The 144,179-nt window shown below is 42.9% G+C and overlaps 6 protein-coding genes and 1 long non-coding RNA gene across 12 annotated transcripts; 3 read left to right on the top strand and 4 right to left on the bottom strand.

The window, feature by feature from the left end:
* Window positions 1-32,840: 32,840 nt before the first annotated feature.
* On the top strand, window positions 32,841-34,089 carry sft2d3 (SFT2 domain containing 3). The gene is made up of 2 exons (XM_014139156.2): window positions 32,841-32,923; window positions 33,096-34,089. Exon 2 carries the CDS (start codon window positions 33,154-33,156, stop codon window positions 33,826-33,828), a length of 675 nt encoding a protein of 224 aa, XP_013994631.1. The 5' UTR covers window positions 32,841-32,923; window positions 33,096-33,153; the 3' UTR covers window positions 33,829-34,089.
* A 561-nt stretch (window positions 34,090-34,650) lies between these two features.
* On the bottom strand, window positions 34,651-75,529 carry wdr33 (WD repeat domain 33). Its single transcript, XM_014139149.2, is given in 24 exon segments — window positions 34,651-36,156; window positions 37,945-38,145; window positions 38,535-38,642; window positions 38,796-38,956; window positions 39,642-39,734; window positions 40,059-40,380; window positions 44,460-44,520; window positions 44,816-45,168; window positions 45,171-45,564; window positions 46,433-46,543; window positions 46,690-46,829; window positions 47,037-47,123; window positions 49,077-49,171; window positions 52,682-52,792; window positions 53,111-53,189; window positions 53,513-53,667; window positions 54,097-54,223; window positions 61,241-61,338; window positions 65,286-65,437; window positions 65,680-65,775; window positions 69,220-69,324; window positions 69,554-69,622; window positions 72,128-72,355; window positions 75,279-75,529. Coding segments are annotated over 23 exon segments (3,435 nt in total). The 5' UTR covers window positions 72,332-72,355; window positions 75,279-75,529; the 3' UTR covers window positions 34,651-36,043.
* Window positions 75,530-79,986: 4,457 nt separating this feature from the next.
* On the top strand, window positions 79,987-91,725 carry dusp28 (dual specificity phosphatase 28). Its single transcript, XM_014139148.2, has 2 exons — window positions 79,987-80,815; window positions 90,199-91,725. The coding sequence occupies exons 1-2, from the start codon at window positions 80,456-80,458 to the stop codon at window positions 90,313-90,315; spliced, it is 477 nt and encodes a 158-aa protein (XP_013994623.2). The 5' UTR covers window positions 79,987-80,455; the 3' UTR covers window positions 90,316-91,725.
* Window positions 91,726-95,611: 3,886 nt separating this feature from the next.
* Window positions 95,612-102,575, bottom strand: proca (protein C (inactivator of coagulation factors Va and VIIIa), a). 2 transcript variants are annotated; one of them, XM_014139147.2, is made up of 10 exons: window positions 102,416-102,575; window positions 102,071-102,120; window positions 101,801-101,900; window positions 100,565-100,722; window positions 100,433-100,457; window positions 99,988-100,098; window positions 99,569-99,709; window positions 97,060-97,178; window positions 96,589-96,706; window positions 95,612-96,295 (listed from the first exon to the last, which is right to left on the bottom strand). In XM_014139147.2, the coding sequence occupies exons 3-10, from the start codon at window positions 101,868-101,870 to the stop codon at window positions 95,748-95,750; spliced, it is 1,290 nt and encodes a 429-aa protein (XP_013994622.1). In that variant the 5' UTR covers window positions 101,871-101,900; window positions 102,071-102,120; window positions 102,416-102,575; the 3' UTR covers window positions 95,612-95,747. The 2 variants fall into 2 exon arrangements, with proteins under 2 accessions (XP_013994622.1, XP_045549761.1); XM_045693805.1 differs by lacking the exon at window positions 102,071-102,120 and having other exon boundaries at window positions 102,416-102,538.
* Window positions 102,576-106,851: 4,276 nt separating this feature from the next.
* Window positions 106,852-112,220, top strand: LOC106568794 (inner ear-specific collagen). 2 transcript variants are annotated; one of them, XM_014139457.2, is made up of 5 exons: window positions 106,852-107,078; window positions 109,826-110,291; window positions 110,648-110,728; window positions 110,881-110,961; window positions 111,083-112,220. In XM_014139457.2, exons 1-5 carry the CDS (start codon window positions 107,052-107,054, stop codon window positions 111,976-111,978), a joined length of 1,551 nt encoding a protein of 516 aa, XP_013994932.1. In that variant the 5' UTR covers window positions 106,852-107,051; the 3' UTR covers window positions 111,979-112,220. The 2 variants fall into 2 exon arrangements, with proteins under 2 accessions (XP_013994932.1, XP_013994933.1); XM_014139458.2 differs by having other exon boundaries at window positions 106,981-107,078; window positions 109,829-110,291.
* Window positions 112,221-115,290: 3,070 nt separating this feature from the next.
* Window positions 115,291-120,094, bottom strand: LOC106568793 (uncharacterized). 3 transcript variants are annotated; one of them, XR_006758709.1, is made up of 6 exons: window positions 120,034-120,094; window positions 119,798-119,930; window positions 119,383-119,538; window positions 117,224-117,566; window positions 117,026-117,112; window positions 115,291-116,926 (listed from the first exon to the last, which is right to left on the bottom strand). It is a non-coding gene; the product is annotated as an uncharacterized lncRNA (long non-coding RNA). The 3 variants fall into 3 exon arrangements; XR_006758710.1 differs by lacking the exon at window positions 117,026-117,112 and having other exon boundaries at window positions 120,034-120,076; XR_006758708.1 differs by lacking the exon at window positions 120,034-120,094 and having other exon boundaries at window positions 119,409-119,538; window positions 119,798-120,024.
* A 5,848-nt stretch (window positions 120,095-125,942) lies between these two features.
* Window positions 125,943-139,193, bottom strand: saga (S-antigen; retina and pineal gland (arrestin) a). 2 transcript variants are annotated; one of them, XM_014139146.2, is made up of 16 exons: window positions 139,069-139,193; window positions 138,496-138,576; window positions 137,831-137,891; window positions 137,218-137,262; window positions 136,771-136,970; window positions 136,484-136,543; window positions 136,208-136,275; window positions 135,207-135,342; window positions 133,355-133,439; window positions 132,837-132,909; window positions 132,540-132,677; window positions 127,606-127,683; window positions 127,477-127,491; window positions 127,288-127,340; window positions 127,132-127,141; window positions 125,943-126,596 (listed from the first exon to the last, which is right to left on the bottom strand). In XM_014139146.2, the coding sequence occupies exons 2-16, from the start codon at window positions 138,541-138,543 to the stop codon at window positions 126,488-126,490; spliced, it is 1,179 nt and encodes a 392-aa protein (XP_013994621.1). In that variant the 5' UTR covers window positions 138,544-138,576; window positions 139,069-139,193; the 3' UTR covers window positions 125,943-126,487. The 2 variants fall into 2 exon arrangements, with proteins under 2 accessions (XP_013994621.1, XP_045549760.1); XM_045693804.1 differs by lacking the exon at window positions 127,132-127,141.
* Between the last annotated feature and the right edge of the window lie 4,986 nt (window positions 139,194-144,179).

Below are 144,179 nucleotides of genomic sequence, written 5' to 3'. Positions count from 1 at the left end.
CTAATGCCCAAGGTTTGTAAGACAATGGGTTAAATAATTAGGCAAGGACTCAGCTTTCTGCAAAAGGTTTCTGTAGCTTTATTCAGAGGTCAGGATAACAAAACAGTCATTATATAGTTCTTGCTTACTTGCGCACATGCATTTACACACAAACTGTTGGTGAACTGCCTCTCCACTTTGACTCCCCTCACTGTTTATCACTATCCAGCTCAGCCTGTTCCTTTCCCTCAAGGTTAGAAACCCCTTGAAGTTTTTACTCCTTTTACCATCTGTCCTCTGTTCCCATGGGCACACTAAATACTCACACACATTTCTTTCCCTCTACAGCCTCTACTAGATTTTCTGGGACTAATCGGACTAATCGATCACTACATTGATCATTACATTGATTATTCATTAACCATGCTGTATGACTAATAATTCATCATGGTTTATTGATTAATTTACCTTTATTAGATAATTCTCTTATCATAACCCCCTTCAAGGTTATCAATACTGAGACGGAGAATTGCTTCTGGGAGATATTTAGAAATAAGGACACACCTACCTTTATGGCAGCGGGGGGGCCCTTCTCATCTCTCCGTGGGGACGAACAGGGCAATGGCTGAGTAGATGATCTTTCCCTCCACAGTATAGGCAGAGCACTTCTTGGATCCGCTTTTGACGTTTGATACACGGGAGAGGAGTATGGCCCAACTGCATGGGCTCTGGAAGACTCGGATGGATGACGTACTTTTGAAAAGAGGAAGGTTTCGGGTTCCTGAATGGCAGAGGTCTTCGGCGGTCGGCGATAAGGTGGTCGATGGAGATGGGACGTACGAATGAATTGATTTAAATCCTAATGGTCACCTCTACAGGCCAGTTCTGCCTGAAGTTCCCTGTTGAGCCCTCTTCGGTAGACGGTAAGTAGAGCAGCCTCATTCCCTTCATTCCCTGCAGCCATTGTGCGGAACTCGAGGGCATACTCGGCAGCTGAATTGCGTCCTTGTTGAAGTTCTATGAGGAGGTCTCCTATAGGACGAAAGGAGTGAGAGTGATCGAATACCTCTTTGAAGAGGGTGTGGAAATGGGTCTCGGATCCGAGTTCTGTGCTGTTGGCAGTCCATATGGTGGTGGCCCAATCCAGGGCTTTGCCTGTGAGTAGAGACACAACAAAATCCACCCTGCTCCTGTCAGTGGCGAAGTTAATCGGGTTGTGCTCAATGTATTTGCTGCATTGCATCAGAAATCCCTGACATTTCCCTGCAGTGTACCCATGAAACATGTGTAGATCATTCATATCTTATATTCTGAGAACATGGCAACCATGTTCTGTGTTATTTTTCTTTGTGTTCTTGAACATAGCCCTGTTTCTTTCATTCTTCCACGCGCTTGGAAACACTACAGCCAAAATGGGAGCCACCTAGAAAAACTACAATTTCTGACTCATTTTTCCAAAAACCAGCATGAAACTCTTTCTAAAGACTGTTGACATCTAGTGGAAGCCCTAGGAACTGCAATCTGGGAGGATTTCGCCTTATAATAAAAGTGGCAGCCATTGAAAACAGTGGTAGGCTGAATTTATTTTTGGGGGGGATGGTTTGTCCTCGGGGTTTCTTCGCCTGCCATATCAGTTCTGTTATACTCACAGACATAATTTTAACAGTTTCGGAAACGTTCGAGTGTTTTCTATCAAAAGCTACCAATTATATGCATATCCTAGCTTCTGGGCTTGAGTAACAGGCAGTTTACTTTGGGCATGCTTTTCATCCGAACGTGAAAATACTGCCCCCTACCCAAGAGAGGTTAAGCCTTCACAGAAGGCAGGAATCGTGGTCGCAGGCAATGGTCAAACACAGGTAGGCAGTCAAAAACAAGCAATACCTCACAACCATACAAACAGAAAGAACTGAATTAAATAGGGAGCTGATAAGAACAGGTGAGAAACGAACACAGGTGAAATCAATGAACAAAAATGAAAGACAAAGCTACGTTCCAGAACACAAAGAAACAGGGCTATGTTCAAGAACACAAAGAAAAATAACACAGAACATGGTTGCCATGTTCTCAGAATATAAGATATGAATGATCTACACATGTTTCATGGGTACACTGCAGAAACATTTATTTGTATCATTTGTCAGAATGCCGCCTGATGGTCCCAAAGAAACGTTCCCCCCCTCCAAAAATGTTTTCATTACACATCACGCCTTGTTACTGTTGCCAAGCCAATCAAGGCCCTTTGTCTGTTGGCAAGGTTAGGGATTCTCTCACACAGTACTTATAACATAGCTTTTTTAAATGTACATATTTGATACACATTATTATATTGTGCATATTTATTTATACAGTAATTATTATGTCCTTTATTATGTCCTTTGAAATCACAACTTCTTGATTCACGGTACTCCGATCTTCCCACTACACCACCATGTCCATGTCAGGTATCAGTTAATCTGACTATTCTCATAATGCATTTGATTTACATATTTCAGCAATTTAAGGGCTTTCTGAATTGTTGTCTAATGTTGGTAGGGCATGTTAACCTGTTTTAATGATACTCCTGAATCACATGATCAATAAAATTGTTTTTCATGAGTGTACTTTTAATAGAGCTGAGATTTACTTCAAAGTGCATTCACCCAATTGCTTACATCTATCAAGTTGTTTCATCTACATAAGTGCCTAGGGAGGAGGGGTTAGGGTTTCTTCTGGACAAGGCCTAACTATATTAGCACAATAAGCTAATGCCCTAGAGATATCCCTTATTGGGACAGTGGTTAGGGTGTTCGATGTTGGTGGCCTGTGTTCGAGAATCGCTAAGGGAATCAACCTATTCTCACATTCTTTGCATTATATGTTAATGCAATTATTTGGCAACAGTTACAACACACCTATCTGATCTAATCAAAATGTGTTTGTCAATGACACATTTGTTCTACATTGTATACGTGCTGTAGAATTAAAGAAATACGATAGAGAAACTCATTTTAATTACATCAGATAGGTTTGTTGTAACTTTTGCCTAATGTAATGAACATATTTTGCTAAGAATGTCAGAGTAAGGTTATCACACAGCGATTTAGAAGGTACAATGATTCCCTACACTAGTCAGTGCTTCCCATTTTGACAACAAAAGCTGTCCCAGCAAGAGAAATCAATAGGGGAATATCACAGGCAATCACAACACTGGCAAGTAAGTAATACTGTGAAAGACTATCATTCCAAAATTATTGCAGACATATTATGTACATTTTCTCAAATTACAATTCAATTTTTTTTACAAATCCCTTCTATTAGTACACTATAATCACGCTTTCAGAACAGCAATGGAGCCAACTATTGTCGTGGAAATATTTAGTCAATAATATTTCTCAAATACCAGAGCCTGTGAGTTCAAATAGACTTTATTACAAAGTAATATAAGCCAAGCTGGTTCATGAAGTAACTCCCGTTCCAGCCTTGGCACACATTTTTATACAGGTTTCATCCTTATGTCACACACATAGTAACTCCTCTTTATGTTAATGATTCATCCCCTCTGGCATTTAGCCACCGTTATCTTATTGCCTTGCACTAATTTTTGTTTGGTTTCACATTAGGGCATAGAAACATTAGGCCATAGCAATGGTACAAAAATAAACAGACTTGCCCACTCTCAAGACAGGTGCATGTCTAATGGTGCCTAATGACCTAGACACACATAAAGAGTGCACTTATCCTGCTGACTACTACAAAATGTATAATGGGCACACATGTACTAGAAAATTCCCAATAGGCGTAACCATAGCAACAGGAAATATTAGGCCATAGCAATGGTACAAAAATAAGCAGACATGCCGATCAGAATCACCGTTATAATCATTGGGCAGTATGGAAAATTAAGTCCAAATCCCTATCCATGGCTAATTTAGGAAAGGGACACTTTTAGCTAGCTAGCCAGCCAGCGGAGAACAACGATGCAACGAGATGCAACAATTTTTGCTGTCAAGTTTTTTTCTGTCAATTACGATTTGCTTTGATGTGATTGGTGTGAAGCCAAATCCTAACTGGCTTCCAGTGACACTTTTTTTGGTTACACCAGGGCCATTCACAGTTGAGCTCACTCAGTTTAGCTCAACGCTGATTGGCTATTATTTTATACTTTTTTATCAAGGGAGGCCAAATGCTCGCTCGCTTCCCTTGCGTTCAAAGATATGGGCGGCAACAATGTCATACTCTTTTTGACCAGACAGCATCAGACAGATGGGATACACAAACATACAGAGGGGTGCAGTTTCACTCGCTCGGATGCTTTCGAAGGTAAGATATTCAGCCTCTTGCAAATTGAAGGAAAATTATGAAACAAAGAGAGACGAAAGATACATTATTTTATATAATAGAGAGAAATAGTAATGGCATTTTTTTGAATGCACTAACGCAGCATGCACACAGCTTGCATCAAACTGTATGAGTCCCAGCGGAAGTCCATTAAAACCTCTTTGGGCTAGGCGTGCCGCTAGCACCCGGTGAAATTGCAGAGCACCAAATTCAAAATACAAAATTTGTAATATTAAACATTAATGAAAATACAAGTGTCTTACATCGTTTAAAAGCTTAACTTCTTGTTAATCCAGCCATTTTGTCAGATTTCAAAAAGCGAAAGCATACAATGCAATTATGTGAGGACAGCGCCCTGCGTACAAAAGCATTACAATCTTTTTTCCAAACAAGCAGAGGCATCACGAAAGTCAGAAATAGCGATAAAATAAATCACTTACCTTTGAAGATCTTCCTCTGTTTGCAATCCCAAGGGTCCCAGCTACATAACAAATGGTCCTTTTGTTCGATAAAGTCCTTCTTTATATCCCAAAAAAGTCTGTTTAGTTGGCGCGCTTGATTCAGTAATCCACCGGTTTCCCCCGTTCAAAATGCATACAAATGAATCCCAAAAGTTACCAATAAACTTTGTCCAAACAAGTCAAACAACGTTTCTAATCAATCCTCAGGTACCCTAATATGTAAATAAACGATCAAATTTAAGACAGAGAATAGTATGTTCATTACCGGAGATAAATAACGAAGTGCGCGCCCTCATCCACGCGCCACAATACTACAGCCAAAATGGAAGCCACCTAGAAAAACTACAAATTCTAGCTAATTTTTCAAAAAACAAGCCTGAAACTCTTTCTAAAGACTGTTGACATCTACTGGAAGCCCTAGGAACTGCAACCTGGGAGGTATTCCATTGATTCTCCCATAGACAGCCATTACAATGAGTGGTGAGCTCAACAACAAAAAATATTCCAGATGGATTCGCCTCAGGTTTTCGCCAGCCATATCAGTTCTGTTATACTCACAGACATTATTTTAACAGTTTTAGAAACTTTAGAGTGTTTTCTATCCAATACTACCAATTATATGCATATAATTAGCATCCCACGTAGCCCATAGAAGTTAGGGGGTCTGAATACTTTCCGAAGGCACTGTAGGTTGCTTTGCCATGTGGTCACAGAAACTGAAGTAGATAAACCACTGAAGAAGGTCTTTATGTGTAGTTTTCAGCTTTGTGTTTATGAGATGGCTACAATATTTTTTTTAAAGGTAAATATTGAATTTTTTTGCGGTATTTAGGGTATATTTGAGAAGGACATTTTCACAGAAAATGTATATATAGGCTATTTCGCTGAAAAGTTTTCATTCATCTACCACAGTAGCTAGGTTTCCATCCAATTGGTGACAGGTTTTCATGCTAATAATCTAATACTGCATAAAAATAATATACACATTTTCCACCAGAGATGTTTCCACTGACTTGCGTGATGATGTAGTGCACATAAAAATACATTCAGAACTTATTTCATCTGTAGCCTAATAAACTGCATGCTTTAGTGGGAGGACCACACAACATGTCATCGTGTCATCGCGTGTCTCCAAGTTTACTTCGCTTGGCTATCAGTAGATGGACATAAAAGCATTTCCAGTGACATTTATTTAATTTTACCTACCAAAAAAATCCCACCTTTTCTAGCGTATTTTGTTTTGTCAACATCTGGAAAGAAAATGTTTCCATCAGTCCTGTCATGACATTTTTTATCCGACATGTAGGCCTACTTTACTCGTATAAAAAAGGTTGGACGGAAACTTGGTTTGTTGAGACCGACCGAAGTTTAGGAAGCTCCTGCTGTTTGAGGACAATAACGCCCGTCGGCGCCCTAGGTCTTTCTGGGTCCAGCTGCTGCTGCAGACCAGAAAGCAGCATGGGGAGTAAAATCGGCTGGTCATGGAACTACGCCTTTTTGGAGAGGAATTACAAAGGTACTTTTGACTTGACCAGTTTGTCTGTTGCCAGTTTGACCTACTCACCAAGATAGGAGCAAGTATTGGGTAAATTGTGTACAGTCATTATGTATTTACTTAATTAATAGTTGGCTGCTGATTACAAAATTGTCAATTGTAAATGAAACTATTGACATTGGAAGCTGAAATCTACTAGCCTATAAAGAGTTTGGTATAGCCTACAAAAATACAGCAAGAAACAATATTTTGCCCATGGTACATGAAACTATCAATGTTGGAAGCTGAAATTGAATAGCCTATGAGTTTGGTATAGCCTACAATACAACATGGATTAAACAATTATTACATCAATAATCCAGTGTCAGAAAGGTACCGAACGGCAGGCAGGCTCAGGGTCAGGGCAGACAGAATGGTCAAAACCGGAAGAACTAGAAAACAGAGACTAGAGCGAACAGGAGTACGGGAAAAAACATGCTGGTAGGCTTGACAAGACGAACTGGCAACAGACATACAGAAAACACAGGTATAAATGCACAGGGGATAATTGGGGAAATGGGCAACACCTGGCACAAGACAGGTGAAACAGATCAGTGTGGGAAACACTTGGCCAATAAACCTTTTTTCCATAACGTTATAGAGCGAATTAAGAAGGAATTTTGATTTAACTTCTAACGACCTAAGAATCAAAATTCGGTTTCCATTTAAATAATAACTATTGCAGGCTAATGTGACTAATAAAGGAATTTGAATAAGTCGTAAGAGAAAATATAATTTGCCCTTATTAAACTGGCTTCCGGTTTGGAGCGAGCAGTCGCACCACACTTCGCTCCACAGGTAATATTACACTTCACTACATTACAATGGCTTGATTTGTTTGATCTGAGCAATTCTTCTTAGCTAGCTACATAGCCGTCTTTGTATCAAAGATAATTGTGTAGTTTAGAGTAACTGAGTAATTATCGAGGCTAGCTATCTTCGTCCTCCTAACGTAGTCAACACTGCTAGCTAGCTAGTCATCACTGCTAGCTAGCCAACTTCTACCGACTAGCAGCACTGCAGAAACTATTACATCGTAACGACTTGATTAGTGTGGTGTTAGTGTTAGTTAGCCAGCTACATAGTTGTCTTTGCTGTCTCTGTATCTAAGGTAATTGTGTAGTTTGAGTTTGAGTATTATCGAGGTGAGCTAGCCAGCCGCGACGCGGCGCCAGACTTACTCAACACACCTAGTCATCATTAACCCACTGCCAGCTAGCCAACCGTTACCGACTAGCAGCGCTGTAGATACTAATACTTTACAACGGAACGATTTGACTAGTGCAGTGTTACCTAGCTAGCTACCTAGTTGTCTTTGTCATAGCTTGATAATTGTTAATTGATAATTGTTAGCTAGCCAGCCATCGAGGTTAGCTAGCCAGCTATTTCCGTCCCCCGCGACGCCATTTTTCCTAACCCAGCCAACTATTACCGACGAGCAGCATTGTTGAAACTAAATACACTACAAGGAACGTCTTGATTAGTGTTATGTTAGCTAGCTAGCTACAAAGTTGCTTTGTATCATGACAAGGTGTAGTACTGAAACTACCGAGGTTACCTAGCCAGCTACACGTTCAAAGTCAACAACGCAGCCACTGCTAGCTAGCCTACTCCACCAGCCAGCAGTACTGTATCATTTTAGTCAATAAGATTTTTGCAACGTAAGCTTAACTTCCTGAACATTCGAGACGTGTAGTCCACTTGTCATTCCAATCTCCTTTGCATTAGCGTAGCCTCTTCTGTAGCTTGTCTACTATGTGTCTGTCTATCCCTGTTCTCTCTCCTCTGCACAGGCCATACAAACGCTCCACACCGCGTGGCCGCTGCCACTCTAACCTGGTGGTCCCAGCGCGCACGACCCACGTGGAGTTCCAGGTCTCCGGCAGCCTCTGGAACTGCCGGTCTGCGGCCAACAAGGCTGAGTTCATCTCAGCCTATGCTACCCTCCAGTCCCTAGACTTCCTGGCGCTGACGGAAACATGGATTACCACAGATAACACTGCTACTCCTACTGCTCGTCTCTCCTCGTCTGACTACGTGTTCTCGCATACCCCTAGAGCATCGAGCCAGCGGGGTGGTGGCACTGGAATCCTCATCTCTCCCAAGTGGACATTCTCTCTTTCTCCCCTGACCCATCTGTCTATCTCCTCATTTGAATTCCATGCTGTCACAGTTACCAGCCCTTTCAAGCTTAACATCCTTATCATTTATCGCCCTCCAGGTTCCCTTGGAGAGTTCATCAATGAGCTTGACGCCTTGATAAGTTCCTTTCCTGAGGATGGCTCACCTCTCACAGTTCTGGGTGACTTTAACCTCCCCACGTCTACCTTCGACTCATTCCTCTCTGCCTCCTTCTTTCCACTCCTCTCCTCTTTCGACCTCACCCTCTCACCTTCCCCCCCTACTCACAAGGCAGGCAATACGCTTGACCTCATCTTTACTAGATGCTGTTCTTCCACTAATCTCATTGCAACTCCCCTCCAAGTCTCCGACCACTACCTTGTATCCTTTTCCCTCTCGCTCTCATCCAACACTTCTCACTCTGCCCCTACTCGGATGGTATTGCGCCGTCCCAACCTTCGCTCTCTCTCTCCCGCTACTCTCTCCTCTTCCATTCTATCATCTCTTCCCTCTGCTCAAACCTTCTCCAACCTATCTCCTGATTCTGCCTCCTCAACCCTCCTCTCCTCCCCTCTCTGCATCCTTTGATTTCCTCTGTCCCCTATCCTCCAGGCCGGCTCGGTCCTCCCCTCCTGCTCCGTGGCTCGACGACTCACTGCGAGCTCACAGAACAGGGCTCCGGGCAGCCGAGCGGAAATGGAGGAAAACTCGCCTCGCTGCGGACCTGGCATCCTTTCACTCCCTCCTCTCTACATTTTCCTCTTCTGTCTCTGCTGCTAAAGCCACTTTCTACCACTCTAAACTCCAAGCATCTGCCTCTAACCCTAGGAAGCTCTTTGCTACCTTCTCCTCCCTCCTGAATTCTCCTCCCCCTCCCCCCCTCCTCCCTCTCTGTGGATGACTTCGTCAACCATTTTTAAAAGAAGGTTGACGACATCCGATCCTCGTTTGCTAAGTCAAACGACACTGCTGGTCCTGCTCACACTGCCCTACCCTGTGCTTTGACCTCTTTCTCCCCTCTCTCTCCAGATGAAATCTCGCGTCTTGTGACGGCCGGCCGCCCAACAACCTGCCCACTTGACCCTATCCCCTCCTCTCTTCTCCAGACCATTTCCGGAGACCTTCTCCCCTACCTCACCTCGCTCATCAACTCATCCTTGACCGCTGGCTACGTCCCTTCCGTCTTCAAGAGAGCGAGAGTTGCACCCCATCTGAAAAAACCTACACTCGATCCCTCCGATGTCAACAACTACAGACCAGTATCCCTTCTTTCCTTTCTCTCCAAAACTCTTGAACGCGCCGTCCTTGGCCAGCTCTCTTGCTATCTCTCTCAGAATGACCTTCTTGATCCTAATCAGTCAGGTTTCAAGACTGGGCATTCAACTGAGACTGCTCTTCTCTGTGTCACGGAGGCTCTCCGCACTGCTAAAGCTAACTCTCTCTCCTCTGCTCTCATCCTTCTAGACCTATCTGCTGCCTTTGATACCGTGAACCATCAGATCCTCCTCTCCACCCTCTCCGATCTGGGCATCTCCGGCGCCGCCCACGCTTGGATTGCGTCCTACCTGACAGGTCGCTCCTACCAGGTGGCGTGGCGAGAATCTGTCTCCGCACCACGTGCTCTCACCACTGGTGTCCCCCAGGGCTCTGTTCTTGGCCCACTCCTATTCTCGCTATACACCAAGTCACTTGGCTCTGTCATATCCTCACATGGTCTCTCATATCATTGCTATGCAGACGACACACAATTAATCTTCTCCTTTCCCCCCTTCTGACAACCAGGTGGCGAATCGCATCTCTGCATGTCTGGCAGACATATCAGTGTGGATGACGGATCACCACCTCAAGCTGAACCTCGGCAAGACGGAGCTGCTCTTCCTCCCGGGGAAGGACTGCCCGTTCCATGATCTCGCCATCACGGTTGACAACTCCCTTGTGTCCTCCTCCCAGAGTGCTAAGAGCCTTGGCGTGACCCTGGACACCACCCTGTCGTTCTCCACCAACATCAAGGCGGTGACCCGATCCTGTAGGTTCATGCTCTACAACATTCGCAGAGTACGACCCTGCCTCACACAGGAAGCGGCGCAGGTCCTAATCCAGGCACTTGTCATCTCCCGTCTGGATTATTGCAACTCGCTGTTGGCTGGGCTCCCTGCCTGTGCCATTAAACCCCTACAACTCATCCAGAACGCCGCAGCCCGTCTGGTGTTCAACCTTCCCAAGTTCTCTCACGTCACCCCGCTCCTCCGCTCTCTCCACTGGCTTCCAGTCGAAGCTCGCATCCGCTACAAGACCATGGTGCTTGCCTACGGAGCTGTGAGGGGAACGGCACCTCCGTACTTCAGGCTCGATCAGCCCTACACCCAAACAAGGGCACTCCGTTCATCCACCTCTGGCCTGCTCGCCTCCCTACCTCTGAGGAAGCACAGTTCCCGCTCAGCCCAGTCAAAACTGTTCGCTGCTCTGGCACCCCAATGGTGGAACAAGCTCCCTCACGACGCCAGGACAGCGGAGTCAATCACCACCTTCCGGAGACACCTGAAACCCCACCTCTTCAAGGAATACCTGGGATAGGATAAAGTAATCCTTCTAACCCCCCCTTAAAAGATTTAGATGCACTATTGTAAAGTGGTTGTTCCACTGGATATTATAAGGTGAATGCACCAATTTGTAAGTCGCTCTGGATAAGAGCGTCTGCTAAATGACTTAAATGTAAAATGTAAATGTAAGTAATGTTAGGCTATTTTCTGGCAATTGTGCCATTATTATGTGTCAGACAAACCGTTATGAAAGGCCTATTTGCGAGATTGAATTGTCATTTCAATAAGCATAGGCTAGGCCAACAGCCTAAAATGTGATTGTAATTAAACTTTGCCATGGTTTGGTTAACTAGATGCAGGTAGCCTTCGGAAAGTATTCAGACCCCTTGACTTTTTACACATTTTGTTAGGTTACAGCCATATGATAAAATTGATTTAAAACAATGGTTTTTCTCATCAATCTACACACACTTGAGTCTTCTTGGGTTTGACGCCACAAGCTTGGCACACCTGTATTTGGGGAGTTTCTCCCATTCTTCTCTGCAGATCCTCTCAAACTCTGTCAGGTTGGATGGGGAGTGTTGCTGCACAGAAAATTGTAGGTCCCTCCACAGATGTTTGATTGGTTTCAAGTCTGGGCCCTGGCTGGGCCACTCAAGGACATTCAGAGACTTGACCCGAAGCCACTCCTGCATTGTCTTGGCTGTGTGTTTATGGTCGTTGTCCTGTTGGAAGGTGAACCTTCGCACCAGTCTGAGGTCCTGAGTGCTCTGGAGCAGGTTTTCATCAAGGATCTCTCTGTACTTTGCTCCGTTCATTGTTCCCTCGATCCTGACTAGTCTCCCAGTCCCTGCCGCTGAAAAACATCCCCAAAGCATCATGCTGCCACCCCCATGCTTCACCGTAGGGATGGTACCAGGTTTCTTCCAGATGTGATGCTTGGCATTCAGGCCAAAGAGTTAAATCTTGGTTTCATCAGACCAGAGAATGCTGTTTCTCATGGTCTGAGAGTCTTTAGGTGCCTTTTATCAAACTCCAAGTGGGCTGTCATGTGCCTTTTACTGAGGAGTGGCTTCCGTCTGGCCACTCTACCATAAATGCCTGATTGGTGGAGTACTGCAGAGATGGTTGTCCTTATGGAAGGTTCTCCCATCTCCACAGAGGAACTCTAGAGCTCTGTCAGAGAGACCATCAGGTTCTTGGTCACCTCCCTGACCAAGGCCCTTCTCCCCCGATTGCTCAGTTTGGCCGGGGGGCCAGCTCTAGGAAGAGTCTTGGTGGTTCCAAACTTCTTCCATTTAAGAATTATGGAGGCCACTGTGTTCTTGGGGACATTCAATGCTGCAGAAATGTTTTGGTACCCTTCCCCAGATCTGTGCCTCGACACAATCCTGTCTCGGAGCTCTAAATCAAATCAAATTGTATTTGTCACATACACATGGTTAGCAGATGTTAATGCGAGTGTAGCGAAATGCTTGTGCTTCTAATTCCGACCATGCAGAAATATCTAACAAGTAATCTAACAATTTCACAACAACTACCTTATACACACAAGTGTAAAGGAATGAATCAGAACATGTACATAAAAATATATATGGATGAGCGATGGCCGAACAGCATAGGCAAGATGCAATAGATGGTATAGAGTACAGTATATACATATGAGATGAGTAGTGTAGGGTATGTAAGCATTATATAAAGTGGCATAGTTTAAAGTGACTAGTGATACATTTATTACATCCAATTTTTTATTATTATTATTATTATTATTATTATTATTATTATTATTAAAGTGGCTAAAGATTGAGTCAGTATGTTGGCAGCAGCCACTCAATGTTAGTGATGGCTGTTTAACAGTCTGATGGCCTTGAGATAGAAGCTGTTTTTCAGTTTCTCGGTCCCAGCTTTGATGCACCTGTACTGACCTCACCTTCTGGATGATAGCGGGGTGAACAGGCAGTGGCTCGGGTGGTTGTTGTCCTTGATGATCTTTTTGGCCTCCCTGTGACATCGGGTGGTGTAGGTGTCCTGGAGAGCAGGTAGTTTGCCCCCGGTGATGCGTTGTGCAGACCTCACTACCCTCTGGAGAGCCTTATGGTTGTGGGCGGAGCAGTTGCCGTATCAGACAGGATGCTCTCGATTGTGAATCTGTAAAAGTTTGTGAGTGATTTTGGTGACAAGCCAAATTTCTTCAGCCTCCTGATGTTGAAGAGGCACTGCTGCGCCTTCTTCACCACGCTGTCTGTGTGGGTGGACCATTTCAGTTTGTCCGTGATGTGTACGCCGAACTTTCCACCTTCTCCACTACTGTCCCTCTGCTGTTTCCTGAAGTCCACGATCATCTCCTTTGTTTTGTTGACGTTGAGTGTGAGGTCATTTTCCTGACACCACACTCCGAGGGCCCTCACCTCCTCCCTGTAGGCTGTCTCGTCGTTGTTGGTAATCAAGCCTACCGCTGTAGTGTCGTCTGCAAACTTGATGATTGAGTTGGAGGCGTGCATGGCCACGCAGTCATGGGTGAACAGGGAATACAGGAATACGGACAATTCCTTCGACCTCACGGCTTGGTTTTTGCGCTGACATGCACTGTCAACTGTGGGACGTTATATAGACAGGTGTTTGCCTTTCCAAATCATGTCCAATCAATTTAATTTACCATAGGTGGACTCCATTCAAGTTGTAGAAACATTTCAAGGATGATCAATGAAAACAGGATGCACCTGAGCTCAATTTACAGTCTCATAGCAAAGGGTCTGAATACTTATGTAAATAAGGTAAATACCATCATTTATTCTGTTTATTTTTTGGCAAAAAATTCTAAATATCTGTTTTCACTTTGTCATTATGGGGTATTGTGTGTAAATTGCTAAGAATCTTTTTTTTAATCCATTTTAGAATAAGGCTGTAACGTAACAAAATGTGGAAAAAGTCAATTGGTCTGAATACTTTCCGAAGGCACTGTAATTTCAGATAGCCTACAGTAGCCTTGGTAAAATGACCAATTTTGCAGCTTGCTTAGTTCAAATTGACTGACTAATTTATTCAACATGAACAGCGAGGTGATTTCAAGGTAAGAAATGCTTCCGTTGCCCAATAGCCTGCTGGAATAGGCTAATAAGGATGGGGTTGTAATTTCAATCACTGGATCAAATATTAAAATGTGGATATGAACTGAATAGGCCTATGCTTGTCAACAACAACCATTTTTTTAAATTTTATTTTACCTGTAGCCTAATCGGATTGACTGTTACCTTCAATCTAATGCATTCGAACAACAGCTGATCGGCAATTGCAATAGAACTGTGACCATGATCACAATTGATAACTTCCCATTTCATTAACTAAACATGGCCAGTTACAATTGCATAATAACACAAGGCTAAAACAACAATACACTGAAGTTATAGGCTAATTGATGGCCAGCAGATGCAAATGTATCATTCTCCACATTTAAAATCAGTTTCATTGAGGACTTTTCCCCATAACAGAAGCACTTGAGGGAGTTCCATATCTTCCATTTCAAATGTCCATTTCATGCGTAAAGCCCTTTGCTTGATATGGTTTTCCATAAGCAAAGTCGACATTAGAATGTAAATTAAACCACCTCCAAGCGAATTTAGCCTAAATTCGTTTTCCTGTGCATTGTCACCATTATTTCTTGAGTTCTAGAGCGTTAATATGTTTTATGGAAAAAGGGTTGGAAATAGGTGTCTCCATAATGACAATCTTAATAACCTACCCACAACTGGTAAAAAGTTGTTACTACATGCTTGTGTGCTGCTCTATCTCTTCTCACTCACGTGTACATTAGTACATACGGGGTGATAGAGGCCTAAATTCAGCCTAGGCAACAGTACCACCGTGTGGCTGTCGCCTACCATTGAACATCTGACTGACATAACATGATACCAACGCCTTCCTAACATCTGAGTGACGCCTGCGTGTTAATAAAATTATGCTGTCACCTACCATTAAACATGTAACTAACATGTCGTCATACCAACGCCTTACTAACGTCTGCGTGACGCCTGCATGTTAATTAAAGTCATAAGGTGCATAGTTTATATTTATATTAATTAAATCTAAACCATAAATGTTAGAAACTTACCGTTTTCCCCATGCAAGCCAACATTCCCATGTGACCACCTTGAGCTATAGTGTAGCCTACAGCTTGTGTATTTCCTGTTATCACTCATGGCCTAGAAAAGATGATGTCCAATTTATAGATAGTCTGTCTTTCCTGCAACAGCTCATGGGATGGTATGTTATCTTGTCTCGCTGTATACAGATCTAAACATTGTTAGCCAATCACAGACTGTGTTGTTACCAGTTCCCAGTAGCCTACATCAGACAACCAATAAGAGTTGTGTCCATTTCTTTCAGTTGAATACACAAGTTCATAGGCTTTCCCAGAGGCTCCATGCTATTCAGAATCCTTGGGATGTCCCTATCTCAATTAAGTAGAAACGTAACATGGTTAAGATGAGGGTTAAGCTTAGTGTTAGGTAAGGGTTATGGTTTAGGGTTCAGGGTAGGGATGTCCCAAGGAATCCGGTTAGCAGTGGCCGTTCATAAGGTGAGAGACGGGCACAATATTTGAGAGCTTGGCAGCGACATAGACATTCATTTGTTTTCTTACAAGCGGCAGACGTGATTTTCGAGTGTCTGTCCCAGATAGTTTTCTTAGAGACTATGAAAATAATTACCAAGATTTCCTTGATCCGATTGAGGAGTAAGTAGAATATATTTAAGTTGTGATATCGTTAGGAAATATTTAGTCCTACTGTAACGTGGTGCGTACTGGCGGCAGAGAAGTCAGGCGCAGGAGAGCGAAAACTGATTTACAACGGTGTCGTTTAATAAACATCAAAACCACCGTAAACAGAACAATCAATGAATGGTTCAAACAAAACCCGGTATCCACCAGCATAACGTGCACAAGCACTACAAGAAACAATTCTGGACAAGGACATGGGGGGTGTGGTGGCTAATTTCTACATTACCAAATGAAGAGTTACAAACACACCAGTCCGAGTTAAACTACATCTTTAATACTTAAGATACTTTTGCAAAAGTTCTTGACCTTCAATAATGCACTCTCTCGAATGAACCAGGAAGGTGATTACAGAATGGCTACAGGGATCTTTTATAGCAACGATACAGCCCCTTCAACGTACATTGACAAACCACAGATACTTAGTAACAGTTCACAAAGGTTAAGTTTTGTATGACAGATATCAATAAAACACATCAGACAGTAACTGCTATGTCAACAGGGTTCATTATATAGACCAGTATCTGGTCCCCCTAGAACTGTCCCTCCCTGGTACGGTATTGAACAGAACTATTTCATCCAATGGCATATATCAATTGTCAACTCTAGATACTCCCATCTCAAGCAAACCCCCTCTTGACCCTACTCCTGGACAGGCTCACTGGGGGGAGTGAGCCTCTAGGCCATATAATATCCCAGGATAAGTGCGAGATCTAACAGAGGACATACAAGGGTCCAGACACTGCCATAATCCTCCCCACAATAAAGAAAAGGAGGGAGTGACTTGCTCACAGACATTGTGGAGACAAGTCATTGGTTCCCCATTAATCACGCCATCCCTTCACATGGTTTAAGAAATAGGTAAAGACACATTCCCATGACGACAAGTCTGACCTCTCCCCTCTCTGGGCCCCAAGTGTCTGAGCCCCAGCTAAGGGAGACGTGCAACTGAAAAGACACCAGAGTCCAATGGACACTTTCTAATGACAAGTACCTCAAATAAGCATATTATACTAATAAAACATCTTAATTATCTATGTTACCCAACTAATTCTGATTCGTCCACGACAGGGGACAGAGGGTTAAATACACAACATGTAATTGATGGAATTGAAACCAGGTGTGAGGGAAGACAAGACAAAACCAATGGAAAATTAAAGGTGGATCGGCGATGGCTAGAAGGCCGGTGACGTCGACCGCCGAACGCCGCCCGAACTAGGAGAGGGACCGACTTCGGCGGAAGTCGTGACACCTACTGTGTTAATAAGGCAAATTTGGTTTATTTGAAAATAATGACTTTTTGCTGAGTTGATAACGTATTGTCGAAGGCACGTAGGCAATATTATTTACTGTGTTGATAGGGGAGTAGGCTAGTGTACAATAATAACGTAATTTGATGCGCTAGAATGATTTATTTCATGGATAAATTAAATTATAAATGAAAATATACACATGTGGTGTTATAGGACATATATCAATTTTACATTGTAATACATTACCCCTACATGCCATTGTGTGCTGGAGCTATTGGTTCATTTTTCCACTGTCACTAGTCCTACACATTCACACTCGAACTGAATTGAATAGGGGATGCATAACTACTTTTCACTGAAGAAGAGAAACGAGGTACAACATACAACTTTGACTGAAGACCTAAAATCATGCCTGACAAGACCAATGACATCATAATGGTATCCTAATATAGTGTGGATACAGGAGTAGCCTATTCTACAATAATGTAACTAACTGTATGTGCTAGTGTTATTTATCTAATTGATAAATGAAATTGTAAATGTGGATGGGTAAGCTACTTAATTCAATGATTATGGCATTGTACAAGGTAGAAACAGGAGTAGCCTATAGTCTACAATAATAACATCATTGAATGGGCTATAGTATAATTTATTTCATTGAATGTCTTGCTATCTCTGGGAGTATGTTAATGAAGGCTTTTCAGCTGTTGAACTATGGCAATGTCAAACTCATTTCTAAATCTATCTTTCTTTTAGTCAAGAAAATGTGACGAGCCAGAGCAACCAATCAGCATCACTGCAGCTGTTTAACCCACCACCCCCACTGCTCTCCCTCCACAAGCAACCACATCCTCTACTCCTGTTCAATTCATTTGCCGCCACACTGAAAAGGACTGTACATACATACCCCTGTGCCCATCTCAATGCAACATGATTCATCCAACGCGTCGGCTGGATGCCTGCGTGTTAACTTGAATACCAGGCAGATGTTTGAGTACAGAATGAAATGGTGTACACTGAACAGGTTGAACTTGTTGAGTATACTCTTCGAAAAAGGGGAACCTTTTTGGGTTCCATGTAGAACCCTCTGTGGAATGGAACTTAAAATGGTTCTACCTAGGCACAGAAGCGGTTTTACCTGAAACCAAAAAGGCTTCTCCTATGGGGACAGCGGAAGAATCCTTTTAGGTTATAGATAGCTCCTTCTTTTCTGAGTGTAGGCCTATATTGCAGTGGTGGTTCTGTGGTTTTCTGTAAATAAAAATTGGTTCACTGGTGGTAGGGAGTTAAGATAATCAGAAATACTATGAAACATTCCCACTTTTAACACAAATTTGCAAGCAGGCAAAGTAACCTTCTATCCATGCGAGTCATGTGTGATCACTTAACATTGACAGGACCGACAAAAAAAGGCATGCTCACATGCAAACAAAAGATAATAAAGAAATTGACAAAAGTCGTAAATGTTATGAAACATAACAAAACTTGATCAAGTTTAGCAGTTTGAATCGCATTAACAGAAGTTAGAGTAAATCGACATTGTAGATTATAAAAAATGGAATTAATGGTTAACATTTGCTAGTGGTGATATAATGAGTAATTGATTAACATTAGCAAAGGGTATTCTAAACAATTCACACAATGACACAATAAATGGGCACGATTTGTCGGAAGACAGAAACATGCCTTTCGTGCATCTTCACCACACAACCATTCCTCCTTGTCTAGACATGTTCTTAATTATACTCAATACACATAGCCTAATCTTTACACGGAATAGGCCTAACCTTAAAAATGTGGTTAGGTATAAAACATTAGTGTACATTAAATCCCCAGCGACTGAGGATGAGGGGTCACTATTATGTAGTTTGATTGAAATGCTCAATCAAAATGGTTCAATATAATCAGAAATTACATTTGTCAATCTGAGTCTATTATTAGGTGAATAAATTTAACAGGCATCAAATAATTACTTTGTAAAACGAGGAATGCCGTTACTCTATTCAACTAATAGGATGAATTAGTCATGAACGAATTGACACAAACAATTACAGTGTACATAAACAACATGATACATTACAGAATTACACAGAGTATATGACTATCACCAATAGGCTAAAACAACATGGTAACACGTGTTTTCAGTTCAGAATAATGGTTGCAAGTTCTCAAAGTATGAACAAATTCACTGTCCTTTTAACCAAATTCAAGCAAAAACTCACTCCCAACCTGAATGAACTTTTCTTTGCACTTTGCTAGTTAAAACAAAAGACAGGGAAACAGACAGATTCAGAAAGGTTTTGGGTTTCCAGGACTTCACTGCTGAAACATTGTGAAGAATACTGTCCGAAGATGCTTTTCCTTCTCAGGAAGAAGAAGAACTTCATCATTTAAGCTACCGTAACGTTACTTATTTACTTACATCAGCCTGTCTAGTCAGCTAGCTAGCCAGACAGTTTTATTCAACTAACCTTAGCTAGCTAGCTAACTGTTATGGTAGCTTTCTGTTTGAATGTAGCTCGCACTTCAATGGCATCCCTCGATGAGATTTTATCTTTCCAACCAGGCGAAGTACTATGAAGGCACCACTGATCTCAACAAGAAGATATACATTTAGTTATATGTCTGTCATATTGAGGTATCTAGCTATAATTTAACCCTGATCAATCAAATGGATAGGTGTAAGCAATCATGGTTGTAAAAAAGGCTGTGCTGCTCCTCTCCTCTCTATCTAACTTCCCCTCACAGTCCCTTCAGTTTCCCTTAAATCCCATTAGTCTTAGTTATCCCTCACACATCATAGTACTGCCATTCCCGATCAATCAGAGCGCTTGGATACGCACACCTGGACACTGCACCCACCCACTCAGGTGTTATCATCGTCCAAAGGGAGAAGGCTTATGTGTGAGGACTTTTAATTGTCGACATTAACACCTTTGACTGAATGTTGTGCTTGTATCAAAATGTAAGTTTCAGGGGGGTTTATTGGGATTTTACATGCTGTTTAATAAATGGTATTATATACATTATATAGACAGGTGTGTGCCTTTCCAAATCATGTCCAATCAGTTGAATTTGTAGCGGGCATTGATGCAGTAACGGCCCCTCTATAGACTTTTGTTAACTTTTTTATTAGACCACTCGCAGAACAGCTCCCCTCCTTTGTAAAGGACACCAGCAGTAGGATCTCAGAACAGCTCCCCTCCTTTGTAAAGGACACCAGCAGTATGATCTCAGAACAGCTCCCCTCCTTTGTAAAGGACACTAGCAGTATGATCTCAGAACAGCTCCCCTCCTTTGTAAAGGACACCAGCAGTATGATCTCAGAACAGCTCCCCTCCTTTGTAAAGAACACCAGCAGTATGATCTCAGAACAGCTCCCCTCCTTTGTAAAGGACACCAGCAGTATGATCGCAGAACAGCTCCCCTCCTTTGTAAAGGACACCAGCAGTAGGATCTCAGAACAGCTCCCCTCCTTTGTAAAGGACACCAGCAGTATGATCTCAGAACAGCTCCCCTCCTTTGTAAAGGACACCAGCAGTATGATCTCAGAACAGCTCCCCTCCTTTGTAAAGGACACCAGCAGTATGATCTCTATCATTGAATCTCTTGATCCTCTTCCTGAGAATACCTTGTTAGTTACTTTTGATGTTGAATCGTTATACACAAATATTCCACACGAGGGCTGTATTGAAGCTATGGAACATTTTCTTCTGCAACGTGACCCTAATGAACTACCTTCCAGTGCATGCATTTTAACATTGGCTGAAATAGTACTCACACACAACTACTTCATGTTTCTAAATTATTTCTTTATTTAGACGAAGTGTACTGCTATGGGATCCCTCATGGCTCCTAACTATGCTAATTTGTATGAGGGTTACTTGGAGAAACAGTCTATTTTCAATCCTCTGAAAAATGTTCTCTTGCCTATCATTATTTGGAAATGGTATATTGATGATATTTTTGTTCTATGGAGGGGTGTTCCATGCTTTTCTTAACTCCTGTTCTGAACATTTGAGATTTACTATGCAATCTGATACACGTCAAATCAGTTTTCTTGATCTTCTGATCTTGTGTGAAGATAATGTTCTATACACTGATCTTTACAGGAAACCTACTGATCGTAACAGTTTGTTGAGGGCTGACAGTTGTCACCCACTTCCCTTGAAAAACAGTTTGCCCTACAGCCAATTCTGTCAAATCAAAAGAATTTGTAAAAAAACAATCAGATTTCGACAGAAATATGGCTGAGACCCAAAGAAAATTCAAGGAGAGGGGGGTATAAAAGTGGTCAGATTAATATTGCCATTGAGAAAATTGAAAACAAAACGAGACATGACCTTTTTCAAGGTTAGTCTCGCAAAAATAAGCATTCTCGCATTCTAACTACCTGCTATTCAAAGTGCTCTGAACAAATTAAGGGAATTGTTTGCAAACATTGGCACATTCTAAGATCCGATGATAGTATCGGTAATGTGTTTTCGGACCGTCCCTTGGTCATATTCTCGCGGGGCAGAAACCTCAGAGATCAATTGGTAAACTCTGATTTACCACCCCAAGATATCCCTGCACAATGTGTATTTGCGCCCCTACTGGATGGAAACTACAAATGTAATGGCTGTGCTCAATGCAACGGCACTTATAAATGTAGATCCTTCAAGCACCCCCAAACAGGGACACAGATCCCAATCAAAGGCGTTATCACGTGCTCCACTAAGGCAGTTATCTTATAACTTATGTGGGTAAAACAAAGTGCAAATTAAAAGTACATATCTCGGAGCATCGTAGCACCATTAGGTGCAAAAACTCGACTTACCCAGTTGCGGCCCACTTTTTGGAAGCAAACCACTCGATTTCGTCTCTGCGTTATATTGGCATCGAACATGTCACCCTCCCTAGGAGAGGCGGTGACCTCGACAATTTATTGTTAAAACGAGAGGTTGTCTGGATCTTTAATTTAAAGACCCTTTAAAGACCCAACGTAGACTTTGATTTGAAGCCATTCTTGTGATTATTGTGATTTTGCTATTTTAAATTTGTTTGTAGGCTTATGTAGCCAAATTGTATCTATGATCGTACGCTATCCATTTATGTTTTTTGTATGCTATTTTAATATATGAGACTTAACCAATAATATCAGGCCACACCCGGCCATGATTACAGACACCTGTGTGTGTCTTTTGACACTATATAAATGAGTCATCCCGCAGTGTTTGTCATTATACCCTGATGAAGACAGCTTGTCTATCGAAACATTGGACATAAATATTTTTGCATCTGAGCTCCTAGAGTGTGCAGCGCTTCTTTCTTTCTTTTTTTAAGTGTTCCACTCTGCTAGTAAGCACCTCACCTAAATAGGTGTGCGTTTCTTTCGCCTCTAGATCAATCAGTTGAATTTACCACAGGTGGACTCCAATCAAGTTGTAGAAACATCTCAACGATGTTCAATGGAAACAGGATGCACCTGAGCTCGATTTCAAGTCTCATAGCAAAGGGTCTGAATACTTATGTAAATAAGGTATTAGTATAATTTTTTTGCTAACATTTCTAACCGGTTTTCACTTTGTCATTATACGGGTATTGTGTGTAGATTGAATGAGATTTTTTTTTGTTAATCAATTTTAGAATAAGGCTGTAATGTAACAAAATGTGGAAAAAGTCCAGGTGTCTGAATACTTTCCCAATGCACTGTACACAGATTAACTAAAAACACTAGCACTGCAAACAATCAGAACAAAGTGAGCAGCAGTGCCTGGACTTCGCAGTCTCCCTCTTCGAGTCCCCCTTCCGAGACTGACTGCCTGTTGAGAACAAGTGACAGGCAGATCCTCCCACCAACACAGCACCCACCTCCTCTCGAAACACATTTGTTTTTGTTTTACCCCAATGCCTGTTTATTCATAAAAAGCAGAAAAACATTCAAAGCTTATTAACAGGACTACATTTATCCAAATTGGGAACACATACAGTACCAGTCAAAAGTTAGGACACACCTACTCATGTCAGGGTTTTTCTTTATTTTTACTATTTTCTTCACTGTAGAATAATAGTGAAGACATCAAATCTATGAAATAACACATATGAAACCATGTATTAAACGAAGTGTTAAACAAATCAAAATATATTTTACGTTTGAGATTCTTCAATGTAGCCACCCTTTGCCTTGATGACAGCTTTGCATAATTGGCATTCTCTCAAACAGCTTCACCTGGCATGCTTTTCCAACAGTCTTGAAAGAGTTCCCACATATGCTGGGCACTTTTTTGGCTGCTTTTCCTTCACTCTGCGGTCCAACTCATCCCAAACCATCTCAATTGGGTTGAGGTCGGGTGATTGTGAAGGCCAGCACTCCATCACTCTCCTTCTTGGTCAAATAGCCCTTACACAGCCTGGAGGTGTGTCCTGTTAAAAAATAAATTATAGTCCCACTAAGCCCAAACCAGACAGGATGGTGTATCGCTGCACAATACTGTGCTAGCCATGCTGGTTAAGTGTGCCTTGAATTATAAATAAATCACAAACAGTGTCACCAGCAAAGCACCATCACACCTCCTCCTCCATGCTTCACGGTGGGAACCGCACCATTCACCTACTCTGCATCTTACAAAGACACGGCAGTTGGAACCAAAAGACCAAAGGACAGATTTCCACCGGTCTAATGTCCATTGCTCGTGTTTCTTGGCTCAAGCAAGTCTCTTCATCTTATTGGTGTCCTTTAGTAGTGGTTTCTTTGCAGCAATTCGACCATGAAGATCTGATTCACGCAGTCTCCTCTGAACAGCTGATGTTGTGAGGTGTCTGTTACTTGAACTCTGTGAAGCATTTATTTGGGCTGCAATCTGAGGTGTAGTTAACTCTAATGAACTTGTCCTCTGCAGCAGAGGTAACTCTGCATTATCCATTCCTGTGGAGGTCCTCATGAGAGCAAGTTTCACCATAGCGCTTGATGGTTTTTGCGACTGCACTTAAATAAACTTTCAAAGTTCTGCATTGACTGACCTTCGTGTCTTAAAGTAATGATGGACTGTCATTTCTCTTTGCTTATTTGAGCTGTTCTTGACATAATATGGACTTGGTCTTTTACCAAATAGGGATATCTTCTCTATACCACCCCTACCTTGTCACAACACAACTGATTGGCTCAAACGCATTAAGGAAAGAAATTCTACAAATTAACTTTTAAGAAGGCACACCTGTTAATTGAAAATCATTCCCATGAATCTGGTTGAGAGAATGTCCAGTGTGTGCAAAGCTGTCATCAAGGCAAAGGGTGGCTACTTTGAAGAATCTGAAATATAAAATATATTTTGATTTGTTTTAAAAAAATTGGTTACTACATGATTCCATGTGTGTTTTTTCATAGTTTTAATGTCTTCACTACTATTCTACAATGTAGAAAATAATAAAAATAAATAAACAAAATAGATGGCATAATGAGGGAGGAAAATAAAGTGTATATATTGAAATAACATTTGAAGATATCAGTCAGGAAGTTAAAGCTTGGTCGCAAATGGGTCTTCCAAATGGACAATGACCCCAAGCATACATACAAAGTTGTGGCAAAATGGCTTAAGGACAATGAAGTCAAGGTATTGGAGTGGCCATCACAAAGCCCTGACCTCAATCCTATAGAAGATATGTGGGCAGAACTGAAAAAGTGTGTGCAAGCAAGGAGGCCTACAACCCTGACTCAGTTACACCAGCTCTGTCAGGAGGAATGGGCCAAAATTCACCCAACTTATTGTGGGAAGCTTGTGGAAGGCCACCCGAAATGTTTGACCCAAGTTAAACAATTTAAAGGAATTGCTACCAAATACTAATTGAGTGTATGTAAACTTCTGACCCATTGGGAATGTGAAGAAATAAATTAAATATGAAATAAATCATTCTCTCTACTATTATTCTTACATTTCACATTCTTAAAATAAAGTGGTGATTAAATGTCAGGAATTGTGAAAAAATTAGTTTAAATGTATTTGGCTAAGGTGTATGTAAACTTCCGAATTCAACTGTATCAACTAATACACCCTGTACCATGGAATCAGTACATCAAAAATCTCTTCTCAACTATTTTGCAATCTTTATGGCACAGTTGTCAACATACTGGTCCTCAAATGAAACTGGTATACTTTCCTATTTATGCTATTTTTATTCCTCCACCAGTTTTTATCCTTTATATTGGGCAGACAGACCATTTCCCTTCCTCCTCCCGCTGCCACCTGCCTCCTCCATTTTTGGGGTAATGCTGTAATCAATTAGTTGTACTCTTGGATTGAGCAGACCTTCCCATACAATTCTGAAAGCTCCATGAAAGACATAACTCTACCATTCCAATTTACAATATCATTTAAGAACAAAATACCCTGTTCAAACATCTTTCCCATAAATACAGGTATTTTATCAACCAGCACATTTGAGTTCTGCCATAATATTTGTTGTAATATTCATTCTATCTTTTCAGGGGGATGACATTGAAATTGTAGCCAGCTCTGTAATGCTTGTATGAAAAAGAGAGATACTTTGAAAAAAGTATAATTTTCAATTAATCTGCACAAAGGGAAAAATGCCATTTTTAAACAATGGATGAGCTTTTCTTAGTAATCTACTTGAGAACCATTTAGGGTTCAAGTAAAACTTTTGAATAAGTGAAGATTTTAGAGAGAGGTTTAGTGCTTATATATTTAATAATCTCAACCCACCCAATTGATATTCATTATATAGATAGGCATGCTTTATTTTGTCTGGTTTAGCATCCCAGATGAAGGGAAATATTTTTTGCTCATATGATTTGAAAAATGAATCATCAGGAGCTGACAAGGTACAACTCTGTCATTCTGCCCCTGAACAAGGCAGTTAACCCACTGTTCCTAGGCCGTCATTGAAAATAAGAATTTGTTCTTAACTGACTTGCCTAGTTAAATAAAGGTTAAAAAAAGGAAAAAAAAGAAAAAAGTAAGTGAGTAAACTGAGATATGATTTAGGAGTTAATTAGGGCAATTTGTCCATAAATAGACAGGTATTTACCTCTCCATGGTTGCAGGATCTTGTCTATTTTTTTACAAGTTTTCTATTGAAATTCATTGTGGAGAGCTTATTTATATATTTTGTGATATGAATACCAAGTATGAGTACTTCACCATCAGCCCATTTTATAGGTAAACAGCAGGGTAATGTAAAAGTTTAATTTTTTTAAAGTTCCAATACGTAATGAGTCCAGAAAAGTTATCTAGATCTTCAATGAGACATTACAGGGATCTAGCTTGTGGACTTAATATAAACTTGAGTCATCGGCATACATGGACACCTTTGTTTTTAAGCCTTGGATTTCTAATCCTCTAATGTTGTTATTGGATCTGATTTTAATAGCTAGCATTTCAGTGGCCATAACGAATAGATATGGTGACAGCAGACACCCTTGTTTAACTCCTCTTGACAATTCAAAACTCTGAGAAGTAGCCGTTATTTACTATTTTACACCTGATATGCATTACTTTTACCCATTTTATAAGAGAATCACTGAAATTGAAAAAATCCAGGTATTTATAAATAAAATACAGTCTTACTTTATCGAATTCCTTTTCAAAATCCGCTATAAATACCAGGCCTGGCTTCTTAGATGTTTCGTGATGTTCGATTATTTCTAGTAGTTATAGTATATTATCTCCAATGTATCATCCATGTAAAAAAACAGTCTGATCAGGAAGAACAATACCTGGTAAAAACCCTTTTAATTCTGAGTGCAATGAACTTCACTAGTATTTTTGCATTGAAGTGTAAGGGGCCTCCAGTTTTTTAGATCGACTGGATCTTTATATTTGCCATCTGGGTCTTGTTTTAATAATAGTGAAATCAGTCCTTCCTGCTGATTACCTGACAGACTACCATTTCTATAGGAGTAGTTAAAACAATCTAATAATGGAGCTTTTAGTATATCAAAAAAGGCTTGATATAACTCTACCGGTATGCCATCAAGCCCTGACTGAAAATATTTAATAGCCTCAAAAAGTTATTCCTCTATAATTTAGCCTTCGCACTGATCTTTCTGTACATTTGTTAATTTTCCAATTGTTGTATTATTTGGAAAGAATTCCTTACCGTAATCTTCATTCAGTGGGAGAGGATGAGACGGAAAAGAGAACATCTGTTTAAAATATTTAGCTTCCTCTTTGAAAATATAATTTGGAGAATCATAGATGACCCCGTCTTCAGTAAAGAGTTTCTGCAATTTCTTTTTGTAAGCGTTCCTGTGTTGGAGATTCAGCAAGGATTTTGTGCATTTTTCTCCATATTCAATCCAGTTTACTTTATTTTTGTAATAGATTACATTAGATTGTTCTTGAATAAGTTCCTCAAGTTATTTTTGTTATTTTGTATCTCTGGAGTATTGTTTATTTGCTATGTACCTGTACTATTTGTTCATGTATTTCTCTTTAGCCAGAAACATTTTTTTGTTATTATTGATGAATATTGAATTGAATGACCTCTGAAGGTATATTTAAAGGTATCCCAAACAATAAGTGGATTTGCAGTTCCTATATTATACTGGGAAAAGGCAGTTATATATTATTTTGTCTTAGTTAAAAATAAGTTGTCCTCCAGTAAACTTTGATAAAATTTCCAATATCCCTGTCCACGAGGAAATTCTATAAGAGTTATGTGAAGGCCAATTAGATGATGATCCGATCGCATTCTGTCTCGTACTTAAACTTTTTAAACCTTTGATGCAAGAGAGAAAGAGACAAGAAAGTAGTCAAGACGACTAGCTTGATTAAGTCTCCATGTATATCTCACTAGGTCGGGATTTGTTAGTCTGCAAATATCCACTATTTCTAATGTGTCCATAATATTTGTGACTTCCCTAAGGGCACGGTGATGATAGTTTGTAGAGTGATTTCATTTACGGTCCACTGAAGTACTTAACACTGTGTTATAGTTGATCATTTGTTGCCTGTAGGTTCAATAAATTTGGTATAAATATTTGAAGAAGTATGGATCATCCTGATTTTGACCATATAGATTAATGAGCCAAATCTCTTTTTCATCCACTTTCATATTCAGAAATATCCACCTTCCTTGCGAATCATTCCTAGCTATTTGCACATTCAGATCAACATTTTTTCCATACAACTTCATCTAAGGATGTAGAGTGAGTTTCCTGTAAACAGTATATGTTATATTCCTTTTCTTTTAGCCATGTAAAGACTGATCTTTTTTTATAATTTGCTAAATCGTTACAAATATAACTGGCTATACTTATTTCACCCCTTACCATAACTAGATACTATTCTCAGTCTAAATTTTCCATAATTAGTGCTTGTAAAGTTACTGCCATCAGAGGTATTATGACGGTCAAAACTAGAGCTTTCAAAATGTCCGATATTTTGGATTCAAGAAATAGGTTCTAGCAATATATGTTTTATTCCCTTGCCTGTTTGCCGGTGAGCCAATGCCACAGATGTTAGAAAATTGAGACAAGATATTATGTGTGTAGTAAACCTGAGTAAGTTGATGTGTATGATATTGGATGTGATTTAGTGTGAGTGTGTACGATATCTGTATAAGAGTAAAACTATAATGTCTGATGTACAAATAAATAATAACTCTGCCAATTTGCATGGTTGAGTGTCTATGTGTGTAACATGTAGTGCGTATAGTCTTAATATTCATGATGATAATTGTAATCCATATCGTATCACCATCATAGTTGCATGATAATTACCTTTAACATAATTGAAAAACACATCCCAGCATTTCCACAGCAATTGACATTTCACATGATCATGAAAGAGACCTTTCATTACTATAGATACAGCTTCACTACAGTATAAATGTATCCCGTACAATATGTTATTATTTATTTTTTTCGTAACCTGATGTCCCTATAGAATTTAGTACAGCCATGGTGTTATGGAGCTGTCTCATTTTGCGATGATCGGTCTGGGACACTTGGTCTTGTCGCTCCGAGCTCCAAGTCTGTGTACATGGTGGAATGCAACCTTGTTTACAGTCCCTAGAGGAAGTTTCAAGGCGGATTGCATGAACTCTCTGATCGTGCCCTCTGGATTATTGGATGCGTCCTCAGGAATCCCAGAAAATATTACATTTTCACGCATGCTACGACTTTGTATGTCTATCAGCATCTCCTTCATCAACCTGTTTTCCCTGAGTAGACAATCCATTTTAGAATCGTGGATTTTTACCTTGGCTGCGAGTGCCTTGTTCTCTTCTTTGAGCATGAGAATTTCACTCTGGCTAAACTCCACACTCCCCCTCAGCCCTGCTACCTCCTCACAGAACTTTGTTGTATGGATTCCATGGATTAAACAGACACTTAAACTAACACATGACATGTAAGGGTCGGATTTACACAACATGAAAGCATGATGTAGATGTCATGTAGACGTTAAGGCGTTCATGGTGATATCTTTCATAATAAACTTACACAAACTGACGTGTCAGTGCCACGTTACACGACGTGAACACTATGTCAACATGACATGAACGTGGCGTGAACGCGGCGGCAGTTTGATGCCTTAGAACAAAACTTCTTCATTGACAGTCCATGTTAATTCATGATGGTACTTTACGTCGCTAGGAAGATGTTAGGTGACTTAGTGAGAGGTATCAGTAGCTTCACTAGGTTGAATTCTGGCATGAATCACTCCTCATAAGTACGTGGTAAATTGCAGCATGTCGCTCCTGCCGCCCATAGTGGCTCGCTTGTGGGTGTGTTGGCAGCTTATAGCAGTACGTTCGATTTTGCGTGAAGAATTTGGCACAGCAAGTTTGTATGAAGGTCTGGTTAAATGGGTAAATAGTTGAATCCATTCTCTATTTCAAAGAAATTATCAGTCTATAATTTTAATGGTAGGTTTATTTGAACAGTGAGAGACAAAATAACAAGAAAAAAATCCTGAAAAACACATGTCAAAAATGTTATAAATTGATTTGCATTTTAATGAGGGAAATAAGTATTTGACCCCTCTGCAAAACATAACTTAGTACTTGGTGGCAAAACCCTTGTTGGCAATCAGAGGTCAGACGTTTCTTGTAGTTGGCCACCAGGTTTGCACACATCTCAGGAGGCTAACTCAAATGAGTGGCTAACGTAGCTTGCTAGCTATCTAGCCAACTTTACATAATGTATAGCTAGCTAGCTAAGTGAATTAAATATCACCAGCTACCTAACTTCATATTAGCTAACTATCTTGATGTATTTATCATTGTAAAAAACAAACTCCAAATGCATTTGTAGGTAGCTATCTAACAGCCATGGAGGAGGGTGAAAGGATAGGAGCCCCAACTGTCAAAGGGACAGAGTAGCCTATTCTGGATAGGGCAGGTACTTTTGTGTAATATCAGTCCCTAGAAGTGAGGCCAGAGATAATAGTAACATCATATCATCATCATATCATATCCAATCCATATCCAATGCTGTCTAATTTAAGTATAATGTTTTCTGTCCTCAGATACAGAGAGCTGTGAAAGCCTGTCTGCACATGAAGAGGTCCCAATGAAGAGTGATGGTTCTCAGTCCTGGTCCTGGGGACTCAAAGGGGTGCACATTTTTGTTTTTGCCTTAGCACTACAAATCAAATCAAATCAAATTGTATGTCACAAGCGCCGAATCTGACCTTACAGTGAAATGCTTACTTACAAGCCCTTAACCAACAATGCTTTAAGAAGTTTTAAGAAAGAAAATTTAAATAAGTGTTAAAACTTCTTCAGGATCGGTGGGTCCCCCAAGGGACGGTTGAGCTAACGTAGGCTAATGCGATTAGCATGAACAAGAACATTTCCCAGGACATAGACATATCTGTAATGGGCAGTAAGCTTAAATTCTTGTTAATCTAACTGCACTGTCCAATTTACAGTAGTTATTACAGTGAAATAATACCATGCTATTGTTTGAGGAGAGTGCACAGTTATGAACTTGAAAAGTTATTAGTATTAGGCACATTTGGGCAGTCTTGAAACAATTTCTAACAGAAATGCAATGGTTCCTTGCACATACACTGCTGCCATCTAGTGGCCAAAATCTAAATTGCAACTGTGCTGGAATAATACATTATTGCCTTTCGCTTGCATTTCAAAGATGATGGAACAATTTTTTAATTTTTAAACGGTTGTTTTTTCTTTGTATTTTATTAAAAACCCAGATCTAAGGTGTTATATTCTCCTACATTCATTTCACATTTCCACAAACTTCAAAGTGTTTCCTTTCAAATGTTATCAAGAATATGCATATCCTTGCTTCAATGCCTGAGCTACTGGCAGTTAGATTTGGGTATTTCATTTTAGGCGAAAATTGAAAAAAAAGGGTGGATCCTTTTAAGTAAAAAATAGGAAATAGAAAATAAAAGTAACAAATAATTAAACAGTAGCAGTAAAATAACAAGTGAGGCTATATTCAGGGGGTACCAGTACAGAGTCAATATGTGGGGGTACCGGTTAGTCGAGGTAATTAAGGTAATATGTACATGTAGGTAGAGTTAAAGTGACTATGCATAGATTATAAACAGCGAGTAGCAGCAGCGTAAAAGAGGGGTCTGAGTAGCCATTTGATTAGCTGTTCAGGAGTCTTATGGCTTGGGGGTAGAACCTGTTAAGAAGCCTTTTGGACCTAGTCTATGACTAGGGTGGCTGGGTCTTTGACAATTTTTAGGGCCTTCCTCTGACACCGCCTGCTGCTACTCTCTGCGTATGGCCCAGTACGTCCTACCATCCAGGACCTCTATACCAGGCGGTGTCAGAGGAAGGCCCTAAAAATTGTCAAAGACCCCCCCCCATCTATGCATAGTCACTTTATTAACTCTACCTACATATTACCTCAACTAACCGGTGCCCCACCGCACATTGATCCTGTACCGGTACCCCCCTATATATAGTCTCGCTATTGTTATTTTACTGCTGCTCTTCAATTAGTTGTCACTATTATTTCTTATTCTTATCCATATTTTTTTTTAACTGCATTGTTGGTTAGGGGCTCGTAAGTAAGCATTTCACTATAAGGTCTAGACCTGTTGTATTCGGTGCATGTGACTAATACAATTTGATTTAAATGTGACCGATAAAATTTGATTTGATTTGAGAGAATGCCAAGAGTTTCAAAGCGGTCATCAAGGCAAAGGGTGGCTACTTTCAAGAATCTCAAATACAAAAATATATTTTGATTTGTTTAACACTATATTGGTTACTGCATGATTCCATATGTGTTATTTCATAGTTTTGATGTCTTCACTATTATTCAACAATGGATAAAATTGTGAAAATAAAGAAAAACCCTGGAATGAGAATGTGTGTCTAAACGTTTGACTGGTACTGTTTATGTTTAAGATATTGCCATGGCGGTGCAATTTAGAAGTAGCACAAAAACCCGCAACGAATACATTTTCACCACCGACATCGTTTTCAAAGTTGCCCAATTTCAGGAAAACTGCAGAAATGACAACCCTGAGTGTGGAATGAATTGCGACAATTGCGTCAAATGCTTAATATGTACCATTCGGCAACGTGAAAACGCAAAATGTGTGCACACGGCTTAACTCTATGAGGGAAATGAATGGCGTTTTTGTATGCGTTTTGGATAAACACCGAAAATAAGTTCTGTGGTAATAACAGGCTTAGGATATCTTAGACGTTTTGTTCTAAGACATCATATTCATCAGCTAACGTCACTTATTGTGAATTTTGACGATTGTATGTAATAATAAAATAAAACGAATCACAAAGGCTTCATAATTCATTAAGGTCATGTTAACTGACTTTTATGTCAGAAAAAACGCATAGGATATCCTAAGCCTGTGTTAACCTCAAAACTTATTTTCAGTGTGTATTGCAAAACCCCTATTCTTTCTTAATAGGGATGGCTGAACGAACCAGAGCTAACTCATTTCCGGGATTTAGGACTACAACTATAGTGAAAAGAATATATAGTGGTGAGTGGTTTCTGAAGCATAATTCTAATTGTTTTCGTAAATTCCTTCTTGTATTTGAATATGAGCACAATATAAATTGACATTGATTAAAATGTTATATTTTGAATGGGTTATCCACAATGTAAACGTAAGGTCTCATCATACTAACGTGACGTCATCATTTGTGCTGCAGGCAGAATACTCAGTCGCACATAAAGGGAATTTGTCAACATACATGTCGACGAGAAGTTATGGCGGAATTAAATCGAAGTCTTCAAGAATATCTGGCCCAGTCTAAAGGTGGTGCCAAGACGATTTCTCAGTCCAGCTCAAGTACGACCATAGATATCGAATCCACTTCAGTAGCTGGGAGCTGGTTCGGTAGCTGGTCGAGCCCGTTCTCTGGTTCCAGCAGTCGCGGCGGAGGTTCGACAGGCCAAGGGTTGGGCAGCGGCTATTCCTGGCCGTGGTCTGCGGAGCCAGACCCATGTCTTCCGGGAATGAGTCGCTCGCAACGACTGGTCGCTTTTGGAGTGTGTATTGCGTTCTCAGCGTTGTGCTTTGGACTGTCCGCCCTGTACGCACCCTTGTTGCTGTTGTATGCGCGCAAATTTGCCCTTCTCTGGTCTCTCGGTTCTCTTTTCGCAATTCTGGGAGCAGCGATACTGCGGGGACCCAGCAAGCTCATAGCGAGGCCGACTCCCAGCGCGTTGGTGTATCTGTGCTCTATTGGAGGTACACTTTATGCAGCGCTCAGCCTTCACAGTACCATACTCACCGCCGTCGGAGCCATTGTCCAGGTTGCCGTAATCGTTGGGTACATCGTCTCTTTGCTGCCGGGCGGTAGCGCAGGAATTCGATTCATGGGAGGGATGGCAGTGTCTGCTATCAAAAGGACTGTCACGGGTAAAACGATGCCAATTTAACCACCACTTCAATTAATCCGAACGGACTTTTGCCCTCTGTTGTGAATAGGACTGAATGACTAGCTTAGAGTGCACTAACAAAACAAAGTCATAATGTGGCCCATGACAATGGTGTTAATTCCTTGTTTTCTTCTCTTGTAATTTACTTCTGATGGACCAAAATGCCCAGTAATATATCAGAATAAGACTCAAATGGAACATACCAGCAGAGAACTATGAAGCCTCATGTTTTTTTTTCAACTAATAAAATGTACAATCTTATCATGGAATGTCTTTTCTATCCTGAACCAAGGGATAGAATATTGGCCTAGAGTGGATGAAATACTTGGTGCAGGACCAAGGGAATAGCACCTAGAGTACCAATTCTGTATGCCAGGCAAGCTAAATCAAGCGTATTTCTAAAACCGTAGGCTATTTGAAAGTCTATTCAGGTCTGGCTAGTTTCAAATGCATGTTTCCTTGAGGTTTTACTTATCCAAACATGTCAGATAATGCATCCTAACTTCCTCCTTTAGGTAATCACTTATTGAGAGTATCCAAAAAGGCTATGTATGGTCTTAGGTTCTGATTTAATATAGCCTTTCCTTTAGATTGGCAATATGTTTACGAGTCATTGCGATGGTGTCTCAATTAACGGTTAATGTGATGACGTGGGCACTACGTGACCTGCTGAAGTCTATGTGTATACTACTAGCCTGGTCCCAGATGTGTTTAATGTCTTGACTTCTATGGTCATTGTCACTGCAAGACAGGTCTAGGACCAGGCTAACTCTTCTCTCCCCCACTGTCATTGCACAAAGAATGAAAGACCAGAAACAAGGGTGACATTTTGCACACATTTCTATTAGTCTCATACAAAAACAAATGGACAAAAGCAATATGACAATCTCATGACAAACTGTACATTTAGAAAGAGAGGAAGGCCGCCTCAATATTCAGGGGAGCCCGGCGATGAGACAGTGATTCTTCTTCTCTCCATTATTGGACATTTAAAAATGAACTTAAATAAATGGAGCCGAGGACTTGGGGGGAATAACACATTCAACGCCCTGTTCTGTTTGTTAACTACCAGTGACAAACAGGACTTCTGAGCATCCCAAATGGCACCCTATTCCCTATATAGTGCACTACTTTTGACCATACCCCTATGGGCCATGTTCAAAAGTAGTGTTCTATATAGGGATTAGGGTGCCATTTGGGATGCACCCTTATAGCCGAGGACCAAATCCTCTCCTGGAATAATGAATCTTGAAACGGTGGGCATTTTCAGTGTGGCGCCACAGCCTCTGAACATTTTCAGATATAAATGTAATGTACAGAGTGGACATGGTTCTCTATTCTTCCCAAAACAAACAAAAGTTGTCTGATCTGTACATTGTATTCCTATCTGCAAAGTTCAATGTGTCCAACTGCGTAAGATCCTGGACTCTTTCTATTATGTGTGATTGGTACAGTACATGTAGAAAAGAGAAACTATGGGCCGTTCACATTATCACATGAAGTGTGTCCAGGGGTTTATTCAGGAGGGTGCAGCATTACAAAACATTCAGACAGAAATATGTTGAGAACAGACAATTCTTTCTAATGCAGAATGAGGAATCCTACCAACGCCAGTCTACAATGTTCTAAACATTGCACCCTCCTGAATAAACCCCAGGTTTCTTGCCTGTTACAATGCTTTGTTCAAACCACACTGACAAAAAACATTCTGTTATGTGACCCATGTCTGAACTTGGAATAGAAACCTTGACCAATCAGTGATTGCTTCAGCTTGTCATGTCCAATCAGGCCACTAGACAATACCTGCAGCGACCAATCAGGATGAGTATGGCAAAGAGCCATAGGGCGGAATCTGTCGTCTAAAGGATCCAAATGTAAAGATAGCAACTCGTCCATCCCGTAGTGAAAGACCTGAGGCTTTCGACACATACAGCAATAAAGGCCCTTTCCCACTCCATGAGGCCCCTATACACACAGTAAACAATCCATCCTCTAGCCTTACAAGCAGGCCTGAAGAGGTGTAGTCTGAGCCCAGAGATGATCCACTGATCTGGGGGACAGGAGGTGGCGGTAGTGGTTGTGTATCTCTTTTTGGTCCCTGTCCTCTTTGCGGGGGGGGGGGGTGAATAGGAGGGAAAAGGGGATGGGGAGGTAAGAGAGTGGAGGTTTGGTGGGGAGCAGGTTGGTCGATTGGTAGTGAGTTGTTCCTTCAGTCCTACCGGCCACGCCCTCCTCCCCTGGGGGCCCCGCGGGGCGCCCCCCTCCAGCCCCCTCTGCCACCACGGGTCGAGGGGCCGTAGCCGCCTTCCTCTCTCTGGGGCGGTCGGCCTGGAGAGAGCAGAGGGAAAAAAGACTGGGGTTGGACTCCGTTCCATTTCAAATTAGGACATAAAACCACTTAACCCTAATACCAACAAAGAATGACATGCAAAGACAGATTATAGAAGTCTCAATACAGTGCATTTGGAAAGTATTCAGACCCCTTGACTTTTTCCACATTGTGTTACGTTAGTCGTATTCTAATTAAAAAAAAAATAATTGAATCCCCCTCAATCTACACACAATACACCATAATCGTAAAGCAAAAACAGGTTATACATTTTTGCAAAACTATATAAAAACAAAACTGAAATATACATTTACATAAGTATTCAGACCCTTTACTCAGTACTTTGTTGAAGCACCTTTGGCAGTGATTACAGCCTGGAGTATTCTTGGGTATGACGTTGCAAGCTTGGCACACCTGTATTTGGGGAGTTTCTCTTATTGTTTTCTGCAGATCCTCTCAAGCTCTGTCAGGTTGGATGGGGAGCGTCACTACAGAGCTATTTTCAGGTCTCTCCAAAGGTGTTAGATTGGGTTCAAGTCCTGGCTCTGGCTGGACCACTCAAGGACATTCAGAGACTTGTCCCGAAGCCACTCCTGCGTTGTCTTGGCTGTGTGCTTAGGGTCGTCCTGTTGGAAGGTGAACCTTCACCCTAGTCTGAGGTCCTGAGCGCTCTGGAGCAGTTTGTCATCAAAGAACTCTCTGTACTTTGCTCCGTTAATCTTTTCCTTGCTCCTGACTAGTCTCCCAGTCCCTGCCACTGAAAAACATGCTGCCACCACCATGCTTCACCGTAGGGATGGTGCCAGGTTTCGTCCAGACGTGACGCTTGGCATTCAGGCAAAAGAGTTCAATCTTGGTTTCATCAGACCAGAGAATGTTGTTTCTCATGGTCAGAGTCCTTTAGGTTACTTTTGGAGAACTCCAAGTGGGCTGTCATGTGCCTTTTACTGAGGAGTGGCTTCCGTCTGGCCACTACCATAAATGCCTGATTGGTGGAGTGCTGCAGAGATGGTTGTCCTTCTGGAAAGTTCTCCCATCTCCACAGAAGAAATCGAGCTCTCTCAGTTACCATCGGGTTCTTGGTCACCTCCTGTCCAATTGCTCAGTTTGGCCAGGTAGCCAACTCTAGGAAGAGTCTTGGTGTTCCCAGATTTCTTCCATTTAAGAATGATGGAGGCCACTGTTCTTGGGGACCTTCAATGCTGCAGACATTTGATGGTACCCTTCCCCAGACTTGTGACTCGACACAATCCTGTCTCGGAGCTCTACGGACAATTCCTTCAACCTCATGGCTTGGTTTTTGCTCTGACATGCACTCTCAATTGTGGGACATTATATAGACAGGTGTGTGCCTTAACAAATCATGTCCAATCAATTTAATTTACCACAGGTGGACTCCAATCCAGTTGTAGAAACATCCCAAGGATGATCAATGGAAACAGGATGCACCTGAGCTCAATTTCAAGTCTCATAGCAAAGGGTCTGAATACTTATGTAAATAAGATATTTATTTTTTATACATTTCTAAAAAGCTTTCATTATGGGGTATTGTGTGTAGATTTAATTTTTTTATTTAATCCATTTTAGAATAACATTTTAGTTTTTTTATTTCATCTTTATTTAACCAGGTAGGCCAGTTGAGAACAAGTTCTCATTTTCAACTATGACCTGGCCAAGATAAAGCAAAGCAGTCAAAGTCTCCATGACAAGTAATGGATACATGACTCACAGCCTTAGCATCAGTCATTGTCACGCAAATACCCCCCCAACCCCTCTCCCCTATATACCTGTTGTCCTGTCCTCTACCCCTGCTCCCGGGGAGTCTTGGTCTCCGGTGCCCGGGCCGTCGTGCCACGGGCGTTTGCGTGGGGGCAGCGAGGCCATGTCCATGCCCTGCAGGGAGGAGGAGCGCTCACGGCTGGCAGGGGACGGGCTGTCGTGCAGCGGGCCGTGCTCGGAGCGCTGGCCTTCTCTGTAAGCCTCGTGACCTGGGAGCACACAGGCACACGCACACACACACAATTACATGAACACAGTAATTTCCCAACAGGGTCAAAATGGGGAGTTGTGGATAAAACGGACACTATTACTCACACTACTTGTGGCACTATTTATTTCATAACCTGGCGCTGAGCTGTCAAAATGAACCCCCAAAAAATGAATTCCTTAGTAGTGTCGCACTAAAAATCCTCTGGGGCTGCCATATACATTGATTAGTCCTTTCACTACCTTGAACGTGTACATTACGTGGAATGAGACTGGCTGCTAGCCATGACTTCTGTAAGGGTTAGCCTACTATGCTATTATTTCCTTATGGCTAGCGTTGGGAGCTGTTGGCCTGCCACGCAACCCTGGTTCGATAAGACAGCCCCTTTACCTTGATCTTGCCCGCCCTCCCAGGCCTCCTGACTTCTGCCTCCCTCATAGTGTGGGGGGAACTCATCAGGGGTGGGGAGCAAGCCCTGGCGTCCACCTCCACCACCTCCTGAGGTAACAACCGAGGGATGAATGAAAGATAGGACCCATAGATTGATGGACAGATACAGACAGACGAGAAAGAGGTAAAGAGAGAACTAGATAAGGACAGAGGCAGATAGATCATAAGAGGGACAGACAACACAAACTCAGCTGGTCTCACCTCCTCCTCTGGGTGGGCCCCCTCCTCGGGGTGGTCTCCCCCTCCCTCCGTTGTCCCAACCTCCGGCCATCTCATTTGAGGTGTCAAAGTTCTCTTCCTGCCCACCAAACTCATCAGGGAACCCCCTCCCACCAGGGCGACCCTGTCCAACCCCTCTGTACCTGCACAGAAAAGAAACGCCGCTTGAGTGGATACAGAAGGCCCGTTGAAACATCCATGCCCCACTGTTCATGCTTTACCCTTTCTTTCGAAAAAGGAGAGGTTCACACTTCAGGACACTAAGTAAAGGCTATAAAACAAATCACATATGATTGTGCTTACTCTCAGCAGTGTGATATGTGATACTGCAACTGCTAGTCAAAATACATGATTCAAAACAGAACCTCAGCTGCTGTTTTTAGAGGAAACATCCACTAAGAAGATAACTTGGGCAATCCAATGTGCGTTAAAAACCAGTGCACTAGACAGCCGACAATGCGCCTTTTACATTCATTTTCCCAGACGTTTGCAGAGATTGCATTCAGGGTGAACTATGCACATGTCGGCTCAAGAGCAAATTACCTTTAAAAGTCTGTTTTAATGCGCTGCTCTATAATGTGACTTGGATTGAATCCTGGCCTTGGTATGCATAATGTCTGTGTTCTCGTTTTTACAGTGTATTTTGACAGTACGTAGTTAGTAGGCGAGTTTGTAGGAAGGCTAGGTTGCCAGTTAGGACAGTTTGTGAATTAGTAGAAAAGCTGGTATGTGAGTTAGTAGGAAAGCTAGGTGGCGAGTTGGTAGGTAAGTTAGTCAGTGAGTTAGTAAGTGAGTTAGTAGGCGAGTTAGTAGGAAAGTTAGACCCACGTGTCGTCTGAGTCCTGGCCATGCCTTGGTGGAGGCAGTCTGTCTCTCTGCCTCTGGTCAAACTCCTCTCCTGGACTCCCATAACCACCAAACCTGACATGCACACACGCACATAAGCCCATAGTTTGAGCAACCCGAGGCAGAAGCAACCCATAGATCCACTAATATAGTAAGTTAAGGGTCAGAGCAATGGTAGGTTTGAAAGACGAAGGTTGGGGTTAAGATGAGAATGATGAAAAAGTAGGTGAGAGGTGAGATTTAAGGTGTAGAGGTACAGGTAAACACTATGAGAGCTTAGGTGAGATTTCAAGTAAGTATAAAGATGTATGTTAGAAAGCCGGTAGAGGTGGCAGCACGGACGTAAGTAAAGACAGACGCGAGGTTAAAGGTCACAACCGAAAAGCAAGGTAAGCTCACCTGTCGTCCCTGCGGCCTCGGAACTCTCCCCCATCACGGGGGAATCTTTCCTCAGAAGAGCCCCAGTTTCCCCCATTCCCCCCTCCTCCCCCTTGCCCTCCTCTGTGGCCTCCCTGGTATTCCTGGCTGGACCCTCTCCTCCAGCTCTCTTCTCCCCGTCCGTGGAAGTCCTGGCCACCTTCATTGAAGTCGTTGGATCGGCGCCCCTGCTGAGAGTCTCCCCAGTAAGAACCAGAGCCCTGGTCAGGGCCCCCAGGGCCACCCTGCCCCTGGCCCCCAGGTGGAAGACCCATGTGGTGGTTGGGAGGCCCTCGGGTATCTCCTTGGGAGAATCGAAGACATCAAAACAGAGGGCACATACTGAAATATAAGTCAGACAAAACATAAAGCTCTTTCAATGGAGAAATGCCATTGAGAATGCTTTTTAGTCCAGGACTAGGCTTAATCTGTGTCTGGGAAACAAGTGTTTATGTCAGTAAGTATCAACTGTATTTTTTACTACAGTATGTGTTTGAAAAGTCATCTTCCTTGGTCACTTCAGTAATGTTTACATGCTGTTTTACCCACTTTACATGTATATACTGTATTCTAGTCATGCCTCATCCTCTATAACTACTGCTGTACACACCTTTACTATTCATATACTGTTTTTACGCACCATTATATGTAAACTCGGCAAAAAAAGAAACGCCCTCTCACTGAAACGTCCTCTCACTGTTATTTTCAAACTTAACATGTGTAAATATTTGTATGAACATAACAAGATTCAATTGAAATATACTGGTCAAAAAAATAAAGGGAACACTTAAACACAATGTAACTCCAAGTCAATCACACTTCTGTGAAATCAAACTGTCCACTTAGGAAGCAACACTGATTGACAATAAATTTCACATGCTGTTGGGCAAATGGAATAGACAACAGGTGGAAATTATAGGCAATTAGCAAGACACCCCCAATAAAGGAGTGGTTCTGCAGGTGGTGACCACAGACCACTTCTCAGTTCCTATGCTTCCTGGCTGATGTTTTGGTCACTTTTGAATGCTGGCGGTGCTTTCACTCTAGTGGTAGCATGAGACGGAGTCTACAACCCACACAAGTGGCTCAGGTAGTGCAGCTCATCCAGGATGGCACATCAATGCGAGCTGTGGCAAGAAGGTTTGCTGTGTCTGTCAGCGTAGTGTCCAGAGCATGGAGGCGCTACCAGGAGACAGGCCAGTACATCAGGAGACGTGGAGGAGGCCGTAGGAGGGCAACAACCCAGCAGCAGGACCGCTACCTCCGCCTTTGTGCAAGGAGGAGCACTGCCAGAGCCCTGCAAAATGACCTCCAGCAGGCCACAAATGTGCATGTGTCTGCTCAAACGGTCAGAAACAGACTCCATGAGGGTGGTATGAGGGCCTGACGTCCACAGGTGGGGGTTGTGCTTACAGCCCAACACCGTGCAGGACGTTTGGCATTTGCCAGAGAACACCAAGATTGGCAAATTCGCCACTGGCGCCCTGTGCTCTTCACAGATGAAAGCAGGTTCACACTGAGCACATGTGACAGACTGGAGATGCCGTGGAGAAAGTTCTGCTGCCTGCAACATCCTCCAGCATGACCGGTTTGGCGGTGGGTCAGTCATGGTGTGGGGTGGCATTTCTTTGGGGGGCCGCACAGCCCTCCATGTGCTCGCCAGAGGTAGCCTGACTGCCATTAGGTACCGAGATGAGATCCTCAGACCCCTTGTGAGACCATATGTTGGTGCGGTTGGCCCTGGGTTCCTCCTAATGCAAGACAATGCTAGACCTGATGTGGCTGGAGTGTGTCAGCAGTTCCTGCAAGAGGAAGGCATTGATGCTATGGACTGGCCCGCCCGTTCCCCAGACCTGAATCCAATTGAGCACATCTGGGACATCATGTTTCGCTCCATCCACCAACGCCACATTGCACCACAGACTGTCCAGGAGTTGGCGGATGCTTTAGTCCAGGTCTGGGAGGAGATCCCTCAGGAGACCATCCGCCACCTCATCAGGAGCATGCCCAGGCGTTGTAGGGAGGTCATACAGGCACATGGAGGCCACACACACTACTGAGCCTCATTTTGACTTGTTTTAAGGACATTACATCAAAGTTGGATCAGCCTGTAGTGTGGTTTTCAGACCTCCATGGGTTGATAAATTGGATTTCCATTGATTATTTTTGTGTGATTTTGTTGTCAGCACATTCAACTATGTAAAGAAAAAAGTATTTAATAAGATTATTTCATTCATTTAGATCTAGGATGTGTTATTTTAGTGTTCCCTTTATTTTTTTGAGCAGTGTAGTTCCAGACATGTGACTAACAGAAATTTAATAATGTGTCCCTGAACAAAGGGGGAGTCAAAATCAAAAGTAACAGTCAGTATCTGGTGTGGCCACCAGCTACATTAAGTACTGCAGTGCATCTCCTCCTCATGAACTACACCAGATTTGCCAGTTCTTGCTGTGAGATGTTACCCCACTCTTCCACCAAGGCACCTGCAAGGTCCCAGACATTTCTGGGGGAATGGCCCTAGCCCTCACCCTCTGATCCAACAGGTTCCAGACGTGCTCAATGGGATTGAGATCCGGGCTCTTCGCTGGCCATGGCAGAACACTGACATTCCCGTCTTGCAGGAAATCACGCACAGAACGAGCAGTATGGCTGGTGGCATTGTCATAATGGAGGGTCATGCCAGGATGAGCCTGCAGGAAGGGTACCACGTGAGGGAGGAGGATGTCTTCCCAGTAACGCACAGCGTTGAGATTGCCTACAATGACAACAAGCTCAGTCCGATGATGCTGTAACACGAGCTCCACCTCCAAATCGATCCCGCTCCAGAGTACAAGCCTTGGTGTAACGCTCATTCCTTTGACGATAAACGCAAATCTGACCATCACCCCTGGCTAGACAAAACCGCGACTCGTCAGTGAAGAGCACTTTGCAAGTCCTGTCTGGTCCAGCGATGGTGGGTTTGTGCCCGTAGGCGACGGTGGGTTTGTGCCCATAGGAGACAATGTTGCCTGTGATGTCTGGTGAGGACCTGCCTTACAACAGGCCTACAAGCCCTCAGTCCAGACTTTCTCAGCCTATTGCGGACAGTCTGAGCACTGACGGAGGGATTGTGCGTTCCTGGTGTAACTCGGGCAGTTGTTGTTGCCATCCTGTACCTGTTTGCTGCGGGGACGTGTTTCCATTCAGCCACAAGACCATTAGTGAGGTTGGGCACTGATGTTGGGCAATTAAGCCTGGCTCGCAGTCAGCATTCCAATTCATCCCAAAGGTGTTTGATGGAGATGAGGTCAGGGCTCTGTGAAGGCCATTCAAGTTCTTCCACACAGATCTCAACAAACCATTTCTGTATGGACCTCACTTTTTTCAAGGGGGCATTGTCATGCTGAAACAGGAAAGGGCCTTCCCCAAACTGTCATTGCATGCTAATTTCCCTTCACTGGAACTAAGGGGCCTAGCTGGAACCATGAAAAAACACCCCCAGACCATTATTCCTCCATCAACAAACTTTACAGTTGGCACTATGTATTGGGGCAGGTAGCTTTTTCCTGATATCTGCCAAACCCAGATCTGTCCGTGGGACTGCCAGATGGTGAAGCGTGATTCATCACTCCAGAAAACGCATTTCCACTGCTCCAGAGCCGACGCTTGGCATTATGCATCGTGATGTTAGGCTTGTGTGCAGCTGCTCGGCCATGGAAACCCATTTCATGAAGCTCACAAAGAACAGTTAATGTGCTGATGTTGCTTCCAGAGGCAATTTGGAACTTGGAAGTGAGTGTTGCAACTAAGGAGAGACAATTTTTACGTGCTACGCGCTTCAGCACGCGGTGTTCCCGTTCTGTCAGCTTGTGTGACTAGACAACTTCACGGCTGAACCGTTGTTGCTCCTAAACGTTTCCACTTCACAATAACAGCACTTACAGTTGACCCGGGCAGCTCAAGCAGGGCAGAAATTTTACAAACTGACTGGTGCCATCCTATGACGCTGCCACGTTGAATGTCACTGAGCTCTTCAGTACGGGCCATTCTACTGCCAATGTTTATCTATGGAGATTGCATGGCTGTGCACTCGATTTTATAAACCTGTCAGCAACGGGTGTGGCTGAAATAGCCGAATCCATTAATTTTAAGGGTTGTCCAAATACTTTTGGCCATGTAGTGTACTTATACTCTGACATTGCTCGTTCTGATATTTCTTCATTTCAGATTTTTTTTCTGGATTATGTGTATATAGTTTATTTTTTACTGCTAGGTATTACTGCACTGTTGGAGATACAAACACAAGCATTTCGCTGCAACTGCGATAACATCTGCAAATCTGTGTAAGTGACCAAAAAAACGTAGATTTTATCTTAGACTCATGAGAATTTGTGTTCACCTACCTTTGCCATTGGGTCCTTGCTGTCCCATCCCATGCATCATGGGGCCAGTGTTTTGTCCCACCTGTGTGAAATGTTGTTTTTAGGATTTGAGACTTTTTGTAAACAACACAAAGAATCATTTCATGTTGCACACAAACAGCCCTACTGCTTAAATATTGAATTTTAACTCAATGTAGCTAGCAAGTTGGCTAACCAACAAGACAATGTTTCTACAATTTCCACCACTGAACTACCCAGCCCAGATTAACATTTACCTCTTTAGATTCAACAAAAGCTCTTGCCACATTCTTATGAAATGAGCCTACCTCCATATTTCTGACATTTATTTTGTTTTACAGCTAGTTTGACAATCTCACCTGGTGCTGCATGTAGGATGGAGGCCCCTGCATATTGCCTGGGGGTCCTTGCATGTTTCCAGGGGGCCCCTGCATGTTCCCGGGGGGTCCTTGCATGTTACCCGGTGGGGGCCCGTGCATCCCACCTGGGGGTGGCCCCTGCATGTTGCCCATCCCATGCATGCCCCCCATGCCTGGCATGTTGCCGTGTGTCCTGGGAGGGTTCTGCATGGGAGGCCCCATCCCTACCCCACCCTGCATGGGTCCCTGTGGGCCCATCATATTCCCCTGAGGGGGCATCATGCCCCCCTGAGGTGGAGGCCCCTGGCCTCGAGGAGGGGGCCCCATCATTCCTCCCGGTGGGGGGCCCTGCATGTTTCCGGGGGCCCCTGCATCCCTCTGGGTCCGGGAGGCATGCCGTGAGGCCCCTGGGGGCCCATGTTTCTGTGGGGGCCGGGGTGCCTCTGCATGCCTTGGGGCCCATGGAGGTCAGGTGGACCCATCATGCCCTGAGGAGGCCCCTGGTGGTGCTGGGACCCTGGAGGGGGGCCCATCTGGCCCGGACGCATGAACGGAGTCTGCATGACGCCAGGGCCCATGGGGGGCCCCATGTTGTGGGGCATCTGCTGAGGGGGCATGGACTGGGGGAAGCCCTGAGGAGGTGGGGGCATGGTTCCACCCTGGCCAGGGAAAGGTGGCATGGGTCCTTGTGGGCCTCCTGGGGGAGGCATGTTCCCGTCCATCTGATTCATACGGTCCATCTTCATTTGCTGGGGAAAATGATTCAGCCTATCATACCTGATTCAGCATATAATTTAAAGGGATAGTTCACGTTAAATCTATATTTGAGTAAAATTACACTTCCCTTCAGTTGTGTCAATCAGAAGGCCCATGTTGAAATAATCCATAATAATCTATTCTATTATTTATTTCTAATATTCTATTATTTTCGTCAGATTTCATGAATGGAAACAGCCGAGCTGGAACGTCCTCAAAAACACTAGCAAGAACCTGTCCATGTTTTCTTTCCCACGAGAATGTTATTTTTGCAATAAAATTCAAATCTTTTAATGCTCTGATATTTCCTATGTTCACGGGTCAGTTTTGTTCACATCTGGAAAGCAATACAGGTCTAAGAGCCTGCCACAGGGGGATGACATCATCACTGGAAGATGCATACGGATGCTCTGTGCTGTGGCTACGTGAGGACATCGTTCCAGTTCTGAGTAACCAAATTCCAGCAATTATTTCAGCATTATGCACGTTTAAAAAAATCCCTTCTACCTCCAACTACCAAACTTAGTTTGAAGTGTTTTTTAGGGAGTTTCGGCTTGTAGTGTAGCTTTGCTAACATCGGTCCGGCCGTTTCCGTTCATGAAATCTGACAATGCTAGCCAGAAGTAAATAATGGATTATTGTGGATTTTGTCACCATGGGCCTTCAGACACAACTCAAGTTAAGGCCCAAATATAGATTTTGCATGAACTATCCTTTTAATCTGAAACAAATGCCTGTAGCTGCACTGCAGGGCTAGGTTTGTTGATCAATGACCTAAAATGAATCTCTCTTGCAATCGCTCTTTCATGTTACACATTTCTGTCACTGACACATTTTTTTGTTTCAAAGAGGACCTCTCACCTCTAGCATCATCGGGTTGGTGTTGGTCTTCCCATCCATTTTCTTCTCATCCATCCTTTCTTTCTTCTCTCCTCCCGGTGGCACGAGAGGCACCTTATTATCCGCCCAGGCCTGAAGGAAGGAAAGGGGGAGGAGACAAAGGAAGGGAGAAAGAGTGAGAAATGTCACAGAGCAAATACTAAATTTACTCACAACAGACACGTCTTGCTTTTTTTTTCTTGCTTCTTGTATACAAAACTGAATCAAGACTAAGTTACCTGCTGGAATTGGGCAGGGATGGGTTTGGCATAGGGGACCTTCTTCTGTGGCACTTTCTTCTGGTCTTTCTGTAAAATCTCCTCAATCCCCCAATCCAGACCTGGGATGCTCATCTCCTCCTCGGCTGCAGTCTCTTTATCTTGAGAAAATCAAACGTTACCCATAGTCCACCAATCTACCACTCCAACCTTGCTAGAACTGTATAGTCTGTGGAAGTCACAGCCCATTGCTGCAACTTTATTAGAGCTAACACAACTACAAAACTAAACCTGAACCCCCCCCAAACCATCTCTTAGACTTAGATGAGACAAAGATTTGTTTGAGAAGTGTGAATGTGTGTCCTCACCGCTTGCCTCTTGTTCCATGGCAGCTTTGAGCTGATCGGGGATCCCCATGCCAGGAATGGCAGCTAAGCTGTTTGGCTCCATGTCATCTGGAAAACAAAACAGACCCAGAACCACAAGTCAAATGGTGACACCATGTAACCTTGACCGGACACATGTGTCTGGCTGCAGTTAAACACCTTTTTTTCTACTTGACTTCAAACACCCACTATAGAAAACATTCTTTAAGGTGACCAACATGTTTTTTTTCCAAATTCTGCCAAATATTTCTGTTTTTAACTAGATAGTTCAGTTCTTCAGTTTGTTATTGAGGGTGAATACAATGCTTTCCAATTGATAGCTATACATTTCTTTGCAGCAATCAGACCTAGATTACAAAATTCTCTCGGATATTGTTCACCAATATTTACATTTCCCAACAGACAATCATGGAGATGGATGGATATCAATTCATTCCTAGACACAATGAAATGATATCACATACTATACATGATTCCAAAATGACCATTCAATAGAGTTCCTTTTTGCATCTCCAACAGAGATTTCTGGGTGCATTAATGCATTCTGGCAGGAGTGCATCAAATGTCCTATGAATGATCTTAAATTGCAGTAGTTTATGTCTTATGAGCAGGTATGAGCATTTTCACATATCTGTGACCAATGGTTCTCCTCAGTTTCCCATTTTTCCTTCTAGGTTCTGAACCATCAGGTTGAGTTTCAATCAACCCTTGATATAACTTGGCAATCAACTTCTTTGGCGTAGCAGCTTCTTTCAGGATTTTTTCTATGCTAGATGCCTTCGGTTCATCCAGATTCTGTTGAAGCGATTGTACTTAAAGATATTGGCCTTGGATAATCCAACACAGTAGAGATCCATCATAGTACATGTTCAAAAGTCACGATGCCACTTTGGTGCCAGGACTTAAAGGTGTTGTCATTAAACACTAGAGGTAAGGTGGGGTTATTCCAAATAGGGGTGCCTGGCGATATTGGTTCTTTTCACCTCATGAATTTATATGAATTCTCCCAAACACAAATTAATTGAGAATCGATGGATTGTCCGTTTCGTCCACGCCTTGGACCCGAAGTAGTGAATCTATTTTAGATCATAAAGGTATAACATTTATGGCTTAGATTTTAAAAAAATTATCCATGCACAAGGATAATCTGCTGTCCATTGCTTAGTAAAGACAGTTGTGCAGCCCAGTAATCGAGTATCACAGTATGAGTCATAATACCCATAAAACCTAGCGGTCAAACAAGGAAATTTGTTCCAATAATTTTTCCACCATACATTTTTCCCATAGGGGATTTTAGAAACACTTAAAATAAGGGCTGTGTTACGTGTAGGCTTAACCTTGGCGTGACGTTTTGATAACCGTGTAAATCTCTCTCGGACAAGGTGACTTATCAATATATTAGCCTGTATTTACCCCCCAAAAACAAACGCTAATTAGCTGCTAATGTGGCCATCAAAGAACTACAAATGCCATGATGATCTGGCATTTGACTGCCGAATCGAGGCAAAGGTAAAAATGTCTGGATTAACTATCTAATGTTAGCGAAATTGTAATAAATAAACTGGTGAAATTTTATTCAATTGACAATTCTGTGAACTGTCTTGTGCAAGTTTTAAATTGACACAATAACTGTTACCAAAGGTGTCTGCCAGAGATGACGTGCAGGAGCTTGCAGGGATTTGTAGTCTTGCTTGTTGTCTACTTTGATGCTAATTAGCATTTTGGAATCAGAGTAAATAGAGCCGAACATATTGATAAGTCACCTTTTCCTATAGAGATTTACATGGTTATCAAAACATTATGCCAGGGTAAGCCTACACTAAACATGTTCCTTATTTTAAGAGATTCTAAAATTCCCTACGGGAAAAATGAATTGTGGAAAAAAGATTGGAATCATTTCCCTGTTTGACCGCTAGGTTTTTGGGGTATTATGACACTTCCACTGTGGGGCTCTATACACAGACAAATTCAAACACAGCATACATACTTACACCTCACACAAAATATTCCTACACATCATACCGTATTCCACTCCATCCTCTGACATCCCAGGTAACAAATTCAGATTGTATCTGTCCCTCATCTTGTCCCCTGGCCGATTCCTCGTCCAGAATTTACTGAAAGGGATATAAATCACGCAGGAAACACGTCAAAGCACACCAGAACAGACATCCTAAATAACAATAATTTGTCCTATTTCACAGGTGTGTTATTATACTCATGTGTGAATTGGAAATGTGTTTTTTGCATATCCCAACTACCCTGAGACACCCTTGGAGAGTGGGGTCCAGCCAGGGTCTGCCATTATCAACGACAACCCTGGAGCAATTAGGATTAAGTGCCTTGCTCAAGGGCACAGACAATTTTTCACCTGGTCGGCTCGTGATTTCAAACTAGAGACCTTTAGGTTAATGGCCCCACGCTCTAACCCTAGGCTATCTGCCACCCTCGCGACACATTCAGTATGCGGCCAATATGGAAATCAAACCCAAAACCTACCAACAGAGCCATTAGCAAACCATGGGACAATAGAAATATGTGAGAAAGGTCTATCAATAGGGGTGTGCAAGACAAGACAATTCAAGAACCATGTCGGCTCCGATATGATACAGGAACGATACGTTTTAGTTCAAAATGATTCGTTGAGATTCGCTGCACTAACATTTGTTGCATTTAGACATGAGTTTCCCATTCTAAATTAAGGCCTAAGCTGTGCACCGTGCGTAGAAATGTTAAAGGATAATGACAGCTATTGGGGTGGCTCGACATGCATGATGACTTGTAGATCCATTACTGTCATACACAGTTACACATAGGAGAGGGCGCCCCAGTTCAGTCAGAAAAAACAAATCATTTTTGGAAGGGAAAAAGAAAGTCATGCGAGTAAAAAACATTAGTGAACCGGTGGCTCGTAAAGTTAATTGGTTTTCTGACCGATACATGCCACATTTGGATCAGTTAAGAGTCCCACGGACCAACGTGCTCGTATCTTAAACATCTGAACCAGATTCCGATCTATATCAGTGAATTGTTACACCCTCATCTTTCAACCTTATGAACAATTCCATTTAGTCTTGCTTCCCTGTCTACACTGAACAAAAATATAAACGCAACATAAGTGTTAGTCCCATGTTTCATGAGCTGAAATAAAAAAATCCAGGGAAATGTTCCATATTCACAAAAAGCTTATTTCTCTAAAATGTTGTGCACAAATGTTTACATCCCTGTTAGTGAGCATTTCTCCTTAACAAGGATAATCTATCCACCTGACAGGTGTGGCATATCAAGAAGCTGATTAAACAGCATGATCATTAGACAGGTGCACCTTGTGCTGGGGAAAATAAAAGGCCACTCTAAAATGTGCAGTTTTGTCACACAACACAATGCCACAGATGTCTGCAATTGGCCTGCTGACTGTCGGAATGTCCACCGGAGCTGTTGCCAGATAATTTAATGTTCATTTCTCGACTATAAGCCTCCTCCAACGTCGTTTTGAGAATTTCGCAGTATGTCCGACCAGCCTCACAACCACAGACCAAGTGTATGGCGTCATGTAGGCGAGCGGTTTTCTGATGTCAACGTTATGGTGGCGGTGGAGTTACGGTATGGGCAGACATAAGCTACAGACAACGAACACAATTGCATTTTATCAATGGCAATTTGAATGCACAAAAATAACGTGGCGAGATCCTGAGGCCCATTGTAATGCCATTCATTTGCCGGCATCACCTAATTTTTCAGCATGATAATGTACGGCCCCATGATGCAAAGATCTGTACACAATTCCTGGTTATTCCATGGCTTCCAGACTCAGACATGTCACCCATTGAGAATGTTTTGAATACTCTGGATCGACATGTACGACAGTGTGTTCCAGTTCTCGCCAACATCCAGCAACTTCGCACAGCCATTGAAAAGGAGTGGGACAACATTCCAAAGTCAACAGCCTGAACAACTGTATGCCAAGGCGATGTGTCGCACCTCCTTAGGCAAATGGTGGTCACACCATTTGTTGTGTTTATATTTTTGTTCAGTATACACTCTGGTATGGTGGAGAGTTAGTGTACGTCCATTGTTGTGATTCTCTATACAGTACATTCGGAAAGTATTCAGACGCCTTGAGTTTTCCATACTTTATTATGTTACAGCCTTATTCAAACATGTATTTCATTGGCTTTTTGCCCCACAATCTAAACACAATACTCCAAAATGACAAAGTCAAAATAGGTTTAGAAATGTTATCAAATGTATTAAAATAAAAAGCTGAAGTATCACTAACGTAAGTATTCAGAGCCTTACGCTGTAATTTGTTGAAGCACCTTTGGCAACGATTACATGCTTGAATCTTCTTGGGTATGACACTGCAAGCTTGGCACACCTGTATTTGGGGAGTTTCTCCCATTGTTCTCTGCAGATCCTCTCAAACTTTGTCAAGTTTGATGGGGAGCGTCGCTGCACAGATATTTTCAGGTCTCTCCAGAGATGTTCGATCGGGTTCAAGTCCGGGGTCTGGCTGGGCTTCTCAAGGACATTCAGAGACTTGTCCCTAAGCCACTCCTGCGTTGTCTTGGCTATGTGCTGAGGGTCGTTGTCCAGTTGGAAGGTGAACCTTCGCCCCAGTCTGAAGTCCTGAGCGCTCTTGAGCAGGTTTTCATCAAGGATCTCTCTGTACTTTGTTCGGTTCCTCATTCCCTCGATCCTGACTAGTCTCCCAGTCCCTGCCGCTGAAAAACATCCCCACAGCATGATGCTGCCACCACCATGATTCACGTAGGGATGGTGCCAGGTTTCCTCCAGACGTGACGCTTGGCATTCAGGCCCAAGAGTTCCATCTTGGTTTCATCTGAACAGAGAATCTTGTTTCTCATTGTCTGAGAGTCCTTTAGGTGCCTTTTGGCAAATGTTTACTGAGGAGTGGCTTCTGTCTGGCCACTCTACCATAAAGGCATGATTGTTGGAGTGCTGCAGATATGGTTGTCCTTCTGGAAGATTCTCCCATCTCCACTCTGGAGCTTTGTCACAGTAACCATCGGGTTCTTGGTTATCTCCCTGTCCAAGGCCCTTCTCCCCCAACTGCTCAGTTTGGCCTGGGCGGCCTGCTCTAGGTAGAGTCTTGGTGGTTCCAAACTTCTTCCATTGAAGAATGATGGAGGCCATTGTGTTCTTGGGGACCTTCAATGCTGCAGACATTTTTTTGTACCCTTCCCCAGATCTGTGCCGACACAATCCTGTCTCGGAGCTCTACAGACAATTCCTTCGACCACATGGCTTGGTTTTTGCCCTGACATACACTGTCAACTGTGGGACCTTATATAGACAGGTGTGTGCCTTTGCAAATCATGCCCAATCAAACATCTCAAGGATGATCAGTGGAAACAGGATGCACCTGAGCTCAAATTTCAAGTGTCATAGCAAAGGGTCTGAATACTTATGTAAATAAGGTATCCATTTACTATGTTTAATACATTTGCAGAAATGTATAAAAACCCGTTTTCGCTTTGTCATTATGGGCTATTGTGTGTAGATTGAGGAAAATGTTGTATTAAGGCTCTAATGTAACAAAACGTGGAAAACGTCAAGGGGACTGATTACTTTCCGAATGCACTGTATGCAACTTGTAAGCTTACCTGGTGTGGTCGTTGGATCCCGAGCAGAGGATGTGTCCGAGCGGGTGCCACGCCAGGCTCCAGATCATGCCCTCATGGGCCATCTCCATTCCACCCACCTCCTTCTCCACACTGACAGAAAGCACAGGAGGAATACATGATCAGAGCGGGATGTCACATGAAATGGTCATAATTGGTAATGAACCCAGTCCTTTGTAACAAGTCTAATGTCATGACTACAGGGTTTGTGTAGGAATTACTCACTTTCAGAGGCATCCAGACTACATTTATGAGCATTGCCTCTTACACACGATTAATGCTTGCAATCATACATTTTTTACTTTGTTCATTGAAATGACAGTCCGGCAAAGGAATCAAGCCTCTGGCAAGTGATTGGTAGAGGACATGAGAACCTGTGTGTTGATTTGAGGCTTGAGCTGTCACTCTTACCCTACGTTCCAGAAGAGGAGGGATCCGTCCGAGCCTCCGCTGGCGAACAGGCCCTCGTGGACAGGGTGCCACGCTACAGCTGGAGACAGGAGACAAAGGGTTAACACACATATTTCACTAACATAAGTTTAATATCTCAAAAATAAAGTGGTCTGTCAACTCAAGGAGTTTCTCCTGCACCAGTAAAAACGATAGAGGACGTATTCACATCCTTGACAGAGCACAGCAGAAATAATCCATAGAAACACATGATATTCAACCACATACACACACATGAATACACGGTAAATAAACTAAGCAACATTTGGCATCATAACATTCCTCTAACTAGAGCAGAGGCCACTTGCTGAACTAGGTGCTAAATGGAATAGGCCAAGTCAAGTTAGTCAAGCCAAAGCATACCTGTGGCCTCTTTCTTGTGGCCCCGGAACACTTGCAGCTCCTCCTTGAGGTTGCGGATGTCAAAGAGCTTACACAGGTGGTCGCGGGACGCTGTCAGCAGCCAGTTACCGTTCAGGTTCCACTTCACCTCCATCACCGTGTTCTTATGGGCGTGACTGACGGAGAGGTAGGGTGAAAGATGGGAAGAGAGTAAGGTACTGATACCTTCTACACACTACTAAGCAGAGCCGAGCTGTACTGTGCAGGCCTGGTTGTGCATCCGTTTGCTGCCTGAACCGTGTAGAAAGGACGAATATCAGAGCCAGCACAGTACGGATCAGCTTGGCACAGTAGTGTAAAAAGGGTATAAGTTTCTTTCTGTCCTCCAAGTTGCCTCAAGCATTTTAAAAAGGATTGAACTATTTTACAGCTCCCTTTAACATCAGTCATCTACTGAGAAACGACATAGTAACAACAATTTTAACAAGAAAGCACAAATTGTTACGGAGAAATACCACATTTTATTAGATAATTTCTCAGGCGGCTCTGGGTTTTGGGGATGAGGTGCTTTATGCCACTTTCCGCTGCCTTTGGGTAAAACTCACAGTGTGGCCAAACTCTGTCCTGTCTTTGGATCCCAGAATTTTATTGGCTGCTGGCTATCTTTGCTCCCAGAAACCACCAGGCCTTTAGTGGGATGCCAGTCCACGCACTTCACGTCAGCTCCGTGACCTGTGGAGGAAGAACAACTTTAGTATCTGTAGGTGTGGACAGGACAAATATACAAATCGTTCACTTGTATGTGAATGTAAGAGGTGGTGCGGTCTACGGGTGTGTGTGACAAAGACTGTGTGTGTGTGTGTGTGTGTTTAGGGGAGTCACTCAATTCCACCCTCACTCACTGTGGGGTGACTACACATAAAACTTGGGCAATATACTTGTACCAATGCACATACATTATTAAAATAGTAGATGTGGTAGCAGACCAAATCCAAAGTAATTACTCATACCGGAAGATTGCAAAGTGTGTGTGTATGCCAAGAGAGAGCAAAAGAGGTGAACAAACTTAATTGAGACACCAACAAGGTTTAACAATGTGTACATTTGTGTGATAGGAGATACATGAGTGTACAAACCATTGGTGATAACATGACTGGTAGACCTTGTAAAAATTTGGAACAAATTAACTAAGCCAATTCCTCTGGGTGTTAGGCACTCAACAATTTTACCTTTTGATTCTACAAGTAGTAAGTAAGTCCTTCTTCAGGTCTACATAAACACTACATGACACCAAATAAACGTTGCCTTTGTTTTACCTGATATTGCTATGTGCAGTTTAACATTCTACAAACAAATATGCTGGGATTTATGACAGTTTACATCAAGTGATTGTGAGCAGCGCATTCTTGCGTGTAACCCCTTCAGCCTAAATATTTACATGAAAGCACACACAGGGGTTCCATTTCAAGAATATGTGCACAGGTAGATATATGCTTGTGATAATGTACTTCCGTGTAAAAACAAAACATGGTGAAGGAGTGAGAAGACAATTCACTTTGTCTGGCTTTAAATGGGTGCAGATTGACTGTGTGTGTGTAAATCATCTGCACACTAGAGATTGGATACCCTGCGATTCAGCATCCTCACAGTCTAAGACACATCTTAGATAATCATGGCTTGGCACATTCCACATTCCAACTAGCTTAGTTTGATAGCTTTTAAAAACAACATGTTCAACTTAATTCAAAATGATACAAATACAGGTTACATTGAAAATAATGTCCTCAGTCTGCTGGGTCCTTCATACCTGTGTTAATGTTTGAAACAACTCCATCTCACATAACACAAATGCTTTGTGGTTCCCTTACTACACCAGACAAGATCAGGGGGAGGAGGGGGGGGGTACTTGCTACATTAACTTTAGTTAAAAGCTGCTAATTTTGCCTTTTGACTATATAGTAAAATAGTACTAAATCCATTTTTACCTAGAAGTGCAGCAAGGCATTTCTGCTGTAAAAGCACATTATTTGAATAAGAACATAAGACAAATGGGTAAATTGATAGCTACATCAAACAATTTATTAAAGTGGAAACAAAACGAAGGGAGTAGTGAAAAACTCAGCAAAAAAAGAAACGTCCCTTTTTCAGGACACTGTCTTTCAAAGATAATTCGTAAAAATCCAAATAACTTCACAGATCTTCATTGTAAAGGGTTTTAAACACTGTTTCCCATGCTTGTTCAATGAACCGTAAACAATTAATGAAAATGCACCTGTGGAACGGTCGTTAAGACACTAACAGCTTACAGACGGTAGGCAATTAAGGTCACAGTTATGAAAACTTAGGACACTAAAGAGGCCTTTCCACTGACTCTGAAAAACACCAAAAGAAAGATGCCCAGGGTCCCTGCTCATCTGCGTGAATGTGCCTTAGGCATGCTGCAAGGAGGCATGAGGACTGCAGATGTGGCCAGGGCAATAAATTGCAATGTCAGTACTGTGAGACGCCTAAGACAGCGCTACAGGGAGACAGGACGGACAGCTGATCATCTTCACAGTGGCAGACCACGTGTAACAACACCTGCACAGGATCGGTACATTCGAACATCACACCTGCAGAACAGGTACAGGATGGCAACAACAACTGCCCTAGTTACACCAGGAACGCACAATCCCTCCATCAGTGCTCAGACTGTCCAAAATAGGCTGAGAGAGACTGGATTGAGGGCTTGTAGGCCTGTTGTAAGGCAGGTCCTCACCAGACATCACCGGCAACAACGTCGCCTATGGACACAAACCCACCAGGGGTGGACCAGACAGGACCGGTAAAAAGTGCTCTTCACTGACGAGTTGTGGTTTTGTCTCACTAGGGGCGATGGTCGGATTCACGTTTATCGTCGAAGGAATGAGCGTTACACCGAGGCCTGTACTCTGGAGTTGGATCGATTTGGAGGTGGAGGGTCCGTCATGGTCTGGGGCGGTGTGTCACAGCATCATCGGACTGAGCTTGTTGTCATTGCAGGCAATCTCAATGCTGTGTGTTACAGGGAAGACATCCTCCTCCCTCATGTGGTACCCTTCCTGCAGGTTCATCCTGACATGACCCTCCAGCATGACAATGCCACCAGCCATACTGCTCGTTCTGTGCGTGATTTCCTGCAAGACAGGTATGTCAGTGTTCTGCCATGGCCAGCGAAGAGCCCGGATCTCAATCCCATTGAGCATGTCTGGGACCTGTTGGATTGGAGGGTGAGGGCTAAGGTCATTCCCCCCAGAAGTGTCCAGGAACTTGCAGGTACCTTGGTGGAAGACTGGGGTAACATCTCACAGCAAGAACAGGCAAATCTGCTGCTGTCCATGAGGAGGAGATGCACTGCAGTACTTAATGCAGCTGGTGGCCACACCAGATACTGACTGTTACTTTTGATTTTGACCACCCCTTTGTTCAGGGACACATTATTCAATTTCTGTTAGTCACATGTCTGTGGAACTTGTTCAGTTTATGTCTCAGTTGTTGAATCTTATGTTCATACAAATATTTACACGTTAAGTTTGCTGAAAATAAACGCAGTTGACAGTGAGAGGACGTTTCTTTTTTTGCTGAGTGTATATAAATTAAAAGTCAATTCACTCAAGATTTGCACAAATCTTTGAGTATATCTCTAGTTTTTGTACACAAGGCTTCTCAATACCCACAAATCAAAACAACCATTGTCAACCAATGGTAACGCATTAGGTTATTTTCAAAATATCAGGGTGTCTAGTAGAGGGAAAAGAAACGGCAAACTTGTTTCAAGTAAAAGTAAAATTCTGCATTTATTCTTCAATGAGCACAGAAAAGTTTAGTTTATTGAAAGGCTAAAAAAAAAAAAAAAAAGCAAGACAAACTGGTTTCAAGTAGGCTAAGTGATCATTTATGCATTATTCTTCAATGAGCACAGTAAAAATGATTTTGTTTCAAAATAAATAAAGCATGCAGAAGGGCCTTAACCGAAGTCGGACGACAAGTAAACTTGCACACATGGTACAGAATCTGTGAATAAGCCAATTGCAGATTAGACCTAAACTTTCTGCATGGCCTGTGAATAGTTAACGTACACAAATTGTCAAACTGCAACTGTGAACATATTAGCATAATACTAAAACAAGATGTTTGCTTTATTCATACTTGGCTGAAAGCATTTTATTCAATTCGCACAAGGATGCAAACATGCACTACAATGAATTACTCCCAATCCCTTCGCTAGTCTGAGTACCTGTCTAACAATCCACTCACTCCTTGTACTCTGTGTCATGTGCCAAAGACAAATTACACGGAGTACAAGGAGTGGAATGTAATAGCTGAGCAGAGACCGGCAACAAGGCTATCCCTTCCCAGCAATTATTAAGAGAAAGCAAAGCATGTTATCAAGGAGGAACGTTTTTTCCTGACTAGGGTGTTTATGCAACAAAGACTTGATGTGACTGTGAATCATGCTGAACCATCCTGATCCTGACATAGGACACACTACAGAAAACACACCAAACCGTGTAGTCTTATGATGTACTAATATACAAGGGGATGGGACACTGAAACCAGTTCCTGTGAATATAGTATATACCATCACTAATAAATCCTGCTCAGCCTACAGTGCATTCGGAAAGTATTTTCCACATTTTGTTACAATACAGCCTTGTTCTAAAATGCATTAAATGTTTTTTTTTCCCGCTCATCAATCTACACATAATAATGACAATGCAAACACAGGTGTTGAGAAATGTTTGCAAATTTATACAAAATAAAAAAACGGAAATATCACATTTACATAGTATTCAGACCTTTTACTCAAATCAAATCAAATTTATTTTTATATAGCCCTTCGTACATCAGCTGATATTCTCAAAGTGCTGTACAGAAACCCAGCCTAAAACCCCAAACAGCAAGCAAAGCATGTGAAAGAAGCACGGTGGCTAGGAAAAACTCCCTAGGAAAAACTCCCTAGAAAGGCCAAAAACCTAGGAAGAAACCTAGAGAGGAACCAGGCTATGAGGGGTGGCCAGTCCTCTTCTGGCTGTGCAGGGTGGATATTATAACAGAACATGGTCAAAATGTTAAAATGTTCATAAATGACCAGCATGGTCAAATAATAATAATCATAGTAGTTGTCGAGGGTGCAACAAGCACGTCCGGTGAACAGGTCAGACTCAGTACTTTGTTGAAGCACCTTTGGCAGCGATTACAGCCTTGAATCTTCTGGGGGATGACGCTACAAGCTTCTCCCATTCTTCTCTGCAGATCAGGTTGGATAGGGAGCGTCGCTGCACAGCTATATTTAGATCTCTCCAGAGAAGTTTGATTGGGTTCAAGTCCGGGCCACTCAAGGACATTAAGACTTGTCCCGGAAGCCACTTCTGCGTTGTCTTGGCTGTGTGCTTACGGTCATTGTATAGTTGGAAGGTGAACCTTTGCCCCAGTCTGAGGTCCTGAGTGCTCTGGAGCAGGTTTTCATCAAGGATCTCTGTACTTTGCTCCGTTCCTCTTTCCCTCGATCCTGACTAGTCTCCCAGTCCCTGCCGCTGAAAAACATCCCCACAACATGATACTGCCGCCACCATGCTTCACCGTAGGGATAATGCCAGGTTTCCTCCAGAAGTGACGATTGGCATTGAAGCCAAAGAGTTCCATCTTGGTTTCATCAAACCAGAGAATCTTGTTTAGCAAACTTCAAGCGGGCTGTCATGTGCCTTTTACTGAGTAGTGCCTTCTGTCTGGCCACTCTACCATAAAGGCTTGATTGTTGGAGTGCTGCAGAGATGGTTGTCCTTCTAGAAGGTTCTCCCAATCTCCACAGAGGAACTCTAGAGCTCAGTCAGCGTGACCATCGGGTTCTTGGTCACCTCCCTGACCAAGGGCACTCTCCCCCGATTGCTCAATTTGGCCGGGCAGCCAGCTCTTAGAAGAGTCTTGGTGGTTCCAAATTTCTTCCATTTAAGAATGATGAAGGCCACTGTGTTCTTGGGGACCTTCAATGCTGCAGACATTTTTTGGCATCCTTCCCCAGACCTATGCCTCGACACAATCCTGTCTCGGAGCTCTATGGACAATTCCTTTAACCTCATGGCTTGGTTTTTGATCTGACATGCACTGTCAACTGTGGGACCTTATATAGACAGGTGTGTGCCTTTCTAAATCATGTCCAATCAATTTAATTTACCACAGGTGGACTCCAATCAAGTTGTAGAAACATCCCAAGGATGATCAATGGAAACAAAATGCACCTGAGCTCAATTTCAAGTCTTAAAGCAAAGGGTCTGAATACTTATGTAAATGAGGTCTTTTTTTATTTTTATAAATTTGCAAACACTTCTAAAAACCTATTTTTCGCTTTGTCATTATGGGGTATTATGTGGGGATTGATGGAAAAAAATATTGAATACATTTTAGAATAAGGCTGCAGCATAACAAAATGTGGAAAAAGTCAAGGGGTCTGAATACTTTCTGTATGCACTGTATTAGTGCATGTAATGGTATTGAAAGATGAACAATAAAGGGGACGTTCAGTATTGTACAACTTAATGTAAGATAGTTGCTCATGAAAGTAGTTGATGGGCCAGTACAAAATGTAATCCACGGTTTCTTTAAACAGCAACTACAAACTTCAGCTAACTTTAGCCATCGTTATCTAAAAATTTAAATGGGAGTGGTTACATGCGGTTGCTGGAGGGGAAAAAAATTCTAATCACCTTTAAGTAACATCAAACCAAATTATTAAGCTATTCGGCCATTCCATTTTTAACGGGTGCGACTTGCCCCATTACTCCCATTGATTTTTAGCTGGCTGTGGCCATGGATTACAGTTTCTCCTGGCCCATAGACTACCTCAGGGGAAGAACCATTAAACATAAAGGAATATTAAGGAAAACATTAAGAAACCATCTAACATTAAGGTGCAAAATATTAACTTCCATTTTAAAACAGTGAATGATTTTGTAATTCTGATATTAAAAGGAGATGACCGCCCAACATAAGCAGTATTGAGACCAAAGATGATCAGTTATGCTTGTCCCTAGATGACCACTACTGTACAACAAAATAAAAAAAACTTTTTACGTAATATTAAGTCAGTAGTACGCTGCTTAAAACTGATTAATGGCAAACTCATAGGCATCCGTGTAACACTAAACAGTTCTAGCTAGCTAGATGAAAAGAAGCAGCTGTTCATTACTGCAGATAGTGGTGTGAACTGTAACTGCAGCTTCAAAAACCTAGCTACTATGGTTTATCTAACGCCATAAGTATGGTGTACCAAAAATAATAAACATGAAATAAATATGCTAATGATAGTATGCTAAACGTCAATGCTTCTGTACTGCAGAGCCCAAAGTCTTTCACCAACTCAAAAACGATTGGAATAACTGTTACTAACTAACTTCACCACGTAAAAATACATTATGTACGACATATATGTTTGGAAACTGAACTAGCTTTAGCCTTTATAGCTGTATTATATAAAATACAATTAACGCAATTAAAAGTCAATGCTCATGCAACGTGCCTAGTTGGTGTTGGGCTAGGCCTACCTATACAATCACCAAGGTTTGTGTTCATGGATGGTTCAGACTTATGGTTACAGTAAAGGTACATGTTGCAGCGCAGTCACCTAAAAGTGTCTGCAGGAGTGTCTTTTTCGGGGGGAGGGGGGGTGAGTCAGTGTTCAGTGATGTGTATCAATTAGGTACAGCTGTATGTGTATTCAAACAGAAAACATACCTCTGAGAATTCTCTCCTCGTGACAGCGTAGAAAGTCCCAGATGCGTACGGTTCCGTCATCAGAGCAAGTGGCAAATTTATTATCCGTAGGTGAGAAACTGAAGACAGAGTGAGGCAGGAAGAGAATCAACAATGCAGGAAGACACAGTTGGGCTCCCAGGGTTTACAACAGGGTCAAATCCAAGTACAACTTAGTACAGTACAACCACTTAAGGGGGCATCTCCTGGGCACAACAGCAACCTCTCCCATCAAGCTGTGTAGTGGCATTTAACAAAATTCACAAAACTTGACCGGACCAGTAATGGAAACTCAAGACAAATACTATTTCATTCAACAGTCTTTCCCCACAACACGTTGAGTCAATACACTAGAACGTATCTACCCAAAATGAAACACCTACACTATATATACAAAAGTATGTGGACACCCCTTCAAATTAGTGGATTCGGCTATTTCAGCCACACCCGTGGCTGACCAGTATATAAAATTGAGCACAGCCATGCAATTTCCATAGACAAACATTGGCAGTAGAATGGCCTTAATGAAGAGCTCAGTGACTTAACGTGGCACCGTCATAAGATACCACCTTTCCAACAAGTCAGTTCATCATATGTCTGCCCTGCTAGAGCTGTCCCGGTCAACTTTAAGTGCTGTTATTGTGAAGTGGAAACGTCTAGGAGCAACAACGGATCAGCCGCGAAGTGGTAGACCACACAAGCTCATAGAACATGAAAGCCAAGTGCTGAAGCACGTAAAGATCGTCTGTCCTCGGTTGCAACACTCAGTACCGACTTCCAAACTGCCTCTGGAACCAACGTCTGCACGAGAACTGCTCGACGGGAACTTCATGAAATGGGTTTCCATGGCAGAGCAGCTGCACACAAGCCTAAGAACACCATGTGCAATGCCAAGCGTCGGCTGGAGAGGTGTCAAGCTTGCCGCCAATGGACTCTGGAGCGGTGGAAACGCCTTCTCTGGAGTGATGAATCACGCTTCACCATCTAGCAGTCCGACGGACGAATCTGGATTTGGCAGATGCCAGGAGAACGCAACCTTCCCCAAAGCATAGTGCCAACTGTAAAGTTTGGTGGAGGAAGAATAATGGTCTGGGGCTGTTTTTCATGGTTCGGGCTAGGCCCCTTAGTTCTACTGAAGGGAAATCTTAAAGCTACAGCATGCAATGACATTCTAGACAATTCTGTGCTTCCAACTTTGTGGCAACAGTTTGGGGGAAGGCCCTTTCCCTCTTCAGCATGACAATGCCCTCGTGCACAAAGCAAGGTCTATACAGAAATGGTTTGTTGAGATCGGAGTGGAAGAACGTGACTGGCCTGCACAGAGCCCTGACCTCAACCCCATTGAACACCTTTGAGATGAATTGGAATGCCGACAGAGCCAGGCCTAATCGCCCAATATCATTGCCCTCACTAACCTCACTAATGCTCTTGTGGCTGAATGGAAGCAAGTACCCGCAGCAAAGTTCCAACATCTAGTGGAAAGCCTTCCCAGAAGAGTGGAGGCTGTTCTAGCAGCAAAGGGGTGGACCAACTCCATATTAATGCCTGATTTTGGAATGAGATGTTCGATGAGCAGGTGTCCACATACATATGTATAACAATAAAAATTAAAAACACACAATCAGGTCTAAACTATAACCCAAAAGTAAGCTTCACACTAGACGTAAACCCAAGTTAAATTAATCTTTCTCAGTTTACACAAGCATTACCATCTATACTCCACCACAAATTACCAATACCTACAATAAGTGCATTTGTCTTGGCCTTACACTACAGCAACAGTAAGCAAGCCAGCTAAAAATCGAAGTTCTGTTGAAATTCAAAATTAAATCTAAACCTGCCCTTCTTATCAACATGCACAATATCTGCAAGCGATTCATGATCTTCAACAACTCAGTCAGTCCCATTGCGGTCCTACCCACCTCTATTCCTATTCCCTTCAGTGTTTACAGACGGAGATGATCAGAGAGGTGAAGCCAATATGGCTCCGCCTTGCCCTCCACTACACCTTGTGAAACGGCCATAATGCATGAACTAATCAGATTTGTGCACACAAACAAGTCGAAGCTAGGGGAAAATGTAACTGGGATGTCTAGTGTGAGATTACAGAGCAGTAGTATTTGACCAACTGGACTTCTGTTGAGATATGTCCCAGGTGATCTGTTTTGTGGATCAAGCAATATACACTTTACAAAATAATGGAAATGATAAGCAGTGGCACCATATTATTTCCAGATTTGCTTAGGCCTAGGTCTGAAAACAGACAAACTGATTTATTTTTACAGCGTCATGAGGTAATGCATTCCTGTTAGTCAATCAGATCATATGGCTCTATCTGTAGTTGGAGCAACAGTTGTAACATGGTGATGAACTAACATACTAGAGCCCCCCTGACCACCCAGCCTATAGGCCCAAACTTGATTCATACCAAGAGCAAAGACAGCCTACACCTGACATAAGACACCTGAGGAACTTCTTGACTAGTTCCCTATTTTCAATCTTCAGTTTTGGAGCATAGCCATCAATGCTTGTATGATGTCAGTGCCCTTTTCCTCCTGTCAATATTTTCTCAGGGCTATGACCACAGCCCTAAGACGCTTTATTTTCAATTGGTCCTGGAGATTCAATGCACGTTAAACATTAACAACAAGACAGTAAAAGTGTCTCACAAACATTAACAGTCAATGAAAATAAGTTGTGGCATTGAGAAATTATGTATTCAAAAGTGAAGCTTTAAGTTGTTTTAGGTCAGAGATAAACCCAGCATAAAACCCTATTCATGATCTTTATTGAATATTTTCGTAAAGCTCCATGAAGGCAACCACCACCAAAGGTAGAAATATACACAATGGCAACCTTTTATTCAATAAATCACTTTAACTCCACCGCCCCATTCAATGTAGATATTAAAGCTGCAATATTGAACTTTTTGACTGACCCAACGAAATGCACTTAAAAAAGTGTGTCAGATCTGTCACTCATTGAAAGCAAGTCTAAGAAGCGGTAGATTTGTTCTATGTGGACTATTTCTATACTTCCTGTGCTTAAGTTTCATTTTTGCATCTTTTACTTTCGGTTTTGTACACAAGCTTCAAACAGCTGAAAATGCAATATTTCACAGCGGTTTAGATAGTACAATGATTCTCTACACAATGATTCTCTACACTATACTTGCTTGTTTTGTCACAAACTGACAATTAGGCGAACTATTAGAATTTTAGCAACGAAGCAATGGCGGACCGATTTCTTCATAGTGCATCTTTAACTTTGAATTTTCCAAGGGTTATTGGGGTGGTGGGAAGGTGGGTGGTCAAAGCGACCTTGTGGGTTGCATAGGAATTGAAAGTGAAGGGTGATAGCCAACTGCTCTAACCCCAGAGGAAATTTGGTTGCGTGTTCAACAGAAAGTCTTTATTCAAGAAGCTATGGGGGGTCACTTGTGGATGTGGGTTTTGTTACTGGGATAAATTAAACGGGAGACAACATGGGGGTGGCAATATTGGTAGATTCAAAAAGGTGGGAATTGTAGATATGCATTTGCCTACATCTCAAAAAACTTCAAACCAACCATGGGACTGTGGTAAAGTGTGTGTATGGAGAGACCCTATGTGTGTCCATAAGAGGGATAATACTGTCCCCTTGTGGAAGTGCGCCACATTCAAAACTCCCTATGCAGCAACGTAAAGTGCAACCTCTCCACTTTATTCGGTATTACTCTGTCCCTCTGGGCTCATCTATGTAAACCAGTAGTCTTTTAACGTGCGCCAATACCTTTTGAATATAGATCAACACTTTATTTAACAACACCGTGAAAATCAACCTTTTCTGTACATAGTAGTTATGTATAGAAAAAATCAAGATACACAACTCATCATGAGCCACAGGCAATGATGATGGCAATAAGCAGAGATCAGTGCAGTGTTGCGACAGCACAGACGTACATTTATCAATCATTTTCAGGGGAAACAGCAATAACAACAGTAATAGGCTGGGGTTAACTACAGAAAATGGTAGATTGTGTATAGACCTGGCCTCTCTAATCGCCTCCTTGTGAGCCTGGAACATCTTGACGTTGTTCATGTTGGACTGCCAGTACTTGACGTAGCCGCCGTGGTCAGCCGTCAGCATCCACATGTCATTGTGAGACCAGGTCATGGCCCGCACGGGGCTGTCATGGGCCTGAGGGGAGTAGAGGAGAGACAGACATAGTCAGAGAGAGCACTAGGACCAAAAACACAGGGCTGGAAACACCTTTCTACAAGACAGTGGATATACAGCCAACATTTATTGTGGTTCCATGCGGTGGTTCGCTAACCCCATGCCAACCTTAAACAATTTTTTTTAAGAAAGTGTATTCAGCCGGCGGAGCCAAGGGTTAAGTTCATTGTAAAGTGTTGTAGGAGGGTGGATTCAATGTTCACCTGTAAGATGGTCTCAAAGTTGAAGGTGAGTCCGTTCCACAAGGTGAACTCCCCACTGGAGGCTCCTGTGACAAGTCGCCTCCCCTCAGGAGTCCACTATGAACGAGGGAGAGGGATGGAGGAGACGATGAGATACGGAGAGAAAGGGAGGTGGGGAGGAATAGTTTGATCAATTAAAGGGGTAATGAAGAAGGGAACAAAAATAGGTAAGAAAAGGAAGAGAGTGAGATTGAACTTAGTAATCACATTCTGAAGTGCCCATTTATATTCGGCAGAAAACTCATTTCCTGGTGGGCCAAGTGTGTGGGTTTTGGCTCATCCCTTGTACTCGATTGATCAATTAAGGGCATGAGCTATGTTTCCATAAACTTATCCAATGATTTTTTTGTCGACATTTAAAAAGTTTGCATAGAAACTAGATGCAACAAATGGCTGCCACGTTGCATTTCCATTGAACTGTTGTGTCGATAAAAACAGCTGGACATAATGACAAAACACCCCCCCCCCACACACAAAAAAAAGTCAGCTAAAATCTTGAGTGTTGAATAAAAATGAAGTGGTTGAAGTGTTTCCATTAAGGAAAATTGTGCATTAGCGACTGCCCTCCCACCTAACTGCTTCATGTCTCAGGTAGCCCACAAAAGCCAGCATGGATACAATGCAAGAATTGACTAATATTTGCCATATTCTAATAATTCTCATGTGCCAACGTATCACTGTTGACGTTGAGACTGGTGTTTTGCGGGTACTATTTAATGAAGCTGCCAGTTGATGATTTATGAGGCGTCTGTTTCTAAAACTAGACACTAATGTACTTGTCCTCTTGCTCAGTTGTGCACCGGGGCCTCCCACTCCACTTTCTATTCTGGTTAGGGCCAGTTTGCGCTGTTCTGTGAAGGGAGTAGTACACAGCGTTGTACCAGATCTTCAGTTTCTTGGCAATTTCTCGCATGGAATAGCCTTCATTTCGCAGAACAAGAATAGACTGACGAGTTTCAGAAGAAAGGTATTTGTTTCTGGCCATTTTGAACCTGTAATCAAACCCACAAATTCTGATGCTCCAGATACTCAACTAGTCTAAATAAGGCCAGTTTTATTGCTTCTTTAATCAGCACAACAGTTTTCAGCTGTGCTAACATATTTGCAAAAGGGTTTTCTAATGATCAATTAGCCTTTTAAAATGATAAACTTGGATTAGCTAACAACGTGCCATTGGAACACAGGAGTGATGGTTGCTGATAATGGGCCTCTGTATGCCTATGCAGATATTCCATTAAAAATCAGCCGTTTCCAGCTACAATAGTCATTTACAACATTAATGTCCACACTGTATTTCTGATCAACTTGATGTTATTTTAAATAGATTTTTTTTGTGTGCTTTTCTTTCAAAAACAGGGACATTTCTAAGTGACCCCCAACTTTTGAACGGTAGTGCATGTTTTAGCACGATGTTCCAAATGCTTGTATCGCAAGAATCAAGGTATTTTTCTTAGTGTGTCTTTTCTTGGTCTCGTTTCCGTCGCTCCTTCTGTGCACCTTCCCCCTCGCACAGACACCAAGCCCCTCCCCCTACCAAAGAGACTAAAGATCACTTCTTCCTCTCTGACAACAAGCAGTTTCAACTCGCTATTTGCATTTAAGGTATGTCCCAACATGTAATAGAGAAGAACTTAAAAAGGGTATCGTTACAAAGGTTATGTTTCAACTCCCAAAATGTACAACAGAGCAGTCCCTATTAAGACAGGAGTATCAAGAATCAACATGATTGTGGAAAATAAATGGTCAGTTTGTTGCATGCGGCATTGCGGTACCACGTATTGGCAGCACCACTTTAGCCACAGACTTATGTGCAAGCTGTCTAGTCTGTTTTATATAAACATGCATTGAGCATTAAAAAATGCATTTGTATAAGGAATTAGAAACTCACTAAAATTCTGAGAAATAAGCATCTTCTTATCCATGTAGCTAGGACACTTGAGTTCAACGACTAAACAAAGTGAATGGGCTGTGTTGTTCAAACAGTTGGAGACGGACAGGAAGGTATATTCATAACAGTTAAACTGTTCTACCTTGTTAGCATGCAAATAGATCCAAGTTGGCTACACTTTAAATATAAAGGATTAGCTGGCTACTCACTAGCAGTGGGCTTGTGCTTGAGGGATTGTTTATGAGACCTGTATACATTTTCTACAATGCCTGCTACCAGAAGTTGGTCATTACTGGTGGATGTGCAATGTGCATGGTTCTATTTACATTTGTAAAAATGGCATTTTCGTAGACAGACTTGAAAGCCTGATCAGTGATTATTGCAAAAAAGCAGGTAAACTATTTTGATCAAATAATTAAATGATTAGTGGGTCTAATGGTTGAAGGCTTATATTTAGCTTAGGTATAATTTTACAAGTCTTCAATGGATAATTCCAGACTGTTTGAAATGCAGTGTATTGATGTTTAATTGAGCAACAAAGCTGATTTCTTTAAATCGAGCACTACAGTGCATTCAGAACATTTTGTTACGTTACAGCCTTATTCTCAAATTTAAATACTTGTCTCTCATTTATCTACACACAATACCCCATAATGACAAAGCAAAAAAAGGGTTTTAGAAATTTTAGCAAATAAAATATTTAAAAAATGAAAGAAAATATACCTAAATTCAATTGATTGAACATGATTTGGAAAGGCACACACCTGTCTATATAAGGTCCCACTGTTGACAGTGCATGTCAGAGCAAAAACCAAGCCAGGAGGTCGAAGGAATTGTCCGTAGAGCTCCGAGACAGGATTGTGTCGAGGCACAGATCTGGGGAAGGGTATCAAAAAATGTCTGCAGCATTGAAGGTCACCAAGAACACAATGGCCTCCATCATTCTTAAATGATGTTTCTCTGTGGAGATGGGAGAACCTTCCAGAAGGACCACCATCTCTGCAGCACCACCAATCAGGCCTTTATGGGAGATTGGCCAGACAGAAGCCACTCCTCAGTGAAAGGCACATGACAGCCCGCTTGGAGTTTGCCAAAAGGCAACAGAAGGACTCTGTCTATAAAAAACAAGATTCTCTGGTCTGATGAAACCAAGATTGTACTCTTTGACCTGAATGCCAAGCGTCACGTCTGGAGAAAACCTGACACCATTCCTATGGTGAAGCATGGTGGTGGCAGCATCACGCTGTGGGGATGTTTTTCATTGTCAGGGACTTTTTTAACTTAAACATTTTTTAAGTTAGACAAAATAAAATCCATCCGCTGAACAGAAGAACTTTGTCCATCTTTAGAACATTTCTCCTATCGCTGCCTGCAATGTTTTTTGCGACATTACTTTTGTCTATGGAAACCTGCCTAATGATTAGTTAGGAACTCCCTTCACCTGGTTGTCTCGGTCTTAATTGGACAAAAATGAACTGCAATAAAAACCAGATGACACACAGCCCACCAGGAATTGAGTGACACCCCTGCACTATGGGCTTCACATGGTCTCAGAAAAATACGAGTAGTCTGCCCTGAACAAGTGCGGAAAGTGTGAGAGAAAATAATCTTACCCTTATGACAAAGACAGGGCACTTTACTTTGTTCGTGGAAGTTCGGACAAACTTTGTGGTAACTGCATTCATGGGGTTACTCAAGATGCCCACAGGAGGAACCAGCTACAAGAGCCAGAGGAATAAAGGGAGATGACAGAGAAAAATACACACATTTCAGCATATTGTCTACAAATGGGAACAACATTTATCAGATCTAGCCAGGAACAAGGACTTGCTAACACCCTGACACAGATTCATTGATAGCATATTTTCTTCTTAGATTACAGACACCAGAAGGTCAAAATCACAGTTAACTGTAAATCATATAAGCCTAGTATCCGTCCATACTTACATCATTGTAGCATCCTGCATCTGGTTGGATGGCACGGAAATCTCTGTGGTCTCTCTGCCACAAACGATTCTGCAGTCAAGAAAAAGAGAGCATTTAAGGAACCATGAAAAAAATGGACAAAGGTCTTTGCATTTAAACACATTTCAGCCAAATACATACAGTTCAATCGGAAGGTATTCAGTCCCCTTTACGTTTTCACATTTTGTTATGTTCCAGCCTTAGTCTACAATGGATTAAATAAAACATTTTCCTCAATCTACACACAACACACCATAATGACAAAGCGAAAACAGGTTTAGACATTTTTGCAAATGCATTAAAAATAACAGAAAAACCTTTCCATAAGTATTCAGACCCTATGCTATAAGACTCGAAATTGAGCTCAGGTGCATCCTGTTTCCATTGATCGTACAACTTGGAAAATTCTATTGATTGGACATGATTTGAGTGGTGCAAGCGGCTCCAGAGAGGCGCAGCAGTCTAAGGCACTGCATCTCAGTGCAAGAGGTATCACTACAGTCCCTGGTTTGAATCCAGGCTGTATCGCATCTGGCCGTGATTGGGAGTCCCATAGAGCGGCGCACAATTGGCCCAGCATCGTCCGGGTTTGGCCAGGGTAGGTCGTCATTGTAAATAAGAATTTGTTCCCATCTGACTTGCCTAGTTAAATAAAGGTTACATTTAAAACCAAGCCATGATGTCGAAGGTAGATCTGAGACATGATTGTGTCTAGGCAGCATTGAAGGTCCCCAAGAACACAGGGGCATCTACCATTCTTAAAAAGAAGAAGTTTGTAACCACCAAGACTCTTCCTAGAGCTGGCCGCCCGGCCAAACTGAGCAATCGGGGAAGAAGGGCGTTCGTCAGGGAGATGACCAAGAACCGAATGGTCACTGACAGAGCTCCAGAGTTTCTCTGTGGAGATGGGAGAACCTTCCAGAAGGACAACCATCTCTGCAGCACTCCAAAAATCAGGTCTTTATGGGAAAGTGGCCAGACGGAAGCCCCTCAGTAGAAGGCATATGACAACCTGCTTGGAGTTTTCCAAAAGGCACCTATAGGACTCTCAGACCATGAGAAATAAGATTCTCTGGTCTGATAAAACCAAGATTGAACTCTTTGGCCTGAATGCCAAGCGACACGTCTGGAGGAAACCTGGCACCATCCCTACGGTGAAGCATGGTGGTGGCAGCATCATGCTGTGGGGATGTTTTTCAACGGCAGGGACTGGGAGACTAGTCAGGTTTGAGGGAAAGAAGAACAAAGCAAAGTACAGAGAGATCCTTGATGAAAACTTGCTCCAGAGCACTCAGGACAGACTGGGGCGAAGGTTCACCTTCCAACAGGACAACGACCCTAAGCACACAACCAAAATTAGATTTTATTTTTACAAAAACAGTTTTTGCTTTGTCATTATGGGGTATTGTGTGTAGACTGGTTAGGGGGATTTTTTAAAATCGATTTTAGAATAAGGCTGTAACATAACAAAATGTGGAAAAAGTCAAGGGATCTGAATACATTCCAAATGCACTGTACATACGTGGGAGTGAGGGCTCAAGTACAGCTCTCCACGTTCATTGTCATGTCTGCGTGTGGATATTAGAAACTGGCCGTGTCTGAACAGCCGTACTTGCATTCTAAATAGCAGTAATGTAGGGTATGGGCAAAATGTAAGCTTTTATAACATTTAGAAAATGTAGTATCCTTTAAATGCCAGGATGTCATACTCATTTTGGCTTTTCATATAGTAAAATTTGCTGCACACTATTGAGGAAGAGAAACGTCAATGAAGACAGTGGTCAGCGCATGCTCCGAGTACGCGTCCTGGTAATCCGTCTGCCCCTGCGGCCTTGTGAATGTCGACCTGTTTAAAGGTCTTACATCGGCTATGGATAGCGTGATCACTTAGTCCCCTGGAACAGGTGGTGCTCTCATGCATGGTTCCATGTTTGCCTCGAAGCGAGCATAGAAGGCATTCAGCTCGTCTGGTAGGGTCGCGTCACTGGGCAGCTTGTGGCTGGGTTTCCCTTTGTAATTCGTGATAGTTTGCAAGCCCTGCCACATCCAACGAGCCAAAGAGCGTCAGAGAAGTTGTAGTAGGATTCGATCTTTCATAATATTTGTCAAACATTACCAGCGTTTAGCCTATATTTATGTAATTAAAAGTCTTATTAAAGTTAGGCTACATTTTCTGTCACCTCCCTCATGTCAGCATCGGTTTGGACATGACACTGTAAGCCAGTATCACCTGCATATTACCTCTTTGACATGCAGGGTTTTTTTTTTATGTATGTAAAGGCCTACATGAACAACAGATTTAAATATTATTCCAATGTTGGCCTTTGATCAGAATAAATAGTTTGATAGTGATTTGTGTATTTATTTTATTTCTTGTCTGATTTTATTTTACTTGTCTTGGAAAATAGGACAAGTGTTAATGCAGCACAAAGTCCAGTTTCTCGAGAAACACGCCTGTGCTTTGGTAGCAGGAAAAAGGTTGTTCATTGAGTGGGTCACAAGAGAACTCAAAAGTTTGGTCACAAAATAACTGATGCTTCATGTCACGTCCATTACCTCCAGGTGTCTAATGACCGAGGGGTTGTAGTCGATGGTCTTGCGGTTGACAGCCTTACGCATGCGCTTGCCGTCGAAGGTGAGCTGCTGCATGGCCTGCTGCTGGGCGAAGTCGGGGCGCTTGTAAAAGAGCTGCCGTGGTGCCTGGTGCTGGAACCGCGGCATGTGGAAGAACCGTGGCGGGGAGCTGGTGTCCGTCGCCATGGTCAATCTGCTGCTCCTTTAAACCTGGGGAGAGATGGAAGATGGGGCGGAGGTGAGAGGCAATTGATCGGTTGGTTGAAAAGTAATGTGTCATGAGTACAGAGAAAATGATAAACAACGCAATATTCTCAAAAAACACTTGGGCAGTGCTTCTTCAAAATATAACGTACTAAAACTATTTTGAAAGGGCATCAAAGCCATCTCATCGGGCCTAACAGGTTTGTTCAGCCATTTTTTAGGAGATTAATTATACTGCAACTACAGATGACAAATTCAACTTCGGCCCATGTAACTGATTAGGCATGGAATTTGCAACATTCCTCTACCAAGAAGCTTTATCACCACCAACAATATACAATTCTCAGAACAGTCAACTTATAAGTAAATGCTGTCTAATTGCAGAGTTCTGTCTTTTCAAAAAACAATACATGACACCTTCCCTGACTGGAAAGGCACAACTAAAACTGCAAACATACATCACAGGTGGGAAGTGATCACAATTTTAGACAAATCTAGGATCAGCCTATCCAACCCCAAATTCTAACAACCTTAAAGTAGGCCTATTTAGTAGGGCCGGGTGATACCAATATTATGATACTCATTAGTATCGTGGCAAGAAAACAAACAAAGCAGATATGAACTTATTTAGGAAATCAGCCCTAATGTTGGAAACAAACATTATGTTGTCATATTTATTTAATTTTCCAAGCTATAGCACAATATTTCACATACAGCAGGTTCTTAAAGAATCAAAGAGTTTGGTGTGCTTCGTGTTTTCACTTTTGTCATGAAAAATAAAGAAAAAATATTGCGATACTGGTACTTTCACAGACCTACTATTTAGGTCAATGAAGACATCTGACCCTGGACTAGCAGTGACTGATGTAAATCAGTTCAGATGAGTTCTAGTTTGGTGAGCATGCGAATATGGGCAAGTCTAAATTAATGAGTGGCAAAAGGGGTGTTGTTGCAACAGGTTTCCAGACTTTCTTTGCCCGTCTCTCATAACAAGAGACATAGGAAACAAAAAAAAACAAAAAAACATGGCTTCAGTCATACCATCTAGCAAGCATCAATTATAGGTTACATTTAAACTTTGTTCTGTCATACTATCGTGCACAAGCTTATTACTCTGTACATTGAATCTATGGTGAACCTAGGTGTACAGCAAGCCTGCCATGAACACAATTCAAACTAAGAACGCAACAGTCAGTATACGCCATTGCACCCTTGACATTCATGTATGTCGCATGTAAGCAGTACCTGAGTGAGCTTTGAGCACCCCACTTTCCACACAAACTCAGTTTAGGCTAATTAGCCTATGTATAGGCCTACTAGAGCAACAACATTCAGCACTGTACACACATTTGCAGAAAACATATTTTACACACAGCATAGGCATAAGGCTGGGTTTACATAAAGGAAAAAGACCAAACACATCAAAACACAAACATATCCTACAACTAGAAGTGATACTAATATGTTTATCATCAAAGAGTGGGACCACTTATAATAATTGGGCAATGAAGCAATATTCCAACATGCTCTGGTTCCACACTGTAGCCAACTCCTTTATCAATGTCATACATGTTATGTCATACCTGTTTAGCATGAAACGTGTTTGGCATGACAATGAATGAACACAGTTGCCTAAAGAACAAACAAAGGCTAATCAAAGTGCATTTCATTACACTTTCACATGTAAATAACTAAATGAGCAGACATTTTACATAATGTGGTAAAAAACAGAACCCACTGGCAGTAATACCCTTTGTCAAACGTTAAGCTCAGAAACTTCACAAAATGACTCATATCAAATAGGCTAAAGTTGACAAAATCATTATTTTCAATACATCAACATTTTCCCAACATGTGTCCATAATTTAATCCACTTTATTTTGTGCATAAGGACAGTCCATTATAACCAGGACACTAGTGAGGAAATATGCAGTGATTCGGTGTGCAATTGTTCCTTGTTGGATTTGTATAATTGACAACTTCCACGTATGTCCAAAAGTAAGCGATAAAGAAGTTTAATTGACAAACGTACCTAACTAGCTAACTTGTGAGGGCAACATATGCAACTATTCAAACAACTTTATTTGTACCCCTAGCCCGGGTCCAAAATATAGCTTACTGCGATGAGTGTCCAAAGCCAGCATGGTTGGGAGGTAGCTAGCTAACGTTTACTGGAATCAACTTCTAGGCTAATTGATTGGCTAATTAAAGTTACCCGAAAAGTTATGTCCAGAGTCAGAGAGGTAGCTAACTACCAGTAGTTAACTAAGGTTGGTTAGCTATTGGTTACTAAGACAGCTAGCTAAATGTATAAGCTAGCTGGCTACTGTTTCAGTTCTATGAGTCGGAATTTCTTGCCGCGGTAACGTTTTCTAGCTAGCAGTACACGAGGTTTCTATGCTAGTTAGCTAGAGAGCTAATACTAGCTAGCGCACAGTAGATCCTGGCAACCAGTGATCGGCTGATTAGCTAAGTTAACGTGAAGTTACAGGCTGGTTTGGTTGTTATCCAAGTTGCTGACCAACTGCAATAGTTAAGACCCCAATAGTATTTCATTTGGGGAAACTAAGCCTAAAGTTTGCTAACTAGTTAAGTTGATGTCAACAAGCCATTACTAGTCTTTGAAATGGACGAGGTGGTGGCTAGCCAGCTAACGTTAACGCTTGCTAGCTAATTCTTAGCTAACACGCTAACGTAGGTCAATATGAATAACAAAGAAAAACGTTAGTTAGCTGCCAAACTGTTAAGGGATTAGTTTACGGTGTATGGATGGATAGTAAGCTTTTTCAAGGTTTGTGTCTAACACGAAATTAGACATCACAATCCGTTCCTCTTCAAATTGATGTTTTGTTCCTGACTTGACAACGTAATTAAATGGCGCCCGGTGGAAGTCGTCTTTACAACAACAACGCGATGCTTAGAAACTCACCAACAATATCCAATGCAGAGTTATCTAGCTATGGATAACTAGATTCTTCTCAGATATACTCTTTTTGAGAATCATAAGCGCCTCAAAGTTTATTGAAAATGTATCGGTTTGTCACTTCTCGTGTTTAGCCACCTACGCCGGCCTCCATTTCGGCGCTTTCTCCTCGTTCAGCTTCTATTTTTTTTCAACACGACTGACTACATTACGCCTGCGGTGGGAGTTTCAAACGTCATCACGTAATTAGGGTGCTGGTACTACTACAACTAATAATAATAACACTAAGGGGACTCGATAATCTGGACCGGGCGCCCGGGTAGGCGTCTATTGCACCGGCGCCCTTACAAAAAAAGATTGCAGTTTTAAAATCTGCAGTCAACTTTGATATTTTGGACACATTAATTGCAGTGTAGTTGCAGTTGAACCGTAGTTATACTGCAAAATTACTGAAGTAAAAAAAAAAGATGTTATTTTGGACGCAGCATACTGCAGTTATAATGCAATATTATTGAAATCGTTTTCCTCAAGGGTGGAAAGTTGATTACATTTTTTTTCAACATGACTGACTACATTAAGCCTGCAGTTAGAGATTCCTAATGTCATCACATAATTAGGGTACTGTTACTACTACTAGCTACTATTACAAATAATAATAAGGGCATTCAATTAATCTGGACCTCGGTGCGTCTGTTGCACCGGCGTCCTTACAAAAAATATTGTAGTTTTGAAACTACGGTAAAATCAAATCAAATGTTATTGGTCACATACACAAGGTTAGCAGATTTTATTGTGAGTGTAGCGAAAAGCTTGTGCTTCTAGTTCTGACAGTGCAGCAATATCTAACAAGTAATCTAACAATTCCACAACTAATATCTAATACACACAAATCTAAGTAAAGGAAAGGAATAAGAACATATGAATATAAATATATGGATGAACAATGACAGAGCGGCATAGGCTAAGATGCAATAGATAGTATGGAATACAGTATATACATATGAGATGAGTAATGCAAGATAAACTCAGCAAAAAAAGAAACGTCCTTGCACTGTCAAGTGCGTTTATTTTGAGCAAACTTAACGTGTAAATATTTGTATGAACATAACAAGATTCAACAACTGAGGAAACTGAACAAGTTCCACAGACATGTGACTAACAGAAATTGAATAATGTGTCCCTGAACAAAGGGGGGTCAAAATCAAAAGTAACAGTCAGTATCTGGTGTGGCCACCAGCTGCATTAAGTACTGCAGTGCATCTCCTCCTCATGGACAGCAGCAGATTTGCCAATTCTTGCTTTGAGATGTTACCCCACTCTTCCACCAAGGCACCTGCAAGTTCCCGGACATTTCTGGGGGGAATGGCCCTAGCCCTCACCCTCCGATCCAACAGGTACCAGATGTGCTCAATGGGATTGATATCCTGGCTCTTCACTGGCCATGGCAGAACACTGACATTCCTGTCTTGCAGGAAATCACGCACAGAACGAGCAGTATGGCTGGTGGCATTATCATGCTGGAGGGTCATGTCAGGATGAGCCTGAAGGAAGGGTACCACGTGAGAGAGGAGGATGTCTTCCCTGTAATGCACAGCGTTGAGATTGCCTGCAATGACAACAAGCTCAGTCCGATGATGCTGTGACACACCGCCCCAGACCATGACGGACCCGCCACCTCCAAATCGATCCCGCTCCAAAGTACAGGCCTCGGTGTAACGCTCATTCCTTCGACGATAAACGCGAATCCGACCATCACCCCTGGTGAGACAAAACCACGACTCGTCAGTGAAGAGCATTTTTTACCAGTCCTGTCTGGTCCACCCCTGGTGGGTTTGTGCCCATAGGCGACGTTGTTGCCGGTGATGTCTGGTGAGGACCTGCCTTACAACAGGCCTACAAGCCCTCAATCCAGCCTCTCTCAGCCTATTGCGGACAGTCTGAGCACTGATGGAGGGATTGTGCGTTCTTGGTGTAGCTCGGGCAGTTGTTGTTGCCATCCTGTACCTGTTCCGCAGGTGTGATGTTCGGATGTACCGATCCTGTGCAGGAGTTGTTACACGTGGTCTGCCACTACGAGGACGATCAGCTGTCCGTCCTGTCTCCCTGTAGCGCTGTCTTACGCGTCTCACAATACGGACATTGCAATTTATTGCCCTGGCCACATCTGCAGTCCTCATGCCTCTTTGCAGCATGCCTAAGGCACGTTCACGCAGATGAGCAGGGACCCTAGGCATCTTTCTTTTGGTGTTTTTCATTGTCAGTAGAAAGGCCTCTTTAGTGTCCTGTTATCATAACTGTGACCTTAATTGCCTACCGTCTGTAAACTGTTAGTGTCTTAACGACCGATCCACAGGTGCATGTTCATTAATTGTTTATGGTTCAATGAACAAGCGTGGGAAACCGTGTTTAAACCCTTTACAATGAAGATCTGTGAAGTTATTTGGATTTTTACGAATTATCTTTGAAAGTCAGGGTCCTGAAAAAGGGATGTTTATTTTTTTGCTGAGTTTTATGTATGCATTATTAAAGTGACTGGTGTTCCATTTATTAAAGTGGCCAATGATTTCAAGTCTGTATGTAGGCAGCAGTCTCTCTGTGCTAGTGATGGCTGTTTAACAGTCTGATGGCCTTGCGATAGAAGCTGTTTTCCAGTCTGTCAGTCCCAGCTTTGATGCACCTGTACTGACCACGCCTTCTGGATGGTAGCGGGGTGAACAGGCAGTGGCTTGGGTGGTTGACGTCCTTGATGATCTTTTTGGCCTTCCTGTGACATCGGGTGCTGTAGGTGTCCTGGAGGGCAGGTAGTTTGTCCCCGATGAGGCTTTGGAAAGCCACATTTCTTCAGCCTCCTGAGGTTGAAGAGGCGCTGATGCGCCTTCTTCACCACACTGTCTGTGTGGGTGGACCATTTCAGTATGTCAGTGATGTGTACGCCAAATCAACTGTGGTATTTTGGACGCAGTAATTGCAGAATAGTAGGCAACAAAAATGAACTGCAGTTATACTGCACTCTAACTGCAGTTATACTGCAAAATTACTGCAGTAAAAAACCAGTGTTATTTTGTATTAAGTATTTGCAGCATACTGCAGTTATAATGCACTCTAACTGAAGTTATACTGCAGTTTACTGCAGTTATACTGCACGCTGACTGCAATCTTTTTTGTGAGGCGGAAAAGTTGATTCCATTCGTTTTGGAACCAGGTTCCCTGTTCTAAGCCCATGGAGAAGTCGGCTCAAAACAAAAATGACGTAAGCATGTGGAGTAATGAGTAGGATTTTGTGTTTTCACATGCAAAACGGTTTGCTTTTGATATAAACGCTTAATCTGCCTTCCCAATGAAAACTAGTTTAAAAATTCAAACATATTTTATGTGTTTGCATGTTTCTGGACAATGTACCATGCTGCCTTGTTGACAACATGACTGAGAGGTGCAGAGAGATCACTGTTGATTTGGGAAGGGCACTCCCCCCTCACCGCTTTTGCTGTTCATGTCACAAGCCATAGACCAGTGCCCCACGGCTCAGCATAATCCAATCCACCCACTGTAAAGTAGAAATGTCCCAATGTATAAAGGTTATTTTGTGGCCATGTTTTTAAACCCGAAACCATTTTTTTGCATAAACCTATACAACAACCTAGCTGTACTCTTTGAAGATAGAATTTTACAGCGCTTGGTTACTAGCCTCTTCATTCATCTCTTTCTCTCTCTCTCTCGCTCCCTCGCTCCCTCGCTCTCAGCTAAATATACCTACAGACAACTGAGATCAGTGCTTCTCTTTTCCTCTCTCTCTCGCTGCATGTGTTGGCCCACCAGACTCTTCGCGCATTTGGGCAGAAGTGTCTGGGAACTAAATGAAATCAAACACAACTGAGAACACGCATCAACTTCATAGAAACAGTGAAAACACTTATCTCTCACAGAAAACTGTTTTATGTGTAGGGCAGACTAAAAAAACTGACACACGTATAGACACACATATATGGAGGTTGAGATGTGCGTGTCCTGGTGAAAGGAGAGGAAGGTTTTGTTTTTCGGGATGTTCTTCCTCAGAGGGAGCAGCAGGCTAGAGCCCTCACACACTAACCCCTTCAGAGAGAACAGAGGGTACAACACAGTCCGCCTTCTCACTTCATACACATAGACAGACAGAACGAAAGACATAGATAAATACTGTAAGCTATGGATGGGCTGGAGTAGGCATCAGGCAATTGCTGAGTCAGTCAGAGTTTCACCTCCAAAGTCCAGTGATGATGAAGCAGGAGGATAGGGTGGTGGTGACACAGCAAACAGGACAGCTGCACAGACTGGCACCAAGTCTGTGTGTGTCCATGTCTCTGAATCATTGTGATTCTGATTAGTTCATTGGATATCAGTGGATTTATGATTGTGGAATACTGGTGTGTTTATGGTCATAATGAAATGTATTACTCATGTGTTTTCCATCACACATAACCAGCTTCAAATGTGTGCTTTTTTGTATAGTTCATATCCCCCACTGTGTGAATTTCTACACTTTTAATTTATATAATTCAATCTCCTCTCTGATCTACTCTTCAGATGTGTGTGTGGGTGCACACTGACTCTATTAAATCTACCCCCAGCTCATCACATAGAATATGAATCACCGTGGATCCTTCGAACATGAACTAAACTGGTGTTAGGACCCAGGGAGTGCCTGACCGTGGACCTGCCTACCCCCTACAATAAATATAGCTTGCTATTAGGACAAAGTCAGATGGCCAGAGCTGACCGACATGACAACCCCCACATGCCATAGCCTGAAGGAGAGACAGTTTCCCTATGAAGAGTGTGTGTTGCAGTGAGAGAGCAAGTGCGTAGACGGTTTAAGTGAGGGTTTGTATGTTTGTGGAATGGATGAATGTCACTGGAAGTGTGATTGGATGTGTTTATATTGTCATTAGGGGGTGCACGTGAAAAGTCTGAATCTACTTGTGTGCAGTGTGTAGGCTACTGTTATTTATTTGTGTGTGTAGTGTGAGAATGTCACTGTGAAATGTTTGTGGGAAAGATACAAGTCGAAAGTGTTGTACGCAAGTGCATGTATGTACGTGAAATAGGAGAAAGGAAAGTTGACATTGGTGCGAGTGAGTGTGTGAGTGCAGCGCAGGGTTAGTTAGCAAAGGTCGACGTGTCACCAGGGTCAAAGGTCATCCGCGAAGATGCTCCAGCCGCAGCTCCAGCTGTGCAAGGTCACCAACGCGCTGTTCATCAGCAACGCACGCTCTGCCTGCACTGACGACCTCATCCAGCAGGAGGCAGTGACGCTGTGCATCAACGTGTCCAAGCAGCAGCCCTTCCCCGAGTCGTCACGCATCGCTGCGCTGCGTGTGCCCGTCTACGACGACCCCACTGAGGACCTGTACCGCTACTTCGATAGCTGTGCAGACGCTATCCGGGACGAGGCATCCAAGGGAGGCCACACCGTCGTCTATTGCAAGAACGGCCGCAGCCGCTCAGCCACCATCTGCGTGGCGTACCTCATGAAGTACCGCAAGCTCTCATTGGCTGAGGCGTTTACGGTAGGTGACAAGAAGAGGGAGGGAGGAGTGAATGGGAGTGATGGGTTGAAGATGGCTTTTGGTCTAATTGTCATTTTAATGTAATTGTGCTTCTTTCCGGGGCTAGATGGTTAATAGCTCTTGTCAATTCACAAAGTGAATCCTCAAAATCCTCATTGACAATAACTGGGACTTTTCCATTGACCTCCTGAATAGACTGAATTTAAATTGAATTCACCCAAACTCAGCCTCTAATGCAAAGTAGAAAAATCAACTGATTATCTGTCTGTCTTTGTTTTTCTGGTTGTAAAACGTATGAGTGCATCTCAAAGGCCTCAGCATTTTTCAGTTCGCCTGGCACCTAGCCGAACTCTGCTCGGCGAACCAAACCGAAGTGTGATCGCATGCTCCCCTAAAAGACCTTCACTTGAACAACGAGAAAAAAAAGCAGCAATGGTACTGTTTGTCCATTTTGAGATGCCGTAGCCAGTATACGCTTCCTCAAAATAGTCAGAATTCATTTATAAGATAACTCAAGAAACCTGACATACATTTTTGAAGTTTTTGCTGAGGAGATCTTAGTTGCGCAATTTTAAATGTTTGGTACAGTATTTGTCAATGAAAAATGTGCATGAAAATGAGTCGTCTCTCATTGAATGACAACAAAGACTTTATTGAAGAATCCTTACTGTTGACAAATCACAGACGAAGGGGCATAGACTTCGGCTACAGACTTTGGCTTGCCTAGAGAAAAAATGTTGTGTGCCCAAACAGCTGAAAAAACCCTTGACCGAAGTCCAAAACGAACAATATACAGTACCGGTCAAAAGTTTGGACACACCTACTCATTCCAGGGTTTTCTTTATTTTTACTATTTTATAAATTGTAAAATAATAGTGAAGACATCAAAGCTATAAAATAACACATATTGAATCATGTAGTAGTTGATGACACTCTTGGCATTCTCTCAACCAGCTTCATGAGGTAGTCACCTGGAATGCATTTCAATTAACTGGTGTGCCTTGTTAATTTGTGGAATATCTTTCCTTCTTAATGCATTTGAACACATCAGTTGTGTTATGACAAGGTAGGGGTGGTATACAGAACACCAGTCACTTTAATAATGTCTACATATCTTGCATTACCCATCTCATATGTATATACTGTATCCTATACTATTCTACTGTATCTTATTCTATGACATTGCTCGTCCATATATTTTTATATTCTTAATTCCATTCCTTTACTAGATTTGTGTGTATTGGGTATATGTTGTGTAATTATTAGATATTACTTGTTAGATATTACTGCACTGTCGAAGCTAGAAGCACAAGCATTTCACTACACCCGCAATAACATCTGCTATACACGTGTATGTGACCAATAACATTTGATTTGATTTGATTACAGACATGGTTGGGGAGTACCAGATTACATCTAAAACATTGTAATCAGATTACAGATACTTTTGAAAAACTAGATGATTAACTTCAAGTATTACTTTTCAATTCAGAAAGGATGTTTGCGAAAAAAAATCTTTGACAGTTCTCTGTTTTCTCAATGACATTCAAATCAGCATTTAAAAAAGGCGCAAGTTTAAGTTTGTTCCACTTGAGTGAGTCTGACCACAAGTCAGAGACCACTATGATGACACACCAAATGGGTTTGATGGATCGCGGGAAAAGAGTAGGAATAGGCTTTTGTAGGCTACAGTCCAAGCTATTCTTCCAATGATGTGACTACTGATGGCATCCAAAGATTATCCAATTTAAATATACGCTTGGAGGTAAGGATGACAAGTGTAGTCTACGGCGATACGGATATCACAAATTATTGAAATTTACATAGCGTATTGATGTGAATCACACTGCTGCCTTCTCATTTAGCTATTTGCGCATTATGGATTGTGGTTGTTGTGGATGGCTGTTCATAAATCTAAATGTGTATTTGAACCCAATAATGGTTGAATTCAAGAAGTTTAAGCTGCCTATCAATCATTGCTTTTTAAAATCAGTGGACCGCCAGTGAAAAATGCGCTGCTGCAACAGCTGCATAGTGCAGATCCCAGCCTATGGAATAAAAGTGGGGCTTTTATTGCTCAATCTAATTCCTGCTGATAAAAACAATCCATAGGCCTAATGGACACATGCTCAAACTCACACACTTTTGATAGACTTAAAGGGGCAATCTGTAGTTGCTACATCCATTTTTGGACTTATGTAGAAAATAGTACAAATATATATAGAAAAAGTATATATTTACAGTACCAGTAAAAAGTTTGGACACACCTACTCATTCAAGGGTTTTTCTTTATTTTTACTATTTTCTACATTGTAGAATAATAGTGAAGACATCAACACCTTGAAATAACCCATATGGAATCATGTAGTAACCAAAAAAGTGTTAAGCAAATCAAAATACATTTTATATTTTATATTCTTCAAAGTAGACACCCTTTCCCTTGATGACAGCTTTGCACACTCTTGACATTCTCTCAACCAGCTTCACCTGGAATGCTTTTCCAACAGTCTTGAAGGAGTTCCCACATATGCTGAGCACTTGTTGGCTGCTTTTCCTTCACTCTGCAGTTCAACTCATCCCAAACCGTCTCAGTTGGGTTGAGGTCGGGTGATTGTGGAGGCCAGGTCATCTGATGCAGCACTCCATCACTCCCCTTCTTGGTCAGATAGCCCTAACACAGCCTGGAGGTGATGTAATAATGAAACCGTCGACTCAAGTCTAGATTGGGGGCACCATAAGCCACTTTGGGTTCATCCTCTGGTCATCTGCCTCTGGTGTTGTCTCCCAGATGCCAGGATAAATTGGAATACTGAGGCCTTTGTTCTGTTCCTCCAGGCTCTCTCCATCTCAGTGACACCTACCACATCTGATCTATGGAATGCCAGCTGTAGGTTTTTTATCACCAAGACATCACTTAATCAGTTGCCAGCCCAAGCTCCATAAAAACTCCACTCAGTTAACTCAGAGAAAGTCCTAAGAACCTTACTGTATTAAATAAAACAACCATTTGGTGAATAAATATAACAATCTTGGAATTAATTTTTTTTTATAAAAACAATATAGGACAAAACACACATCACAACAAGAGAAACAATACACCCCTTCATTTATCACTCAATACATATCACTCAAGGTGTGTAAACTTCAATCCAAAAAAACCTCAAGACATGTAATTCCCCATTTTTGACACATGACTCACCATAGTGACGGTAAAAACAACACTACTGGTTAAGAAATAAAACAAAACAATTTTAAATAACAAAATCGAATTAGAGTCACTACCCATAATAACTCCATAATGTAATGGGGTGGTGAGTCAGAAGCAGGTGCAACGTTTTAATGAAACAACAAAACCAAGAACACGACACTAACATAAGGCAGAACGCTGCTACACAATAACAATACCAACTGGTGAGTGAACATGGGAGAGTGACATAAAGGGGAGGAGATGAAGGTAATGGAGTCCAGGTGTGAATCATAATGATTAACTGGTGTGCGTAATGATGAGTGCCAGGTGTGCGTAATGATGAATCCCAGGACCGGTGGTTAGTACTCTGGTGACGTTGTACGTCAGGAGGGGAGGAGCAGGAGCATATGGATAGATGGGACCAAGGTCGCTGAGTCACGGAAGCAGCAGGAGCTTCCCTGCTGGAGCATTCCGGGCGGGACTTGGTTTGATCACACACGGAACAGGAGTTGACATACCGCGTAACATCCTGCACCAAGGTGGGCCACCAGTATTTCTCAGTGAGGGAATGAATGGTCTGAGAAATACTTGATGTCCAGTGATGACAGCTGTGTGTGCCCAGGTCAGCAGGCGATCCCTTATCCCTGTGGGAACGTAGATGCGCACAGGAGGACAATTCCGGGGTGCGGGCTCCCTATCTAGAGCCTGGTGAATGTCCACATCCCAAACCACTAGACCCACGACTCTGGAGGATGGGATTATGGGTGCTCTCTGCCGAATCGCAGATACAGGGCATCGGCCTTGATGTTCTTAGAACCTGGGCGACAAGTCAGCGTGAAGTCAAACCTGGTGAAGAAGACGGCCCACCTGGCTTCGTGCGGATTCAGTCTCCTTGCTGTCCATATGTACTCAAGGTTCCGATGTTCGGTGAGTATGACGAATGGTTCCTTGGTGCCCTCCAGCCAGTGTCTCCACTTCTCTAATGCCAACTTCACTGCCAAGAGCTCCCAATCGCCGACGTCGGAATTCCTCTCTGCGGGGGACAGTTTCTTGGAGAAGAAAGCACAAGGATACAGTTTTAATGGGTCCCCCGTCTTTGTGACAAAACTGCCCCCACACCCACCTCTGAGGCGTCTACCTCAACCACAAAAGGTAGCGTGGGATCTGGGTGTTTTAGCAAGGGGGAGGAGGTGAAACACCCCGAGGAGACAAAAGGCCTCGTCGGCTGCTGGAGACCAAATGTGAGAGTGCCGGCGACGGCGCTGAAGTTCCTGATGAAATGGTTCCTGATGAAAAAGTTGTCAAACCACAAAAACCATTGTAACCCCTTGATGGTGGTTGGGACTGGCCATGACCTTACGGCATCTTCCTTCTTGTCCTCCATCCTCACTCCCTGTGGGCTGATTTGGTAGCCCAAGAAGGAGACAGCCCTCTGGTTGAATTGGCACTTCTCCGCCTTGACAAACAGGTGGTTAGCCAAGAAGCATTCCAGGACTGCTCGAATGTGAGTGATGTGATCTTCCAGGTTGGTCGAGAAGATCAGGGTGTCATCGATGTACACAATCACCTGACGTCCGAGCATGTCCCTGAACACCTCGTTGACAAATGCCTGGAACACAGACGGAGCATTGGCTAAGTCAAAGGGCATAACCAAGTACTCGTTCCACTCATTCCCCTCCCGAACACGAATGAGACTGTAGGCACTCCGCAGGTCCAGTTTGGTGAGGAACCGTGCCCCGCAGAGCTGCTTGATGGCTGACGGTACCAGCGGGAGAGGGTACCGATACTTTGTGGTGATGCCATTGAGTCCATGGTAATCGATACAAGGGCGTAATCCTCCCTCCTTCTTGGCCATGAAGAAGAAACTAGCCGACGCAGAGGACATGGACCTGCGGATGAAACCCTTTTGAGGGTCTCTTGAATGTAGTCCTCCATGGCCTGGGTCTCAGCCACCTGCAGAGGGTAGATGCGTCTGCGTGAAGGTCTAGCACCAGAAAACAGATCAATGGCACAGTCCCAGAGGCGATGAGGAGGGAGACAGGTAGAGCGGATCTTGGAGAATACCTCCCTTAGATCCTGATCTTCCTCCGGGATGTTGGGCTGGAGGGCAACCACAGGACTCTCAACCGACGTGGAACCACAGGGGACAGGGAAGCAGGTCCTCCGGCATTCAGGTGACCAGTCAGTGATTCTCATCCTCAACCATGAGATGGTAGGGTTATGGCGCTGAAGCCAAGGGAGGCCGAGGATGATATTGTGAACTGGTGCACTGGTGATGAAGGGGATGTTTTCCTGGTGATTGGGCTCCATGGTGAGGGTGAATGGTTGGGTGATGTGTGTGATGGTTCCAGATCCTTGAGGCCGACAGTCGAGACCTTGAACCGGAAAAGGAGAGGAGAGCGGGTAGGTAGTAATATTGAGAGAGGAGGCAAGGGTCTGATCCATAAAGTTCCCCGCGGCGTCGGAATCCACTAAAGCTGTAGACACAGGGCATGAGGGACAGTCAGCCAGAGTGATGGGTAATACAAAGAGTAACAGGAAGAGTAGTAGATGGAATACTTACTCCTGGTCCAGGGAATGTAACATCCCGTGACCGTCCCTCTGCTCTAGTGGATCCCGGATTCTGAAGTAACGGACACCACTGGCGCTTGTGCCCTCCCTGGCCACAGTACAGACAGAGCCCCAGCTGTATCCGTCTGCGTTGTTCCACTGCAGGAAGGTGTGTGACCCCTACCTCCATGGGTTCAGGTTCTGATCCCGAACACTTGTCGAAGGAGGGAGAGAAGCGATGAAGATGCCAATGCTCCCGGAGGAGCTTATCCAGATGGATGGCCATCGCAATGAGTGCGTCCAGGGTGAGGTTGTCATCTCGGCAGGCCAGTTCCGTCTGGACCTCCTCGCGCAGACCTCTTATAAATAACATGCTGAGCGCTAGCTCATTCTAGCCACTGGAAGCTGCTACCATCCGGAAGGTAAGCGCATACTCAGCAGCTGTCTGATTCCCTTGCTGGAGCTGAAGCAGACGCTCACATCCCGCTCTGCCCTCCGCGGGATGATCGAAAATACATTTAAAGAGAGCCATGAACCTCATAAGACCCAGGCTCCTCCTCTCTCCCAGACAGCCATAGACCATTCCGATGCCCGCCCAGTCAGCAGAGAAATAACCGTGGCAACCTTAGACCTCTCGGTGGTGGGGACTCCCATCTGATGTGCAAAATAGAGGGAGCACTGAAGGAGGAAGCCAGGGCATTTGGATGGTGTGTCACGACTTCTACCGAAGTCGATGCCTCTCCTTGTTCGGGCGGTGTTCGGCGGTCGACGTCGCCGGTCTTCTAGCCATCGCTGATCCATTTTTCATTTTCCATTTGTTTTGTCTTGTTTTCCCACACACCTGGTTCTCATTTCCCTCATTATGTGTTGTGTATTTAACCCTCTGTTCCCCCCATGTCTTTATGTGGTATTGTTTATTGTAAGTGCATGTGCACATATGTTTGACTGGTGCGCGTCAGGTTATTGTACCCATATTTCGTATTTTCTTATGCCGTTGGTTTTTACTATTAAACTGCTCCGGCTATTTACCAAGTTCTGCTGTCCTGCGTCTGACTTCCCTGCCACCAGTTACGCACCCCTTACATGGTGTCCTGTGCAGGTGAAACGTTTTAATAAAACAACAAAATCAAGAACACGACACTAACATAAGGCAGAACGCTGATTCACAAGAACAGCACCAACTGGTGAGTGAACATGGCAGAGTGACATATAAAGAGGAGGAGATGATGAAGGAAATGGAGTCCAGGTGTGAATCATAATGAATAACAGGTACGCGTAATGATGAGTAGTAGGTGTGCGTAATGATGAATCCCAGGATTGGTGTTTATTACTCTGGCGACGTCGTACGCCGGAGGGGAGGAGCAGGAGCAGACGTGACACATAAAGAAAAACTTGTACCCATAACTTGATTCAAGGAATAGAAAAATAGTCTAGAGACAGGACTATCCTTCTATTGGTCCGAATTAAATATAGAACAAATTATAACCTCCTCCGTAATTATCATCAGTACAAATTACCTTAAATTCATCATCCAACGTCTTTTGGCTTTCCAGTGTGGATGATCAAACCACACTAGAAAGTCAGGACAGAGGTCAGAGGTCATTCAAACCCTTTAAATAAGTGTTTCTTACTATATTAGACAAATTCATGAAAAACAATAAAACATTTCATACATGTTGTATCCCAGGTTTACAGTAAGTTTACAGTGCATTTCTTATCAAAAGAATTCACGTGGTCAATTAAAACTCAGGAAAGAAAAACTCCAGGAAATTCCATGTGTGTGCCCTTTTAAGATACCTTGGCACTAACCCATATTCATAACCAGTAAGTTGTGTGCCTGCTGGTGTGTGTGTGGTAAATCATATGGCAAAAAATAATGGCCAGGCCTTATTTAATTTGGTAGTTTACAGCCTAATCCAGATACCTTTATACTAACTACACTGCAGAATTTAACTCACTGCTCTCTCCCAAAAACTATTGCCTTGGGAAACGTTTCAAAGAGAGAGAAAAAAAATCACTGCCCCCATTCTCCTGGAAAAAAGTGTCAATTTATTTAGCATAAGGAATCAGTGATATTTGATCCCAGGCATCTATGAAGAAGTTGTTTGAGACGTGGTCTCCTACGTCTCCCTTAGCATAAAGACCGTAATCTTTATGAACCACTATTGATCTAATTGAGGCCATACACCGACCGCTATGTACCATTTTCCTATCCTGCTGCTTTCAAGAGGATTTGTTGCTGCTCTTTTGAAAAGATGCTAAGGCTTGCATTGCAGCATCCCCCCAAATGCAGTGGGCGCAGTAGTCTCCATTACCACTCTACTCATTATTTAACCTTGTACCTTGTTTTACTAAAATATCGCATCATTAGAGTGCTTTCAAAAAAATCACAAATAACATATTACCATTCACATATTGTCAACACTCATTAAGTGTACATCAACCCTCTTTATTAATGTCTTCGTCACTGTCACCCATCGTAAGGTTTAGAAAATAAAAGAAACCAAACCATGATTATTCTCTCCTTACTAGAAGACAATGCTCCAAATGTATAAAATACATCAGCCAATTCATAAGGCAAAAACAAATTTTGGTGGGCACAATACCACAGCCTCTTACCACCCAAAACTTCGATCCATTGCTGTTGTAGCCTTGTTTTATCATGATCATGGTCACAGCTCTATTGCAATTGCCTATCCGCTATTATTAGAAATCATTAGATTTAGGCAACTGTCTCTCCTGAGTAGGCTACAAGTAAGAAAACAAACACTTGCAATTGTTTACAAGCATACATTCAGTTCATGATTCACTGATTCAAATACGACTCCATTCTCACGAGGTTTTTCCAGCAGACCATTTAGGCCACACAACATATTACATCAAAATCGCCTCGCTATTAAATTAGCCTTTCAATTATAGTCAAAACAAACATAATTTCTGTTCACAGGGAGGCCACTTTAATAAGTTATCTCTTATCCACTGTCCTTGATTCTCACAAGGATTATTCAACCCCAAAATCTGCTAATGAGCAAGGTTGATCTTAATACAACTCTCATAAAATATAATACTTTTCTTGCCTCACACCCAAGCTAACTGGCTAAAGTTGGCTAGCTTGCTAGCTAACGCTACTTCCAGACACAAACAAGAGAATACGTCTTCACTCTCCATTCTACTCATCTAACAGAGCTGGCTAGGCTTTTTTCATGTCTTCACTATTTTTCATTGATGTCTTCATTATTATTTCACATTGTAGAAAATAGTAAAAATAAAGAAAAACCCTTGAATGAGAAGGTGTGTCCAAACTTTTGACTGGTACTGTATGCACAAACTCTTCTGAACTGTTTCAGCTGGGAAGTAAGCAGAAGCCTTTAGTCTCCTATCCTCGTCTCCTCTCTTTCATCTTCAATGATCTGAAATTAACCACGGCTGAGTAAAAGCTATATCAAGGATGCTTACCAAGACTTTGCTTGCTTGAAATACCTGCCCAGTTCTTTGTCAATGCATCAGGAGGAGAGGAGAGGAAGTCATATTAGAGTATTGAGATGCACCCAATGTGTTGTGTGATTCAGGTACAGTATGTATGTAGCAGGGCTGATCAGGTAACTGATTACCATTATACAGTCTTTTTCTTCATCTTCTTCTCCAGAAAGTGAGGACTTCACGCTCAGTGGTGGACCCCAACTCGGGATTCTGGGCCCAGCTGGAAAGATATGAGCAAGAGCTGAAAAAGAGGCGGGGGGAGGTGGACAACGCCCCAACCTAACGTTGTGCCAAATTCCTCGCCCTCTAGGACCCTGCAGCTCTCCACCGTAAACCGACAGTCCTGAAACTCTTTGGGCCAGTTTCCCGGATACAGATTAAGCCTAATCCTAGATTAAAAACCATGGTCAATAGAGCATCTCCATTTTAAATCCAGGACTAGGTTTAATGATACATGCGTTTTACATAGCATTTTTAAAGGACATCTGTGTCTGCGAAACTAGCATTGTATCTAAAGAGGTGGACCAGCCTCCGGTCTAGAGGAGCCCCCACCTCTGGAGTTGGTAGAAGTTGCCCCTATAATCGCTGGGCCAGGGTCCGATATTTTCCGTCCTCCTAATGGTTAAGGTTATGATTTTGGGTTTGGTAATCTGATCCTAGATCTGTGGTAGGCTAGGGGCTACATCTACATTGAGCTCCATCCTGTGGGACACTGGCCCTCTCTACCCCTTAGAGAACCAAAGAGAAGTGCTACTTTTTACCCCCAAAATGACCCTCCATTTGTTCATTACAAAGCCAATGCATTACAAAGCCACATGCTTTGTAATGCATTCTAAATACATTACATGTATGCATTTATAGAATTTCTTATAAGAAGCCATATGGAGTCCTTTTAGAAAAAATATGTCTATGTATATGTATTATGAATACATGTGTAGCCTTTAGGCATTTAAAAAGCCTGCTGAAAGGAGTAATGCACTGCTATGAATGCTTATAGCAAGTCATATAATGGAAACAAGGTATTCTAATGCACAAGTGGGTGATAATAGACAATGTAAGTGCCATCATAATGCATTATGTACAGTTGGTTCATAAATCAACCCAATCTTTTAAATGATATGTCACAATAATGTATATTTCCATGGGGTTGCATAGAGAGTGTTACTCTGGCTCTATACTCATTGACAACACTTATGTACCCCTGAACAAACACTGAAGAGGCTGTTGCAGTGCCACCTTTAACCTCTAGAGGGAAGTATTACAATGAAATAGAGTAAAAAACATGACAAAGCAGATGGGCTGCTTTTTGGAGATGTACTACCACAGACTTTTTGCGTTGAAATCTCTACAGCTCAGAAACTTTTCTCCTCTGCACATGGAATATTTATCTGAGCAATACTGAATCTTAACTCTGCAGGGATTTAAAGAGTCTTAGCCATTAAACGTTAGTTATAGCAGCTAATGTAGAGCAGGTGCAATGACCTGTGCTCAGGTAATACAACAAGTTACAATAGAGGGCTGATATTGACTAGATAAAGCATCAAATCAAATCAAATGTTATTGGTCACGTACACATATTTTGCAGATGTTATCATGGGTGTAGCAAAATGCTTGTGTTCCTATCTCCAACAGTGCAGTAATACCTAACAATACCTAACAATACACGCAAATCCCCAAAATAAAAAGAAAGGAATATAGAAATATTAGAACAAGCAATGTCAGAGTCCGGAATATAAATATATATATATATATATATGTATATGATGGTGTGTATAGACATTATGGACTGTATATGAACAGAAAATGTGTGTACAGCAGTAGTTATATAGGATGAGCCTTGCCTGGAATACAGTATATACATATGAAGTGGGTAAAACAGTATGTAAACATTATTAAAGTGACCAGTGTTCAATTGTACATAGGGCAGTGTTCTTTAAGGTGGGCTGCTTTTAGCCAGCTGCTTGACTACTGGATGGCAGCTGGCTAATAGCAGTGACAAAAATTCAAGCCAGGGCACTGGGTGGAGGCCAGCTAGTAGTGACTATTTAACAGTCTGATGGCCTGGAGATAAAAGCAGTTTTTCAGTATGATGCACCTGTACTGTCTCTGCCTTCTAGATGGTAGTGGGGTGAACATGCCGTTGTTTGGGTGGCTGAGGTCCTTGATGAACTTTTTGGCCTTCCTGTGACACAGGGTGCTGCAGATGTCCTAGATGGCAGGCAGTGTGTCCCCAGTGATGTGTCTGGCTGACCGCACCACCCTCTGGAGAGCCCTGTGGTTGCGGACGGTGCAGTTGCCGTACTGTACCAGGCGATAATACATCTGGACAGGATGCTCTCAATGGTGCATCTGTAGAAATTCGTGTGGGTCTTAGGGGCCAAGCCGAATTTCTTCAGCCTCTTGAGGTTGAAGAGGTGCTGTTGCGCCTTCTTCACCACACTGTCTATGTGGATGGACCATTTCAGGTTGTCAGTGATGTGCACGCCAAGGAACTTGAAGCTTTTCACCTTCTCTGGTCGATGGATATGGATGGGGGCGTGCTCACTCTGCTGTCTCCTGAAGTCCACGATCAGCTCCTTCTCTTTGTTGACATTGAGGGAGAGGTTCATTCTCCTGGCAGAACTCCACCAAGGCCCTCATCTCCTCCCTCTAAGCTGTCTAGTCATTGTTGGTAATCAGGCCTACCACTGTTGTGTCGTCTGCAAACTAGATGTTTGAGTTGGAGACGTGCATGACCACGCAGTCATGGGTGAACAGGGAGTACAGGAGGAGGCTGAGCATGCACCTATGTGGAGCCCCCGTCTTGAGGATCAGCGTAGAAGAGGTGTTGTTGCCTACCTTCACCCCCTACCTGGGGTCGGCCCATCAGGAACTTCAGGACCCAGTTACATAGGGCGGGGTTCAGACCCAGGGCTCTAACCTTAGTGATGAGCTTGGAGGACACTATGGTGCTGAAGGCTGAGCCATAGTCAATATACAGCATTCTTACATAGGTATTCCTCTTGTCCAGATGGTGTGCAGTGCGATGGTGATTGCACCATTCGTGGATCTGTTGAGGCGGTATGCAAATTGTAGTGGGTCTTCGATGTTGGGTAAGTTGGAGGGGATATGATCCTTAACTAGCCTCTCAAAGCACTTCATGCGATAGAAGTGAGTGCTACGTGGCGATAGTCATTTAGTTCAGTTACCTTTGCTTTCTTGGATACAGGAACAATGGTGGACATGTTGAAGCAAGTGGGGTGACAGATTGCTCTGAGGACGCGGCTAGGATCATTTGTAACTTTGAAGATGCATTGAATGTTGTTTTACTATATAAACACAGAGTAATGTAAATTATGATATATACATATACAGATACAGTACCAGTCAAAAGTTTGGACACACCTACTGGGGGCTCCCAAGTGGAGCAGCAGTCTGACCCTGCTACCATCTAGAAGGAGGAGACAGTACAGGTGCATCAAAACTGGGATCGAGAAGTTGAAAGACAGCTTTTATCTCCAGGCCATCAGACAGTTAAATAGTTATCACTAGCCGGCCTCTGCCCAGTAACCTGAATTGAACTTAGTCACTGTTACTAGCCGGCTACCACCAGGTACTCTACCCTGTACCTTAGAGACTGCTGCCCTATGTACATAGTCATTGGTCACCTCCCTGACCAAGGCCCTTCTCCCCCGATTGCTCAGTTTGGCCGGGCAGCCAGCTCTAGGAAGAGTCTTGGTGGTTACAAACTTCTTCCATTTAAGAATGATGGAGGCCACTGTGTTCTTGGGGACTTTCAATGCTGCACATTTTTTGGTACCCTTCCAGAGATCTGTGCCTCGACACAATCCTGTCTCGGAGCTCTAAAACATTTCTAAAAACCTGTTTTTGCTTTGTCATTATGGGGTACTGTGTGTAGATTGCTGCTGATTTAAAAAAAATGTAATCCATTTTAGAATAAGTCTGTAACGTAACAAGATGTGTAAAAAGTAAAGGGTTCTGAATACTTTCAGAAGGCACTGTATATATATATATATATATATATATATATATATATTCTGGACTCTGACATTGCTTGTTCTGATATTTATTAATTTCTTTCATTACATTTGTTTCATTTGTGTGTATGGTTTTGTATTGTTCGGTGTACTGCACTGTTGGAGCTAGAAACATAAGCATTTTGCTGCACCTGCGATAAAATCGGCAAAATATGTGTATGTGACCAATAACATTTTATTTGATTTGCCTGTTGGGGTTCTTATATGGCGAGTATATGGGTGCCCACTTTTATATTTTGAACTCAGGGTGCCCTGGCGCCAGGGTGCCCTGATTTGTTATTAGGAGTGCATCCCAGCACCCATTTTATGTAAACCTGTTTGCAACCATTATCAGATGTTACCCTTCCATGGATATGGGACAAGTGGTAGCATAGCAGTTTAGAGCATAGAGCCAGTAACTGAAAGGTCACTGGTTCAAATCCCCAAGCCAACTATGTCGACGTACCCTTAAGGAAGGCACCTTGCACTAATTGCTTCTGGATAAGACTGTCTGCTGAATGTATACATGGGGGACATCTTGGGCGCTTTCAGACATTTTTAACACTCTGTTCCCTTTGTCAGTGTTGTTGTTGTTCATTGCTATAGGTTAATCTATTACCTGTCTTTGGTGTTACATGCATTATGTTTTCATGCATTATGTGTCAGGTGCTGCTTGTGTAGCCTAAAATATCTGAGACTTTACTGAAGCTATGTGTCTGACATGTTTAAGCCATAAAAAAAATCAAGACAAGAGACACAAAAAATCTAGACTAGAGAGAAGAAATCAACCATATGATAATTGAGACTGTATATCTGTGAATTTCAAAAAAAAAATGTTGTACAACTGTTTGTACAAGTGCTGGCCTTTAACTGTGATACTGTATGTGCTACAACAAGGTAGAAATAGCCAATAGAAAAAATACTTCTGTATGAACTAGGGCTGAATATTAGGCAACTACAATCCCTTTAAGAAAGTATATCACTGTAAATATCATAAGAAAACCTTTATCCTAACCCTAAACTTAACCCTTAACCTAACCCTAACCTTAATCCTTACCCTTTACTCTAAACTTGTAACCCTAACCTTAGCAAGCAGTTGCTTATCAACAGATAGTTTGTTTATAGTATGACCATCTGTAGATCATCTTTATGGGACTATCCAAATAAAGTGTGACTAGAATCTCTCCCTGGTGGTCTAGTGGTTAGGAGTTGGCGCTTTCACCATTGCGGCCCGGGTTCCCGGTCAGGGGATGAATAGCTTTGGGCTCCCGAGTGGTGCAGCGGTCTATCTCAGTGCTAGAGGTATCACTGCAGATCCTGGTTTGATTCCAGGCTGTATCACAACTGGCTGTGATAGGGAGTCCCATAGGGCAGTGCACAATTGGCCCAGCATTGTTAGAGTAGGCCGTCTTTGTAAATACGAATTTGTTCTTAACTGAATTGCCTAGTTAAATAAAAAAAGAATGTGAATAATACCAAAGGCCAGTATTCTACTGTACCTTTGTTTGTAAAGATGACAAAATAATGAATCTGCCAACTAACATTAAAGAAAAACTGTGAAACTTGAGAATGTGTTGATTTATTTCACAAAGCATGTTACATATCTAAACTGTAGCCGGGTGGATAGACTCAGTAGGGAGGATGGAGGGAAGGAATTGGAAGCGTAGAGGGACTTGTCTTAGGGCTCAGGAGCCTTGTCTCACCCCTTCCGCACACTCTCAATCCACTCATTGTAGTTGGACACCTTGGTGTAGATGCCCAGTTTGTCCTCGTCACCACAGCCCTCGCCCCAGGACACCAGGCCGATGAGGAACCAGGTATCACGGTACAAGGTGACCATTGGGCCGCCGCTGTCGCCCTCGCACGCGTCCTCCCGCCGGCCTAGCACACCGGCGCACAGAACATTGCCTGTCACGTTGTTGACCATCTGACGGGCACACAGGTCATGCTCCACCAGTGGCACCTCGATGAAGTTGAGTGCTGAGGTGAAGCGCTGGGAGTTCTGCTCCTCCTTGCCCCAACCCGTCACCACTGTGCGTGTGCCATTGAGGTGGAGCACACCCTCGGCCAGAGCGCGGCTAGGGAGGCATGCCGGGAGGATGTACTCGGAGAAGGAGACTGGAGAGGCCAGGCGCAGCAGGGCGATGTCGTTGTCCACCGTGACTTTGTCATAGTTCGGGTGAGAGAAGGTCTTGATCACAGGCACGGTGACTTCGGTGCCCTCCAACTTATAGCGCTCGTAGTCACCTGTGTTGAAATAGTAGATGAGTGAAAGTTAAATATGGATAATCAGTGATAAAGAGCTGGTTGCAGCAACATAGGATAAAGTGTTTTACAGTCACTGATAAGAAACACTCATTTTCCATTGCAATAGGTTTTAAACTTTTCCTTTGCATGCCCTATTGAACACTACCCTAATCTGGCCATGTGTAGGGAGAAGAAGGTGAGAAGGATTGGTCTGCTGGAGTGTATAATAAGAATAATCATAATAATCAACTCACCTTGTATCGGGGTAGTGATGAAGGTATAATGTGACTTACCCAGTCTGACGCTGAAGCGAAGGCTACTGGTCAGGCAATGGGCTGCGGTGAGGACCCAGTTCTCATCAATTAAGACCCCTCCGCAGTGAAACTTCCCCTTTGCATTCAACACAAGAGCCTAAGACACACACACACAAACACACACACAAACAACTTTATGATTTTTTAAAGCCGTATTACACTCCTAAATGTATGTTCGTCAGATGTTTTCAGATTTCCGCCGTAGTCTAACGTCAACATGATTCCACATCCCACGTCATTGGTTGTATAGATCCAGTTAGATGTTTCGACCCCAAATGAATGAAAAAGATAATACTGCCCTGCAAATCTGGAAATGTCTATCTTTTCCCCTTATGGGCTGGGAAGAGGAATCATCTTGACACTAGACTACTTTTGATGTCAGTTGTAGTGCATGGGTACTGAAACAGAATCGATGTATGGGTAGTGTATGGATCAAGGTATGGATGGTACCTGCCAGGGGCTCTCCCCCTTCTTGCCCATTTCTCCCCCTACCAGCCAGGGCAGTAGTCCTTGAATGGGTTTACTGTAGGAGGTCTTGGCCACCCGTATCTGTCCACAGGAGTGGGCACCTAAAGGTAAGAAAGGAATGGAGAGAGACTGTACTGTACAGTAAAACACAAGCAGTCACACATTAATGTGTCAGTGGAGGCTCCTCAGAGGAGGAAGGGGAGGGCCATCCTCCTCAGTGAATTTCATAAAGATTTAAAAAGTTAAAAAACATTAAAAACGTTATCATTTTTAGATAAAACTATACTAAATATAACAATTTTTTAAATATATAACTTTCAGTTTCACTTTCTTAGCTAGAAAATGCAGCTAGCTAGTTTAGCCTACTGAAACTATGTTAGCTAGCTGGCTATAACTTATTATTTTTAGTATTTTTCACCCCAATTTCATGGTATCCAATTGGTAGTAGTTACAGTCTTGTCTCGCCGCTGCAACTCCCATACTCGGGAGAGGCGAAGGTCAAGATCCATGCGTCCTCCGAAACACAACCCAACCAAGCCGCACTGCTTCTTGACACAATGCCCATCCAACCCGGAAGCCAGCCGCACCAATGTGTTGGAGGAAACATCATACACCTGGCGACCGCGTGAGCATGCACTGCGCCCGGCCCGCCACAGGAGTCGCTAGTGCGCGATGAGACAAGGATATACCTGCCGGCCAAACCCTCCCTAACCCGGATGACACTGGGCAATTGTGCACCGCCCCATGGGCCTCCCGGTCGCGGCCGGCTGCGACAGAGCCTGGACTCAAACCCAAAATCTCTAGTGGCACAGCTATCACTGCGATGCAGTGCCTTAGACCACAGCGCCACTTGGGAGGCCCTGGCTATGACTTTTCAACACAACACCTGAACTCTTCCAATTCAAGGTAAGCTTTTGGTATTACTAATTTATTGCCAAAGGGCCCACCGGTGTAACTGCTTTCTGACTGTACACTGTAACGTTACTGCATGATTGTAGCGGCTTTACTAACGCGTTAGTTATATTAGCCATGCTGACCTTGACGTTGCTTTAGCTAATATGGTGACAACGATGTAGGCTGTGTGTAGCGGTTTGGCTTGGAAAGTTCTTTGGGCCTGGTCACATACAGCTGATGTCTTTTGCATTGAGGTCCACAAGCAAAGTGAAGAGGTGAGAGGAGGAGAGCGCATAGATGCGAAAAGGAATACAACGTGCCTGCTATGAAAGTGAACTGTGTTTACACGTGATCAGAGGTGTATTCATTCCGCCGATTCTGTTGAAAATGTTTCTTAAACGCAAGCAAATGGAACAAAACAGGGATAAACATACCTGAATTTGTCCAACAGAAACTCTCGTTTGCAACTGTTGGACTAATGATTACACCCTATATCAGCTAGATGCAGGCAAGAGTGTGCAAGGCAGTATTGAATGTCACTGTGTGCCATGTATAACTGTCTGTTACCTCAAATTTGTCTCTCGACCTGTGGGCACATACGTTGTAAACTTTCATTCATAGGCTAGGTTGTAGCAACCTCATGATGGGTACAGGGAAAATTGTAGTATCAGGTAGTAGCCTAAACCTATCGCTGTTACATTGAACTGGGTGAATAGAGTATGAATGAGAGTCATCCAATATGCTGTAATAGAAATAAGGCCATGCTCATGAATTTATTTTGTCCACCCTTTAATGGCACTGACCGCCACTGGTGTGTGTGATTTATTTTAGAATGCATTGTTTTGAATTATAAACTGGGTGGGTCGAGCCCTGAATGCTGATTGGCTGACAGCCGTGGTATATCAGACCATATACCACAGGTATGACAAAACAGTTATTTTTACTGCTCGAATTACGTTGGTAAACAGTTTACAATAGCAATAAGGCTCCTCTGGGATTTGTGAAAAGGCACTCCGCATTGCGTCGTGTTAGAGGACAGCCCTTAGCCGTGGTATATTGGCCATATACCACACCCCCTCGTTCCTTATTGCTTAATTATAATGACCCAACTGAAACATGGTGGCTGGGTTGTTCGCTTTGACGCCTCGCTCAATTAGAACGTATCTCTATTTTTATTTATTTGGGCACCGTAGTCACACAAAACACAAAACATTTTGTCATGATTAACTTTAGCTCAAATTGAAGAGGTATCTAAGGGTTGAGGCTTTGCCATACATGCTAAATTAGACCAATTTATCCACTTATGGAAACACAACATCGCTGTCAGCAAAGATGGAAACACAACATCGCTATCCCATCCTTTCCACCTGCCTCATTCTGCTTTCTCCACCTGCTCGAGTTTTTCGTTTAAGACACACATGGATGAACATTTCCAAAACACTGTGTACTCTTGTACACATTTTTACAACACATACTTACAAATTAGACAATCCCCTACATAAATGTTATCCCGTTTGAGGAGAATTCCCTGTACCACAGAAAAGAGCCAGGCAGGGTTCAGAAACAACCCTAGCCAGGGCCCCAGAGTAATTCTTACCTTCGGGGACACAGTGTCTAGAGTTTTGGTGGAGACGGTATCCCTGGACACAGCTGCAGGTACGTCTCAGGCCATCCTTATTGTTTTGGCACTCATGGTCACAACCACCGTTGGCTATTGCACAATTAGTGGCTGTGCTAGCTAAACACAACAGACAGTATCAAAGCCAAAACACAAAGAAGCACTGACACAAGGAACAGAACCAGAACCAGAGACGTAAAAAGTACTCTCCCAGACAAAACACACATCAGAAAAGACGTTTCACATCACATCCCAGACATAACAAACACATGTTAATGTTCGTTTCTCATATATTAGAAAGCAAAAAATGTATCACAGAAAAAGATACACAACAAACACTCAAACGTCAAGAACATCGCAGGTGCAAACGTATCAAACGCAGCGGTGTCAGAGCTCACGTTGGTCGCAGTGTTTTCCCTCAAATCCTGGAATGCAGCGGCAGGCATAGGACTGGTAGAGGTCCACACAGGTCCCATTCACACATGGGTTTGAAATGCACTGATTTCCATCTAAGATACACATCAAAGACAGATGTAACCCGGAACTCCAATAAGCAGGCCAAACAACATGGAAACATTTTCTCTCCATCACAGGACAGAAGCTTTGTACGCTGTGTCTGAGAGGTACAGTACATTGACACAGGGAGACCGACAGTGAAGCTGTTTTGGTAGAAAACATTTGCTTGTAGTTTAAACATTGTGTAGATATCTATTTGCTCATTCAACTGATTCCCGAATATGCATGTTTGCCAATGTGCTTACAAAGTGTACAATATAAATAGTATAAAATGCAAGGCAGTTAGAAGGATATATGAGTCTATTCGGAACAAAAGACTTCACTGACCTGTATAAACCGTCCAGAATTCCAACTGAAAAGTAGTAGAACACTGTCAATGTCTATTATTCCTTAGCCATACAGAATTGCTAAATGGTATACACAAAAACGTAACATTTAATTGAATTAAAAACAGCTTACCGTGGCTTCCCTGGCTATGAAAATCTCCCTTGCCTCCTCAAACTCACATCTCTCCTCCACGCATTCCCGCTCCATTGATGGAGGCTTCAGTTCCTCCAGGAAGGTGTTGGCCCTTTTGGAGCGCAGAAGCATGTGGGCCTCAGGACCGCTGGAAAACACTAACCAACAAAACCAGGTATGTTCATTTGGCATTAAGAGGAGGAAAACAGGCTATAACAGGGAGGGACTACCATGGACCAGTGGTGTAAAGTACTTAAGTAAAAATACTTTAAAGTACTACTTAAGTAGATTTTTGGGGGTATCTGTACTATACTTTACTATTTAGATTTACTACTTTTACTTCACTACTTTCCTAAAGAAAATAATGTACTTTTTACTCCGTACATTTTCCCTTACACCCAAAAGTACTTGTTACATTTTAACAGGAAAATGGTCCAATTTACCCACTTATCAAGAGAACATCCCTACTGCCTCTGATCTGGTGGACTCACTAAACACAAATGCTTCATTTTTAAATGAATGTCTGAGTTTTTGAGTATGCCCCTGGCTATCAGTAAAAAAAAAATAAAACACAAGAAAATGTGCCTTCTGGTTTGCATAAGGAATTTGGAATTTGAAATTATTAATACTTTTACCTTTGATACTTAAGTATATTTTAGCCATTCCATTTACTTTTAATACTTAAGTATATTTAAAACCAAATACTTTTAGACTTTTACTCAAGTAGTAATTCAATGAGTGACTTTCACTTTTACTTGAGCCATTTTCTATGAAGGTTTCTTTACTTTTACTACAGTACTTTTTCCACCACTGCCATGTACTTGTCCAATATGAAACTTTTATTTTTGCTTTGCATTGCAAAAGGCAACTTATATTATACCTCAATGAACTGTCTTGTAAGGTTAGAATGTTATTCAATGTGCTTGTGCAACATGGCACACAAGCTTTTAGGAAATGTAACTCTTTAAGCACCAGAACTGTGCATTATTGTAGTCCTGTGATATTTGGAATTACAACACTTTTTCTATCTACACACAACCCAATCACTGGTCTCTCCTATTGCGCATGCAGTACTATTATATACTATATAGAAACATTACAAAAATACATAAACATTTAGCAGTGTTTGTCCGTACAGCTGTGACCTTGCAGGCGATTGCATCATATTGGTGGTGGACAATATGTTTAATGCCATTGAAAACGTGCTACTGGGTCTTCAGATGATACATTTTTTACCTGATGTGCTGAGAGCAGAAGCCGACCACAAAGTGAGAACCGCACTCACACAGAGGAAAAGCTCTCCCATGATATCTACAGACCCTGCAGCCAATGGAAACTGTCAACAGGGAACGCATTTGTGAATGGTAGCATAGAGATTTATGTTTACGTTAATCTGATGTTCACACAGTAGCTGTACACTCAGGATTAACAAGTTCTATTGGTATAAGATCTATATCTTCATTAAACCACATTAATTATTGCTAAATAAAAATAGAGGTCCCATACCAGATAGTAAAGACCAACAAACTCAATTATCTCCACTTCAATGTTCTTCTCTGAGAAACAGAGATTCAAATATTAGTGATACATAGAGAAACACAAACTGGTGTGTTAATTCCCTATGCTTTGGGTTACTTCGCTTGCATCTTTCCTCATGCAACGTTTATAAAGATACGCCTAGAAACTGTGGAATCTCTACAAACATGGCCCTGTCCAAATGATAGGAGGAGGGACCCATAGAGTGAATTAGCATTGACTCATGACCTTGCCATCAACTAATAAAAACATACCATTGATCAAACCAGAGAAATGCCAAACCAAAGCATTGATAAAATATATTTTTTTACTTACATCTTCAGAAACAAGGCCGGGACAGGACTGACGGGATGTGCTGTTTAAACTGTGTTAATGACTAACTACAGATGTTTACTGTGAGTCCACAGTCTGTGTTTCTACTGTCTCTCTCAGTCAGTGTTCCCTAACACAATACTCACCTCCCATTCTAACCTGAGCACGCACAAATGAGCAAAAGCACACGCAAGCGCACACACATTAATTAAGGTCATATACATACAATCAACTGTTATCATTCATATGTACATACATCTTGTTATGTAATGTACTAAATTAGGTTAAATCATTAATAGTTATTAAGTAAGAAACATGTAAGAGATACATGACATGCAAAATATGCTCCCTGCTCATAATACTTTATGTATGTAGTTATAGATGTTTATGAGCAGCTATTAGAAACTCTGTTGTTGATAGTGCATTATGCATAGCTCATAAGGCATTGTGAATGTGCTTATAATGCATAATGGAGAAGGAATTCATATGAAGGGTTACCAATACTTTCAAAAAATTCTGTTAAGTTGGGTCAATAGTGGATAACAATGCTGCACGGACAAACTCAAATCATCCCTGTCCATGAAAGGCATGAAGATATGAATGATACTTCTAATTTTTCAATTACGTAACACACACTCCCGTGCAAATTCACAACTCAGAAAGAGGGAAGGCATCAAATAGCCTTCTTAAAATACTACTGTCCTCAACACAATAGCTTAGGAAGCCTCAATTTAAAGCTCAAAGTACTTGAAACTGAAACACGTAGGACTACATATAGAGGAACAATAGAGCACAGAGAAAAGCATGAATAAATGTGTGCGCACACGCGCATACACACACATACATACGAGTACACACACACACACACACAGACATACTACACCTTTGATATACTGTTTAAATGGCACAAAGATGAGAAAGAGCAGAGGGTATTAGAAAACAGAGGCACATTGACAACAACACACCACCTTCGGTTGGCCTGTATTTGTGTCTGAGAGCGTGGAAATGAGGCCAGTTATTGGGCTTAGCCATTCATCCTCCATTATCCTTATTGTGCTTGAGCCTTGTTTCTATGGCTCAGGTTTCTGTTGTATCCCCGCTGTTGATTTATTACAGAACCGGCCTGGATAATAGAGTTCTGCGGGGTGAACAAAGGTGTTTGGAGCAAAGGTTGTGGTTATTCCCCAGGACACTATGGCTATAGAACTGGCCGTCCCGCTAGGCGGTCCCCCACGCGTAACAGGGTCAGGAGTTTGTTTTGGTCGCTAGGGGCCTGTTTTGTGTCCCAGACCAGTTTACCGGTCCACCCTAATCCTCTTTCCCAGAAACACATGAGAAGCACAGTCATCATTGGTGTGGCTTCATTTGTACCCAAAAAATGTGTATGCGCAGATTTGATCGTAAAGACATAAATCCTCAACTCGTGAAATACGTGATTTACTTTGACTTAATATACACTGCTCAAAAAAATAAAGGGAACACTAAAATAACACATCCTAGATCAGAATGAATGAAATAATCTTATTAAATACTTCTATCTTTACATAGTTGAATGTGCTGACAACAAAATCACACAAAAATAATCAATGGAAATCCAATTTATCAACCCATGGAGGTCTGGATTTGGAGTCACACTCAAAATGAAAGTGGAAAACCACACTACAGGCTGATCCAACTTTGATGTAATGTCCTTAAAACAAGTCAAAATGAGGCTCAGTAGTGTGTGTGGCCTCCACGTGCCTGTATGACCTCCCTACAACGCCTGGGCATGCTCCTGATGAGGTGGTGGATGGTCTCCTGAGGGATCTCCTCCCAGACCTGGACTAAAGCATCCGCCAACTCCTGGACAGTCTGTGGTGCAACGTGGCGTTGGTGGATGGAGCGAGACATGATGTCCCAGATGTGCTCAATTGGATTCAGGTCTGGGGAACGGGCGGGCCAGTCCATAGCATCTCTTGCAGGAACTGCCTTCCTCTTGCAGGAACTGCTGACACACTCCAGCCACATGAGGTCTAGCATTGTTTTGCATTAGGAGGAACCCAGGGCCAACCGCACCAGCATATGGTCTCACAAGGGGTCTGAGGATCTCATCTCGGTACCTAATGGCAGTCAGGCTACCTCTGGAGAGCACATGGAGGGCTGTGCGGCCCCCCCAAAAAATGCCACCCCACACCATGACTGACCCACCTCCAAAACGGTCATGCTGGAGGATGTTGCAGGCAGCAGAACGTTCTCCACGGCGTCTCCAGACTGTCACGTCTGTCACATGTGCTCAGTGTGAACCTGCTTTCATCTGTGAAGAGCACAGGGCGCCAGTGGCGAATTTGCCAATCTTGGTGTTCTCTGGCAAATGCCAAACGTCCTGCACGGTGTTGGGCTGTAAGCACAACCCCCACCTGTGGACGTTGGGCCCTCATACCACCCTCATGGAGTCTGTTTCTGACCGTTTGAGCAGACACATGCACATTTGTGGCCTGCTGGAGGTCATTTTGCAGGGCTCTGGCAGTGCTCCTCCTTGCACAAAGGCGGAGGTAGCGGTCCTGCTGCTGGGTTGTTGCCCTCCTACGGCCTCCTCCACGTCTCCTGATGTACTGGCCTGTCTCCTGGTAGCGCCTCCATGCTCTGGACACTACGCTGACAGACACAGCAAACCTTCTTGCCACAGCTCGCATTGATATGCCATCCTGGATGAGCTGCACTACCTGAGCCACTTGTGTGGGTTGTAGACTCCGTCTCATGCTACCACTAGAGTGAAAGCACCGCCAGCATTCAAAAGTGACCAAAACATCAGCCAGGAAGCATAGGAACTGAGAAGTGGTCTGTGGTTACCACCTGCAGAACCACTCCTTTATTGGGGGTGTCTTGCTAATTGCCTATAATTTCCACCTGTTGTCTATTCCATTTGCACAACAGCATGTGAAATTTATTGTCAATCAGTGTTGCTTCCTAAGTGGACAGTTTGATTTCACAGAAGTGTGATTGACTTGGAGTTACATTGTGTTGTTTAAGTGTTCCCTTTATTTTTTTGAGCAGTATATTAAAGCTACAATTATGTACCTTTTTGGGCGACCCAACAAAATTCACATAGAAATGTGGGTTATAGATCTGTTATTCTCATTGAAAGCAAGTCGGTAGATCTGTTCAAGCGGTAGATCTGTTCTATGCGTGTTCGTTTTTGCATCTTTTACTTTCGGTTTTGTACACAAGCTTCAAACAGCTGAAAATACAATATTTTTAGTTATTGAAAATATATTTCACTGCGGTTTAGATGGTAAAATGGTTCTCTACACTATACAGTACTTGCTTGTTTTGTCACATAAACTGAAATGAGGTGAACTATTAGGATTTTAGCAACCAGGAAAAGAGTGGAGCAATTTCTGCATAGTGCATCTTTTATTATGCTTATATGATGGAATTAACATTACTGATGAACATAACATTATTAATCCATATAGACATTTTATAAATAATTGTCACACAAATTCTCTGAACTATTGCCCTTAATTAATTTGCCTTTGGGTCATATTTCTACAAAAGTTTCCTTTTCTCTGAAAAACCCAAAGACAAGACCATGTCACCCTTCCCTTACTTTAAACAAGACTTCAACATATATTTCCTCAATAAAACGCAAAGTGTGTCAATACAATATTTTATTATATTGGGGGATATTTGAAAATATTACAGACATACCAATGTCTTTGAGCAAGTCCTGGATATTAAATAAATATTATACAAGAGACTCCACACACTGCAATCGCTCCAATGTGATTTATCAGAGCCTGTATTCATAAAGCATCTCAAAGTATGAGTGCTGATCTCGGATAGGGTCACCCCCTGTCCATCCAATCTGATTCATTATGATCTAAAAGGCTAAACAGATCCTAGATTAGTTATTCTACTCTGAGATGCTTTATGAATATGGGCCCAGGTCTATATTGGGGGGTCCTGACATTTCCTGTTAGGGGCCTACAGCAGTCCAGTCCAGAAACAGACATGAGCTGAAGTAGGCCAGTGGAGCCCCTTGTGTCTCTGGAGTGCTGGTTACAACAAACCCAGCTGTCTGAAATAGATCTGCTTTCTGTCTGAGCTCCTTATCTCTCCATCAACACCTTCTTTGAAACCTCGTAGAGGGGAGAGAGAGAGGCAGAGAATGAGATTGAAAGGGAGATGGAGAGAGTGAAAAGGGGGAAGAAAGTAGAGGTGATAGAAAAGGAGAGAGAGAAGAGAGAGAGGAAGACTGAAAAGTGACATTAAGGGAAAGAAGTGAGAGGTGAGAGGAAAAGGGTAGAGATAGCAAGGTGGAGGGAGTCATGGGACAAGGAATAGGGTGGAATATACTGTAGCAACACGGGTGACGCCTCTCACTTTTTTACCCATCTATTATTTTGATTAGAATTCTGTGGACCATGCTGTTGATCGCTAATGAGTTCGTCTTACAGGTAGAAGCCCTAGTTACTCTGTCCACAGCACAATGAAGTATCTCTTCCTACTCCCGCCCTCCATTCCTCCCTCCTAACCTTTGTCTGCAGGTCTAGAGGGTGCGAGGTGGATTGAAAGAAGTGTTGTTTTGGGCAAGGCCTATATATTGATCAATGCTTCTGTCCTGCTCATCATTCCACCAACATCTCTCATCCTGCACATGATGACACAAGACTCCAAAGGAATGGTGAGTGCAACTCTTTAAATTGTGAGTGGGTTCTTTGGGGCTTTTCACACTACTGAGCAGAACTGAGCTGAGCCAAACCAAGCTGTACTGAGTTGGCCTAGTTGTATACATCCACCATAGTTGCTGGAACTTTGCTGAAAAGGACCATGTAAAAATGAAAGAGTCAGCACAGTTTGGTTTGAAACGGCAAGGTAGTGTGAATAGGATATCTGTGGTGGTTGAAAACCCGCACGGAGCACTCACTGGTAACAGGCTTTTGAAAAATGGAAAACTTCAAAAGACTATTACCAGTGAGTCAAGGCTGTTGGTTAGGACCGTTGATCGTTTGGGCTGTTCTTGTATGAGTATTGACCAATGGTGAGTCGTGAATGAGTGATCCGTTTTATGGATGAGTAGTACAATTGCTGTGTTGATAAGTGTTTTGGTGATTGATGTGTTATTGGTTGGTAGGGATTGCATGGTCCTATAGTAAGAAGCAAATTTGTTTTATTGCATTATCTGTAGAAGATGATAGTCTTCATGGTGAACTTTAATAAATTGGTTAGACGTGAGTGTGCAGTGATTGGTAAGGGATTGGTGGATAATTCTCAGGAAATAAGTACATTAGTCACTAATCACTATTATAACTTTGCGATAAACAAAATTAAGTATGGTATAGGTTAACTGAAAACATCCCACTGGGCACACCACATAATCTCAGCATGGAAATTTGGGTAATATTTGGTTGAGATGTTGATCGATGAGATTTCAAGCTTTATTCACACAAAAGACAGCCAGAAGTTTGTTGAATTCTGTTTTACCACTATGCTTTCAACCATCATAAAGCACAACCAAATTTCTATGGAAAAACCATGTCTGATTTGTCATCGAAATGTGTTGTCATTGCGGTTTCAACCATTTAAAACAACAAAGTTAAAATGGGAATACAATGTCAGATAGATTTACAACAACTTAATGTGTTATCACCATGCTTCATTTAATAGCACAACCAAATGACCTGGATTGCAGTTGAGATTACATCAATGCTGTTCAAGATTCTGCATAGATTATTATAGCAATTGTGAAGATTTCCACAGACCTGCGACCAATGCATGCTATGCTGAACATGCACGCATTCTATGATTACATAAGAAGACATTTATAGTAATCTTAAAATGTGGCCATGGGTGTGTTACTCATTTTAAGGTTGAATAAATACTGGCACATTAGTTTGTAAGATAGTCTTAACGCTATTTACTATATTGCAAAAGTGATTTTGAATTGTTGTCAACACAACCTAATATCAACATTTGAAGGCGATGTATCTTTTGTGCCCCTGACGTAGTCTGGTTTTAATTCCAGTTTGTCTACAAATTAATAATTAATATGTTGGATACATGTCTCCATCTCAACCAAAAATCTAAATGAAAGAAGAGTACTGAATTAGATTTTTCGCTGAGAAAGAGACATGAATCCAACATATAAATTATGAATTTGTAGACAAACTGGAATTAAAGCCAGACTAAGTCTGTGGCACAGATGGACATTTCCAAGTAGAAGATACATCTCCTTCAAATGTTGATATTTGGCTGCATTGACAACCAAACACAATTCAATATCCAGTTTGTCTACAAATTAATAATTGATATGTGGGCGTGGCTACTGACTGGCACAAGTTTTGCCCGAAAAACAATTCTCACCCTAAATGATATCACAAAATACTTAATGATATGACATGATTATTGTTTGGATCCCCACCGACCATTCCAAACATTTGAATTCCAAAACTAATGTTCCAATGTCCAATCAATTGATAAGGTTTTTAGCAGAGTCTCTCTTCTGTAACACTCAGACATTCCATTCTCAATACTGAAAAGCCAAATAGAGAAAGTTAACGACAGGCGTTAAGTCATAAAACCGGCCCAACTTCCCCCCCTTTCTCTCTGGTGGGAGGGGGGGTATCTTTGATCCTCACCCAGGAGCGAGAGTCATGACGATGTCTCCAGCTCAATCAAAAATCTTCAAGAATCTTCAAGAAGATCTTAAAGAAGTTCAAGAATACAGGACAAAATCAAATCAAACTTTAAATGCACTTTAAAATAAAGTTTAATTTGATTTAGTCCTATTCTTTAACTATTTTGAGATCTCTCAGTATTCATTCTCATGATGCAACATTTGTAGTAGTCAGTGACAAATATCAAAGCTGGGATTGGTTAAAATCCTGGATGGGAGACCAAATGGATAGCTCAAGATAGATCAGCTTTCCAGTAGGAGGTGCTGCCCAGCCTATTGTTTTTTTTCTGATAACGGATATAACGTTGAAGATCTGACATTGTTTCAAAGGTACAAGTTCAACATATTTTATACAAGGTTTGTCTATGTTGAACATTGGTAGTTGAAGTTTCACCCTCAAAAAAACTGTTTACGTTAAGGACTTTTTTCAAATCCAATGTATTTTCGACGTAGATGCCATGTCACAAATTACGTTGAAACAATGTTGATTTAACCAGTTTGTGCCCGATGGGATACCACTGTATTTTTCTTCCCATTTTGCAGCAAAAATACATTTTGGGTCATTGTCTGAAGAAATTAAATTGATTAAGTAGTTCTCTTGAATGATTATCATATTATGCAGAAATCATGAAAACAACTGAACATATCTCTCACTCTATCTTGTTCTCTATCTGTCTCTCTCTTTTTGTCTCTCTGGATCTGTTTGTGTATGTCTGTCTCTTTTTCTGTCTCTCTCTCTCTCTCTCTCTGTCTAGAAGACTAGCAGTCTGCTGGGACTGCTCCTATGCACCACCATCTCCTCTGCGATGCATACTTCACCCACAGGGGGATACAACGAGATGCCCCCTCAGGCTCCGACAGGCTCCGACGACAGCCCCATCCCCCCTACGGACCTCCACATGTACCCAATACGATCTGACTACCCTATGCCCACCAACAACCAGAACATGAATGCCCGCAACGGTCCAATGCCCCCCTCCGACTACCCCAATCCTGGCTTCCCCATGCCACCAAGCACTCACATGAACATGACTGGGAACTGGCAAACTGGGGAACTGCTGGTAGTTGAGGCCGGGTCGGAGCCGTACATGTCGTACTGCCAGACACTACTGGAGGTGCCAGTACCGCCCCCCATGGACCAGGTGCCCTGGTTCTGTGTCTGCTCCCGCTGCAAGGCCAGCGTGGGACCCAAAGGAGACAGAGGAGACAGGGGCCTGCCAGGTATGTAGAAAGGCATAGAATAGTTTAAATTTTTATTTCACCTTTATTTTACCAGGTAGTTCCATTAGAAGTAGAAAAAGAGATGAACACTCTTAAAATGGTTTATCTGAAATGGATCAAAAACATGTTGTTTTTTCACCCTAATTAGAAGTGTGGACCTTCTCTTTTGCTCTGACAGTATTTTAGGTCTACACACCATCTAAACTTACTAAACAAATTATATAACTAGCTGCATCCACAGTCTTTGCCTCATTCTTTGTTCTCTCTCTGCCACTCTCAAGCATAGATATAATATATTAAATACAGTATATTAGCTAGCTACATATTGTTTACGTCATTGTTCTTAACCCACAAAGGTATTCCAGGAAGTCCTGGGAGAAGAGGACTCACAGGGTTCAGAGGTCGGCCTGGGTTCGTGGGCCGCCAAGGACTGAAGGGTAAGTGATACTTGTCAATTCTTTTAAGACTCAAAAAAAGCAAAAAAGCTGTGGACTGTTCCATGTCTGAGCAATGACGATAATACAAGCTTGCAGAAAATGATTTGAAACTTTGTTCTCTCTTTCTCTTACTTTCTACCTCTTTGTTACAGGTCAGAAGGGTGATGAAAATGAGAAGGGCGAACGTGGGCTAGTGGGTTTCACCGGCACCAAGGGGGCCCGCGGCTTCAAAGGTCAGTCAAACAACAGATGCAGAACATAAACTCATCTCTCCATCATCCAACTTTGGAACTTTAGATCTCATCTATGTGTGTGTGTGTGTGTGTGTGTGGTGTGCATTTTTGTGTGTTTCAGGGGACAAAGGGGACCAGGGTCTGGAGGGTGCACAGGGAGAGATGGGGCCCCAGGGAGAGGTAGGGACCTGTCCTGCGTCCTGTGAAAGTGTTCAGGGCCGTGCAGGACAACCAGGGATACCCGGACCGGCTGGAGCCAGGGGTCTCCCTGGAGTAGCAGGCCCTCCAGGGACTACAGGGAGCAAGGGCGAAACAGGGGACATGGGTTCCCCTGGGGTCCCCGGGACGAATGGTGAGAAAGGTGAACTGGGGGCGAAGGGCGAGTGCAACTGCACAGATGGAGCAGACGGGGCAGACGGTCAACAAGGGATCCCTGGGCCCAAGGGAGAGCGGGGTGAGTTGGGCCCAAAGGGTGCCATGGGTCTCAACGGTAAAAAGGGAGACCAAGGTGACCTTGGTATGATGGGCATTCCCGGGCCATGCTCTCCAGCCATCCAGTCCTCATTCACCGCCGCGCTCGGCACAATGTACCCGCCACCGGATAAGCCAGTGCCGTTCACCCAAGTCATCACAAACCAGCAGTTTCATTTCGACCCCATCATGGGCATCTACAGGGCACCAGTGAACGGCACCTATGTCTTCAGCTACCACCTGATGGTGTTCAGCAAGGTGCTGAAGGTGGGTCTGTTCCATAATTTCAACCCTATCGTGAAGACCACGGAGCCAGCCCAACTGGGCACCGCTAGCAACCAGGTGGTGCTCCACCTGGTCATGGGCGACCGGGTGTGGCTGCAGGTGAAGGATAACATCACCAATGGCATGTATGCTGACTACGAGAGCAAAAGCACCTTTTCTGGCTTCCTGCTCTACCCCGACTCCTGCGACTTGCCCTTGTTCCGAGACTTTCCTCCAGCAGGCGCACCAGGTGGTGATGAGGGGAACTATAGTTGGGGGTAGATAGAGGGGCCATCCAACACCCCATCGCCTTAGTCAGTGAGAGTCACTTACACAGACACAGGTTACACACACAGGTTACACACATCATTTGAAGACACACAATCCACGCACACATACATTAACAAAGTTCTCGAAGTTAACACCAACAGAGCACCTTCTCTAAATCAAAAGCCATTTCCAATGGCCTGTTAGCTCTGGGTAGTTTTCTATAACATTAATGAATAAATTTTCCTACAAAACAACCTATTTGTTTGACTGATTTGTTTATCTTAATGAGTGAGAGTGTGCTCATGATTGTATTGTTTAGCAAAATCACTTATTCTTGCATAGTGCAGATTTAGGACATTTTATTCCTGGAGGTTTGTGACCTTTGTGACCACATTCACACATAAGCTCCATATACGAGTACAAAATCTCAGTTAGCTAGTTATAACTTATCTGCTTTTTGATACAAAAATCCAACTTCATGTCGCTACTCACATGTTTACAATATTAGCGGTCTGATAATAAGAGCTATATTTTTGGGATTCAACATTAGAGCTATTGTAAAAAAAAAAATCAGACTGTATGAATACATTTTATGTCGTCCACAAGATTTAATTAATGAACAGAGACGGTATGGGTGTAGAGGAGGAGCTGCAACAGGATACTTGTGCTAGCTGTTTTCAAAGTAAAAGCTGTGTGACTATCTGACGTTACCTGACCATCACTCCAGCTAGCTAGCTGTCGCCAGGTTAGTTATAAATAAGGGCCACCAACAAGTAATGTTAGCTAGCTAGCTGACTTCCTTCAATGCTTGGTGGCTTTACTGACAGACAACAGGGAGATTATATTTAAAGCCACAAAGCATCGAGCTAAAGGCTAAAGCTAGTGAGCTATCATACCAAACAATTGTGTGTGTGTGTCTGTAGACTGTACACGACTCGTTCAAGACAATCCAGCCCCAGCTAACAAGGCTTGACATACCAAGTTTTGAGCATCACCCTCTCTCTGTCATGAGGTGAGTATTAATTAATTAATTATCAACAATTGTCTATATGCTGTAGGTAGCTAGCTATAGGTAGTCCTTTCCCTCCACCTAATAATGGCAGAGATGAAAGGAATTAAGATGGATCGTTCAATTGTTCAACCATTCAATTATTCTCAATGGTAATTACTGAGTATAGGTGAGTATATCTGTAGAGGAAAAATAGGTGGGAATACTGAGTATGCCAGCGTATGGCCACCAATACACCTGCACCACTGGGTGAGATTGAAGCTGGCAGTGTTGACAGTGACACTACACATATAGGCTGGCACAACACTTATGCTATTTCTTGCCTTATATGGTATGGCTTTGTACAGTGCATTCGGAAAGTATTCAGACCCCTTGACTTTTTCCAGATTTTGTTAACTTACAGCCTTATTCAAAAATGTATTAAATTGTTTTTTTCCTCATCAATCTGCACACAATATCACATAATGGCAAAGCAAAAACAGGTTTTTAGAAATTAAAACAAAAATTCTTAAAAACGAATTTAAAATAAAAAATGAAATATCACATTTACATAAGTATTCAGACCCTTTACTCAGTACTTTGCAGAAGCACTTTTGACAGCGATTACAGCCTTGAGTCTTCTTGGGTATGACGGTACAAGCTTGGCACACCTGTATTTGGGGAGTTTCTCTTATTCTTCTCTGATCCTCTCAAGCTCTGTCAGGTTGGATGGGGGGCATTGCTGTACAGCTATAGTCAGGTCTCTCAAGGACATTAAGACTTGTCCCGAAGCCGCTCTGGTGCTGTCTTGGCTGTGTGCTTAGGGTCGTTGTGCTGTTGGAAGGTGAACCTTCGCCCCAGTCTGAGGTCCTCAGCGCTCTGGAGCAGGTTTTCGTCAAGAATCTCTCTGCACTTTGCTCCGTTCATCTTTCCCACGATCCTGACTGGTCTCCCAGTCCCTGCCGCTGAAAAACATCCCCACAGCATGATGCTGCCACCATCCTTCACCGTAGGGATGATGCCAGGTTTCCTTCAGACATGACGTTTCGCATTCAGGCCAAAGAGTTAAATCTTGGTTTCATCAGACCAGAGAGTCTTGTTTCTCATTGTCTGAAGGCCTTTAGGTGACTTTTGGCACACTCCAAGCGGGCTGTTATGTGCCTTTTACTGAGGAGTGACTTCCTTCTGGCCACGATACCATAAAGACCTGATTTGTGGAATGCTGCAGAGATGGTTGTCCTTCTGGAAGGTTCTCCCATAAAATCAAATCAAATCTATGTATATAGCCCTTCTTACATCAGCTGATATATCAAAGTGCTGTACAGAAACCCAGTCTAAAACCCCAAACAGCAAGCAATGCAGGTGTGGAAGCACAGTGGCTAGGAAAAACTCCCTAGAAAGGCCAAAACCTAGGAAGAAACCTAGAAGGAACCAGGCTATGAGGGGTGGCCAGTCCTCTTCTGGCTGTGCTGGGTGAAGATAACAGAACATGGCCAAGATGTTCAAATGTTCATAAATGACCAGCATAGTCAAATAATAGTAATCACAGTGAACAGGTCAGGGTTCCATAGCCACAGGCAGAACAGTTGAAACTGGAGCAGCAGCACGGCCAGGTGGACTGGGGACAACAAGGAGTCATCATGCCAGGTAGTCCCGAGGCATGGTCCTAGGGCTCAGGTCCTCCGAGAAAGAGAAAGAAAGAAAGAGAGAATTAGAGAATTAGAGAGAGCATACTTAAATTCACACAGGATACCAGATAAGACAGGAGAAATACTCCAGATATAACAGACTGACCCTAGCCCCCGACACATAAACTACTGCAGCATAAATACTGGAGGCTGAGACAGGAGGAACTCTAGAGCTCTGTCAGAGTGACCATCGGGTACTAAGTCATCTCCCTGACCAATTCCCTTCTCCCCCGTTTGCTCATTCTCCCTTTATTGCTCTAGGAAGAGTTGGTGATTCCAAACTTCTTCCATTTAATTAAGAATGATGGAGGCTACTGTGTTCTTGTGGACCTTCAATGTTGCAGAAAGGTTTTGGTACCCTTCCCCAGATCGTGCCTCAACATAATCCTGTCTTGGCGCTCTACAGACAATTCCTTCAACCTCATGGGTTGGTTTTTGCTCTGACATTCACTGTCAACTATGGGACCTTATATTTGGAAAGGTGTGTGCCTTTCCAAATCATGTCCAATCAATTGAATTTACCACAGGTGGACTCCAATCAAGTTGGAGAAACGATAATCAATGGAAACAGGATGCACCTGAGCTGGATTTCAAGTCTAATAGCAAAGGGGCTGAATACTTGTATGTAAATATAGTATTTGTTTTGTCATTATGGGGTTTTGTGTGTTGATTGCTGAATAATTTGTTTTATTTAATACATTTTAGAATAAGGCTGTAACATAAATTGTGGAAAAAGTCAAGGGGTCTGAATACTTTCCGAAGGCACTGTATGTGATGGGATGTATAGATATTATGGACAGTTTATGGATACAATATGTAGTATATCTGTAGAATATGTAGGATAGAATGGTATATGTACAGCAATAGTTAAATAGGATAGGACATAACTAGAATACAGTATATACATGTGGGTCAAACAGTATGTAAACAATACTAAAGTGACCAGTGTTCTTTGACTATGTACTTAGGGGCAGCAACCTCTAAGGTGCAGGGTTGAGTAACTGGGTGGTAGCCAGCTAGTTACAGCGACTAAAGTTCAGGGCAGGGTACTGTTCTGGGCAGAGGCCAGCTAGTGGTGACTATTTAACTGTGATGGCCTTGAGATAGAAGCTGTTTTTCAGTCTCTCGGTCCCAGCTTTGATGCACCTGTACTGATCTCCCCTTCTGGATAGTAGCGGGGTTAACAGGCCATGGCTCAGGTGGCTGAGGTCCTTGATGAACTTCTTGGCTTTCCTGTGACAGCAGGTGCTTTAAATGTCCTGGAGGGCAGGCAGTGTGCCCCCAGTGATGCATTGGGCAGACAGCACCACCCTCTGGCAAGCCCTGCGGTTGCAGATGGTGCAGTTGCTGTACCACGCAGTGATACATATCCCGACAGGATGCTCTCAATGGCGCATCTGTAAAAGTTTGTGAGGGTCTTAGCAGCCAAGCCGAATTTCTTCAGCCTCTATAGGTTGAAGAGGCGCTGTTGCACCTTCACTACACTGTGTGGGCGTACCATTTCATATGTACACAGAGGAACTTGAAGCTTTTCACCTTTTTCAAGGGTGTCAAATGTTGGAACTCATTATATTTTTTCTTGACGTGAACTTGTTTGACGTGAACTTGTTTGTTAAATATGTTACAATAAAAACATTGACTTGTTAGTAAATGCAGCAGGTTCTGTACATTTATGAATCATTGTACATCTTCGCCAGCTGTCCGTTTTGTAATGAATTAGTGTTGGGAGTATACATGATAATTTCCCTAGGAAATAAGGGCAGTAAAGTTATCCAAACAATAGCATTAGTAACTTTAGTCTTTCAAAGCAAAGTAGCAGTTACTAAAATTACCACACTTGAGAATAAAGTTCTTAACAAGTCAACCATGGAAAATATACAAGACTTAACCAACTCTTGCGATATCAACAGAGTTCATTGGAATTGTTTTCAGTGAAGCTCAGTCAAACAATAACTGTAAAAAACTATCACACAATTAAAATATAAAACTTCCATTAAAGCATTAATATTTGATGGGGGCCTCTGTACATAATAATGACAAGAGTATTGTCCTCACTAAAGTGCCTGTGAGAGGAAGCTAACAGACTACTGAGACGCAGCCAGTGTGTTGACAAGGAGAGATGTTGAATGTGCCACCTGGAGGTCAGTGGGAGGCGAAGGGGGAGAAGTCGAAGGGCAAAACATTGCTCAGTTTGTGGGGAAAGGAACTGCAAGAAGTTGGCCATCATGGCAAGGAGCTCCAGGTGCTGCTGCAGGTACAAGGCATGCGCCGCCTTCAACTCTTCCTGTAACACACACATCACGTGATGTTGGAAACATAGGTGTTAAGTGGAAGGGGAGAGTGGGGGGTAATGGTAGGGTGTAAGGAAAGACTAATATGTCACCTTTGTCCAGAAACTTGGAGTGCATCTCCATGTCTTCCTCCCACACCAGACACCTCTTCTCAAACACCATGTTATTATGTCTTAACTCTGACACACAACACAAACATTTAAATAGGCTAGCATTCCTAATAGTGCGTGTGTACCCATGTGTTTTTGGGGCGGGAGCAGCAGGATCCCCATGTTGACGGGAGAGCCTACCTGCACTCAGCTGGCCAGGTGCCTAAACAGGATATGTCATCACACAGGGAGAAAGAGGCAGGAACAGTGGTGCTCTGTATGTCCCGTGTTCCCCTGGTGTAGGCCGGGTTACTATAAAAGCACTGACATCTGCTGGTGGGGGAAAAAAAGCCATTGAAATTTGCTTGATTGATTGTATAAGTGATGTCAATTTACCCATAAGGTAAATGGCTGAGATGTCGTCCACTGAGTCCACCGTCCTCTCCACCCCAAACACCTGCTGTCTGCCATCTGCACCCCAGCTCCCTCTGACCACAGTTTGAGGCGTTAGCCTACCAGACTCTTTGCATGTGGGCAGAAGTGTCTGGGAACGAGATCAAATCAAACAACTGAGAATGCACATCAACTTCATAGAACAGTGAAAACACTTCTCACACCCACCACTTCTCTAGCCACCCTTTGCCTTGACAGCTTTGCACACTCTTGGCAATCTCTCAACCAGCTTCACCTGGAATGCTTTTCCAACAGTCTTGAAAGAGTTCCCACATATGCTGAGCTCTTGTTGGCTGCTTTTTCTTCACTCTGCGGTCCAACTCATCCCAAACCATCTCAATTGGGTTGAGGTCAGGTGATTGTGGAGGCCAGGTCATCTGATGCAGCACTCCATCACTCTCCTTCTTGGTCAAATAGACCTTACAGAGCCTGGAGGTGTGCTGGGTTATTGTCCTGTTGAAAAACAAATGATAGTCCCACTAAGGCCAAACCAGATGGGATGGTGTATCTCTGCAGAATGCTGTGGTAGCTATGCTGGTTAAGTGTGCCTTGAATTATAAATAAATCACAGACAGTGTCACCAGCAAAGCACCCTCACACCTCCATTCTTCACAGTAGGAACCACACATGTGGAGATCATCCGTTCACCTACTCTGCATCTCACAAAGACACGGCAGTTGGAACCAAAAATCTACAATTTGGGCTCATCAGACCAAAGGATAGATTTCTATCAGTTATGAAGGTTAGACCCAGATGCAGAACACGTCAAATTAACAATAGTTTAATATCCCAACAGGGTCAGTAACAGTACCGGACGGCAGGCAGGGTCAGGCAGAGGTAATCCAGAGGGGGGCAAAGGTACAGGTCGGCGGTCAGGCAGGCGGGCTCGGAGTCAGGACAGGCAAGGGTCAAAACCAGGAGGGCGAGAAAAGACAAACTGGAAAAGGCAGGAGCTGAGACACAAAACGCTGGTAGGCTTGAACAAACAAGACAAACTGGCAACAGACAAACAGAGGTCTAAATATACAGGCGGTAATGCACAGGGGATAATGGGGAAGATGGGCAACAGCTGGAGGGGGGTGGAGACAATCACAAAGACAGGTGAAACAGATCAGGGTGTGACAGATTTCCACCGTTCTCATGTCCATTGCTTGTGTTTCTTGGCCCAAGCAAGTCACTTCTTCTTATTGGTGTCCTTTAGTAGTGGTTTCTTTGCAGCAATTCCTGATTCACACAGTCTCCTCTGAACAGTTGATGTTGAGATGTGTCTGTTACTTGAACTCTGTGAAGTATTTATTTGGGCTGCAATTTCGGAGGCTGGTAACTCTAATGAACTTATCCTCTGCAGCAGAGGTAACTCGGTCTTCCTTTCCTGTGACGGTCCTCATGAGAGCCAGTTTCGTCATAGGGCTTGATGGTTTTTGCGACTGGACTTGAACAAACTTTCATCGTTTTGTAAATGTTCCAGATTGACTTACCTTCATGTCTTAAAGTAATGGACTGTCGTTTCTCTTTGCTTATTTGAGCTGTTCTTGCCATAATATGGACTTGGTATTTTACCAAATAGAGCTATCTTCTCTATACGAACCCTACCTTGTAACAACACAACTGATTGTCTCAAACACATTAAGAAGGAAAGAAATTAGTCAAATTAGCTTTTAACCAAGGCACACCTGTTAATTGAAATGCATTCCAGGTGACTACCTAATGAAGCTGGTTGAGAGAATGCTGAGAGTGTGCAAACCTGTCATCAAGGCAAATGGTGTCTACTTGGAAGAATCTCAAATATAACATATATTTTGATTTGTTTAGCACTTTGATTACTACATGATTCCATATGTGTTATTTCATAGTTATGTCTTCACTATTATACTACAATGTAGAAAATTGTTGAAATAAAGAAAAACCCTTGAATGAGTAGGTGTGTCCAAACTTTTGACAGGTATGTGGAGGTTGAGATGTGAGTGTCCTGGTAAAAGGAGATCAAGGTCATGTTTTTCGGGATGCTCTTCCTCAGAGGGAGCAGCATCAGAAGCAGCAGGCTAGCGCCTTCACATTAACCCCTTCAGAGAGGACACAGGGTACAACACAGTCTGCCTTTTCACTTACTACATACACACAGGTCAGAGCCTTCAGATACATACCCTCTAACCAAGCACATTGGGAAAAACTCTGCCCCCTTACGTACACACACCTCCTTACCTCACACCACACACAAATAAATCTCATAAGATTCTCGGTGCAGACTTTAAGCCTTTCTATCTGGAAATTATGACCATGTGTTTGCTTGTGTGCTCATCGATTCCTGTGTGTGTGTGTTACCTGTAGGATGAGGTCTAGCTGCTGCAACAGCTCCATGTCTGTTGATGTTCTTCTCTACTGAACATGTGTAGGATGTGAGGGATTGTAAGGTACTGTAATTCTGCATCCAGCTTCTCTATGGAGAAATAATATTCTACACACAAAGTCAAATACATTGCATACTGTCCGGGTCCTTCTCTAGAAAAATAGAGGGAAATATGTAATTATACTCTAGTACAGGGGTATTCAACTCTTACCATACGAGGTCCGGGGCTTGTTGCTTTTCTGTTCTACCTGATAATTAATTGTACCCTCCTGGATTCCCAGTTATAAATCAGTTACTCATTAGAGGGCAAAATTAAAAAAGGCAGTGGAACTGGCTTCAAGGTCCAGAGTGTAGTTTGAGATCTCTAGTATATACAAAGTCATACCATGCAAGGCAGGGAATGGCTGTAACGGGCGTCGTAAGGATTAGACCAAGGCGCAGCGGGAACGTGTATACTCATCTTCTTTATTAAACAGGTCAGGGTTCCAAACTACAATAATAAAATACCCCTTTACTGATCAGGACGTGACAGTACCCCCCCCCAAAGGTGCAGACCCCGGATGCACCTTAAACAAAACACACAAAACATTTTTTTTTAAATAATCCCAAACTAAAGGGAGGGAAGGGAGGGAGGGTGGCCACCGTCACCGACGGTTCTTGTGCTACACCCCCCTCCCCCAACCCCCTACTACGGAGGTGGCTCAGGCTCCGGCCTTACTCCCCAACCTACCCTGTCTACCCCCGCTAAATACTCATTAAACTTTACCCCTCCCGAAGTCTCTGGGCTATGGCGCATCGCTGGAGACCTCGGGCTGATGCGCGTCGCTGGAGACCTCGGGCTGATGCGCGTCGCTGGAGACCTCGGGCTGAAGGGTGACTCTGGCTGCGCCGATTCCGGACTGTAGGGCAACTCTGGCTGCGCCGATTCCGGACTGTACGGCAACTCTGGCTGCGCCGATTCCGGACTGTAGGGCAACTCTGGCTGCGCCGATTCCGGACTGTAGGGCAACTCTGGCTGCGCCGATTCCGGACTGTAGGGCAACTCTGGCTGCGCCGATTCCGGACTGTGGGCCGTCTCTCTCGGCTCCAAACTGTGGGCCGTCTCTCTACGGGGCACTGTCGCCGGACACTCTGGAATGAGGCACTGTCGCCGGACACTCTGGAATGAGGCACTGTCGCCGGACACTCTGGAACGAGGCACTGTCGCCGGACACTCTGGAACGAGGCACTGTCGCCGGACACTCTGGAACGAGGCACTGTCGCCGGACACTCTGGAACGAGGCACTGTCGCCGGACACTCTGGAACGAGGCACTGTCGCCGGACACTCTGGAACGAGGCACTGTCGCCGGACACTCTGGAACGAGGCACTGTTGCCGGAAGCTCTGGACGGGGATTGCGCACTGAAGACCTGATGCGTGGAGCTGGCTTAGGAAGTGCCAGACTAGGGACACGCACCACAGGGCTAGTGCGAGGAGCAGGACGAGCTGGACTGGGCTGACACACTGGAGGCCTGGTGCGTTGGGCTGGTAGTGGAGGTACCAGACTGGAGACACGCACCCCAAGGCTAGTGCGAGGAGCGGGAACAGGACATCCTGGACTGGGCTGACGCACTGGAGGCCTGGTGCATGGTGCTGGGTTTGGAGACGCCAGACTGGAGACACGCACCTCAGGGCTAGTGCGGGGAGCGGGAACATGATACACTGGGCCGTGAAGGCACACTGGCGGTCTCGAGCGCAGGACTGGCACCACCCTTACTGGCTGGGTGCCCGCTTCCCCCCGGCAAATGCGGGACGCTGGCACCGAGCATAGCGGCCTGTGGATGCTTGGCCTCGACGCCGTGCGCATCACCCCATAGCATGGGGCCTGACCAGTACCGCTCTGCCTATGGTAAGCATGGGGAGTTGGCTTAGGGCTCAACCCTGGCCCAGCCAAACTACCCGTGTGCTACTTTCATGCCAACCGTGTTCCAACAAAACACTCCCGGTCCTCTCCAGCCTTCCTCCATGGTCCCTCTCCGGCTAGGATCTCCTCCCAGGTCCACGACTCCCGATAGCTCCTCTCCAGCTTCTTACGCCGCTGCTTGGTCCGTTGGGGGTGGGTAGTTCTGTAACGGGCGTCGTAAGGATTAGACAAATGTGCAGCGGGAACGTGTATACTCATCTTCTTTATTAAATCAAAAGAAGGGGGAAAAAAATCACGTATACAAAACAACGAACAACACTAAACAGTCCTGTCAGGTGCACAGACACAAAATCGGAAAAAACTACCCACCAACCCCCATAGCACAAACACCCCTATACATAGGACCTTCAATCAGAGGCAACGAGGAACAGCTGCCTCCAATTGAAGGTCAATCAACAAACCCTAAACATAGAAATAGAAAGACTAGACTGAACATAGAAATACACTAACATAGAACATAGACCAAAAACCCCGGAACACTCTGAACAAACACCCCTCTTACATAAGCACATAGACCAACAAACCCCGAGACACTCTAATTAAACACCCCCTGCCACGTCCTGAGCAAACTACAATAACAAAATACCCCTTTACTGATCAGGACGTGACAATGGCAGAAGTGCTGTGCCTGCTTATATGTGTAGTGTCACTGTTAACACTGCCAGCTTCAATCTCACCCAGTTGTGCAGGTGTAGTGGTGGCTATACGCAGGCATACTCAGTATTCCCACCTATTTATCTAAAGATATACTCATCTATACTCAGTAATTACCATTGAGAATAATTGAATGGTTGAACAATTGAACGATCCATCTTAATTCCTTTCATCTCTGGCATTATTAAGTGGGGGAAAGGACTACCTATAGCTAGCTACCTACAGCATATAGACAATTGTTGATAATTAATTAATACTCACCTGATTGCAGTGTAATGGTCAAAACATGGTGTGCCAATCTGTGTATGCTGGGGCTGGATAGTCTTTAACAATCCTTGTACAGTGTACAGACGGACACACGCAAGCACACACACATCTGTTTGGTATGATAGCTAGCTAGCTTTAGCCTTTAGCTCGATGCTTTGCGGACGACACACAGCTGTACATTTCAATGAAACATGGTGAAGCCCCAAAATTGCCCTCGCTAGAAGCCTGTGTTTCAGACATAAAGAAGTGGATGGCTGCAAACGTTCTACTTTTAAACTCAGACAAAACAGAGATGCTTGTTCTAGGTCCCAAGAAACAAAGAGATCTTCTGTTGAATCTGACAATTAATCTGGATGGTTGTACAGTCGTCTCAAATAAAACTGTGAAGGTCCTCGGCGTTACTCTGGACCCTGATCTCTCTTTTGAAGAACATATCAAGACTGTTTCAAGGACAGCTTTTTTCCATCTACGTAACATTGCAAAAATCAGAAACTTTCTGTCCAAAAATGATGCAGAAAAATTAATCCATGCTTTTGTTACTTCTAGGCTGGACTACTGCAATGCTCTACTTTCCAGCTACCCGGATAAAGCACTAAATAAACTTCAGTTAGTGCTAAATACGGCTGCTAGAATCCTGACTAGAACCAAAAAATTTGATCATATTACTCCAGTGCTAGCCTCCCTACACTGGCTTCCTGTTAAGGCAAGGGCTGATTTCAAGGTTTTACTGCTAACCTACAAAGCATTACATGGGCTTGCTCCTACCTATCTTTCCGATTTGGTCCTGCCGTACATACCTACACGTACGCTACGGTCACAAGACGCAGGCCTCCTAATTGTCCCTAGAATTTCTAAGCAAACGGCTGGAGGTAGGGCTTTCTTCTATAGAGCTCCATTTTTATGGAATGGTCTGCCTACCCATGTGAGAGACGCAGACTCAGTCTCAACCTTTAAGTCTTTACTGAAGACTTATCTCTTCAGTAGGTCCTATGATTAAGTATTGTCTGGCCCAGGAGTGTGAAGGTGAACGGAAAGGCTGGAGCAACGAACCGCCCTTGCTGTCTCTGCCTTGCCGGTTCCCCTCTCTCCACTGGGATTCTCTGCCTCTAACCCTATTACAGGGGCTGAGTCACTGGCTTACTGGTGTTCTTCCATGCCGTCCATGGGAGGGGTGCGTCACTTGAGTGGGTTGAGTCACTGACGTGGTCTTCCTGTCTGGGTTGGCGCCCCCCCCCTTGGGTTGTGCCGTGGCGGAGATCTTTGTGGGCTATACTCGGCCTTGTCTTAGGACGGTAAGTTGGTGGTTGGAGACATCCCTCTAGTGGTGTGGGGGCTGTGCTTTGGCAAAGTGGGTGGGGTTATATCCTGCCTGTTTGGCCCTGTCCGGGGGTATCATCGGATGGGGCCACAGTGTCTTCTGATCCCTCCTGTCTCAGCCTCCAGTATTTGTGCTGCAGTAGTTTATGTGTCGGGGGGCTAGGGTCAGTCTGTTACATCTGGAGTATTTCTCTTGTCTTATCCGGTGTCCTGTGTGAATTTAAATATGCTCTCTCTAATTCTCTCTTTCTTTCTTTCTCTCGGAGGACCTGAGCCCTAGGACCATGCCTCAGGACTACCTGGCATGATGACTCCTTGCTGTCCCCAGTCCACCTGGCCGTGCTGCTGCTCCAGTTTCAACTGTTCTGCCTACGGCTATGGAACCCTGACCTGTTCACCGGACGTGCTTGTTGCACCCTCGACAACTACTATGATTATTATTATTTGACCATGCTGGTCATTTATGAACATTTTAACATCTTGACCATGTTCTGTTATAATATCCACCCGGCACAGCCAGAAGAGGACTGGCCACCCCTCATAGCCTGGTTCCTCTCTAGGTTTCTTCCTAGGTTTTTGGCCTTTCTAGGGAGTTTTTCCTAGGGAGTTTTTCCTAGCCACCGTGCTTCTTTCACATGCATTGCTTGCTGTTTGGGGTTTTAGGCTGGGTTTCTGTACAGCACTTTGAGATATCAGCTGATGTACGAAGGGCTATATAAATAAATTTGATTTGATTTGTGGCTTTAAATATAATCTCCCTGTTGTCTGTCAGTAAAGCCACCAAGTATTGAAGGAAGTCAGCTAGCTAGCTAACTAACATTACTTGTTGGTGGCCCTTATTTATAACTAACCTGGCGACAGCTAGCTAGCTGGAGTGATGGTCAGGTAACGTCAGATAGTCACACAGCTTTTACTTTGAAAACAGCTAGCACAAGTATCCTGTTGCAGCTCCTCCTCTACACCCATACCGTCTCTGTTCATTAATTAAATCTTGTGGACGAATTAAGAAAAATGTATTCATGCAGTCAAAATGATCATCCATCTTAGTTGTTTAAGTTCGGATATTGAGTGACTGAATTGTGAAGTAACCTTATACTATATTTGACTTACATTATATTTGGGTGAATTGCGACTCAGTGAAAGCAGAAGGGTATTGATGGTATATGAACCTCAGAATGAACTGCATGTCCCTGAATGGCAAAATAATTAGTTTTGTGAAAAAGGCTCCTTGCAATTTAGGAGACATTGGGCTATTATGGAATTTGGTACAGGTGGTTTTTGGAACAGATGTATACTCCTTAATAGTATCTAAAGTGATTGATGATGCATTGTGATACAGGTAGATACAGTATGTTGTTTTGTAGTACATAGATTTTACGGTTGTTGCTTGTGTTTTGTTCTGTAAATTGCTCATCCTCGCCTAAATAAAATGTAAACTCTTGGTCTTTGTCTGTTTTTGATTGGTTTGACCATGCATCCGTCTTTGTGTCGTTCATACTTATTTGTGTGTGACTTGTTGAAGCACAAGGGACAAATCTGCCCTTAACAACACCTGTGAGGCAGCCCTACACTCTTACAAAAAAGTGTTCCAAAAGGGTTATTTAGCTGTCCCCATAGGAGAACCCTTTTTGGTTCCAGGTCAAATCTTTTTGGGGTTCTAGGTATAACCCTTTTGGGTTCCATGTAAAACCATCTGTAGAAAGAGTTCTACATGGAACCCAAAAGGTTTATTCAAAGGGTTCTCCTATGGGGACAGCTGAAGAACCCTATATGTTTCTAGATAGCACCTTTTTTCTAAGAGTGTGCCTCCCAGGTAGATTTTAATCCAACCCCCACTGTTACTGTTATAGGCTTGAGTAAAGCCTGCGTTGACAAAGTATCTTCCATGTATGAAAGGATGCTATGAAAATGTAATACTATAACTTTTGTGAGAACATCTCTAGCTTTTAATACCATAACACAAGTACAAGACAGTTGGTCTTCACTGCAAGCACAAATATATGCCCAGTTATCTAGTGCACTACACATTTATCTACTAGATAACGCTAATAATAGTCAATGTAACAGAACATCTTTTACATGACTCAAAATGGCCGCCATTCACCTCACAACATGGCTGCCAAACTCTTTATAAGACAGGGATGGATGTTACATTACCCTGTGCTCACAGTGACCATAAGACAGTGAGTGAAATCCTGCAGATTACAAAGCTGAAAGAGTCTACTGATGGTGAGGCTGAAATACAGACCCCCTAAGCTTTGTGAATAAACTATAAATCATCCACCAGCAATGTTCTAAACCTCTAAGGGTGACTCAAACACCTAACCACAATTGTTTTGACTGCTATCGTTATACTTTTTACTCAATACTATCCCCGTTTTCCATCCTCATTGCATGGAGTACTGGAGGCAACCACAAGGGGTGCTGTGACCGAGGCTGCCTGGCCAGTGACGAGGGGCCCTGCTCAGGAAGCGGCGTCTCCTGTAGACACGTTGCCCTCCTCTTCATCGTCGGCCATCCCCTTCAGGTGGGAGCGCTTGAACTCCTCAAACACCATCTCCTCTTCCAGCTCGCTGCTCCCAAGAAATGTGTGGATGGACAACAGGACAGATGTAAAGCCAGAGAGGTGGCAAGACAGACAGACAGACAGACAGACAGACAGACAGACAGACAGACAGACAGACAGACAGACAGACAGACAGACAGACAGACAGACAGACAGACAGACAGACAGACAGACAGACAGACAGGTGTTTAGACAGACAGACACAGACACAGACACACAGACACAGACACAGACACACACACACACACACACACAGAGTCAGGTAGGCAGCCAGAAAGACAGACAAACAGTGATTGGAAATAAGCAGAAATACAGACAGAAAGAAATGAAAGACAGAAAGATAAGAGGAGGAAGACACAGAGGCATGGTCAGAGAGAAACAAGAGAAAGACAGATAGAGAGATAAAATGTGTCCAGGTGCATGTTCAGAATATGACACCCTCCACGGATTAACTGTACTTGCAATCATAATCGCAGTTGATCAATCATGTAATCACATATGACTTCTAAGCAAGACATGGAGGAAAGATAATCCAATTTTACCTTTCCCTCACTTCAGAAGGCAAAAGATAACAACACGAGTGATTAGATTTCATGGGTTAGTTACTTTTGGACTATGGAGTGAAGCCTTGAAAGTTTCAGAAAAATGCAACAAACACATGCACTTATGCCCACATCTTGAAATAAAAATATTTGTACCTAGGTCAGGTTTTGGGTGCATCAGTGTGAGTGGCAGCTCTACTCCCACCTCACTGAAGTAAAACAAATAGGATACAGATTAACCGCACATATAATATAAGCAACCATAACAAACACTCACACAAACACGCGCAACTGCACACACACACCCTTAGAAATGCAATGCTGAATAAGATAAAGCCATCATACCTAGATCCCATTATTCTACGAAAGCATAAAAGAGAAAAAAAAACGTATTAAACACACAAAATAAAGAACATAACCAATAACAAACACAAACGCACACGCGCCGCACACGCACACACACAGTGGACTGACCCGCCGATGATGAGCTTAACCATGACTCTGTATGACACCAGGATTCCTAGAACCTCCTTCAGCACACCTTCTTTAACACTGTAGGGCAGGATAGAGAGAGAGAGAGAGAGAGAGAGAGAGAGAGAGAGAGAGAGAGAGAGAGAGAGAGAGAGAGAGAGAGAGAGAGAGAGAGAGAGAGAGAGAGAGAGAGAGAGAGAGAGAGAGAGAGAGAGAGAGAGATCGAGGTGACAGGAATGGAAATGAAGAAAGTATCACCAGTATAAAAGGCTACTTGTATCGCCCTATAGTGTTGCCTTTGTAGTATCCTAATAATGACACACTTTAATATGTTTCAATAAGGGATAACATTTGTGTTCAGGAAGCAACGCCATGAATGTTGCAGATAGAAATGACAAGAGTAGAGCTTACATGATTATTGGTTTAGAGATAAATCCCAGCAAACCGGGAACATTCCATAAGATTCCCATTCAGTTCTCGTTAGGGTTTTATCTAACATTAGGATGATAACGTCCCATAAACATTCAAAGAATGTTTTCCATTTTAAAAAAACTCACTAAAATCTTTGAAATTGTTTCATGCTGCTTTTATATATTTATTTTTTCAGTGTAGAATGTTTTTATAAAACATTTGCCTGATGTTGCATGAATGTTCCCAGAACACATTTTTTCTGTTCTTTAAAAGGTTCCCAGAATGTTTCATTAGGTTGTGGGAACAGTCTGGTGAGAACATTATGGGGACATCACAAAATATACTGTTTATATGTTCCCAAAACACAAAAACTCACCTGAATGAAACCTGAATGAAACATATATATATATATATATATATATATATATATATATATATATATATATATATATATATATATTATTAATCAGAAGCTGGTCAGTATTGAAGGAATGATGGGTGGCGCTAAATACAGGGTCATTCTTGAGGGAAACCTGTTTCTGTCTTCCAGAGATTTGAGACTGGGACGGAGGTTTACCTTCCAGCAGGACAATGACCCTAAGCATACTGCTAAAGCAACACTTGAGTGGTTTAAGGGGAAACATTTAAATGTCTTGGAATGGCCTAGTCAAAGCCCAGACCTCAATCCAATTGAGAATCTATGGTATGACGAAAAAGATTGCTGTACACCAGCAGAACCCATCCAACTTGAAGGAGCTGGAGCAGTTTTCCCTTGAAGAATGGGCAAAAATCCCAGTGGCTAGATGTGCCAAGCTTATAGAGACATACACCGAGACTTGCAGCTGTAATTGCTGCAAAAGGTGGCTCTACAAAGTATTGACTTTGGTGGGGTGAAAAGTTATGCACGCTCAAGTTTTCTGTTTTTTTGTCTTATTTCTTGTTTGTTTCAAAATCAAAAATATTTAGCATCTTCAAAGTGGTAGGAATGTTGTGTAAATCAAATGATGCAAACCCCCAAAAATCTATTTTAATTCCAGGTTGTAAGGCAACAAAATAGGAAAAATGCGAAGGGGGGTGAATACTTTCGCAAGCCACTGTATACAGGGGGGTACCAATTTCAGAGTCAATGTGCGGGGGCAATGTTTTTTTGAGGTAGAATGTACATGTAGGTAGTTATTAAAGTGACTATGCATAGATGACAACAGAGAGTAGCAGTGGTGTAAAGAGGGGGTGAGAGGGGCTGAGGGGGGGAGGCACTACAAATAGTCTGGGTAGCCATTTGACTAGATGTTCAGGAGTCTTATGGCTTGGGGGTAGAAGCTGTTTAGAAGCCTCTTGGACGTAGACTTGGCGCTCCGGTACCGCTTGCTGTGCGGTAGCATAGAGAACAGTCTATGACTAGGGTGGCTGGAGTCTTTGACAATTTTTAGGACCTTCTTTTGACACCGCCTGGTATAGAAATCCAGGAAGCTTGGCCCCAGTAATGTACTGGGCCGTTCACACTACTCTCTGTAGTGTCTTGCGGTCAGAGGCCGAGCAATCGCCGTACCAGGCAGTGATGCAACCAGTCAGCATTCTCTCAATGTTGCAGCTGTAGAACCTTTTGAGGATCTGAGGACCCATGCCAAATCTTTTCTGTCTCCTGAGGGGGAATAGGTTTTGTCATGCCCTTTTCACGACTGTCTTGGTGTGCTTGGACCATGTTAGTTTGTTGGTGATGTGGACATCAAGGAACTTGAAGCTCTCAACCTGCTCCACTGCAGCCCCGTCGATGAGAATGGGAACGTGCTCGGTCATCTTTTTCCTGTAGTCCACAATCATCTCCTTTGTCTTGATCACGTTGAGGGAGAGGTTGTTATCCTGGCACCACACGGCCAGGTCTCTGACCTCCTCCCTATAGGCTTTCTCGTTGTTGTCGGTGATCAGGCCTACCACTGTTGTGTCATCGGCAAATGTAATGATGGTGTTGGAGTCGTGCCTGGTCGTGCAGTCATGAGTGAACAGGGAGTACAGGAGAGGACTGAGCATGCACCCCTGAGGGGCCCCTGTGTTGAGGATCAGCGTGGCGGATATGTTGATACCTACCCTTACCATCTGGGGGCGGCCCGTCAGGAATCCAGGATCCAGTTGCAGAGGGAGGTGTTTAGTCCCAGGGACCTTAGCTTATTGATGAGCTTTGAGGGCACTGTGGTGTTGAACGCTGAGCTGTAGTCAATGAATAGTATTCTCACATAGGTGTTCCTTTTGTCCAGGTGGGAAAGGGCACTGTGGAGTGCAAAGGAGATTGCATCATCTGTGGATCTGTTGGGGTGGTATGCAAATTGGAGTGGGTCTAGGGTTTCTGGGATGATGGTGTAGATGTGAGCCATGACCAGCCTTTCAAGTCACTTCATGGCTACAGATGTGAGTGCTACGGGTCGGTAGTCATTTAAGCAGGTTACCTTAGTGTTCTTGGGCACAGGGACTATGGTGGTCTGATTAAAAGATGTTGTTATTACAGACTCAGACAGGGAGAGGTTGAAAATGTCAGTGAAGACACTTTCCAGTTGGTCAGCGCATGCTCACAGTACACATCCTGGTAATCCATCTGGCCCTGCGGCCTTGTAAATGTTGACCTGTTTAAAGGTTGCGGAGAGCGTGATCACACACGGAACAGCTGGTGCTCTCGTGCATGTTTCAGTGTTATTTGCCTCGAAGCAAGCAAAGAAGTAGTTTAGCTCGTCTGGAAGGCTCGTGTCACTGGGCAGCTCTCGGCTGTGTTTCCCTTCGTAGTCTGTAATGGTTTGCAAGCCCCTCCACATCCGACGAGAGTCAGAGCCGGTGTGGTACGATTCGATCTTAGCCCTGTATTGACGCTTTTCCTGTTTGATGGTTCGTCGGAGGGCATAGCGGGATTTCTTATAAGCTTATAGAATCCCTCTCCTTCAAAGCGGCAGCTCTAGCCTTTAGCTCAGTGCGGATGCTGCCTGTAATCCATGGCTTCTGGTTGGGGTATGTACGTACAGTCACTGTGGGGACGACGTCATCAATGCACTTATTGATGAAGCCAATGACTGATGTGGTGTACTCCTCAATGCCATCGGAGGAATCCTGGAACATATTCCACTCTGTGCTAGCAAAACAGTCCTGTAACTTAGCATCTGCTTCATCTGACCACTTTTTTATTGATCTAGTCACTGGTGCTTCCTGCTTTAATTTTTGCTTGTAAGCAGGAATCAGGAGGATAGATTTATGGTCAGATTTTCCAAATGGAGGGCGAGGGAGAGCTTTGTATGCGTCTCTGTGTGTGGAGTATAGGTGGTCCAGAGTTATTTTTCCTCTGGTTGCACATTTAACATGCTGATAGAAATTTGATAAAAGAGATTTAAGTTTCCCTGCATTAAAGTTCTCGGCTACTAGGAGCGCCACCACTGGGTGAGCGTTTTCTTGTTTGCTTATGGCGGAATACAGCTCATTCAATGCTGTCTTAGTGCCAGCCTCTGACTGTGGTGGTATGTAAACAGCTACAAAGAATACAGATGAAAACTCTCTCGGTAGGTAATGTGGTCTACAGCTTATCATGAGATACTCTACCTCAGGCAAGGAATAGCTCGAGACTTCCTTAGATATCGTGCACCAGCTGTTTACAAAAATACATAGACCTGCCACCCCTTGTCTTACCAGACACCGCTGTTCTATCCTGCCAGTACAGCGTATAACCAGCCAGCTGTATGTTGATTTTGTCGTCGTTCAGCCACGACTCCGTGAAGCATAAGATGTTACAGTTTTTAATGTCCCATTGGTAGTTTCATCTTCCCAGTAACTCGTAGATTTTATTGTCCAAAGATTGCACGTTTGCTAGCAGAATAGAGGGAAGTGGGGGTTAATTCAATCAGAAAGTGGGGGCTTATTCGATTGCACCCTCCCTCAAAACATGAGAATTCTGTGGCATTGTGTTGTGTGCAAAAACTGCACATTTTAGAGTAGCCTTATATTGTCCACAAGCTGCACTTGTGTGATGATCATGCTGTTTAATCAGCTTCTTGATTTGCCACACCTGTCAAGTGGATGGTTTATCTTGGCAAAGGAGAAATACTCACTAAAAGGGATGTAAACAAATATTTCTAAAATTTGAGAGAAATAAGCTTTTTGTGCATATGGTACAATTCTGGGATCTTTTATTTAAGCTCATGAAACATGGGACCAACACTTTACATGTTGCGTTTATATTTTTGTTCAGTGTATAATCATCAGCATTTTTTGTGTTTTGAGAACATTTGACACGACCTAACGAGTGTTCTGGGAACTTTCACAGAACTAATTTTGGTTTGCTGGGATGTCTGTTCTACACAATATATCTGAATGTTCCATAGTCGTGTTCAGTCGGCACAAAATAATGAAAATGTTGCGAAAAGGTAAAGGGGAGGTAGAAGCGTTTCTCGTTTTCCAAATGTTTTGCTACGGAGTGTCCTAATGAACACGACACAGATTGTCCTCCAGCATCACCACTTATTTTACTAGCTGGCGATGACTGACGGGATACTCACATGCTAGACGATGCCAGATTAGTGTCTTCATGCTTCAACTTGCCATCAACAGCTATGCCCCGCCTCTCCCGGTTGCAGATCAATAGCGGAGTGAGGGTGTACACTTTCTTCAGGCTTGTACCAGCAGCAACAGCATCCCTAGACCAATGGGAAAGTCCGAGTTAGACATTTTGGAGTGCTTTCCAGGTTGTATGTATTGCAGTCACACTGCATAGCTGATTCCAATTATTCAAATATAATTTCCATTGAGGTTTAGTGCAGTTTAAACATGTATTCACTCAAAGGCTGGATGCTTACCCAGATTCCTCTAAGGCCACCGCCCTCACGTAGCTGTCATTGGAATACAAGACCACAGTGGCCACCTGGTCCACTGGGAAATAAAATATAGAGATAGAATGAGTAGGACATCTCCAGTCACGTTGAAGACTAACTTATAGGGCACGAGTCAGGCTTCATAACATTTTTACGTTTACATTTTATCAGACATTCTTATCCAGACTTACAGTACTGAGTGCTTACATTTTCAAGTTTTTTCGTACTGGTACCGCGTGGGGAATCAAACACATAACCCTAGCGCTGCAAGTGCCATGCTCTACCAACTGAGCTGCACAGGACCGATAAAGTCTTTATAATGCCTACATAGATACTTCACAAATCATTTAGCAATATAATAAGGGTAATATGATATGTTCTTACATCTGGTGCTTTGCAAATTGCGGGGTACTGCTTGTTACAGTTTTGATATAATATAGATCTTGTGCATTCGCATATGTGTCAGTGTTGAAAGTTTGCCACACGTGTTGGTCTTTCCTTACCAGAGACAATGATGTTCTTCACATTCTTGTTGGAGCTGTTTGTGACGTCGACACACACATTAATGGGCTCTCCATGGTAGTAGATCTGCAAGGGAAGGAAATAATGTCAGAGAGGAGGGCTCCTTGTGGCAGCCAATGTTTTGTTGTGGCCATATGACCATATGGAACTCTCTGAAAAAATCCCAGGCTTTGTCCAAGGTCTATAAATAACATTTATACAAGCAATGCTTGACATGTTGGACTCCATTGAACAAGCCCCAGCACATGTAAAAGCTGGGGTCGTGTGTATCAAGCGTCTCAGAGTAGGAGTGCTGATCTAGGATCAGTTTTTCATTTTAAATCACAGTGAATAAGATAACATGACAGGGGGGACCTGATCCTATATAATAAATCCTACTCTTAATACATATGACCACTGGTCCCACTTTCAACAAACACTATATATAGTGCATTCGAAAAGTATTCAGACCCCTTGACTTTTTCCACATTTTGTTACGTTACAGCCTTATTCTAAAATGTATTAAATCGTTATTTTCCATTATCAGTCCACACACAATAGCCCATAATGACAAAGCAAAAACAGTTTTTTAGAAATTTGTGTAAATCTTTTACAAATAAAAACATGCAATATCACATTTACATAAGTGTTCAGACCCTTTACTCAGTACTTTGTTGAAGCACCTTTGGCAGCGATTACAGCCTTGAGTGTTCTTGGGTTTGAAGCTACAAGCTTGTAACTCCTGTATTTGGGGAGTTTCTCTCATTCTTCTCTGCAGATCCTCTCAAGCTCTGTCAGGTTGGATGGGGAGCATCGCTGCACAGCTATTTTCAGGTCTCTCCAGAGATGTTCTATCGGGTTCAAGTCCAGGCTCTAGCTGGGTCACTCAAGGACATTCTCCTGCATTGTCTTGGCTGTGTGCTTAGGGTCATTGTCCTGTTGGAAGGTAAACCTCTGCCCCAGTCTGAGATTCTGAGCGCTCTGGAGTCAGTTTTCAACAAGGATCTCTCTGTACTTTGCGCCACTCATCATTCCCTCAATCCTGACTAGTCTCCCAGTCCCTGCTGCTGAAAAACATCCCCACAGCATGATGCTGCCACCACCATGCTTCACCGTAGGGATGGTGCCAGGTGTCTTCCAGATGTGATGCTTGGCATTCAGGCAAAATAATTCAATCTTGGTTTTATCAGACCAGAGAATCTTGTTTCTCGTTGTCTGAGAGTCCTTTGGTGCCTTTTGGTAAACTCCAAGCGGGCTGTCATGTGCCTTTCACTGAGGAGTGGCTTACTTCCGGTCACTCTACCATAAAGGCCTGATTGTCCTTCTGGAAGGGTCTCCCATCTCCACAGAAGAAATCTGGAGCGCTGTCAGAGTGACCATCGGGTTCTTGGTCACCTCCCTGACCAACGCCCTTCTCCCCGATTGCTCAGTTTGGCCGGGCGGCCAGCTCTTAGAAGAGTCTTGGTGGTACCAAACTTCTTCCATTTAAGAATGATGGATGCCACTGTGTTCTTGGGGACCTTCAAAGCTGCATAAATGTTTTGGTACCCTTCCCCAGATCTGTCCCTCGACACAATCCTGTCTCAGAGCTCTACGGACAATTCCTTCGACCTCATGGCTTGGTTTTTGTTCTGACATGCACTGTTAACTGTGGGACCTTATATAGACAGGTGTGTGCGGAAAAACAATTTAATCCATTTTAGAACAAGGCTGTAATGTAAGAAAATGTGTAAAAAGGGAAGGGGTCTGAATACTTTCCGAATGCACTGTAGATGCTTCACTAATTATTTATGAGCAAATGCATAAAATCTAAGGCCAGTGATGTGTTGTTAACTCTAATGGTATCCTACCCACCTCCTTGTCAAGACTCGCCTCCAGGTGCAGGGGCTTGTCGGACATGACAAACTCACGGGTGGTTTTCACAGAGGGGGCCGTCCCGCTATTCTCCGGGGCATACTGCAGCTTCCGGATCATCAGATGCACTGTACTCCTATAGAGGAAGGAGAGAAGGGGGAAGGGAGAGGGGGAGAGGAAGGGAGGGAATGGATGAGAAAGAACCATTGTTATGGAATATGTGAGCTAGTTTAGACAGCACACTACAGCTCACTACCAATTCCACACTCCATTCCCCAAGGGAACCGTGTCCAGGTGCTGAGCCTGGTTGATAATGAGACAGGTGCTGCCAATTATGTGATTGTCACTGACCCAGCTGGAAAAGCTGTGAGACTGCTGGTTTAGTTTGGTGTCCATGAGGCCTTTTGTTTGTTTTTGAGTCTTTAGTTTGGCATGCCTTTTGTATTTTTCCTTTTCTACATATTTATGTTTTGTCACCAACAGAACAAATAATAATCAGTTTGGACTGACCGACCAAGAGATCAAGAAGGAGCTGGCCCTTTGCCTAAAGGAAGATGGCTGTCTCCCTGGGCACATTTCTCACAAAAAATGCACACATTCATTAAAGTTACAGACCATGTACAGTGAGGGAAAAAAGTATTTCATCCCCTGCTGATTTTGTACGTTTGCCCACCGACAAAGAAATGATCAGTCTATAATCTTAATGGTAGGTTTATTTGAACAGTGAGAGACAGAATAACAACAAAAAAATCCAGAAAAACGCATGTCAAAAATGTTATAAATTGATTTGCATTTTAATGTAACTAGGCCTAGGACCCCTAAACAAAGCACGTGCAACAACATTGGTAGGCTAGTTATTGGTTTCGTGACACCATCCATCAAAGTTTGTTGTGATATAGAGCCACAACCAGCTATTTCTGTCAAAGCAGCTCTCCAGGGCCGATGGTGGAGATTTGGGGTTAGGAATGGGGGTTATTTGGGACAGAGAAAACTCCACTGACCGTTTGCGGACTTTGGCCTCCTGGCTCTCCGCACTGAAGGCTTTGACCTCAAACTCCACGACACATTGCTACCAAGACAACCACAGAGCATGCTCACAATCAGAGATACATTTTTCTTACATTTTAGATTATATGAACTGTATACATCAATCGTCACAATGTAAAAATTCTCAGAATACAAAATACAGTATATGCATTTAAAATATAATGAACAAATATCACATAATAAAATGAAGCAATGTAAGAAACAACCAGGTCAAGGTTCACGATGTTTACCTTCCCAGAATCTTTAGGGCCAGGCTGCAAACCCACTGAACAAGGCAGGTTATCAGGGAACTGAAACACACACACACAGAAAAATGTCATTAAGATGAACGAGAGGTGTGTGTGTGTGTGTGTGTGTGTGTGTGTGTGTGTGTGTGTGTGTGTGTGTGTGTGTGTGCATAATGAGGCGAGTAGGCCTATGTGAGTTTTGTGTTTTCCTTGACATGTATATGTGTTTTTAATTTGCAATGTGCATGTACAATAAAATGTTGGTATCTCTTGAGGTCCTTGACCCTCACCTCGAAAAAGAAAGGGAAGGCATTGTCTCCCAGTTTGCGCAGCAGTTTTCCCTGCATCTTGGTGTGTGTGGACTGCTCCCTGTCCTGCATGGGTGGATACACCTGACGGATGGCCATGTAGATCTCCCTACGGAAGGCAATTCCCATCACGTCCATATCGTCACGACCGTACCGGAACGTGCAGGACAGCTGGACGAACGCTAGGGGGCGTCAAAGATATATGATTACATTAAGTACTGCTATTTTCAATGGCTTCTCAATACGAGTTCAAGTAAAAGCTATTTATTTCAAAAGTTGTTCCATTTTATATTATTTTTTAACTCAAATCACTTGCTGAATTGACTGCCTTCAATTAAAATGTAGCCCAACGCTGTTCCACACACACAAGCACATACACTTGCCCATGTGCACATGCACACACACGCACACATTTGGTGAGATGCAGACCTTTTTTTCCTTTGAGGACCTCAGGGTCAACCAGTATGACACCATCTATTGTGAGTGAAGAACAGCATAGGTTAGAATTGACAGAATTAGACAAGATGGCGGCCAGGATTCAAACCAATGCAGATTAGCAACGGGTGCACAGCAATGGACTTCTAAAGGCCATTACTCAGAGGTTTGTGGAGATCACATTGGTTGTTTATCTGCAGGTAGTTTATCTGCGTTTGATTGATTCCTGTCCAAAGGCTCTGAAGAATTAATTACATTGATGTAAATGTTTATTGCTAAGGCTCTTATCTAAAGCAATACTGTGAATCCAGTAAGCCATTTGAATGAGGGGTTTCAATTAAAGGGACATTACAATATCTAAGTTTGTCAGATGTTTTCTGACCTCAAAAGTGGCCTTTGAGAAAATTCGACATCCTAGGTCATCTGTTATGTAGATTCAGCTAGATCTGGCAGAATTTTTATCAATTGTGTGTTAGATTGTTTGATGTGCAACGCCCTTAGTGTGTTACGTGTTTGCTGTGTAATGATTGGTTTTGACTTGTTGAGTTGCTGATTGGTTCACGGCCGGGTTGTTTTAATTGACAAAGGGAGTATGAGCTGAGCTTACCCACTGGGTCGACAGAGTCCACACGATCCACAAAGTCCCTCTTCGCCATGTATACTCCAACCTGATCAAGTACAAAACATAAAATCATACCTGAGGCCTTCACTAGGAATTATGTCAACACATTAGCGCATGCATGCACACAACACATAAACATTCAAACACATGTAAACACTTTCACAGCATTCCAAACCCACTTGCAAGCAGTTTATCATTGTGGAAAATGTGTTGCGTATCCTTTAACACACACACACACACACACACACACACACACCTCAGAGGAGTAATACATTAATCTAATCTCAATGTAATCTGTCATACGCATGGCTTCATCCGTGTCACCTGTTAACGCCATCACTTTGCCAACGACAACACAGTCATGAAATATCTAAGTGAATAGTCTCTTTCCACAGCCTCTTGACACAAGCAACTATGGAAAGAGACTACTGAGGGATATGTAAGTGCTAAGTGAGCAGAACTATTGTTAGGTTTCCTTGTCGACTACAAGTCCATGTGTGAAATATCAAGAATAGTCATATTTTGTTATTATTGCATTATGCCACTCTAACAATAATGCTTAGCACACACACACAAACACACATGCGCACGCATACCTGCAAACACACGCACATACGAACACACACACACACACACACACACTCACTCACCGACTTGTCCTTGGCCATCTTCTTGAAGATTACGTTCTTGGGACTCATGGTGGCAAACTGGAAAATCTATGAGTATGAGATCTATGGGTTTACAGAGAGAGAGGGAGAGAGAGAAGGGAGGGAGATAAATAATTGATTAGACAAATCCCCAATGCTTTCTTTACTAATGCCATTATTAATTTGAACAACCACCCAGTATTTACAGTTAAGTAAAGAATATCCTAATAAATACAACACTGCGTGCATTTTGAACATGGTATCTGACAATGACATACAAACTCCTCCTGACACAAACCCCAAATCAACATTAAATTGACATATGACATCTCAGCAATGCCAAGCATCCAATACGATTGTTTCCCATCGTTCCCCTCCCTGCCTAACTGCTATCCATCATTGTAACAAACTGTTTCATTTACAGTAGCCCAGTGTGACTGCATACACACTTAAAATGCACGAACACACACACAAACACACACACACACACACACACACACACACACACACACACACACACACACACACACACACACACACACACACACACACACACACACACACACACAAACAGACCTGTGTTGCTAGAGCAGGAGACAATCGGAGGAGAACAGTGGTGGAGGGACTTGTATTTGTACCCTGTATCCGTCAATGTATTCCCTGACCAATCAGGTGAGTCTCTCTGCCTCACAATGACACTTAGACATACAGACACACACACAGATATGTTCACGCACACACGTATGTGCACGCACACATACACAGACTTTCTGGGCCCACTGTACCTAGTTGAGCGGATTGGGATTGGTTCCCCTTTGCTCAGCACAGGGTGGGATTAGAGAGAGAGAGAGAGAGAGAGAGAGAGAGAGAGAGAGAGAGAGAGACACACACACACACACACACACACACACACACACACACACACACACACACACACACACACACACACAGATAGTGTGAGAGGTCCCTCTGACACGAGGACACACACTCTCCAGTATTAGCCAGGAGTCACGCGCTACCCCTCTTCCTCACGTTCTGCAGATAAAAAGCCTCACACCCTCCCCTTATCCCAATGATGTACAACCCAGCATGACTGATTCTACTAATCATCTCATCGTAGTCTTCAATCAAGGCTTTGGTTAGTAGAAACAGTTGTGTTGTTACTCAGCAAAATGTCTTGCATATGTGGGTGAGGGTTGTTGTTGCTTTTTAAAGGATGCAGATACATATAAATGGTATCCACGAGTAAATCTGACTCTTGGGAAGTAGATAAAGGGCCTCATTTCCAAAATCCTGAGCTATTCCTGTAAAAAATGGGGCAGTCCTCTTTTTTATTGAATGGTGGAGACAAGAGGAAAGGTAGGAGAAGTTTGAGTAAAAGGGCAGTGGGTTGGATTCAAACCCCTGACAACTCTGGCTTAGGTACACCAGGTCAGCGGCATTAACCTCTGGGTTGTTTAATGGGCCTTGTCGATTCAAACAAGGATATTTTGACTCAATCAATGTGAAAGCTAAATTGTGAGAATGTAAAAAGAGGCTTTGTACACGGCAACATATTCCTGTGTGCTTCACTGACAACATTTCAACCCTTCATCAGGTCTGAGATGACACAGAATCAGACAGACAGACACACAGAAAGAAAGCTGTAATCCTGTGTTCTCTCTGTCTGTAGAGTGAGGGCTAAGTTCTACGGGGAGGCAAAGGGGATTAGTGCCTGCAGGGGAAAATAATCATTGTTATTACACTGGGGATTACATTCACACAGCTACACCTAGACACACATGCCAAGATGGCCCCCCTTGTCACACTTTCACTTGCATAATCAGAAGCACACATACAAATGACACACACAGAAACACACTACTCCACCTTAATGCCTCTAAAGAAGCAAGATCTTTTGCACATAATGCATACTAATGCATACAGTCCCAGAGAGGATCAGCTCACACTTAAACGGTCTCTCTAAATCTGATAACAAAGCGGGGCTGGAGAAATGTAACCACTCAAACTCATTGACAGAGCTATGGATGCAAAGACTGACCATCCATGATATCAAAATGATAGCCTCAAAACACAGTTAAAACTCTATAGTTTTTGTTTGCATTTCGTTTGTTGACAAACATTGGATTAAAACAAGTTTATATTTAGGGTTATGATGGGGTACGACAGTTGAACTAAGCTCATGAGCCATTTATAAATGATGTTCTTCAACAATCTAATGAATACTCAGGGAGAAAAAGGTGTAGATTTACGCGCAGAGCGCGGCAGGTGTTAATTTAGCCTTTGCAGAAGGCAGGAATCGTGGTCACAGGTGGGCAAACAGGCAGTTGAATCAAAACTAGGACTGAAGGCTATAACAGGTTCTCACAAATGAGCTAGGAAAAAGGCTTAGTAGAGTCAAAACGAACAATACCTCACAAAGGCACAAACAGAATGAACTGAACTAAATAAGGAGCCGATGAGACCAGGTGAGTAACTAACACAGGTGAAACCAATGAACAAAAATGAAAGACAGGGCTACGTTCAAGAACACATAGAAACAAGGCTACATTCAAGAACACAACGAAACAGAACACAAGGTTGACTAAGAAAATAAATACAGAACCTTACAAAATCAATGGGTACATATCATTCATTTATAAGTCAAAAATTGGATGTAGCAACTGCTGTCTGGTTTAGATGTTAGTATTTTAGTTACTTCGGTCTAAAACCCAGTTCAGATACAACATGAGATGAGAGGAGAAAAAACGAGCTAGTTTTATAATGTTGTGTTATATAACAACTGATTAAAGACGGGGAATTCAGATCAAGAGGAGACGTGCCATTGAGACTATTTCCATGGTAACGGTGCCTCTTTACAATGACATGATGAAACTTTGAAACAAAGTTGTCATTTGTAGCAAGGTCTTATAGCAAATGAGTATCATAAAATACATGCACCAGAAACAGGGCACACTGTGACTTGTCAGAGAAATATCTTCAAGCTAGGCTCGCTACGTGCAGAAAAATAGCTAGCTAGCTGCTTGGCTAAAACAGAATGTCAGCGCATTGTTCTCTGACTAACTAACTACCGCAGAAGCTAACGTGACTGTGTTCTATTTAGAGTCCGATCCCATCAACATCTGCAGCGGCATCAACATCAAGCTCAGCACCAGGAACTAGTTTAATTCACCTTGCTAAATCTTTCCACGACGAGCAAATACATATACTGGAGCTAGGCAATAAAATAGTCTGTCTTGTTGTCATAGTTGGTGTGTTTACAAGTAGGCTACATTGTCTACTGTAGTTTTCTCTGTATTGTGGTGGCTTAGTTGATTGTTCATGCAAGACAAACGTCTAAATTTGAGAAAATTAGGTATTAGTAAGAAGGGAATGGTGTGGGTGATGGATTGATGTCTGTTGGGGGTGGGTATTGTGTGTGAAGGTTAGTAGGCATGATTTATTGACATGAGGGGGATGGGTGGATATAGTACCTTGTTTGATTGTGTGTTGATGAGGACAAGGTAGTAAAATGTTAGCTAATTACTGACAACTGTGTTTCCTACAGACTAACCCTGCTGCCTATGATGACCTTAACACCAGCTTCAGTAGTACAGAGCCTGTAGACCCATTGGATGAAAGCCTTCAGCCAAGAATAAGCTCAAGCTCAACATCTTCTGACTCGGAAACAATCCAGGACAGCCAAAGGTATTTATGAAAGCACAATATCCTATTTAGATAACAAAATCACCAATACACTAAACTGTCTACAAGCCAAGTGCTCCTCAAACTTTCAGTCCCTTGCAGTCAGTTCTTTGGCATGGGAGAGAGTGGCAATTAGTATACTCTTCTAGCCTATTTACTCTACTGTTGGCAGTGCTTTTCTACTCAACAGCACAACTGTAGGTGCTCATACACAACAATACACAACTAGACTGTCAACAAGTCAAGCCCCCCTCAAACTTTACACACCTTTGCTAACAGCTCATCTCAATGCCCCATTATTGACTCTGAGTGCAACGAAACAAATACCAGTCTACTGTACCATTTTCTGTTTACAGATTGACATGTTTTTTGTATGGTTACACATCCTAATGATCAGTCTTAATGTCTTTCGAGGAGACTTGCGGTACAAACAAATCTTCTTCAAGAGCTCGAAGCAGTTGGTGGTGAAAAAGTGTACGAGCCCAGAACCCACCACTTCAGCAAGAGGCTTGTCCACCTAGCTGTGGAGTGCAGAAAGGACCAGATGGTTGCCTACAAGGAGCCAGAGTCACAGCTCCCGAAACCTAAAATCCTTGCCAACATCACCATTGCGCCAAAGTCTTCTTAACCAGCTGCCATTAACCAACATAAGACAAGGTTCACCAGCTGAACCATTCTGAAACCTGCTTTGAACAAACAACTAACACAACTAGACTTACTGTATGTTGTAGTACAATATAGAATGCCTAGTATGCTCACAACTGCATTGTGGTATAGATATTGCAAACTCTTGTACATATGTATAATGGTGTTTTATATAATCTATTTTTTATGTGTACTGACAAGTGACTAAATGATTCCAGCTGCATCAGAAACCAATGAAGAGTTGACTTCAACGTCTGGATCAATTTATTGGGATATTCACTAAATGTATTTGGATAAACTAGCTACAATCTTACTGATAAAACAAATGTTGCATGGTATCACTTAAACTTTCATTTGCTGGCAAGTAAACTTGTTTCAATAAAACAGTTGATTAGTCTGTTGATATAGCAAAGAAGTAGACATGGCTTGTATTCAAGACAAATTATTTGCTCTGGAGACTGAGGTGAGTTTACACAGCAGTATGCAGGAACAGTTACGGCAATGTATGACATATATACAGTAGCGGGAAAATATACTACTAACGACTATAATAAATACTACAGTTCTGCAAAGGGAATACTGATATTTGGTGGTTTTGGGTGGTGCAGTGAGGTGTGCGGAGTCATTTTTATTGCGGTTATGGGACCTTTCACATCTCTTGAGTCATCAACTTCTTTGTATCCAAGTTGTATTGTCTGTGAGAGAAAGACAAAAAAACTATTAGACATTCATGGGCAATCACTGTGTACTGTCTGTATTCCTACTGTATCAGCATGATGTAGAATATGAGACATCTCACAGACATAGCTAGCTAGTGTGACGTACACATAATGTATGGTCACATTTGTGTTTATTTATTGTTTTTTGTATTGGGGAAGAATGCTTTTACCGAAATGTCAGTCCTCCAAGGTCTCGCCATTGCGATGCGTTTATACTACTGTTGGCCAGTAGGGGGCAGTGAGACGTGTTAGCTTCGCACTGGGACTATATGCGATCGTGCACCTGTGTGTTCTCATAATTGAGAGAACCTTTGAAAGAGAAGCAACGTTCTCCTGTTTCATCATTTATCCTGTGTTACAGGAACTATTATCTGCAGCACCAGTCCCAAAACTGGGACACTAGCTATAACACACAGGGATAGTCATAAAGCCAAAGTTATTCCTTTATTCTTTGTCATCGTCATTAAAACATTTCTCCAGTTTTGCTCCTAATGAGATGTACTGAGGCTAGCTATTCCGTTAGACTACAGTACATTTTAGGTATAGCAAACATGACTAGCTAGCTTGAAGTGGTACTAGCAAGCCCCGTTACGGCCAAATCGATCATGAAATTGTACTGTACTGAACAACACTGCCTCG

Source organism: Salmo salar, chromosome ssa14 (assembly GCF_905237065.1).
Source record: "Salmo salar chromosome ssa14, Ssal_v3.1, whole genome shotgun sequence".
Taxonomy (NCBI): Eukaryota; Metazoa; Chordata; class Actinopteri; order Salmoniformes; family Salmonidae; genus Salmo; species Salmo salar.
This window is presented reverse-complemented; position numbering and strand designations above follow the sequence as displayed.

Bases quoted from the DNA above. Each gene is read 5' to 3' on its own strand.
- sft2d3 (XM_014139156.2), top strand. From the start codon at position 33,154: ATGGCGGAATTAAATCGAAGTCTTCAAGAATATCTGGCCCAGTCTAAA.
- dusp28 (XM_014139148.2), top strand. From the start codon at position 80,456: ATGCTCCAGCCGCAGCTCCAGCTGTGCAAGGTCACCAACGCGCTGTTC. The intron at 80,816-90,198 runs GTAGGTGACAAG...CTTCTTCTCCAG, and splicing joins CATTGGCTGAGGCGTTTACG to AAAGTGAGGACTTCACGCTC.
- proca (XM_014139147.2), bottom strand. From the start codon at position 101,870: ATGGGAGAGCTTTTCCTCTGTGTGAGTGCGGTTCTCACTTTGTGGTCG. The intron at 96,707-97,059 runs GTACCATCCATA...TGTGTGTCTTAG, and splicing joins AGGGGGAGAGCCCCTGGCAG to GCTCTTGTGTTGAATGCAAA. The intron at 96,296-96,588 runs GTAAGTCACATT...ATTTCAACACAG, and splicing joins TCGCTTCAGCGTCAGACTGG to GTGACTACGAGCGCTATAAG.
- LOC106568794 (XM_014139457.2), top strand. From the start codon at position 107,052: ATGATGACACAAGACTCCAAAGGAATG. The intron at 107,079-109,825 runs GTGAGTGCAACT...CTCTCTGTCTAG, and splicing joins CACAAGACTCCAAAGGAATG to AAGACTAGCAGTCTGCTGGG. The intron at 110,962-111,082 runs GTCAGTCAAACA...TGTGTGTTTCAG, and splicing joins GGGGGCCCGCGGCTTCAAAG to GGGACAAAGGGGACCAGGGT.
- saga (XM_014139146.2), bottom strand. From the start codon at position 138,543: ATGAGTCCCAAGAACGTAATCTTCAAGAAGATGGCCAAGGACAAGTCG. The intron at 132,910-133,354 runs GTAAGGAAAGAC...TTTATTTCCCAG, and splicing joins GAAGAACATCATTGTCTCTG to TGGACCAGGTGGCCACTGTG. The intron at 132,678-132,836 runs GTAAGCATCCAG...CCATTGGTCTAG, and splicing joins GTGGCCTTAGAGGAATCTGG to GGATGCTGTTGCTGCTGGTA.